Here is a 144179-nt window from a genome sequence, read left to right on the forward strand (position 1 = left end):
GTTCCTTTACCACCACCACCACCACCACCCCAAGGCCGTGCACCTGCAGTCGGTCAAACTATTGGCATTGCTGATGCAGGTGTTGGAGACAAAGACACCTTTGAGGACTTTCCCTGGGAGGATCCGTTAAACGCCAATACTAACACCAATTATATTAGAGGTGAAGCTAGCAGGAGGGAGATGGGCTTAACATATCATGATCCCTTTGCTGCTGCTACCGGATCATCACTTGGCGGCGCTGGTAGCTCAAGTTTCCGTCAGCCAAGGCCCTCACATGGTGGCAACTCAAGTATTGCACCTGAGCCGGGGCTGAGAAGATTCTCTTACCGCGGCAGCTCAAGTGCTGCTATAGAACCGAGGCCGCCAATGGCTCCATTTGGTTATGATAGCTCCTCAAGTGTTGGTACTGCTAACCCGGAACTACCCCCATTTGAGCCTCTTAGCGACGATCTGCTTAAAGGAGACAGTCTTGGGCCTTTCGACAATGATATGGGGCCGGGACATTTCCCGTTGGGACCACTGGAAAGCAGTTCTCCTGCAAGTGATTTTCGAGGGAACCCTTTAAGGTTTTTTGGTGGTGAAAGCAGCAGCCATGGCGTCGAAGGCAATCGTGAAACCGGACAATTTGATGACAAAAACTAGCCCATCAACTTTTAGCCATGAAAGAAAGCTTCCTTAGTGTCATGTTGGTTTATCCACAATAAGTCGTCATATGGTAAACGTTTGAGTCATTGAATATGGCCTAAATTCCTAGTGTTTCGTTTTTCTATGTCATTTCAAGGTCAAGTAGTTATATTTTTGCGAGTCAATTATTAAGATCTAATAAAATGTAATGTTTTTCTCAACAAATATGGGAAGAGTGGTTAAACTGATTACTGGTTATTTAATCATCAACGTTCAAACTTGTAATTCTCTCGCTTTTTATAAAAAAAAAAAAATGTTGCTTTTAATTTTTTATTTACAGAACATATTACTACTTTTGAAGTAGAGTGTGATTAAAATATCAATCACCTCACTGATTTAATTGTAAAGCTCACGTGAATTTTAAATTGATTTGTCATTTTACATTATAGCCATATATCTTTAAAATAAATCATCCATAAACAAAAGCTTACTAGGATTATAAATTGATTGTTAAGTTACAAGCAATTAAGAAAAAGGTAAATTATGAAACCACACAATTATTAATAAATTTCTTTTCTTATTATTTAATTATAAAAAATTATAAAATATTATCCAATTATTGAATTATCTTTTTTAATCACCAATAGATTAAAGATTGTAATTTTTCAAATCGACGTAATAATAATTTTAACACTCAACATTCAAATATTTTATTAATTTAATCTTGATTTTAAAAATTTACACAATTATTTTGTGCATTTTTACATGTGAACTTTTCACCTAAAAAATTTTTAAAAAATAAATTGATCATTTAAATTTAATAAAAATATAAAAGATGCAAACATTACTAGAAATTAGATAAGTAGAAAAAAAAAACAAGGGCATGGACATCATGGTGGCCGTTATTATTGCAAAGAAATGGAATTAGGGAGGTTTTGGGAGTTTCAGTTAAGAACGAGGAGAGCCAAAATCTATACACTGATTATGATTTCTATTTTTATTACTCATCTTAAGTATCATACTAATGTTGAATTTTTAATTTTCTTTTATTTATTACATCTGCTAATTTGATAAGTTATGTGCCTTTTTCTACTTAATTTACAAATTTTCTGATAATATTCTCATCTTAATGAATTTTACCATTGTTGGTATGAAATTAGAATTTAAATCTATAAAAATTTGATTTTCACACTAACATTTTTAAAAATTACTTCTAAAACTAGCGTTCTTAAAATTTCCAAGACAAAACACATAAGATTGTCCAAACATACATTGGAACATCAAATCCGGAACCCACAAACAAAATCTTAACAAAATAGAATAATAGCAAAAGAACCAAATGGAAATATTTTCCTAGTCTGACATTCAATTTCTTTTAAAGCAGACAGTATAACACTAGTCAGTGTCTACTTGATCTTCTTTTTCGGCCTCAACTGCAACAAGGGAAAGGCATTTATATTAACTTAATTCAATCTGCAACAAAATGTGAAAAAGATAACAGAATCTGCAACAATACAAACCTGATTGCTGTGACCACACTTCTTCTTGCGGCAGTTCACGGCTCTTGGATGCAGACGAGCATAACACCTAGCAACGCACATTCTCAATTATCAAATAACATGCACATGCGTCTTTAAAGATAACATGCAATAGGCAGACTACTAATTAGCTCCTTCACTTTGATCTTAAAAATTCTCATTACTCTGAAGAAATCAATCTTGGGATTTCTCAAGCTACATAAGCACGAAACAGAGCATTGATTATCATGTACCACACTAGAAAATCAACTGCCAAGTAAAGTTTAGCCCAGTTGACAAAGTTGAGAATGGAAATTTGAATTTTGGGAACTAAGATGCCCTCCTTTTCATTCTTTAGCTCAAAAGAGGGTTCAACTTGTAGTCCCATTTATGGTACTACAAAATAGTAAATTGAGATTAATCTATCGCATTCTGAGGATTATGCTATTCATGAAAATCAACAGCCATGAAAAAGTAGCTCGTCTGACAAAGTAGAAAAAATGGTTACAATCACTATTAGGACCTCGTATGACCTCTATCCCATTTCACATCAACAGTAGAGGCTAAGTCAGGTCCCCCTTAGGCCTTAGCAGAATACTAAAAGATGCCCACAAAATAAAACAAAGAAAAGTAACTTACTTGCGGCAAATCATCTTGTCTTGGTTGTATTTGCGAGCCAAAGCCATCAAAGAAGGCTCAATAATTCCACCTCTCAACCTCAGAACAAGATGAAGTGTTGATTCTACGTCGAAAAAAATTTAAGAGCCAGAGTCTTTTAAGTATATTAATCAAATAAAAAAATGTAGAAAACATCTTCTAATACTCAATAGAGAAACCTTTCTGGATGTTGTAGTCAGCCAAGGTACGGCCATCTTCGAGCTGTTTTCCGGCGAATATGAGACGTTGTTGGTCCGGTGGGATTCCTGTGTTTGTTAGTTCATAAAAGAAAATCAGTTTAAATCAAATTTAAGAAGTTATGATACATAGAAATGCAAAATTGTAGAAGGAAAAAGGACCTTCTTTGTCTTGGATCTTGGCTTTGACGTTGTCAATGGTATCGCTGCTCTCGACCTCGAGAGTTATGGTCTTGCCAGTTAGGGTTTTCACAAATATCTGCATCTTTTCCTCCCTCTCTCTCTTCCTCCACAAGAACAATGAGCAGCTAAAACATTCAGAGGCTTTTATACTCGTTTTCTAGGGTTTTTTTGTTGTTGTTGGATATGAGATTGTATTAGGGCTTTTTCCCCTTTGAGCCCAAAAGAGGAAAAGAAATAAGGTTTTATCTAAAGTAGACAAGCCATCCATTACTGGAAAATGGAGGATGGACAGCCATAGAGAAAGAGGAGGTTGATGCTCTCGACTCCCACAAGTACTGCACGTGTTACCCGATCAGGAGTCAGGTGGATATTACTTTGATTTTGAGCTATATAGGAATAGGATGACCCTAAGACAACAACATTACAGTATTTATTCCTACAGTATGAGATCAGCATTTGTAAGGGATCCTTACATCTCCTTTTGTCTTGCGTCGTTTACTTTTGTTCAATTCATAAACACCCTACATCGTCGAACCTCAATGTTTAACCCATTGATCAAAGAGTGACTTGCTCATGCACCTACTAAAAAGTAGAAACAACATGCTTTGAAGATTTTAAATTTTAGATTACTAATGAATGTTTTATTATAATTTTTAAAATTTTATTCAGCTGAAAAGATCATTTCACATTTTTTAGTTCCCTCGTACAGCAACGTATTGTGCTGCATTATTATGTGAATCCTACGTCTCAATCTCTTGCACCATTTTAGAAGAAATCTGGAATCTGGATTTCTGGTATTTGTTAACCTAGAAAATTTGGTTTATTATGCAATTATGAAAATATGGATCTGATTATAAAATATTTATAAAAACCTCAATAATATAAAAGCTTAACTTTGAAGCTGCATTAAATAGTTCCACAACTTTTTCCTGTCTAGATAAAAGATCTAAAATCCATTCCAAAAACTAAATGTGCAGCAAGAGAACCGAGCAAAACACACTTGAATGTAAAGAAAACTGTTTAACAAAGAAAACTCCAAGCACCACAGCAGTAGTAGCTGAGTGAGTAATTGATATAAAGCAAAGAATCAGAGCCTTCTTCCACGTCTGCCACCCTTTCTACGGGTACTATCAGTGGGAATGGGAGTAACATCCTCTGAGGAAAACAAAAAGGTTATTTGTCAATTTACAAGAGTCAAAGTGAAACGACTTAATAGAACACATTCAGAAATGAAAGGATGAAAGAACTGCACCTATTCGACCAATTTTCATGCCTGAACGAGCAAGGGCTCTAAGTGCTGACTGAGCACCAGGACCAGGGGTCTTCGTCTTGTTTCCTCCAGTAGCTCGGAGCTTTATATGAAGGGCAGTAATACCCAACTCCTGCGGATAGCAAATGCTTAATGGAATGAGTTCACTACTTATAATTACATATTGAACCATAATTCAGAGGGTAAGCTGTAACACCTTGCAGCGTTGAGAAACATCTTGTGCCGCAAGCATGGCCGCATAAGGGGAAGACTCATCCCTATCAGCTTTCACCTTCATACCACCTGTTGTTTAGAAAAAGATAGAAGAATATTGTTCATTCAAATAACTCCATTCTGGAACATGAGTATCATCGCATGTTAAAATGTGAAGTTAACACTTTTTATGACAAAGATACAACTGCCACATCCAATTTATGAAATAGGCAGTTGAAGTATTAATACCAATGAAAATGACTTTAAAGCACTAGAGATGGCAAGGACACCAAAAACCCAAGATAGCCAAAGCATTCATTTTTAAATAGAATCATAAACCATACCAGTGATTCGAACCATTGTTTCCCTTCCAGACAAATCAGTCACGTGCTGCAAATCCAACCATAGCATGTTAAACAGTAAGAATTTCCACAAAAACAAAAATCATTGTCAATAGAGGGTGTCATCGCTTACAATAAATGTGTCATTGAATGAAGCAAAAATGTGAGCCACCCCAAAAACATGCTCACCCTCTCGAACAGCAGGTCCAAGGTTAGTATTCTCCTCCTTGGGCTCCCTAACCTTTCTCCTTGACTACAAAATATCCCAAATCAATGAACACATAAGCTATCTTATTTGCAATTAAGTCTTAATAAACTTGTCCTATACTAGTAAAAACTAACCCCAAAATCCCACCCCGCTTGAATCTGAAACAAACATTGTCCATAGAGAAGGCAATTTTGGTACAAGGTTAAACCTAATCCAATTAGTAAATTATTCCAACTTGAACCTTCCCATTTCAAGACTAAGAAAAAAATTGCATATTTATAGTTTTGTTTTGCTTCAGTTTTCCTGGCATTCATACATAATAAAAGCTAGTGCGACGTAAATAACACCAAACTGAAAAAGGAAAACCAAAATACTTCAAATAGCTTATTACAAAATTACATTACATTTAGTCCTTAAAATTCACCCTTTTCTATACCCCAATCCTAAACTTTTTTTCCCAGCAGCCAAACAAGATTCAACTTGTTGCCGATAACTGAAAATAGATTGGAAAGAGAGACTTACCATGGATTCCGGAAAACTGAAAGAGAGCTCGAAAACTAGGGTTTTAAGACAGCACTTTGACTGAGCTTCAGCCTCCAGCAACTCTGGCTTTCAAAGAGAAACTGGGAAAGCAGTTACTATCATTATATAGTTAGGGTTTTGTTGACCCTTACATTAAATGACGAAAAAGGCCTCATTAGGTTACTATAGGCATAGTGGTAAATACGTCATTTTATTATTTTATTTTTTGAGGAGGGGATTAGGAAAATGTTTGTAATTTATAGTTCGAAACAGAGAGTTTAATCGGTATTTCTAACAAATTATTTCAGTAAAATTATAAATAATGTCCAAAAGAAAAGTAAAATTATTATATAAATAATAAACTCAAACAAATCAAATTTAGTTTTTAATTTTATAAGTGGTGCTTAATAGTGTAATGTTTTAGAACTTTATGTCTTGCTAACAATTTGAAGGAATATATAGTTAAACATCTCATGCAGCTGGAGTCTTAAGTATTATGTGTTCGTTGTATTAAATTAAGTCAGAATGAAAAATTTTGAGGTAATCAAGTTAAAAGAATTATATTTTATCATTCTAACTTGATTTGAAATTTTCTCGAATCAAGTCGAGTGAGATGAAATTCGTATGAAATCGAATATTGTTCGAGTTAAATTAAAAAAAAAAAACTTTAGGTCTTTGTAGTCATTGCCAACTGTTATTACAATAGGGTCGGAAGCGTGTAAATTATTGTACTAAAAAATCACACAAAGTTCAATTATCAGGGAAGAGAGGTGGATCACATGGATCTCTTAAATACCAAGTCTTTCCTTAGTCAGAATATCCATTCTATAGTAATTTAATAGCACAATTAAATACTACTATTATACCCTCAAATATTGAAAGAAAAATAGGACAAGAAAGAACACAAGAGTTTTAACGAGGTTCGGTAAATTATACCTACGTCCTCGAGCACTAACACCAGATGATAACTTTACTATCTTCAAAATATTACAAACAAATAGAATTCCTTAAGAATTCTCAAATGGGAGAAGAGAGAAAACTAAGAGAGAAAGATTGGTTGGGATAGTTGAAATGAGAAATGGTTAGGCTTATTTATAGTTGAGGTTTAGGGACTAACTTGCAAATGGCCTAAAAAATTAGGGACCAAAATTGTACTTATCCCTTTCAACTTTAAACAACTTGCCGACTATTTTTTTCTTTCGGTGCCAATTGCACCTCCCACCATTTTTGACTTTTCAACACCTACCTTATTTGACTTTTCAACACCAACCACCATAATCAAATTTGTTATTAACTTTCATCTCCTCATAATTTATTTATTAATTTTTTATATACGGGTTAACTTATTTGCTTGCTTAGTTGCGTCAATTATATTCTTATTCTTGTAATAATGTATTTTGAAATAAAATATATATATTAAATGTAAAAATGTAATTTTTAATAAAATTTATTTTAAAGATAAAATGTGAAATTGATACCAATAAATTTTTTTAATACAAACATTTTATGGCATCATCAATAATTTAATTTTAACATAAATTGACAAAGGTTCAGCATAATTAAACAATCCAATAATATAAATAGTACAAAATATAAAATTTAATTCAATAATATAAATAGTAAATATAAATTTAGAAAAAAATTTGGAGTTTGAGGGAAAATAAAAGAAAATTTTGAGAGTTTGGAGAAGTAAATTTTTTTAAGGGAAGTAAAAGGAAAAACGATTTGAGGATATAGGGGAGCAAAAATTTTTCGGAGAAAGTAAAAGGGTTTGATATATGATTTATTCGAAATATTCAAGTTATTTGAATTAAAAAATTTGAACTCGAAATTTGAAAAGAATCGAGTTGATTCGAATAATTCGAAATTCAAACTTTTTTTAATTTATTCGAATTGAATCAAATTTTTTCGATTGAGTTTGAGTTGAATTGGCATGGGCATTGTAGCCCATGTAGTAGAAAGTGTGTTTAAGTGCGTTGAAGCGTATTATCCTCGTATTTATGAGTTGAGGAGGGGTAATGAATAATTCTAAATTTCGTGTAAAAAAGAACAGATACGATCATAATTTATAATGAGATTATTAAAAAAAATATTTTTTTATATATTTAAAATTCCTTTTTGCTGCCAATGCTGCCCCTATGTTAGTTTTCTTCCATTTCTATCTCTAAAATCATTGTTTAGAATTGAGCCAATAGAAGAAAGTCTGTATTAATTGGTTTGAAAGTGATAAAAGAAGGTGGTCCACTTTGTGGTTGCTATCATATTTTATTTTAGACTTAATCCACGTTTTAGCTAATGGAGTCTACTTATTCTTCTATTTTAATATTTAATTTTTATCTCAATTTAGTACTTTTTTTAATTTTTGGTTCATTTTAAACCGACATTAAAATATTATTAGACAACTTCGGCTAATACAAAAGTGACACGTGATATGTTTTAGCTACTGAAAAATGTCATATGATAATTAGGTTTATTTAAAATAAAAATATTGAATTTAAATTAAAATAAAAATTATAATATTAAATATTTAAATATTAAAATACTTTTTAACTGACTATTGACCAAAGCTGACCAACTGTTGACCAACATTAATCGACCACATGGCACTATTAGAATACCCCATGTGTCCTTTTTATTTTTAAATATTATGTATATTATATTGATTAAAAATGTAAAAAATCATATATAATGTATAATAAATTTGAAATATATTTTATATAAAATTCTAAAATATATAATTATAAATTTGAAAAAGTCAAAATAATATATAAAAGAGAAAATGTTATAAAAATTAAAAAAATTAAATTTCAAGTAATTGTAAAAGAAAAAACTTGAAATTTAAATACTTTTTAGAATTTTAGAATTATATATTTTAGAATTTTATAAAAAAATATTACTAAACCTTTTCTAAATATTTTTTACATTTTTCTTATAATTCTTACAAATTTTTTACATTTTTAATAACATTATTAATTTCAACTAATTTTTTCAATAATTGTATTTTTGTAAATTTTATTTTTATAATTTATATTTTTTTCTAGATTTTATATTTTCTGATTTTTTGTATATTTATTTCCATTTTTCATTTTTTAATGCATTTAATAAGATTTTTTAATGTTCGTAAAAGATAGACTAAAAAAATATAATGTAGGCATAGGTTAGGTACCAAATTGAGAAGTAAGTGTATTTTAGGTACCAATTTGGACAAAAAGAAAGTTTAGTTATCAAAGTAAAAAAATAGATATACTTGAGGGGGCAAATCATGAATTAAGCCTTTATTTTATTTTCCCCTCTTTAATATTATTCACCAAGCAATCGTTCTATGAGAGCTTCCTTGCAAGTTATGGAAAGCCCTCGTTCAAAACTTATATCCCAATCTTCCAATGATCACTCACTCGACTTACCTATTCGAGTACAAGTAACATTTCTTATCATCGAAGTTCAGGCACTCCACTGCTTTAGCTGGTAAGGGCCTGTTTAGTAGTGCTTAAAAAAAAGCACTTTTGGCTTAAGTCATCAAACATTGACCCCTTCATTTTCTTCCCTTTAGCTGAATACTTTGAGACCTGTGTTTTTGAAGCTTGCAAGGACAACATATTTTATGGACATCTCATCTGATGAAGAAGCTTGGGTGGAAGACTATTGGCCTGCAGAACATTTGATTGACATCACAGATTATGAAGGAGATATTTTTGAAGCTTATCTAGATGAAGATGAAGCAGATACTCCTTTTCCTGAAGCTGGGATGGACCAAAGTTTCACAACCACCATGGATGATGGAGAAATTTCTGAAGCTAAGGTAATAGAATATGTAATATATGGCGCCTACAGACCTATCGTCCCATTATTAGATGCTTCATTTCATAATCAAGTGGCGTAACCTGTCAAAGGTAGTTCAACTCGAAAGGTGAACAAAGTAATTCTAGAGTTGAACCGAGCGCTTAGTACAGTTGGTTTCATACACCCATCTTTATAAGATGGCATTTTGCAGGTTTGCGGTTTAAACTTTGAATCCCAACATTGTAACCTTTCAGCTGTACCCAGATTGCAGCCCCATTTGTACGAAAAGCACAAGTAATACTAGAAGTCAACACATAAGAGAAATACATTCAACAACTCTTTTTATATTCAATTTCTAGAAAGATTTGACTAAAAAGTTTACTAAATATGATATCTTCTTGACTTATTTCATTGGTTAGCATCCCAGAATGGATGTTTCTCATAATCAATATTCTTACCGAGCTTCTGTCAGCAGCTTTTGACCAGCTTTCCGCTGCGAACAAGCCCCGATATGCTTTGATTGCCATGTTAATGTCTTCTGTGGCTGCCATTACATGCATCATTGAGCTTGCTTACAAGGCTGGAAAGGAAAGAGTCATCTGGAGGAGCGAAAGTAAATTGCCCTGGTTTTATCATTCATCTCCAAATCCGGTACTTCCCCTGAAATGGTCGGATTAGTTTGTGCCATTCTGCAAACTGTTTTGTCGGCAATTGCTAACACTTTCTACCCTCAACATGCTAATTATCCCCTCAATATTTCCCTTTGGCCCCTTGTCTTTGCTATGGGTCTATTTTGCTCTAAATTTATGTAGAAACTGAATCTGAAAGTCTTTCACAAAGATTGGATAACGAGTTAACTGGATCTTTGTAATAGTCCCCTAGGGGGTTGCCATGTACTACTTCTAGATACCTAATGTTTTTGCTCCATTAGTTTGTATTATATTCTCTGTCTTCCTGATATCGTAAGAATGTTTCATGATTTAACTACTTTAAAGCATCATAGTCATCCAGGAGTTTCAATTTGAGTGACTAAACATTCCAACAATTATACAGTTTGATGATGCTAATGAATCGATCGCATATAGGAATAAGTAGAGATATCAAGAATGCCAAATGAAACAATAATAATGGATCTCGTTTTTCCAGCAAAATTATTACCATCGTAACATATTTCATAGTTCAAACATTTTCCACCAATTAAGTCTCCCCAGCAGCTTAATGACTAGAATTAAGTGTCCTATATGAATTATTACAGCAGAATAGGTTTATACCTGCATCATAGTATGCCACAAAAGCCACTTAAAATCACATTATGACGTTAAGAGACTTCAGCTTGGGTGCCACAATCTCAATAAGGCACTTAAGGTTGTCCACATGAATCCAGTGGCCTGAACTGGAAGAACATAAACTGAAATCTTCCCTGCAGATCCTTCTGGAATAGCAACATTTCAAACCAATTAATCACGTAGGAGTCCAACCAATAACTTCTCTAAATATATAAAATCAGTAAAAGCAACAAAGGAATAGAGTGTACGGACATTTGGGCAATGAAGCAGTAGATACCTGTTTGAGAAGTTTGACATTTTCACCACAATCTCTATCTGCACAACTCTATTGCAAATTGTAATGCAACCTTGTCACGCATGGGGTGGTTGATGACAACATCAGGCCGATCCCAGCCTCTGTAAAGTAACTGCTTCTCGTGAATCTTTTTGTTCATAAACCTATGATTTCAGTAATAAATTATCATAATTTTATTCATTCTATTGTTAAAACAAAATATGACTTTTAATCCAGTTTCAAACCATTCACAAAAATTGGTAGCTTTTTCTATTAAAATATGATCAACTAATTTACATTGTACAGGAAGAGAGACTGACCTTAACAAAGCACCCTTTGGGACAAACGTAGCAGGCTGACCAAGTGACACCTAAGCTTCTGAATCTCCATCCTCGCAGCTAATTCATGCTGAAACTGTCTGTTGGAAAAAATACCAATTAGTTTCCAATATTCGGCCCCTCTAAACCAGGCATATCTTGACTCCTGCCATTGGCAACCAACAAGCGGCAAAAGAACCACCATATCAAGACCCCTACAAGAACAGCATCATATCCATCTTTTCCATCAAAAAGCATTCGTTTTGAATCTGTTGGTTTCCGCATTTTTTTCAAAAATCAGAATTGAAACTTTCACGACCTTCTAGTTATGTCTATTAGCTTATCTCTAAGCAATGAAAAGAATACAAGGAATATTTCAGTTTCATATTCAATTGTTTATGAAAATTAACCCTGAGGAAGTACTTTTTTTTTTCTTTACCTATATTTTGTTCTAGGAGAGTTTTAACGTCATTGTTTCTGCACGAAGAATCCAGTGCATTCATAATGAGACAATGGACTTGGCGATATCACCTAGAACTATGCCTGCTGGCAATGTATTATTAAATTTCATTAGAGACAATTCAAAGAACAGACAAATGACAGAACATTTTCTTTCTTGTCAACCAATTTATAAGTATGTAGATCATGCAATAGGAAAGCATTAAGCGCACGTAAAACAGCATAGATGGTTCCTTGCTTATAGAACTTATAACCATTGTTGAAATAATCTATTGTGCAGTATCTCCATAAAAAGAAGGCAAGCATCAAATTGTTCCATCATGTTTCAAAATTTATATGTATCTTCCAAAGAATAAAACAAACAACAGTCTGGACACAGAAAATGAAGAACTATTAAGCCCAGATTTCTTTATACTATGAACATAATATTTAAAGTATCTAGGAAAGAGAGAAAAAGAAGACGGTAGCAAAGTTGGGGAGTGCGGGGAAATGGAGAATAGTGGTACATATTAAACAAAAATCTTGCTCAAACTCTAGCAATTTCAACAGACTTTTGCAGGGCCTGAAGAAGACTTCTCATGATCCTTGGCTCACCAGGGGGAGACTGATCTTTTAATGTCCCATTTCTTATTGCTCGAAAGATTGGACCTGAATTATCTGTTGCTGGAAAGACTAAGCAATCTATATACACCAGGACTTCAGTCTTTCCATCTCCGACTGTAATAAAACCAAGTCTAGCTCCACCTGCTATTTTATCGATCTGTATGAACAAAAAGTGGAGAAACATTAGGAGCTGTCATATTTTACAGATACTAGTTAGAATTATCCAAAAACCATGATTACCTTCAAAGAACTTAAAATAAGAACATGCACCCAAGACTCAGGGAAAAAGCAAGGTTAATATACCACTGTGATAAAGTTAGATCCATAAATATAATGTGGTTCACCTAAAATCTTCCAGGTCTTGCAAAAACTTGGACATTGTACAGCAGATGAACAAATGAAGCACGAAGATAGAAACTAGATCTGTCTCATATCTAGCAAGAAACCTTCCCACCAAATTGAACAATTTAAAGTTGCAGATCAAATTAAATAAGTCCTATGAAAATAAAAGCCATAAACTTTGATTCATATGCCATGGTCAATACAATTCACTGCTGGAAAAGAAATCAAAGCATGCTCTTACAAAAAAGAAGCAGCTAGCTTTGACATAGGAATCAGGAATAACTAGTGGCATTGATTTTCAATCTTTTATTAGTGATGCACACATTTAATGTTCCTCTGAAACAGAGTTGAAGACAAGTCCTCTTAGCATTATGAGTAGACTGCATTAATATATCAATTATTTCATCGACTTATGGAAACAACATAAAATTTTAACTAATGTCCTGTATCACCTTGGTTGATATTATCTATTTAGAATACAGGGTTTTGATGGATATGGATGGGCCTATGCCTAGTAACGAATACACAAAATCATATTTAACATGTGAGCTTGCCCAATTAGCGGTAAAAAAAGAAAACAACTTCAAGGTAACAAGAATACCAATGAAGCAATGACAAACCTTCAAAGGCACTGGAAGAGGCAGATTAGCTCCTTGGCAAAGACTGTTCGCCCACTGTTACAAAAACAAAGAAAAAGATAAAGACAAGAATCAAATACTCTGATAGAACAGGTTACTTTGCGGGAACTAGATATATAAAGACGCCAGCTTAACGCATGAAAGCTTGTAGAATGCAATGATCACTGAAGGATTTTTTTTCCCTTTCTTTTTTCTATTATTATTGTGGTTAACACCTACAGGCTGTATGCTCTAGCGAACGGAGCTATTCCAATTGTTGACATCAGTGACAGAAAATATACAAGTCCAAGAAAATGAAGAAATGCAAGTAGAGTACCTGAAACAACAAGGTTTCGAATCGCTGAATATCAGTATTGGAAGGCAATTTCATGGTACCAAGTGAGACTCCATTTTCTAGGTCATCAGCTGCAGGTGCAATGTCATCCTTTCCTGGGGAAGCCTTGCCCACTAACTTAACAATCAGGCTTCGGTGACCGTAAAATCTACTCAGCTTCGACGACCCTTGCGTTTTGTCCTTGAGGAATAATGCCGGTGATGGGGAAATACCGGTCGCCCTGGGTTTAGAGAGTTGCAGTGGTGGAATGGCGGAGGTGGTTGAGTGGAGGAGTTGCCTCAAAGCTCCGGCCATGAGAGAATTTCAACAAAAAGAAGAAGAAAGTGCCAATGAGAATTTCGGATAAGAGGAAGGATTTTTTTTCCAAGTAAAAGCAGGTGAGGTGGAGAGCAACTCATCTAATTCTTGCATCACATGCCGCGTCACCATTTCATTTTCATTTTGTTTTGTGTGTTTTTTTTAGATCTATCCATGCAACCGAGATGGTTGAAATCGGGTCGTTTCGGTTCAGTAGAATTAAAAATTGATACATACATCAGTATGGAGTCACATAAAATATCAGTTCAAATTGGAGTTTTATAATTTTTAATAATTTTTTAATTTTAATCCATCGAATCAGACATTGATTTGATCCTAAAACCATTAATATTAATTGCTCATAACGATATTTTTTTTTTTTTTACATTATGTCAGAGCTAGTTTAATCTACTTTAATCTTATTTTGATAAATCACGTAGATTATGATCAGCTCATTAATGAGATCAAACGTATTAGAATCAAGACAGGTAAGGATCAAATTGAAAACTCTCAGTATAATCTAATTTATTTTCAAAAATAAGATTTGATCTTTATGAAAATTGATAAGAATAAGATCCCTCATTATGTTAGTGCCTTGTTTAGGTTTGATAGAGAACTATACTTGTTCCATATAAGAAATGTTTTATTGAGTATAAATATTGTAAGTAAATCAAATTGAGTCAATTACTTTATTAAAAGTCTTAAAGAAAATTATTTAGGTTAAAGATTTAATCCATAAATTAGTATTTAAAATATATATTTTTTCTATTTTGGTAGCTAAAGTTTTTTGTCATATGTGATGTCTAATTTTTTTCTCAAGTTGGTACCTCATTAGTTAAATCGTTAGTCAATCTATTAAATCTATTTTAAAAAAGCCTTAATCCATAAATTAGTACCTAAACTATATTCTTTTATCAAGCTGGTACTTAAACCTTTTTTGTCACAAACAATGCTAAACTATTTTTCAATTATTCATTTTACGCCGAAATATTATATCAACTAAAAAATTTTCAACCAAATAATAAATTGCCTCTTCATATAAACTTAAAAAAAATTATATTTCTTTCCTCTATTCTTTTCTATTTTTCCTCTTTTGCCCTTTCATATTCTTTTACGATGTCTAGCAATTCAAACAATGCTCAAAATTTGCCCTCTCGAAGTTGAGACGCTAGTGATTAATTTTGTTATTAAACTTCACCACTTGTTTGCTCAACCAGATGGGGTTGAAAAAGTAATTTCGTCGATCAAAATTGATTTTTTAGAATTGAATCAAATTGGTTGGATTGGGAACTGATCAGGATACTAGTCTGGAGATAGGAGTTAAATCAATTGACCTGCAGATCAATACAAACCGGTTGAATTGGTTTTCTTAGTATTTTTTAATTTTTTTATTGTTATGAATTTTTAATAATTTATTTGATCAAATCAAATGAATGAGTTAAACGAACTGGGGCTGACTAATTCAGTTATTAATTCGATTTTTAAGAAAGAAAAAAAAAAGTAAACATATATAAAAGGGAAATTAAAATAATACTTTTTGCCTTTTCCCACGTGTCAATTTTCAATTGGTTATCTTTGTTTTAAAATAATAAGGTACCAAACTTAAGGATGAAAAGTAATCTAAGTACCACTTATGATTAAAAATGTTTAGGTGTTAGAATAAGAAAAAAAATGCATACTTTATATATCAATTTGTGGGTTAAGCCTTTTTGTTAAATATACTTAACAGATTGACTAACGGATGTACCAACTTGAGAAAAGAAAGTATTTTAGTTACCACTTGTGACAAAAAAATTAGTTACCAAGACAGAAAAAAATGATATAATCTAACCACTAATTTGTGGGTTAAACTTAGATTAAATGTAGGAGTGAGATTACTACTAAGTGTGAATTAGTTAGATTAAGTATAAGAGTGAAGTTAAGTGAGTGAAAATTATTCCTTGTTGAACATAATAAATTAAATTTTTTATAAAACCCTGCAAGAAGAAAAAAGAAATTCTAAATGCTTGAGTACAGCTTTAGTGTCCATCTCTAATATTTTTCTCCCATAATTACTGGTTCTGCTTGCAACTTAACAAATATTTGGAGAAATATCTAACAGACAAAAAAATCACTGAATTTTTCATGTGTCTCACCTTTTTAATCATCAAAATATTTACCCACATCATTGATGATATGGGAAAATTTTAAACCCTCGTGTGTTTTAAACTTTTTTTTTAACACTCAAAACTATAGTGGAGAAATAGTTTACATACCAAGATAGAATAAAAAAATTTTAATCATCAAAGTGAAAAAAGGATATTTGTTTGAAATCTAAATTGTGACAAGCTTTTTGTTAAATAAAAAAACTGTAATATTAACCATTCTAAAAATTAATAATTTAATTTAAGTTTCTTTAACCTCTTAGTTAACTCAATTTATAACTTTAGCCCTCATAAAAATTATTAATTTAACTTAAGCTCTTTTAACCCATTGGTTAAATAAAAGAAATTTATTTTTGACCCTTTCCAAAAATTAATTTTTATAAATTTATCTCAACCCTCCAATACAAAATTCTTAATTTCACTCATTCAAGCAGTGAGAATAAATATTAATGTATAACAATAAAATCAATAATAGCATGTGTATTTAAAATTCAAAATAATTAGAGGAGAGAAATGATATCATAGCGTTCCTATCTTTCACTAGACAAAGTAATTTCATTCAGTTTTACAGATAATGTCCTCAAATCTTCCAAAGATAGATAGATTCTATATTTAATAAATACAAAAATTTTGTGTAGTTTATATAGATGATATTTTAATATTTTCGAAACTCGGAAAAACATAGAAAACATTTAAATATTATCTCTCAAGAATTCATAAAACATGGAATTATTTTGAGTCCTAAGAAAAGAGAATTAGAAAAACAGAAATAGAATTTTTAGGCTTAAATCTATCTGTCGATGGTCTTAAACTACAAGATCATATTATAGTAAAAATAAAAGAATTTCCTGAAGAAATTAAATATCAAAAACAACTTCAACAATTTTTAGGAATAGTTAATTATGGAAGAAACTTCTTTCCTAATTTATCTCAAAAAATAGGAGACTTATATGAAAAATTAAAAAAGGATAAAACTTTTAGTTGGTCTAAAAAAGACTCGGAAATTATTAAAAATGTAAAATCAGAAATAAATTATACCCCAAAAGTCTATTTACCAAAACAATGTGATAGATTAATTTTAGAAACTGATGCATCACAAAATTATTGGGGATGTATTTTAAAGGCTAAAACAGCAAAAAATGAAGAACTAATATGTGGATATAGTTCGGAAAATTTAAACCAAATGAAGTTAATTATGCTATATATGAAAACTAATTATTAGCTATTAAAAAGCAATAAAACCTTTCTTATATATCTAGCATCTGAAAATTTTATTATTAAAACTGACAATCAGGCAGTTAAACAATTTCTTACTAATAATAGTTTAGAAAATATACCTAGAAGAATTAGATGGTATAATGAATTATGTAGTTTTAATTTTGAAGTTTTATATGTTAAAGGTACTGATAATATTATTGCTGATTATCTTAGCAGGCCTTATGGATAGAGGTAAAAAACCTCTAGAACAAGTCGGGGAATGGACTACTGTCCATAAAAAACCCAACAAAGGAAATGCTAACTATAATATGATATTTATAAAATAAGTAACTTTCATAAAGTTATAATATATAAAATATCTAAATATTATAATATATATTATAATACGAAATATAACTATTATAACATATTGTTTAACTCCACAGAATTAACTGCATTTAATCCAAAGAGAGAATACTAGTCAGATAAGTAACAACAACGGTACTTGGTCAAAAGAAAAATTTTTAAATTATTTTGTAGGAACTTTTCAAGAAGATGTTTCACAATTCTTAAGACGATGGGAAGAATCAGAAGTAGGAAAAGTCCAAAAAGGACAACTAATTAATCAAATAGATACTCCTAAAGATCTTTTAAAAGGATTAACAAATATTCTAAAAACAGAATTTTGTGGTTATTTTGATAAAAAAGATCAAGATAGTATAGCCATTATACTTTGTCAAAAATTAAATTATGTGATATAAGATATTTAGAAGAATTTTCTAAAAAATCTTCATGAATATCAAAAATTAAAAATGAAAATATAGAATTTTGGAAAAATCAATACTTTTATAAATTACCCCACCATGAGATGAGATATGTATAAAAAATATGTGTCTTATTTAGATAAATATAGCAAAGAATCAAGAATAGCAAAAGAAAATATAGATTCTATAGGAAATAGAATTAATTTTGCAAAAGAAAGAATAACTTTACATTGTTTACAAACTAAAGCCGCTAAACAAGTAAAAAATAAATTAACCTATAGTCATTGTACAAAAATTCTAGAAAATGAATAGGAATTTGGATGTAAAACAACACGTCCTAATACTTATAAAAAACATAGAAAGAAAAATAGAAAATATAAATTTATTAGATGGAAACCAGAAAATAAAAAATATATCGGTAATAATAATAAGAAAAAGAAAAATTTGTTAGAAGAAAAACTCCTAAAAATCTATGTTTTATATGTGATGAAGAAGGTCATATAGCATCAAACTATCCTAATGAAGGAAAAAGTGCTAAAAAATGATAAAAGTCTAGAATAACAAGATTTAGAAATTTGTTATGAAGAGGAAATAAATCTCAAGAAATATTATATGAGTTAATATCGAAAGCAGATTCGATTAGGATGAAGAAGAATATATATTTATGTTTAATGTAGGAAATAGTTCTAAAAATCAATTAGAATAAATTCCTAAGTCCGAACAACAAGATATAAAATTAGGAAATTTGATTAGAGAAGAAAAGACTTTTCTGATGAAATGATAGAAAAAATAAATAAAAATCATATTACTAAAGAAGAAATATATAAAATATCTAAGTTTAAAATATGGAGTCAAAGACATATAGAAAAAATTAGTGGCAACACAGTCGCTAAAGATACCAGAGGTGGATTAACAGAAATCCCATTATTTACTAAAAAAAAAATTAAGAGAATTAAAAAGAAATATTCTCAAGTTAGATATATACATTTTGGTATAATTATGATAACAATTAGAGCTTTATTTAGAAAAGGACATGATATACCTATAATAGCAGTTTTATTAGATAAAAGATTTGAAAACCCGATAAAAGCACTTATTAGTGGTGTTCTGTCTAATTTACACACTGGTGTAATAGGATTTAAAGTTAAACTAAACTATTTTATATCTATTACAGATCCTCTAATAGAAGAATGTTTATGTTTAAAAATTCAGACAAAAAATTCTGAAATTAATGATTTAGCAGAAGATCTAGCAATAAGTTGGACTTCTATTAATGAATATACCAACACGGCAGAAGTAGAAATTAAAGAAATTAATAATAAAATAATTGAGTTATTTGAACCGAATGAATTTACTACAGAAATACAACCAAAATTATTACATTTAAAAGATCTATCAATACTAAAAGATTGAATGATTGATAGAATAAGTGGTGCTAGTACTTCAAAACCAGTAAGTACTATAGAATATATGTCATCCGGATATAGACTATATTTTAAAAATAATGCTATAACAAATACAAATGATAATTTAGTTTTACCTTCTAATTCTCAAATAGAAGAAGAAGAAGACAATATTAGTACAAATTCAACAACACCAATAGGTATGAAAACAGTTCAAATACATAATCTTAGAAATTGAAATATTATCTATAAATGTAATAAATTATAGATTTGATATTTTTCTAATAATTATTACCTAATACTATATAAAATATGTGTCTTATTTAGCGCACCTAATGGTCATTATCAATGGAGAGTAATGCCATTTGGGTTATATAATACACCTCAAATCTTTCAAAGATGGATGGATTCTATATTTAATAAATACAAAAAATTTTGTGTAGTTTATATAGATGATATTTAATATTTTCGAAACTCGAAAAACATAGAAAACATTTAAATATTATCTCTCAAGAATTCATAAAACATGGAATTATTTTGAGTCCTAAGAAAATAGAATTAGAAAAACAGAAATTAAATCTATCTGTTGATGGTCTTAAACTACAAGATCATATTATAATAAAAATAAAAGAATTTCTGAAGAAATTAAATATCAAAAACAACTTTAATAATTTTTAAGAATAGTTAATTATGGAAGAAACTTCTTTCCTAATTTATCTCAAAAAATAGGAGACTTATATGAAAAATTAAAAAGGATAAAACTTTTAGTTGGTCTAAAAAGACTAAAAATTATTAAAAATGTAAAATCAGAAATAAATTATACCGAAAAGTCTATTTACCAAAACAAAGTGATAGATTAATTTTAAAAACTGATGCATCACAAAATTATTAGGGATGTATTTTTTATTTATAAATTTTTTAATTGTAATAGAAAATGGTATCAGACAAACAGCACAACCAGTCCGATTTCTTTAACAATACCTTTGCAAGCACAATCTCATTTACAAATTACAAATGAAGAACAATCCAGTTCAAATAAAAAAAGATTAAGAATTGGAGGATGAAATACACGTGAAAGTTATTGTTTTCTCTCAGTTTTGCTCTGTAACGTTAACTTTTCTTTCAGTTTAAAATGTGTGCAAGTAGAACCGAGTCAAACCGTACCATAACAGGTACAACATAAAATGGCAGATCTAGCTCCTCATACTCGTGTTTTTACATGGCAAAAGCTACTCTGCCATTCCTCAAATCTAACCAACACCCAGGATGAGGAATAAGTTCAATGATAATATCTCCACCTTCAATATTACGCAGATGAGCAGGCTTCAAGCTTAGGAAGGAGACTCCGCCAGGCATCTGCAATACTATTTGCCAGTCGGGCCTGTCCCTTTGCAAATTCATGAAAAGCAATCCCCATGTCTTGAGTTTTCTGTTCCTGGAAACGTACAATCTCTTCATTCATCAGTCGGACGATTGTCTCAAATCTTCTTGTCGCCTCCTCACTTGCTGCCTTCAACTGCAACCATGAAATATATTTTTAGCAAAGGTAAAAACAATAAGACCTAAATCAGCATCTAGTGAAAGCTTGGGAAGAATGACTTGCCTCCTTGTACTCATGCTCAGCTTCTCCCACCCTATCAGAGCGTGTTAGCATGAGCTTGTCACTGCAAACAATGGATCTCAAATTACAAATCAGATTACGAAATAGTACAAGTTTTAAAGCTGGTCAAAGTAAGCAGAGGCCACTGCTAATAGGTAACAAGACATAATGAATGGATGACAAGAAGCATACAGATTTATCTCCTTCAACTTCATTGTTTCAGCCAGTTCACACTGTTGCCTGAAAGCATTTGCTCTCTCTCCTATTGTGGCCTGTTATGAAACACAAATGCAAGAGGATCGCCTATGAAATTGTCACCAACCATCCACACCAATATTTTCAAAACATAAGATGAAAAGGGAGCTCAGTTAGGAAGAAGCTTTCCATCAACATTCCAGAATATCATTACTTTCCCAGTTAACTATTTTCAGGATTGTAGGTAAAAATACATAGTTCTTCAGCATTTTCATCAAGAAATGCTATACAATGAATAAATAAAAATACATGGTTCTGCAGTATTTTCATCAAGGAATGCTATACAATGAATAAATATCAGTCATCAAATATTACACAAGACAGCAGTCCAACTCACCTTTATGGACTGGACAGCACGAACATAATCCTTCAAGGGTTCTTCGAAACTCATCAAGAGTTGATGGGCCTGTAATCAATTCTATGATTGAGAAAATGTAAAGCTATCCATATTACCCTCTTACCATGGAAAAGTTAGGACATTATGTATCAGGCCACAGTTACGCATGCCATCAAGGCTGGAAGACAAACTACAAGTTTCAGCATTAAAAGAAAGCTTACCTCCTTCTGCAGCTTAGCCGATAGCACCTCAGATTTGGCCCCAAGATCAGAAAATGCCTTCCCAAGGACTTGTCCTTCACAAGCACCAAGAAGCTTGGCTGCCTTACCAAAATCAGATAGTGATTGCCCCAACTCTGAAAATAGACAAAAAAATTTGTTCAATTTTATTTATATCAAAAGGAGATAAACACTTGATAAAGATAATAACAAGCATAGTGTTCAGAGCCTCAAAATTCTCCCAACCTCTGTGTCTCTTTACAAGACGATAAGCATGCTTCTGAGCTTCAGCCAAATGATTTTCAAGCTCAAAAACATAGTGTTTAAGTTTCTCATATTCAGGATTTGACTCTTCAACAGGTTTTTCCTTTCCAAGAACAACATCACTCACCTTAGACTGTACATCCTGTTAAATTTCTAGAGAAGTTAATGCAAGGGTAGGAATTTCAATACTATAAACATGTCAAATTCAAGCCAGAGAAACCAACTTCAATAGAATAAAAAAATAATATCAGCAAAATGGTACACATTAAAGCAAAGGGATACCGACATGCACTATAGAAAGCAAGTAGCGAGTTTCCTGTATTCTTCAGTTTCAGATAAAAAGCAACAAGTTATTTATGTAAGGTTTATAAATCCTACTAAATGCCTTCTCACCTAAAACTGTGGTCAGAGTACCAAATTGAATTCATAGAAGTTTTGTTGCAGCAAGAATTTTTGTTTATACAGTTTTACAAGCCAAATTATCTACTACAGAAAAAAATGTTCAAATTAAAGTTTCTTGACATTGAACTAATCAGTATGCATTTGATTTGCATCTGTCTACCATAAGGTCAATCCACCAACATTCTAACTCACTATAAAGTCATGAAGAACTTATTTACCTTAAAGATTTGCATCAAATCAGCTGGCTTCTTCTTAAAAATACCAGTTTCGTGAGATCTCAGTCTCTCCATTGTCTGAAAAGTAGCTAAAAAGTTAATGTCAATTTCTTATTCTAAAAAGAGGCACCAAATACAAAAAAAGGGGAACGTAAATGGGGACAAAATTTTGAGCAATTTATTGCCAATCGTCCAGAGAACATCTTCAACTAGATTTCATATAGAAATGAAATGGGTACCATACAAACAATGTCTAAAAGGAATGTAGAGCTGAACATTGTAATAAAGAAAAAGGTGAACAAATTGCTTATCCCGTATACAAAGAATTGTTAAAAATGCATAATATATTAACAATTCAACACAATTTCTGCATTACATTTTCATAACTAAAAATTTACTTGGTAATTTTACATAGTAGTAGTCACATTCTGTATTAAAAACTGAGGTTATGCACCTTCAATGCAAAGTCACAATTAGATAAAACACTCAACATAAGGAAAATCCTAAAGGGATTATGAGATAATGATAATAATTGAACACACGAAAGATAACACAAACTGAACCATTCAACGCAACAAATCCTAAAAGCATCACCTCTTCATCTGCCTGCAAAAAAGTTCTAAGATCTTCACTCTGTTGAAGCAAATTATGGGAAGCAATCCTATTAACAAATATATCCAATGCTCGGCGTCTCATTTCAATAAATTCAGCACTAAACCGAAATTTCTCTGCAGTAATGAAGAGGAAAAACTTGGATTACTTCATAGTTCAGGCACAACCTTACACATTTAGCTACAAAGAAAAAAACAGTTTTACACTAAAAAATGATCATATACTAATCATAATTAAGGCAAAAAGAAGGGTTGAATTTGTTTACCTACAGCACTCTTCTCGGGAACAGGAGGAATGAATATGCCTTTGTACTTCTCGAAAAGGCGATCGCGTAACCAAATAAAGTCACTGTAACGCCTAATAACAATCTTCTCCGGGCCTTGGTATTCAGGGAAATTGGTCTGTGCAAGCAGTAAAATTTCCCCCAAAAATCCAAAAATTTCACCAAAATTCAAAAATATAAAAAAGAAAAGTCATTTTAATTACGAGCAACGATTACCTTGGTGATGACACGATAGGATATGTAAGCTTGGACGCCATTGCCTAATTTAACGGGATCCGTCACGGAAACTGATAGATACGGTTGTGACGACGGAGATCTGGGGCTCTGCGACGACCCCGAGAAGCTTCGTTGCTGCTCCATTTTTTCACACTACCAAAAATAAAAAGAAAAAAGAAAATTATCAATTAGTCAAGTAATAAATAATCCCCAGGGGCGAAAAGGTAAACTACATCTAACTAACTTTAAAAATTTTATAAAATCATCATTAAACTATTTAAAATTTTCATTTAAATTACTAAATTATTTAAAATTTTTTATTTAAATAACTAAACAATTATTAGAAAATAAAAATTAACTAAGATGCTCTGACTGGAATTCAACTATCGATAAAATGGATCAGTACTTATCAATAAGTAAAAAAACATATCTCAAATCAAAATTAATTTACCAATTAATGTCGAAGATCGAAAAAGATAATTATTTAGATTTTAGTTCACTAATTTGTGATGTTTGAATCTATATCATGAAAAAAATTGAATTGTAGAAAAGAAAGAAAATGAGAGCTTTTGATTGATACATACATTACAATAGAGAAAGTTATATAGTAATTATTTTAATATCCTAATAATTTAAATATAATTTTTAAAATTGTATAATTAAAATATAAACTTGCTAATAGTTTAACGTGTAGTTTACCCAAAAAAAAATCAAAAAAATAGCGGTAAAGTTGTAATTATCATAAAATCATGATCTGTTTCGAATTGTGGTGTCCAGTAAATGCATATGAAGTTCCATTTTACTTCATTGCCTGGAAGAGTGGATTAGATTTTTCCGCGGATACCATATTTTAGAAGAGAATTTCAATAAAAGATGAACATGCGCATGAAGGAGATAATTCAATTTCGAGCTTTTGAAATAATATTATTGGAAGAACGATGATGAACTCCACATCAACTCCGAATAACCGATATGTGAAAAAAACTCAAATAAAACAACTAAAATAAGGAAAGCTTTAAGGGCTGAAGTCCACCAAAACCAAGAGGGGGAGAAAGCTCCGGTGGAAACTGAGCCACTGTAATTGGTCAAATGACATACACGCCTTTAGGGGAGGTCATACCACCATCCCCTTTCCCTAGAAAAAGAAAAAATAAAAGACGTTGAAGACCTCCAGGGAGACAGGCCAAAAGTTAGCAAAAGAAAGAGCCAAAGCTGACATAACAGCTATGACAACCACCAAAACAAATGGTTCTGGTGCAATGGCTCCAACCACCGTCGAGAAATCGACCAGCGAAAACTCTGGGGGACACCTACATCAAATCCTCGTGAAAGCAGGGGATCTTTTCCAAAGAGAGAAAAAAAAGAAAAAAGCCCCACAAGCCCAAAGGTTTCATTGGTGGGAACCATGGAGCAATGAGACCCACATTGCTTCTCATCATCGGCCTAAGATCAAACAATGAAAAGAAGGGGAGATATTAAGGGTACTATGCCAGAGGGATAAGAAAAAATTAAAAAGAAAGCATGGTGGAAAATAAAAGTAAAGAGGTGAGAATATTGGGCCGAAGGTTGGACACCACTCACGGAGAAGGTCAAGAGTTTAAAACTTGGTAAAGAGAGAATGGAGGGGGAATTTCAATTGTTTTTAAATATCAATAATTTTGTTCATTTAGAAAACACATCACTCATCTATTAGATTTATTAGAATTCTAATGTGCAGATATTTATCATTTCAACAATTTTAATTTACAGTCACAACAAGGTCGATTTAAAAGTTTCATTGAATCAATCTTTGCTTTTTTAATTCAATTTTAAAACACTCCTTTTAAAAAATCAATTTCATTGGGTAAATATTTGACAAAATTAGTAGTATTTTTTTATTCTTTTAACAGTATTAAAAAATTGATATATCTTTTTTTAATATTTATTTTTAAATATTTTATTATATTCTTATAAGACATTTGTTTATTCCTAACCTTATTTATAGAGTCTAAAAACTCTACAACAATGTATTATTCCAAACTTTTAATATAACAACATTTAAAATAAATTTTCATATTTACAGGAACTTCTACTCATACAAGTAAGTCAGTAAGTAATTTTTGAATTCCCTTCAACCTATTACCAATATAATTATCCGTACAAGTCTGACCCCTTAAAACCCTTAGACTTCTATTAATACAGGTGGACTTCTATCGATACTTATTATTGAAAGCTAATTGTAATAACTTTTCTCACTTTCAAATCTTGGTATTTAAAACTTCAATTTGCAAACATACACATGCCAGAGGTTCATTCTTAGTTCGCCATCTTCTTTTTGTTGTAAAGAACATATTTAAGATTTTTGAAAAATAACACCGTAATTAAATTATAAAAATATCTTAATTGAGCAAAAAAAAATTAAGAACACAAAAAAATTATAGCTCTGCCATTACTCTTATAAAACTTTCAAAATATTAGTCCAGTCCTGTTTGGCCGAAGTAAGCCTATATTACCCATAAGAACAACTTGAATCGATGATGCATGCTTTAGTCATGAGCCTTTATGCGCAGGATGTGACACACTTGCCCATCACCTCTCATTTTTGGTTTCTGATCAACACACTTGCACTGGTCTTATTCATAGATATTTTAAAACCTGCATCAAGATTGATTTTTGTGGTGTTGGCCAGCGGGGGGTTCCAATAAACTTGTTGGAGTTGCGCCGAAGAAATCCTTGAATCAGAAACCAATTTCAGCTCCAACAGGTAAGATGTAACAAATGCATGTAACTCATGTACTTTGTTTTTACTAAACCATGCTGCCCATAAAACTCTGGTAATAAGGATGCATTTTTCTAAATCAGAAACTGAAATAAGTAATCCAATATGAAATGTTTGTAGTCGAGTGTAAAGTTGGCCAGCTTATATCCATCCTTTCCCAGATTCCAAAGATGCTTGCACAATCTCTGCAAGCATGAGCTGTATCCTTCCCAAACACTTGGCAAAAACGGCAAAGGTTTTGTGCAACTTTTTTAGCACAGAGATTGCACATGGTAAGAAATTAATTCCTATGTTTTGATTTAATAATTAAAGTCTAATTATAATATTATCAAAAAACTTTTAAAATAAAAAATTCCTCCCATGATATTACACACTTGGAATATCAAATAAAAAAATAACAATATTAAATTTGAGATTTTTATGATTTCTGATTCTAAACCTTGAGTTGTAAAATCCTTTATCATTGTTATCAAATGGACTTCAAAAGCTTAAAATTAAAAATAAGATTAAATTTCATATATGTGAAAAATACAAGGACTGGAAGGAAAATTAGACCAAATAAGAACTTTATATTTAACCAGTTGTGAAATTAACTAAAAGAAAATTTTAAGAAAATCTATTTACAACAGGTCAAGAAACTTCAGGTTCTCAAAACTGAAAGAAACGCGTTCATTGTTTGTAATCAACCCATTGGATTGATGGGTCAGATTGATAAGTACTTGTCTAGCAACAATTATTCCATTGTCAAAACGAGGAAGGCAAATCATAATACAAGGAGAAAAACAAGAAGAAATAAAGCCAACAGTTGTTCAAAAATATACACTAAGGGCTTTAAAAAGGGAAAAGCTCCTGTTTCATTTCCTTTGCAAATGGAGAAGTAAACAAACTATCAGAGATCTAGGTGAATGACATACATAAGTGTAGGTGAAAATTTCCGGGAGGGCATCTATCACCAGTCGTCTTCAAGGCTAGCACGGTGAAAACACAAGACTGTGCAAACGAATATGATGAATGATGTAAATTCGATGAACATTGCACCAGTTGAAATCATGTGAGCATGCCTGAGAATAATGGGAATTGCAAAACTCCCAACAGCAGATGCCCCTGTAAGAAATTTGGCAGCATCTATCCATCTGCAATGAAGTTAAATAAATAAAGTGAACAAGACAACAAGGTGATAAACTGAGGAACTATTTTTATCAAGAGTTTGAACACCACAGTCCCGAAACAACCAATGATTTTTTATGCTAAAGGCATAATGGGAAAAATATATAAGAGGGTTTAAAAGCTTATATTGATAAGAATTCTACTCACCCCCCACCATCCCGACTGGTTAGAAACTGAGTTGATCCACCTCCAAAGAATAAACAAGGCATTGGCACCAGGACATACATGAGAGCTGTGAATAATAGTAGTTTCTTAGTATCAATCATTAAAAGGTAACCTGGTTTATTAAGTGGCATGACCAATTTCTAATAAACTGTCTCACCTGAAAGCATTGGCCACCAGTTGTTATATAATGCACAAGCCTGACATGGAAATTCAAAAACACTTCATTGATATTAGTGATGGATTATAGGGAGCTGATATGCTCAAAATTAAAGTGAATATACAAGAAAGGAATTCAGAAACAAATGCTTTAAGCTCTTAACACGGTTGGATCAGTCAATGGATAGATTAACATTGTCAGCAACTTCTTCATCGAAAGTTCATTTTATTAAGGGAAAAATCAGAATATCAGATTAATACAGCAAATACTTTAAAACGGAAAAAAAACTGCTGCCTCCAAACCAACCCCTACACAAAACATGCCTACCTGAGGCTGAACTAGTAGAGGTACCGGAAAGCAAATCAAACTCAGGAGTGCCAATTAAATCATGTATTAGTCACTTCAATGCCCTCAAAGGACATCCAAAAGGCCTTAAATACAAACAAGCTCGTCTTGAAGAAATTTGGGCTATTAGCAAGTATCATTGAACCCTTTTATTGTTACACCAAACAAACACAAGGCAAGACTCACTCAAAGTCCTTCAAAATTAAGATAAGAAATATAAAAATAATGTATGTTTTCTGAAAAAGCTACGGCGTAGCTCAGTACAAGTCAAATTTAAGAGGCGATAAATGCACCCACACTAATCACACAGTAGCATATTGATATATATCAGATGTTTCGGCGGATAAAGTTGCTATGTGCAGCCTAGAGACAGGTGGCATGGTTGAACAGTAAACCCATTCTACATCAGGTAAAAGAAGCACCCCACTAGGTCCATAAATTCCATCTTCGCACAAAGCAAGACAGCATGATTGTACAAGCCTCCAAAAAATTCAGGAATTTGATTTCACTCGAATAGTCCATATCATCAATAAAGACAAGTTTAAGACCACTAAGCTTACTAGACAGTTGAACCAATATAAATACCAAGTCAGGATGGTTGGAGAGCCATTTACGGTTCACAGAGAGGGAAGGCCAAGGTTGGTGATTCGAGCTACAGTACGCCTAGGTGCCTCCATAATTATTCACACGCCCAATACTACCTATCCCGAGTCTTGCAGGTACTGATCTTCACCAGTCAAGGTGCCCCTCTCCGTGAACCGGTACATTACTCTCCGCGGAGAACGAGGACAAAACCCCGACACAGGGACAATTCCTTTGATTGTTGATGGTCCGAACGGCTGCCCAGAGACGACACATCAAAGACAAGACTTCTCCCAGAGGAGCCAGTTCTCCCTCAACAAACCTATAAGCTAATTAAACCTCAGACAGATCAGGAACTTAACTCAACCTCTTCCCAATTACTACTAGATGTCTTTAGACAGCCTAATAGAGTTTAATTAACCTACATTTGTCAAATTCAGTAACCCTCCCTTTGTTCACAAGAGTTAGCAAATAAAATGCTATCCAAAAGCTGTATCTTTTTCCTCACATCTGATGTCAATTCAATCTGATGCAACCTTAAAAGGACTTTCTTTTCAAAAGAAAAATCTCCTTTCAGAAACAAGACATCACCACTCCTAAATACTAACATATCAAGTCCTCTAATACGAAAGAGAATTTACATTCCATCTTCTCAAGATATGAAGACACTAACAGGATGCGTGTGAAAATCATCTTAGTGACATAATACCATGACTTGATGTAGGATTAAGTTATGTGAATCAAAACTGCATAGATTTAAATAAAAATAGGCGCACATAATCTACAGTTACCGCAACGCAAAAAACCAATCACATCAATTGTGTAAGGTCCAACAAAGTATAATGTGGAACAATGGTTTTATGGTGGAACCTAGAAAATTTTGTGTTGTGATTGGTTAATTGCATTATAGTCATAAACTGAAATATAGGTAAAATGCTTCAATAAGCATTTAGCTAACAACATATCCGAAGACTAGCACTGCTTCTATCACAAGGAAAATGTAAAACAAGACCCGATCACAGTGTTGATGGCAACGCATTCTAACTTGCAAACTATAATATAAACATCAATAATTATTCAGAAAATATTTACAATAATTCAGTAGCAGTGCCACTGATGACTAATGGCTTACAGCTGAATCAGATTAGGAGAAACATACCAGAATTTGTAACAGTATACTAGCTGAAAACATAAAAGCGAGCCCAGCAAGCCTGCATATTTCGAAAATAAAACACAGATAATAAATAAATAAATTCCACTTGCTTATAACTTCATAAAACCCAGAATTATCAATAAAGATTACAACTTACACTGCCGTTAACAACAGTTATCCAACAAGCCCAAACCGCAGATGAACCAGAAAAAAGAAAAGAAAAAGAAATTAGCCCCAAAAAATAATTTGAAAACAAATGATAAAAAAAAAAAAAAAGAACGAAAGACTTCTCTTTAAAGAAAGATCTAGGTCCGACAACTAATTTCATTTCATAACCTTATCGAATTACAATATCACAGTCAAACCCCAAGCATCCTACAACGAGGATGAATCGAAGAGTATAACCGAAAAAATAGAAAACAAAAAGCAGAGACGATGATTACCTTCAATAGTCATAGCCATTTTTGGTAGAAGGGAAAGTTGGAGTTGCTGTCGATCGAAACTTCGCTCACCGAAATTGAGAAAGGAAGGAAGATTAAAGAAAAAGCAATCAGAACATACTAATACGACAACAATTTTCAATAAGGGTTCAGATTAATTTTAGAATTTTTCGGACAGTAAACCTCATAGATCCCTTTTTATCTTATTTACTCTTTTGGCCCTCCAACTATATAATTTCTTTTACTTTGATATTTAAATTTATTTTATTTTAGTATTTAGACTATCATTTTTATCTTATTTTATTAAAAAAATTAACATCTAATAAAATATATAATGGTTCATGTTTTATTAACAAAAATTTAATTTTAGAGTGAAATAGAACAAAATTAAAAGTTAACTATTAAAATTTAAAAAAAAATGGTGCCAACACAAGAAACTATGTGAGCTAAATTATGATTTAAGTTTTTTAGTATTGTAACTTTCTTTTTATTTAAAAACATTTATATTTATTTGTTTAAATTAATAAAGTTAATTTCATACCAAAACTGTAGTTTTAGTTTCTATTTTAGTGTAATTGTATTGGTGTGTATCAAAACACATATACAAATATCAAAATAAAACAAGAGATCTAGGAATAGGGATAGCAAGTTGATATTGGTTTAACTTCCTTCTCACAATATATATATATATATATATATATATATATATATTTTGGGTAAAAGTCTTTTGAAATATCCTTTTCAATAAATATATATATATATATATATATATTTAGAAATAACAACGTTACACGATTACAATATTAATCAAAGGTTAAATTATTGAAAGATTATTCATATCCTTTCGCAATAAATCACATTAAATTTGATGGCTCTTCATAGTATAGTAATCCTTAGACTCCAATAGGAGTATATTTTGCCATGTGGTATGCAGTTTCATTCAATGATCTAGTAACATGATAAAATCGAACTTTCCAATTCCGAGTTAGTAATTGATGAATTAGACGTAATTCTTTCAAGTTACTATTAGCGACACTACTAGATAAAAGAGTTTCCGCAAGAAATGTATTATCACATTTCACATCTATTTGTCTAATTTAATAAATAAAAATTATTATTGTTAATAAATTGAATAAAATATAAGTATAATGATTTATTTGACCATCTAACTGTAAATAAAATTATTTTAGTCTTTCATTTAAGTTTTTACCTCTTTTAATCCTTAAACTTGTATTTTTTGTCAAATCGTCTTAAAATTGATAGAAAAGTTTACCTTTGTTAGCTTTGTTGATGTGGCATGCATGTGAATTATCATGTGGATAGCATGCTAACATGTACTTAATTTTAAAATATTAAAAATATTTTTATATATATTTTTATACTTTTAAATAACTATAACTATTTTTCAATTTTAAAATAATTTTTAAAATTTTAAAAGATTAATTAAATGTTAACCTATCATTATTAAAAAATATCAACTTTTTCATCCATTTTAAAATAATTTAATAATAAATTTTAAAAATAAAAATAAAATACTTTTTTTATAAAATTAAAAGATAAGCTATATACTTAAAATATATCATAGTTAAGTGATTTATCCCCGAGTTAACTACATCGAAATTTATCTAATGAAAATTTTTGGGCATTAATCAGAAAAGCTAGAGGAAGGATTTCTAACAAAAATCCCGTAATAGAAGAGAACGCCTAATCCCTTATATAGAAAATCTCATTGTTAGAGATATTCAAGTTGGCAAAGATGAGGAACCACAAGATAAAAATCTAGTTTTTAAGTAACTTTATACTAAAGTCATTTTTATTTTAGTTATTAATTTTATTTTTTATTTAATCACTCTAATTAAGATAATTATTTAAATTGATAACAGTCGTTAAAAATTTCATTAATATACTAATGGATTGTTGTATTGACTTTTTTTTTTTTTTTACTTTTGACTAAAGCCAACAACCTTTTTATAATTAGTCTGAAATACATTTTATTCTTTTGGTTATTTGCAACACGAAGATTTTAATAGTAATATCCATCAATATCTATGTTCTCTAAGAAGAGAGAATTCAATAATGACGACGAATCATAATCTCAGTCTTTTTTGATGAACCCACTTATCGATATAACACCACTAGCCACTCTACCGCCAGAGGCTATCAATAAGTTATTGATAAGGTGTTCATCTATTCTAAAAATAGCTTGAGTTTGAATTAATGTTAGACTAAAAAAATATTTATTTTTTCAATCGCATCATAATTCAAAAATATATGAAATGTAGGATGATTGATTCTTTTTTCATAGGCCGGTTCGAAATTATGGGCAAACCAGTTAAGTATAAATTAATTTTGGTACGATGATTTGAACAATTTTTAAGTGTCTGATTTTGGAGTTTCTTTAATTGAGGGACCAAGATGAATTTTCGGTCGTTGTACAGGGACTCCTAGTAGATTTTCACCGATTTATTTGATTAGACTTGTATCTTTATTAACCTTTTCTTTTGTAAAATTCTAGAGGTCAAAGGCTGTTTTGGTCATTCAGGATTGAGTAAAGTAAATTGCCAACTACCGTGTTTATAGGGATAGGATTTGACGTGGGTAACTCATCTCATCGTTTACGTTGCAACGCCTCCAAAAATTGAATTTAGGGTTTAGGGATTGAAATTAATCGAATCGTAGAATGTCTCAGAGTGGAAAATTGATGCCGAATATCGATCAACAAAGCACGAAGATGCTCAATCTCACTGTTCTCCAACGAATAGATCCTTTCATAGAGGAAATTCTGATCACTGCCGCTCACGTCACCTTCTATGAATTCAACATCGACAGCAATCAATGGGTTCGCTTTCTCGCAATTCTCTTTTAACTCTTTGGAATCTTAAATTTTTAAGTTTGGTTTGGTCTAGAAATTTCAAGTTTTTTTTCCTTTTAGATTTAGATCCTTTGTCTTTTTTGTTTTTTTTTTTAATTTTTTTTTCGTTTTTATATTAGAGTCGAAAAGATGTTGAAGGATCTCTCTTTGTTGTTAAGAGGTAAATAAGTCAATGTTTTTGAGTTATTTTTTCAGCATTAACTTTGTCAGAAACAAGTAAATAACTTGGAAATTGATTTAGTTTATATTAGTGATTGATGATTGTGTCCTTGGTTTTTAAGGAATGCGCAACCTCGGTTCCAGTTCATTGTAATGAATCGGCGTAACACAGGTTGAAATTCTTAATTGAAATGAATTAGCATGGACCTTTTTTCCCCTTGATTTGGTATTGAATCTGCTTTTAACAAACAGATAATTTAGTGGAGAATTTGTTGGGAGATTTCGAGTATGAGGTTCAAGTCCCTTACCTATTGTATCGAAATGCTGCACAAGAAGTTAACGGCATGTGGTTCTATAATTCTCGTGAATGTCAGGATGTTGCTAACCTCTTTAGTAGGTAGAGCTTCCTCCTTGTCTTCTTTTCCATTTAGCTGAATTTGAGCATGATTTTCCCAAGTGAATTCATATATGGAGTTCGTATTTTTATTATCTTGTGCTTTCTTCATTACGTAATGATTATTTTTCACCCTAAGGCAGGGTTTAATAGCTAAAGACATTCCTTTGACGTGTGGTTTTGATTTGCCTCCTGTTCTGGTTGATTGAATTTTTAAGTATTCATAAATTTGGTTACAAGATTCTAGATAAGTGAGGTCAATGCACTTTATAATGTTGAACCAATAATGTATGTGTTTTTAGCTCTATCAAACTATCAAGTGCATAATTGTCACTGGTATGCATCGGGATATTTCTATATCAAAATAAGAAGTTTCCTGGCATTGACAACAACATTGGAACTTTCGTATTTTAAGAATATATGTTGAAATCATTCAAAACAAATCTATATCAATCTGTTTTGTGAGTTATAATTCAATAAGTGAAGTTAAGGGTCTGTTCCTTTGGGTGGTTTTATTGTAACATTTCATTTGTTGTCTTTTGCACAGAATACTTAATGCATATTCAAAAGTTCCTGCAAAGCCAAAAGTATCTGCAAGCAAAAGGTAATGATTTTTATGAAGCATCTGTAAGGAAGTTATCGCTTTTATGAAGTCATAGAACATATTTTTAACTGTTTAATTTGCCCCTGCAGTTGTGGAGTGTATGTCTGTATTTTTCCCTTCATATTATCTTGTTCGATGCCCATATGGCATTTTCGTCAATTGTCTGTTTTGCATGTATAAGGGGTCCGTCTGTGTATGAGGTAAGGTAGTTTTGCAATTGCAAGTAAGTAAAGGATTAAGGTAAAGGCAGTAGAGAGGAGGACTAGGGTGGACTGTGGATGCCAAATGTTGTGGAAGGTGAAGGACATAGAAGGTAGCAAGTGGGCAGAATATGAACTGAGAATAGGGAATAGATGGAATTAAGAATTGAATTCTACTATATGCTTAAATATTTGAGTAAGGTGAGCTTTGTAAAAAGTTTATTGTTATAACAATGAGCCTCAACTCCCATATCTACAGGTTATGAGGTGCACCAAAATGTAGCTCAATAAGTAATAATTGCCAGACATGCTAAGTCCCATGGGTAAATTTATAATTTACGATTAGCTGGAGAACAAGCATCCACATGTTTTATTATAAATGATTATCTTGGACTTTAGTGATTTTGATTGTGATCCTTGGCAAATTAAAATCCTTTTTGCCAGTATATGCTGGTAGTAACTTATTTAAACTTTTTGCCTTTTTACGGTGTCTGAGTTTTCTAAGCTTATTTATCACTATAATGCAGTGAATTTGAGGAACTAGAAGCAGTTCCTAGCATGTCTGTAATAGAAGGCCCCTTGGAGCCGCCAGCAACTGCCTCTCCTACTACTAATGCACCTGAAGATTCTTCATTTGTTAACTTCTTTAGTGTATGTCAACAGCTGATATCATCTTTTTTTGGCTTTTCAAGACCTAATATTTATCCAATGTATCTATTCTCAAACTTATGTTGTTCACTAACTTCAGGCTGCTATGAATCTCGGAACTAATGCTCCCGATGGTACAAATTCAATACAGCCTTACCATTCTATCTCAACCACCCCTCCATCTTCTCATGTAGCAGCTGTCGTCTCTGCTCCAGTGCCAACTCCACCAGTGCCGTCCCTTCCTCCTGCTCCTCCTTCACTCGATTCAGTAAGTAGCAGCAACCGAGTGACCAATCTCATTAAGCCTTCTTCCTTTTTTGCTCCTCCTACCTCATCATCCTCCTCATTGATGATGCCACCTATCTCTTCATCAACACCAACTGCTTCTGCTCTTCATCCACCCCTCAACCTGCAACGTCCTTATGGCACTCCTCTGCTTCAACCTTTTCCACCACCTACTCCACCTGCATCTCTTACTCCTAGTGCACCTCCTACTTTGCATGATGGAACTCATATTAGCAGGGATAAAGTTCGTGATGCACTTCTTGTGCTTGTTCAGGTATTTAAGAAAAAATTTCTGCCTCTTGGTTCTTGTTTTTAACTTGTAATGTTAATTAATAGCAGCTCATGTCGCTTGATTGTGACGACTTATTAGAATTCAGCCAAAAGATTGATTTCTTAATAGAAAATAAGAAGATAAATATTGGAAAAAAAATCATTATTATGAGTAGTTAATGCAAATGCCTGTGAGAAGATGTAGTCAGTAGTACTGTCCAACTGGGAATATCTTTGCACCTGTTGAATAGTATTGATAAGTATTCTTTCTAAGATTTCAAGACTGAACTTGATGTGGTATGCTTGGAAGGCCACTAATAAATCCCTGGTGAAGACACATACATGTATACATAATTTGAGGCCCCCTTAATTTGGTGTATGCTTCTTGTTATTGACTGATTCTTGCTTTCTCGTGCTAGGATGATCAATTCATTGACATGTTCTACCAGGCATTGCAAAAGGTGCATCACTCATGAGCTCTAAAGTTCATCCTCAAAGCTTCACTTCAAAGTTCCCTGTGCACCATGTACTTTTATTTTCTTCGGTCAGGTATCTCAACTTTGACACTTGATTCGATCTATATCCTAATTGTTAATGGATGACAGTGTGAAATACTACCCCGTTAGCATTGTAGTTTGTATAACTGGAGCTGGCATAAATTAAAATGGGCTCATGTTTGCTGATGCGGCAAAAAGGTTGTGGCCTGCATGATGAAGATAAACCTAAAAGTTTCAACACGCACCAAAAGAACTGATCTTTGAGGGTTGAGAGAAGATAGAGAAATTAAAAATCAGCTTTATTTCCTCCAGCAAACAGCCCACTATCGTTCCGTCCATGTCAACATAAATCCTTGCTTTCTTCCTTATCACCATTTCCTCTCTGCACCGTTGAGCTTGCTTTCAGGAGGGAGAGACCTATTGTCGTTGATATCTGGAGAGTGTTCATTTTCTCCACTTTTTGAGACGTGCATCATATGGGGGATGGTGGAGTGCAGCAGCTATGTTTCATCATATAAGGTGAACAACTACAACATAGATTTCAGTTTGAGGATTTCAGGCAATGTTTTGTCATATTTTATTGGACCGTAACCCGCAAAGGTTTTAGCTGATCGAATCAGTTATAGAAGATTGAATGCCTAATTCAACAAAGTATAAGTCTGAGGTGTGCAGTGGACATTGAAGCAGAGTTTGAGGATTAATTCGGTGTTTAGTCTTTAAAGCGATAGTGGACATCCCGTTGCCAGATTTCTTTGATTGCTCAGTAATTGTGAAACTGATTCTGTTTATAGTATGACCTTCCTGTCGTGCCAACTAGTATGAGAAGTTGCTGGTGTGAGCTCTTTCAGACTATTGGAAGCATTGGAAGTTTGGTTTAACATAATTGTATCTTTTCTTCGGTCTATTGTAATAGTTGGAATTGAAACCTTTTTTTTTTTTTTGTTATTATTATTGTTATTTTTTTTTATAGAAGTTAAAATGTTGTTTAATATGATGCGAGCTTCTTGGATGTTTAGGACAATGCTAGTGTTTGTCAAAAGGCTCTGCAAATGTGACTTCAATGCAAAATGATTTGCATTGATTTACTGTTTCGCCACTTGAGAAATATAGCAAGACCGCCATTTTTGCCTGATTTTTTTGTCATTGGGTGTGTGCGTGGACGGGCTCTTTTTAGTGTCGTCGCTTTGAAATTGGTAAACTTGTTGCATGCTGATACATTTGATATGAAACTATGAATCAATCACCCTGCATGGAACGTTCATGGGGAGACATTTCTGTAACAGGGACTGTTTTATAGATTCAATAATAATTATTATTTTGAAGTTACAAATATGTCAAGATTTCCAATCATTAAGCTGAACAATTAACTCAATAACTAAAACTAATTAACTAAAATAAATATGACAGAGAGCTTACTCATGAGTTACACAAGGTGGAAGGAATTTGGATCAAGCTTATGACCATGGAGGTTAGGTCTTCTTGTATAAGTTAAGCTTGGCAAGGATTTTATAAATATTAAACTCTGTGAAACGTGAACTCTTTCTTTAAAGAAAAGAAAAATAACAAGTGGATGACGAATTTTAAAACAACTTGATGAATAGGGTGAGGGATGCATACGTAGAGAAGTGAGTTTAGATTGTAAAATGGTATTAGGGCAATGGAGATTAATTAAATAGGCCCATGTGGTTAGGGTTGAGCCCGTCCAATGAGAACACGTAGGTTCATAGAATTGTCAAATCTCTCGGTATGTAAAATACGCGAGAAAGGAACTGAGTTTGCTTGTTCCTTAGCAGTAGTGGACATGGCGGCACTCAGAAGACTTATTAAGGGAGCCCCAAAACCATCTTTCCTTATTCCTCCAACCTTTCTTCTTTCGCACAGAGGTATCGCCTCCAAGCTTTTCGTTGGAGGTACCCTTCTTACTTTTCATTTACTCTTCTCTATCCTCTTGTGTTATATGTTACCTTCAATTTTTCTTGTACAGAACCCTCAGCTTATCCTGTAAATACAAATGCTTGATCAATATTCAGTAATGATGTATATATTCCTTTGGAAACGTTTCCCTCCTGTTCCAGCTCATCTCAACTATAAACTGGAAATTGAATTGAAAATACATGATTTTAGCCGAAATAAGTTGAAACCCAAATTCTTACTCTGTTTATAGCATCTGATTGCATTAGTATCATTACCAGTCTTGACACTGAATAGATTTTTGCTTAAACTTATAACAGTCTTTGTAAATTCCTTTTTTAAACAGGTCTGTCCTTTTATACCACGGAGAAGGGGTTATTAGATGCATTTTCTCAGTATGGTCAAGTTATGGAAGGTCAGTCTTGATGATATTTATTGAACAATAGTCTGAGGATTCAAGGGTGGGTTTATGCCTAAACTTTGTTCTAACATGGTTACTTTTACCAGCCAAAATTATAACGGATAGGGTTTCAGATAAATCAAAAGGTTTTGGATTTGTTACTTATGCATCTGAAGATGAAGCTGAGAAAGCTATAGCTGAGATGAATGGTAAGGTACTGAAGTCCATTCCTTCATCTTCCTATATACTGAGATCTCAGTGGTTTTCAGAAATAACCTAGTGATTACTGACAGGATTTGAATGGACGTGTTATTTTTGTGGACTATGCTAAACCCAAACTTGCTATTGGAGGTGGAATGCCTATTGCAAGAGGACCTCCGGATCCAGTAGATAAATTACATTTCAAAGACACAGGCACTGAGAATTAGGTACAATCTTATGCTACATACAAAACATCTTAAATTCATTGCTACAATGATAATGGTGGCTTTTTATCATTTCAGATCTATCTAGCAGCCCCGAGGACTGCACATCAATAGAAGCAACAAGTCATAGAAGTTAGGGTTTTAAGGTCTAGAAACCTAGTAAAGAGCACAGGCTAAGTTACGTAGGTTGATTTAGCTTTCGTATATTTGATATGATTGCTTGTTTTAGCAGCAGATACATAAAACTCTTTGCAAGTGGAACAGTTAAGGAAGATGGTCTTGTATCTTTTAAATTATTCATATTGATTTGCTTCTCTTTATCCAACAGACTACATTCCTTTTAACCAAGCTTAGTTTAATGTTATATTGCTGTACCTCCATTACTTCATCAGTGTGATATATGAACGCATATAATTTATAACTAGCATGTCAAGTTTATGGCTTTGTTTCATTTAACTTGGTGAAATCTTTTTCTTCATTGAGTGATTGGTTAAGCTGCTTTTTGTCATCATAATAATCTTATGCAGCTATGAAGCTTAGGGAGCATGCAATTTAATTTGGGATCGCAGTAGGGAACTAAGCATCAGCTGTAGCCACGGTTTTTATATCGGATGATGCCATTAGATGATGGCCTTATGCGAACACTTTTGGACCATCCTTAGTGTCAACAATCCCAGTTTTGAACATCCCAGTTTCGTTATTATGTACTTTGAGTGGATAATAACTAGTTAGGGGTCACAATTGGGCATACTCTTATCTGTTTTGGTTTGTAAAATCCCTTTATTTTTCAAACAAAATTTTATCATTTTGGTGGCTATATCATTTTAAAATATGATTATAGACCTTGAACAAAAGTTTGGCAACCTTTCTTTGGACCTATTTTTATTTGAATATTATTATACCCTTGTCATATCACTTGCTGTCAAACCATTAAATCTTATGATTAAAGGAAAAACTTGGCAAAGTTCACTCGAAAGAAATACAAGGAAGAGTTCCTCTTAGCACTCGTTAATTCATCATTTTTTTTTAATTTAATGAATTCTTTATTCTCTTAAGTTGACTCAAATAATAGTCGTGATTGACATTTATCATTCTACCACCTGTGCTTAAGGAGTAGGATATTTAATGACTGGATTCATGCTAAGCCAACTTCTTTTTCTCTTTAAACACCAAGACAAGAGGGACACGTTAAGTAAGAGACATAGGATCAAGATAGCCTGTAACCTATTCAAACACCTTTGCAAATCATAACGTTAGTGGCTTTCCGCACCATATATAGTGTGAATCGCTATTATTTTAATAGTTGTTTGCACTACTTATAAATGAATTACCATCGTAACGATCTACAACATTTTGTATAACTTAATTGTTATAAAAGATTATTGTTGTATATGGAAATTTATATCTTTACCCTTAAGAAGTTTTTTATTTTTAAATCCAAAATTAAACATTGGACTATAATAAAATTAAGAGGTTCGATACATCATAATATTATTGATACATACAAGTTCACTGAAAGTAAAATTTCAAGGAAAACAGTGATTGAAAATTGCTTCCCTTTTGTGCCAAAGCATTAATCCCACGATTTGTTTCCTTAAAGATATGCTTCAACATCCATTACTGGAAACCATGTATCTCGATTTGTTTCTTTAAAGATATGCTTCAACATCCATTACTAGAAATGATATAAGAGATTAGATCTCTCGATGTTTCTTGAAAATGTAAAGGAAATTGAAACCAATGATAGTGAATTCATTTTTTTAATACAAGTGAGCATTTGCATTACAATGTGAAAGGGGAAAGGGTTCTGCGTCGAACCCTGAATCTCATGAACTTGAAACCCATGTAAGTTTGTCACTGAACTAGTGGTTTGATTGGTGTGATAATGAATTCTAAAGTTGTCTGAATAGCGGTAGCTTGACGCAAGAGCCAAATCCTGGAAATCGGTAGTGAGGGCGGAAATAAAAAATTTTAAAATTTGAGGCTAAAGATATAAATTTTGTTTAAATGGGTCTAAATTGAATTCTTGATAGTTGGGAGAGACTAAAACTGATGTTATCCCACTTGACTAACAGAGCCAAGGCCCCTATTTGCCCTCCTAGCTATGCTCTGGCTGAGGAGATCCTGTACAACCTTCAAAATCGAAACAGTTACTCCCCATATAGGGTAACAGATGGTTTCAATATCGTTTTTGTTTCTTGTTTTGGTATTTCCCAATTTGGCAATTACTTGGTTCTAAATTCCATTGATAGTTGGTGAGCATAGAGAATTTCATTCCATGTGTCAGGTATACCAGGTAGGCACCAATGGCTGCAGTCCTGTGGAGCATCAGCAGGAGTCCCTGGCTCTTGGTGCCTCGACGGGTGACCATCTTTCCTGAACTCTGTCAGGTATGTAATGTTTAACAACCGGACCTTCCTGTTGCCATATGTCATCTGATTAATTACATCAGCAATGTATCGATTATTCCAAGGCTCTGCTTTAAGCTTTTTTTCGTTCTTTTCTGGTTCAATTTCTGCATCACACAAGCCACCATCATTCCATGCGCCATTCCTGCAATTTCCATAAATAAAACACTCATCAATCATTGCTGCAACAGAAGCTGTTGTTTTCCAAGGGAGAGACTGAACATACTTATTGTTCAATCAGTACGGAAAGTAATCTTTCGGCATATTGAGTATATTCTATATATTTGTCCACCAAAGGCGGTCATTTAGAGCATGGTTTAGGTAGACCATTCTGGTTTAGGAAAAAATTAATGGCCATGCAGTCCGATTTTGCCTCTTGATTGTTGATACTTGTCGAGCGTAATAGCATATTTTACATTTACAACCACAATAAACATATACACTTACGTATAATGAACTGGTGAATAGCTTTGAAGAAAAACATGGCTCCGTTCCGAGTTTAAATTCTTGGTTATCCATAGCTTCAACGTGTGCAGAGACCTTCGAAACCCCTCCATCACATCCATGGTCATGTTCACTTTCCCTCCTTCCTGGAAATAGCATCCCCTGAAAAGCGAGACATCTTCGTCATTATTCCTTTATGCCGTTTGAAATGGAAGCAAGGCATGGAGAGAATTAAAGAGATAGCATTAGCAATAACCCATACATCCTAACAGTTTTCTCCTTGTTCCACCAATGCCCTGTATTGAGGACTAGAACATGGGCCCCCGTCCATCGCTCGGAATACTTGTGCAACTTGTCGACACTGATGGTTACTTGGACTTGAGCTGCTGAATCTTTGGGTGGGCGATTGATGATAACAAGGAACGGTGCCCTGTAATGTTCAATGGTGAGGTTGTAATCTCCGAACTTCATGGAAAGAAACCCCTTGTGTTTGGTTATGGGGCTTCCATTTTCTTCGAAGATTGATGACTGGTTGGTAACCGCCTGTGCTAGCATGCATATCAGAGACTCCCACTGGTTTCTACCAATTGAATCACCTGCAAATACTATTCGTCGGTTTCGACTCCTTTCCAAAAAGTCGCTCGCATTGAATCTGAGGTGGTCCATCCGAAAGCAAAAAAAGGGAGAGCCGTATATCACTTTGGAGTTCATTATTTCTTTGCGCAACTATGCAATTAAACTAGCAAGTGAAACATAAATCCAGCTTAAATAATCAACCTAAAGAATTTACCTAGGAAGATCACAGCCATGGGGTTGCCATCTCCACTTGAGAAACTCTAGGTCTTCTCGTCCATTCCGACGACACTGAAAACCTCGATCAAGAAACATGCAGCTCTCGTTGTACAACTGAATCGGATAATTCTCGTCTCGAACCCATCTACCGTAGGAATAATCGCAGGGTTGTCTTTGTTGGTTTGATATAAGTTGATGAGCAGCAGGGAAGAAATAACCGAAACGGAAAAGAAGAGGCGAGTCTCCAAGGTTGAAAACAATGATAATGGAGATGAATAAGATGAAGACAAAAGAGAGAATATAGCAACGTTCTCTTTTATTTATTACAGGGACGAAGGAAGCATTGTATCTTGTTTGGGTCGTGCGTTGATCCATAAGAAGAGGATCGAAGAAGATGATGCAGAATCCAGTTTTACTTTCAGATACAATTTCTAGGAGATCTTTTCTGTTGCAAAAAACTTGCCCGACGCAGAGACGTCGATCTTTGTTTTTTTCATTGGTTCTACTGCATGTCTTTATTTGTCTTGTCTTTATTGGTTCATTTCCTAATCAAAAGTTTTTAAGACATAAATATTCACGACATCTTAATTTCAGAGAGATTTAACTCAATTTCGCCACTCTCAGAAGTCAAAAGGTTTTTTATATATAAGAAACGAACAAGGTTTTACATTTACTTGTAAGTAATCTTATTCTTCTTTTCTAAATCAACCTATACATACTTTTGAGAACTTAGCTAATATATTCTTTTAATCTAATACTTAAAAACTAGTATTTGTATTCTTAAAATGAATGATGAAATATTTAATACGATAATGAAATAAAAGTTATATTAATTTCTTAATTTTTCAATATATTTATTGAAACTAATTTAATAATTAATCTTTAAGGTTTTGATAAAATTATTTTAAACAATTATTATTGATTCTTGATATATTTGTTTTAGTTTGTAAGATCAAAATTTTATTTATTTACTCCTGAAAAAAACCTACAATGTGTGCATTGTTTAATAAATTACTTATTTCCTAATGGAAAATCCTAAGAACTTAGTACCTTGCCAAACTGTCATAATAGGTCTCTCTGTTTTTAACTGTTGAAAGCTTCGATTATAACCCAACACAACAATCCTGTCAAGTATAATTGAATAAGATAAAATAAACCCAACAAATACATAAAAGATTAGGTTAAAATATGGTCTTCGTCCCTGTATTTTTACTAAATTTGAAATTTAATGTATATATTTAAATCTTGAGCGTCAGTGTGTTTCGCTGTGTAGATCATCATGCTTATCAACAAATTTTCATTTGAAAACTATGAAAATTTGTTATCGCAACCTAGCACCTGAAATGTATCCTAAGTGGTTATTTGGATTCTTGCAAGGAGAAATAGATTTGGTTTTGGTAGATTTGAAGTATGCCTAAAACTTAAGTTTAAGAAAGATCTAAGAATCATTACCCCTGACAAGAATTAGGGTAGAATAAACGTTTGAGTTGTTCCATTAAATTTGAAATTCGCCTTACGACTTTGTTAAAATATTAGCAGCCTGATAACACTTAAAAAAAACATTTAGAGTGAATAAGGTCACAAAAAAAATGAAAATTGATGTCCATATGTATGAAGCACATGATTAATTGTGAGATATGAAGCATTAATGTTGTCACACTAGAGAAGAGGGAGAGTAGATATAAGCAAACTTATCTCTTGAAGCAAATTATAAATCCATATCAATTCAGAAATAGCTCAATATTCAGCCTCAATAGAAGAACATGAGATTGAATGCTGCTCCTTGGCAAACCAAGACACAAGACTCAAGCCACGATAAATCCCACATCTACTCTTACATTTCTGATCATCAAAATTTCCCGCTAAATTAAAATCACAAAAACCATGGTGTGTACCGACCATTAAAGGAAAAGAATAAACCATGATAGGAGGTAGTCTTTAAGTAGCATAAAATACGATCCATAGCCCACCAACGATGCACAGTGAGCGAGTGACTAACTTTATTAACGGCATAGGAAATATTGGGATGTGTAAATGTCAGATATTTGTAGCCCGCCAACAACACTGCGGAAAAGGGTGTCATCATGAAACTTTTCACTATCAGCCACTATCAATTTATTAGCAGGAGAAGACGGAGTCGAGATATCACTGCAAGAACACATGCTAGAGCAAAGCACAAGTTCTTTAATATATTTAGACTGATGCAGCATAAGACTATTTTATTTCCAAGTAGTCTTAAGGTTGAGAAAGTAATGAAGTTTGCCAAGGTTTTGCACGGAAGGTCGAGATTGCAAGTGAGTTATGAGAGAGTCGACAATAAGAGGTGTACGCATTGGCGGTGTTGGAGGTATCGTAGGAGATTGAGTAAGACTGATTGAAGAAGACCTTTCCAAAACAAGATCAATGTCATGGGAATTCACTGTACCCAACTTGTCAATAGAAGATGAAGTAGGTGTGAGGGTGGTCGAAGCAGTAATAAGTGAACAAGTAAAGGAAGAAGTCGGTTAAGATGGTAATACAACAGGTGTTTCTGGTAGCCGCGGAGATGGTAAGTTTATAAGCTAAGGTGGGGGCAGTCACCATCATCACCTTGTGCCTAAAACGGGAAAACAAACTCGTCAAATAAGGCATGGCGAGAAACATAAAACTTATTGCAAGTAAGATCATAACATTTACATCCTTTATAAGTCCTACTATGACCCATAAAAACATATGGAGACGGAGCAAAGGATAGTATAAACAAACAAAAACACAGAGAGTGATAATCAAGCTTGGTAGTAAACAAAATCTCAAGGGGAGACATATTCTGTAATTGAGATTTAGTGAGACAATTGATGATAAAGGCATTTTACCAAAAACGAGTAGGGGCATATGCATGATGTAACAAAGCTCGATTGGTTTCAGTAATATGGCAATGTTTGCACTCAGCACAACCATTTTGTTCAAGGGTATGTGGATAACAAACATTTCCATTACATCTTATATATGAGGTTAATGCTTGAAATTCACCATGAGATTTTTTATTGGGAAATCGAAAAAATTTTCAATTAACAAGTGAAATTTACGAAAAAATTAACACATCGGATTTAATTTTTAAAAATATAATTATGTATTTGCTAAAATGTTAAAAATCGCATTACAATGAAGACCATCATTGCTGATAATAATAATAATAATAATATCCAATTTAATAATTTTAACTAACTATCTTAATTTCATCTCACTTTTCATCAAGATCCAATGGTTAATATGTTGCCAAAATTTTACGATTTAATAAATATAATACATACAATTATCCTTAATCCAATGACCCATATTAATTTCATCTTCTTCAAGTAAATCTAATGTCTCAAATTCAATACATATGCCGAAGGGCATTTCGACAATTTTGCCAAAATATCCTCACTTGAAATATGATCATTTTGCCCCTAAGAATCTTTGATATTTACGTTTGAGTCTTTTCTCACTTTTGGTATAATTTTAACTTTAGTATTTTAACTTTTCCACTTTGTAATTTAACCTCTCAACTTTTGAATATCTATTATTTGATCCTTTACTTTTCATATCTTTACGATTCAATATCCTCAATTAATATCTCACAATAAACCATGTATTTCAACTTTCTCCAATGTCCAACAGTCTTTCACCCCATAAATCTATTATGCATGTTCTAGACTTAGTTTCACTTTTATACTGCAGTGGTTTTAGGAGCGTTACAAATCACTAATTCGATAATTGAAATTTCTTTTATGAATTTTGCTTACTGCATAAACTAAAATGTAACTGAACTATATCATGCCAAGAAACAATACTCCTAACAATAGCAGTAGAAGCATGCCCAAGACACACATACCAAATGGTAGAATTATTTATCTTGAAGGATGGGCAAATAGAAGAGGATGATAAGGAGGCGATAATTGTTAAAACATACACACCGTCTCTATTCAGTCCTCCCTAAAGGATGGTCTTCGTTTTCAAATCCTTAACAACAAAAATTTATGGAAAAATTCAACAAAAACATTGTTTTGATTTAATAAAAGAATTAACGAATTATTTAAAATTCAAATATGTACAAAATTTTAATAATAGTTATAGAGGAAAATGTTTTATTATATATTCTTAATATTTCCATATTAAACTCAATTATGCGTAAACATATTTTTAAATTTTTAATAAAAGAATATAAACAAATTAAAAACCAAACAAATAAACCAGGTTTTTTATGAATAATAATAATAATAATAATAATAATAATAAATTATAAAATGGGAGATTTTGTAAATTATTTAGGTAAATGATATGTTTTCTATCATAAATTTAGGTATCGTCACCCAATTTTAGATGAAAATAATACTTTTCTTAAGTTGTGCTGTTATATTGTCAAGCAACATAAAATATACGGTTTTTTTAAATATTAAATAAATATCATAGGATTAAAAAGATATAATTTAAATTTGTGTTGCTAATGTGTTAGACAACACCATTTTAAATAATAATTTTTTATTCCTACTATATTTATACAATATTTAAAAGAAATTTATATTTGACAGCACCACTTAACAAAAAATTTTCACCTAAAATGATTGAGTGATATGAATTACTTTTGAAATTGATGCCGCCTAACACACAACACCTAAATTTATTATAAAAATCATACCATTTACATAAATAATATACAACATACCCATTTTTGTTATTAAATTTTTTATTATCTATGTACGAAACCCACCAACCAAAAAAAAAAAAATCATTAATCACACACAGAAAAAAACATTAGTTATTTGGTTTAATCTCGATTCATTAGCACGTAAATGGCTAGCACCAACATAGTACTCCCATGTACGCTCAACACCGAACAGCTTACCTTCCCAAATCCGAGTTAGCGCCTGAAAACCTTGAAAAGGGGTTAAAAAAAAATCAAATAAATTAAAAGCCCTCAGGCCTCAGTACCGCCGAACCCTGTTAATAGCCTGCTTCCCCTGAATAGTTAGACCGTGGAAGAACAAAGATAATTCATTAGCTTAATCAAATTGGTTATCTCTTATATCAACCTAAATGAAGGTAAAAGTAGTGTGCAGGAAGCTGTATGACTACGTCCGATACGATCTCAAAGAAATAGCTTTCCCTTCTTCATTGCCTGATCCTCCCCACATCAAAAAGCGCCGCAAATTGACTTGGCACGAGCGCTTCTTGGTACTTTTCTTTTCCACTTTCTCTTCCGCAGTAAGAGTTCTGTTTGCTTATCGATTTCTGGGTTTTAATGATGAATGCTGTTAGATTCTGGGTTTTCCCCCTTCCATATAATTGTATTTTTTGATGGTTTATGTGATGGAGAAGCTATATTAGTACTGGATTGTCGTTTAGATATTACTGCCAGTTTAAAGAGCATGGTTCTATCATTTCTCCATCATAGTAAAATAGTGAGCTTGGTTTGTAAATTAACCCCCCCCCCCTTTTTTTTCTGCATCGTTGCTATTGCTGTAAGCAAAAACATTTTTGAATTCTGAAGCCTTTTTTTGGAAAAAAAAAATGCATGGTTTTTACTTAAAATCAAGAACGTATGTTTGGAAGTACTTTAACGTTTGAACTATTAGCAATTTCTTCTCAAATATGATGATTTTGCCACTTCCTTTTTATAATATATTTTTTTGCTTTTGTTCCATTTGACAAATTTTAAAGAAGCATAATGAAAATTTGAAATCTCACAAATGCTATAGCTGGTGATCAGGGTGGAAATTAGATCATTGGGATATTGAAATGATCAAATGACTTTTATGTACTGTTCTGCTTACTTGATGGTTAACTTAACCACTTGAATGTCAAATGATGCTCAAGAACCTATTATTTGCCTATGTATTAGGGAATAAGAGGCATTTATTTTTAGTATATAAGTAATAAAAACCTGTCATCGTTCTTTAGGTGTTGAAGGAGGCTTCTAGGCTCTATGCTGCAAGCTGGGTAAGGGATATTGGTCCTGATCTTAGACCAAACGATTATAAGAAGGATGATGGGACAGAAGGTAAATCCAATGGAGATAAGAGTAGGAGTACAGAGACAGAACCTTCAGCCTTGGAGGATATTGGTGAGGAACTTTACTTTGTGGTTTCTTCTCTTGAAATGTTCTGATGTATAAGTTGTCTGTAATGAATCAAGAAGTGTATAGCATGACTTGCATAATATGTGGCATATTATATGTGCAATACACTGTTAGGTTTGTGCTTGATACATCTTATGGATGTCAAGGAACAAAGTCCCCTAATGCTTGAGTTCAGTTAGGTTTTCATTTCAACTTCCTTTTTAGTAGAAGTTGTCTGGAGGTAGCATGGAATTGATTCTTTGACTTCTTTTTCCCCTTGGTGCTCAGAGTCATCCGTGACTGCATTTTGTTTTATTATGTTGTTGGCACCTGTGTTCAAGTCATATATTTTACGCTTCCATTGGCATATTTTTGGTGAACCCCTTCTTCACTAGGCCAAGGTTCAGTTGTTAAGGAAGATATTAAATTACTGTTTATCTCCTAGCAGTCTTAGTTATCTGGGTTTCATTGTCTAGAGCCATTATCATGACGATCATACTGTTATCTTATGCTACCTAGGTACCTTTTTTTCTTCATTTTGGTAAATAAAAGTGCTCACTCTTAAGAATGATAGCATAATGTGCCATCTGCAAATATTCTGTTTTCTGAACATCTTAATATATATTTATTTAATTGATTTTTGAAAGAAAATCTTCAACTGATGATAATTTTCTACTTATTCTGTCATCATTTACCTTTGTGGTACTACTTCTCTTTTTCAACTACAATTTTTGAGGCCAAATTTCTCTCCTCTCACTCTTTGCTCTCTTATTTTCCTGGTATTATAGTTTATCTTGTTGAATTTTACATTGTTTTGATGTTGTCTATGGAAATGATTTAATAGCGGTTGCTGCAAGAGGAGGGATGGAGACTTTTAGGCCTGCTTTACAGAGGTTATACATGACAAGGGCTTCTGCATATAGAGATGCTCTTAAGAGTTTCATAGAAGGATATCAAGAAGGTATCCAGCAGGTCATGGAGAAAAAGGAAGATTCTTCTAAAGCTCAGCAAGAAGGAAATACTGATAAGAATTCAGCTTGATGGCTGATAAGTGCATAATCGGAGATGCATGTGAGTACTTCTTCAGCATGCCTATTGTAGATACAAGTTTAGAGATTTGGTGGAGCTGGGTTAGCATGAAATCACAAGAATGATACATGTCCTGAGAATTTTCCTGTATTGAGAAAGTGACCTTTAGAAACTACAAATATAATGGGAATCTCCATTGACAATGGTGATGCTCTTTCCTTCTTGTCATTTCATGTTTGTTAGTTTTTGTTGTAGTTTAGTATTCAACGTGCTTGAGCTTGGAGAAATGTAAAAGAACCTTAATGCTTAATGGAGGCAGTTTGCATATGATACCCAATTAGCACTTTTGCATTAAAGACCAATCTTGAATATGCTGCTCTTACACTAAAGAAACCAAAAACATGATTGACTGTGAAAGAAAAGATTGTTGTAGTCTTAAGTTGCATTACTTGAAGTAAAATTTGATTGCTGCTTTTGCTCTTTTTTTCTTTTTCATTCTGCTTTTTCCCTTCTGGTTTTAGCATTTATTCAAAATAGCTAAAGCATTAAAGAAAGGAAGCCTAAGAAAATGCATCATTTGGCATACATCCCTGAGAAAAAGGTTTGTATATTACTATAGTGAAAAGCAGCATGTAGCAAAAAAAAAAAAATTGTCTTTTTGTTGGAATGTGGGTGATTTAGGTTTTGCTTCTCCAAAGTGAGGATCTGTTCTGGCCTCTCGAGGATTCTTAGGAATCTATTTTGGGCTGAAATTTTCTGTGTACAATCAGTTTAAGATTTAAACAGGTACTTTAACTCTTCTTTTAGTTTTTTTCTGGAAAGTCTTGCTTGTGGAAAACAATATTTGTCAAATTTGCAATAGCAAATGTTTGAAGTACACTGCATAGAGTACAGATTGGAGAGAGGTTGAAAATGACTTGCACAATATAAACGGCTGAATGGAAGTGGGGCTCCAGAATTAGAGTTTGGTGCAGAGTTGAAATTCCAGTTAAGCTTGCACTAACAATAGGATGTAACATTATCGTGAGGTACCAATTGTTCTTAGTACCTTGTGCAAGAAATCTGGTACTCTGTCAAGTGATACTGTTGGTGGGGCTATTGTTCACCAATTATCACCTAGTGAATTGTTTTGCTTTTAAACCTTCCAGCCACATGATTTTTTTATTTTAAGTCTTCAGCTCAAACTTTCATGAGATTCTTCTAGAAAGTTATCTGTTTCCTCGGGGATTTAGGGATGGCATTTTATTGGCTTCAAGTTTAAGTTTGCTTTGCAGATCATGGACATTTGGTGCTAGACAAGTCCTTTTTTTCAAAGGTATCCTTTTGATGGTTCTAATAACTCCAAAGATATGTAATTTCCAACTTAGATTTGTTTTTCCTTTGAAGTTTTTAAAATTTCAAGCTTGCAATTATTACAAAATCTAGTCGTCTCTTGATATCTTGATGCTGGTCAATGTTGCTTTCAACACTATTTGATTTGGTTTTGTTCCTCAGGGGCTTTAAGTATGAAAAAATTAACTCGTTTTTCTGTTGCAGATGTTGAGAGAGTTGAAAAGGTTGACTTAGCTCCAAAAGCAAAAGTTATGATAAGAGGAAAAACTAAGTGGGACAAAGATTCTCATATTCTTACTATATTTGTACAGTATTTAGTCATGCATGATTGAATTTTTTTCTTGCTGGACCTCTTGATTAGCCACCACCCCGAGGCCAGTGATAACAAATACCTGGTGATCCTCCCACTTGCAGAGCCACTAAAACTTTGGAGGCCATTTCCAGTGGAGATCGATGGGTAACTCTATTGTCCAAATCCATATGGGCCCTGATGATTAATTGACACTTGATCTGATTAGTCACTATCTAGTCACCAAATCCACCTGCCTCTATTAGCATCTCTTAGTTAACCTGGAATGTCTTTCAAACATGTGCATTCTAGCTAGAATCCTGTAGCCATTATTCCATACCCAATGATGTGTGGTCCAAGCTTCATTTTAGCACTTCGGTCATGAAAATCTTTGTTTAACTCCTGCTGTGGATGCTTAATCTAAGCCATTCATTCAAGGGTCACATATCGATTTTTATCACTGGGATGCCCCCATGTCAAAGTCAGTTGACTTTTAGTGGTTTCACTAAACTGTTGGGACTTAGTGTTTTTACTCAATTTAAAACTACATTTTTCTATCAGCTTGCTTTGAGCTGCCTGTACGATGGCTTGATTAAGAACATCCGTTAAACGTTTGATTCAATGGGTAAGTATATTGGCTTGATTAAGAACATCCGTTAAATGTTTGATTCAATGGGTAAGTATTTGAGTTGCCTAAAGCATAGGTGCTTGGGCTTGTGAGGTTTACTGGTTAGCTAAAAAACTTTTCTTAATAACCTTATATCTGATCCAGCTGGTGGAGGTTCTTATAAATGATCAGTGGCTGAAAATTTTAATGTTTGACGAACGGTAGAAAAGAAACTTTGTAATCTGATTGCATGGAGTTCAAGGTCCATAAAGTACGATCCCTGTCGGACAGGGTATTTGATTGCATGCTACTGGCTAGAGTTATGAGAATGTAGCTTATTAATTCATGGTGTTCTTTTTCATGAGAAATTACACACTCCAAATAGCAGGGTATGCCTGTCTGAGATGAAGCAGTTACAGAGTCTGAAGCTTTTGGATTTTTTGTCTTCTTTTCCTTGTTTCCCTCTCTTGTTTCCTGTGTTTCTCGGATTTTTCATTTTTCTTGAACTGCCGTGTCCAACACTCATGTCCAGCATATGGATCTGGGATATGAACTCTAGGATCCTCCAAATACATGAAAAAGACGAGATATACGCATATTCAACATTCATATTGAGTCCGAGTAACAATGCTTGTTTTTGGTTTTTTTCCCTGTCTGTTTTTGTTTGGGGTCAATCTATTATTTAGGGTTTGAACTTGGCAAATGTACCTATAGTAGGACTTAAACTTTTTTTTGTCTAAGTTGATTCTTAAACATGACAATAGTTCCTACATTAGAGTCTGATTTTTTTTTTGTCAAATTATTCGTTGGACTTGACAATTATTCTCACATTGAGATTTAAATTTTTTTTGTCCAAGTTAATCATTGATATTTCCTCGAAAAAAGTTGGACAAAAAAATTCAGGTTCCAATGTGAAAATAATTATTTAATTCAAGCTTTAATGTGAAAATAATTGTCAAAATTAGAATTAAATTTGACAAAAATAAAAAAAGTTCAGGCCCAAAAAAATGGATTAACCCTTTTGTTTGCTGGCCTTCCATGGCCCTTTCTCGGCTGAAAGCCTTTTCTCCCTCGGCTGTTTGTGGCACCGATTTGTTAAAACACTTGCCAAGTAACAGGAATGATACGGTAATTGGCAAGCCTCAATTTGTGTAGATGTATTATGTTTATAGTATTTTCTTACGTCATAAATATTATATATTTTCATATATTCATAATTTTTGTAATATAAATTCCAGTATAGTTTGTATATTACTACTACATTCATGTTATTATTTCAAATCTTCAGGCAGGTTTATTGCTGTACATTGAAATAGTCTGTGATTTGTGAAGTTGAAAATTCGTTAATAGTAAACCGCTTCCCAAACGGAAATTCAAAGTTCCCTGCAACTTGTTCAAATCTTTGCATTATCTAGTCAGGCACCACTTTGTTTATCTTATATTTATGTTGGTTTTCTTTTGGGTTAGAATTAAGTTAATCGGGGATTTCCTTATGAATAATAGAATCAGCAATCACCATCATCAGGAATTCAGGATGACTTCATCCTTTGTGGGATGAAACATGCCATTGTATTTCTAAAGAGCTTTTCAGATTCTGATTTCTGCAAATTACATAGTAGAGAGCATAAAACTTTGCTTGGGCTTGGCTCCCCTCCCTTCCCCTGGGGACTTTCTTACATAATTAGATACACTACAGAAAAAAGTCATAAAGAGGGAGAGAGGCTGGTAGCCCATCTATTTAAGAACCACCACCCAACACCATCACCATACCCTTCCATTATTATGATTATCAATATCTCTCTCCCCCTATGAAAAATCAACAGTCCCTCAAATACCCAGTTTTCCCCTTGTGGCAATTTTCTTACATCACCACATTTTCCTGACCATCTCCCATCTCCTCTATTGTGCCTTGGAAAGCTGCCTAATTCAATGGATTTTTTTTTCTACTTTAAGAAAAATATAAAGTTACTACCAGAAGCGCTAATAATAAGAAGAAGAAGAAGAAGAATAATTTGTTTGACCTTTCCAAGGTGGGGAGGTTGAATTAAAAATAAAATCCAGGATGTCACATCTTCAGATCTTATCCTTGATGATTTCTCATCTGGTTCATATCTCGGGAGAAGGTAATATCCTGTTACAATCACACCACCAAAATCTAACAATTATAATCACGCCAAACATGTTTTCTCTTTTTATGCCCAAATTAAGAAATCATATATAGGAGATTTCATTGTAATCACACCAATGCTTTAATGGACCAGTTGTATTTTTCTTTTGCAAAAGTCACTGTTCTTTAGAATATGTGCCTAACTATTATGACCTGCCTTATTGACCAATTTTAGGGATGACCACAAAATCCATTCAGTTTATCCAAAATCGATTCTTTTCTTAATTTGCAAGATCTGACCTTAATGATCAAAACATAATTTTTCGATTATCAATTGGTCAAGGTTTAAATCGAATCAATGGCATTGATCTTTCTAACACATATTTGCCAATCAATTATTTGGAGGGCATGACCATCCATTCCAACCAAAAAACAGTTTGACTTGGAATTTAACTAACAATCTGCCTTATGTGGACTCTATTCACTTCCAATTCCATCATTGCTACTTGGAATTTTAAAACTTGTACATATTATTCTACTTTTTTTTTCTATTTTTTGAATTAAATTCTATGGTTAATATCTAACCAAAATTTGCTACTAACTGTATTATTCAATTTCTTGCTTTCCAAACTAAAATAGTATAAACCGACCAAACTATTCGGCTACATCTTTATCTTTAGCTTGCTACTTAAAATATTGTTTTTTATATATATTTAAATTTTAATTAAAGTTGCAGATTAAATATATTTTTCCCTAAAATAACAACTTCAAATATTTAATTGATATTTTTATAAATCTGTGGATACTGGTCCGTAAAATAAATTTGTAGAATTAAAGGAAACCATGGTACAACGTAATCATACTGTAAATGCAATTAGGCCACGTGCCAAGTGGTAAGCACAACTTACTAATTAAATGGCAATCGCAGCCTAATTGCAGTATATTTATTCCTTCATTAATTAACTTTATAAGTTTATGATGATAATGAGGATGCATGGCTTACCATGTAGTTTGAAGTGTATGACAGCTGAGAGTTATAAAACTGGTGGGTGGTTGGGCCCTGCTGGCTTGACACCGACACCGACGAGCTATTTTCAGGCGTGGATGGCTCCGACCCATCGAGCTGGCACTCTAGGTTCACCCCAAACAGGCGCACCAGCCTTCTTGGGTTCCCGGCTGCTATACCTTCATTTTCAACAATACTTCCTAGAAGTGCAAAAATATATAAAAATGCTATTCACACAATTATTTCCTTCTAATTTTGTTGCTAAATTTAAGATTTTCTCAATATATGTGTGTGTGTGTGTGTGTGTGTACCTGCATGAAGGCAGCCAGGGCGGTATGGCAGATTAGCAGCATGACCTTGAATGTGCCCAAGATAAGGATGCCCATGATAAAGTCCCCTAGTATCGCCACCGCCTCCACAGGATGTATTATTTCCCATAAGGGTGTTGCCGGCATCAGCCGGTGCTGACGGTGCACCGCGCCTCCTGCACCCTATAAAGAACCTATCACCATCTGAACGGTGTCGCAGGAATAAAATAATGTCGCCAGCATCAAGTTGCTTCTCTTTGACGTATTTGCTCCACCCTTTTGTCAACACGTAGCTTTGGCTGCTGTTCCAATACGAGTAACGGAAACGCCAAAACTTGCCGGACTCGTCTTCGAAACTGAGCAACAAGCCTTTGTCGACGGAGTCAGCGGCGAGCGGGAAATATTTCTCGGCGTGTTGTTTGGGAATAACAAGCCTGTTGAGCTTGCCAACATCACTGGGGGTTAAGGGTTTTTCAAACATGGGTTCCATTCCATGGTCAGGATGGCTTTGGTTAGGGTTTATCTCAGACTCAGAGTGGTCTTCATGTTGGTTGAAGTTGAAGCTGAGGGAAGGGTGGTTTGAAGAGAAGAACATGGATAGTTGGAGGAGGAGTTTTAGCGGAGAAGGAGTTGCAAGGAGAAGAGTTTTCAAGAGGAATTGAATGAAAGGCTGCTAATGAAAGAACACAGTCTGATTATCTTTTCTTCTTGTTTGAGTTGGTGGTAGTTTTGGGAGAGGGAAGAAAGGGGGGATGGAGGAGTGGGCAGAAAGAGTCGTAATGAGTATGGGGTTTGATGTGGAAACTATTTGATGCAGCTAAAAAGACAAGACATTCAGAGATATAACAAACATTGAGATTTTTTTTCTTTAAGAAAAAAAAGGACTTCTTTTTTGAGGTAAGGGGAAATTGTAACTTTAGAAGTACAAGACTACTTTTTAAGGTTTTGCGTGAGGAATTTTCAATCATTAATTCATTATTTATGCGTAACTTGACATTTTCTTTCAAGTTTTTTTTCAACTCTTACTACTTGCCATTAATTACTAGTTCAGGTCTTGAATGATATGTTATTTTTTGGATATGGAAAAAGAGATAAACCAAACAAATAGGGGGTGTCAGTCAGATTTTACTTCACTTTTATTCATCATTCCATATAAGCAATGAAGTAATCTCACCCTAGAATATGCTATTTAGATTCAGAATTAAAATAAATTATTGAATGGAAAATGAAAATCGTTTATTTGGAGCAGTTTTCTGAAACACACATATGTCCGATCCTATGACAGGGACATACACACTTTATATACTGATAAGAATTGCTGAATTAGACAGAACATGTATGGGGGTGAAATCTTTAGAAAACAAAAAGAGAGATTCTAATTACAGGCTGAATAATAATAATAAAATTTGTGGGATCATGTTATTAGGGTGGCAAGCAAATCAGAAGGGCAGGGGCAGTAGTGACGCAATATGGGCGGCATCCTACGGCAGCAGGTGGAGGAGTAGAGGTTTGGTAAATCAGGAGAGGATGTTTGATGTTTTTGCGTTGCCTGTAATATATATATATATAAGAAAGGGGATATTGTATCATTTCAAACAGTGCAAAATCTCATACTTCATTGTAAAGTGTAAACCTGACAGAGAAGACCATGCTTGTTAGGTTTATATTCAGTCACTGAATATTTTAGTAAAAGTCAGTGAAAGCAAGTTTTGTTTTTGTTTTAAAACATAAAATAAAATAAAGTACTGAAAAGGATTAAGGACAATCTCTCAGTCTCAGTCGTGTTTCCATTCCTCTACTCCCGTTTCCTTTTCCTCCCATCATGGGTTTCTTTCACTCTTTAATTCATTCTGTTGGTTGTGATAAAACAATTACCCTTCCTTCCTAAAAGTTTAAATTAAGGAGAATTATAATATTTAAGCTTCAGCATTGATTGTCTTTTTTTGTGAGCTTGAGACAAAACCCACCTCAAATTTCCAGGTAGATTCAGACACCCTTTTCCATCCCCAAAAAGGACTGGACTGGTTGTTATAACTTAAATACATGTTGTTTTGTTATGCTATGCTATGCTCTCATCCTAATACATCCACCATATGTTTATGTCATCTTATATAACTATTCACTCTCTACTTAATGCAATCATCAGATAGGGTTTTAGAATATTATATGTGAGCCCCAGCTTTTGCCTCAAATTTCAATGAAGTTTGTAAACCAAAGCCTCAAACTTTGTGCAAATAATATGTTGTTTGGGCAAGGACAGGATGTGTGTTCCTAGACTTTTTCATAAAAGTAATTCAAACCAGGTTTTGTTTTTGAAGGAATCTGGCACATGCTACGGAACCAACACCCGCTTTTACACAACCTATCCATCGACATCTTCCTCGCAAAACTCCAACCCTCTCTTTCTGCCTTGAATTATTAGTATAGAGTTTTTTTTTTTTTCCCTTCTTCTTCTCTAAAGAGTAAGACCTCTATCTTCTCCAAGCAGCTAATCAGAGGCTTTTTAATCATATCATATACATCATACATGTGAATGGCAAGGGTAATAGGACATAAGACAAGACAATTTACATCATATCTTCAGTTACACAGTATTAATTTTTTACTTTAATTTATATTTTTCCTTAAATGTGTTTTTACATTTCAAATTATCTGCTAAAATATATTTGATTTCAGAATTTTTAAACATTAATTTTTTTTAAAAAAAATCTGAGTCTTCTTTGGCATGATAATTTTAAGTACTTGAAATCTGCAAAAGCGATGCTATAGTGACTCCAAACAATTAAAACAGAAAACACTATCTATTTGCTTACCTTATAATATAATGTCGTTTATTTATAGAAATAAAATTTAAATACTTTTTGAAACTTAAAAGACCTAAAGATTATTGATAACGATTGTTGGATACTATAACACAGCATCCCTTAAAATAAGAGCTAGTCATTATTCTTTCTAAGGAAAATTAAAGCTAGTCAATTTGTGGGGGAAATTTGTTTTTTTTTTTTCTTTTGGGAGGGGAGGGGGTTGGAGGAACAGTTTGGTTTGGATTCTCAGATAGAGCAAATTATAGAATAAAAAATAAAAATGGTACAAACGTAATTCTTTTGGTCTAACCTTGCTTTATATATAAAGTTTCAATAATTCAAATGTAAGAGGGACTCTATACAAACCTAACATCAACAACTTATATTTAAGATTCAGAGATTTTATTATATTTTTGCTTTTCATTTATTAATTTGTGCAAGTTATATTTATCAAATAATTTAATCAAAATGAGAAAAAATGCATATTTCAATATATATATAAAAACATATAATGAAAAATGAAAAAAAAAAGTCAAATTTTACAACCACATTTTGATGAGCATCACACTTCATAGATAAAGTGTGATTAAAAGTTTATCTCTATGCACAAAATAATGTTAGAAATCTTTTGAATTTCTATCTTGACTTAAATAGAGTAGTAAATTAAAATTTTTGTTAAATACTATTTTGATAGAGTTCAAAACCTATATTTTTATTTTTTATTCCGAACATTTCAACTTCTCAAAATTTAAAAAAATATATATTTGAATCATATTTGAATGAGAAATTGTGAGATGAAAATAGGGAGGGGCATTAAAATATGGTTGAAATGAACACTTACGGACGAAGCCGATAAGTTGGACTGGGAGGGTTTAGATAGGGTGAACATTTACAGGAAAACTTGATTTATTTATTTTGTTTTTGTTTGGACTTAAAATCTTCAAATTGTATCCACACATGGAGATTTGTGAATAAAACAAAATTAGAAATAACATGTTGGGTTTCCCATTGGCTAGACGGTGTAATTGGGGCAGGCTTTGTGGTTGGATTGCTTACGCTTGCCAGTAAGTTATCCATTATTTACTTCTATAAAGACAATCGTGCTTGTAATGTTTAATAGGTATCGTGTGGAAGGTGTAAGCAGTGAACCCATGAAGTGCAGTTTAACTTGGAACATGGGGAAATCTCTAAAATAGTAAATGGCAAATAATTCATCATTTAGTTTATTGAATAGATTTTCTCGAAAAAAGAAACAAAAAATAAATAACAATTTCCCGAGGCATTGCCAAATTGCCTATGTCTAACTGTCCAAGGAAAAGATTGAAAAAGGAAGGGAAACATCTCATTTACAGCCAAAATATATCAAAAAACAGAGAGACAATAAAATAAAAAACCAAGTATGTAGAACAAGCCACGTCTCCTCTTTCTATTTATTTATTTTGGTTGTTCTAAGCCTGCTGGAAATTAATGGTTGATGAAATCAATTTCACATTCATCAAAAGGCGTGTATATAATATTTATATAAGCCCCAGCACAGCAGCGTATCACATGAGTCATGACCTTGACCTGGATCAGTTTCGGTCCCACCGTAGTGCCCGCTGCTTGCTGGGGTAGATTGCAAAGTGGGTTAGGGTAAAAAAAGAAAATGAGACGTGGCATGACTGGTCTAGGATTCCAACAGGGAGTGAAGTGAAAATGGGGGTGTTTGGGACCAGATATTCGGTGGTTGAGTTGAGTTGAGGGTGTAAGGTAAAAGAATATATTTTATGTTATAGGACAGGGCATGGTCCTTGGGGGACCTATGCCCTGGTTTCCAAAAGACTTATTCCATTTGACATTGGCCCTTCCAGGGCAGGCTTTATGTGTCTGAGGTTTCAACATTTTGTCACGTTTCCCCTTCCCTTGCAGCTTTTAACCAAACCTAACTCAATCCCTTTATCTTAGCCAAACAACCATTTGAGTCCAATTTTGTTGAAAAAGTCTCATAACCTACTCATCAACATATTTTTTGGTCGGTGAACCTGATTGTTTTCATACAATAGCCCTCCCATGGGTTTTTTCACTTTTATATGGCTTTCTTGACCATTGCTTTTTTAAAGCGTTTTTAATGTCAAAACTATCTCTCACACCCATAAAAAAAAACTAAATACTGACATTTTAAAGGTAAAAATACTTTAAAAGTTAATTTTAGACTCAAATGCCATTAGTTTATAGTTTTTAGTTTGAGAAATCATTTTTAAAATTAAAATAACTAAAAATAATGTTGATGAAAAGGATAATTACGAACTTTAAAAGATTAGTTTCCATCTACCTTAAAAATGGATATAGAATATACTTTAGTTATACAATAAAGTGAAGTTTTTTTATACAAAATTAGGGGCGGGGATGGGGAACACAGTTTAAACTCGTACCAAGCAAATATTTGACAAAAATTTTAATTATAACTCTATACAAGTCAAGACAAGAAAAAAAAGTGAAATTTTTAACTTTAATTTATCATAGAATGTACTTTTGTAATATCTATATTAAGTATATATATATATATTATATTTTTGAACTTATAGTAATTATATTTTAATATCTAAAATATAAATTATATATATTCAAATTAAAATTTACAAATAATTTATATTAATTGCAGTTAATATAACATAATATATTTGACATTGTAATTCTTATTGGATAATAATATTATGCATTTACAATCATGGGATGAGTAGTAAACATCATCTTGAGGTTAAATTAAATATGTATAAATTCGTCACCAACCAATGAGAAATAATTTGAACCTTCATTTGTTCCTAAATTGTGGTACACAAAAAATTTGACCATCAGTCGGTTTATTTGTTTAGGCCCGTTCGAAAAGTAGGAGAGTTTGGACAAAAATATAAGCCGAACAATGAGTTTAAAAAAAAAAATAATGTTCATTTTCTAAATGAATGTGGCCTCAAGTAAGAATTTTTGTCCCAAGCCTAGCCCAATTTTGCTTAAATTTTGTGGCCTCAAGTAAGAATTTTTGTCCCAAGCCTAGCCCAATTTTGCTTAATTTTTTTTCACAGTTATGTGTTGTCATTTTGATATTGTTTTACTGCCATTTTGCTATTATATTACTACTATTTTGTTGTTATTATTTAGATATTGTATAGCTTTTATTTTATTATTAATTTTGCTACTATTTTAGAGGTATTTGCTTGTTAAGATGCAACTATTTTAATGTTATTTAAGTATAAAAGACTTTTTTAATGTATTTTCAATTATTTTAAACATTTATTTTAATGTTTTTAGTGTATTTGATGTATTGTATTTTTTAAATTTGTTTTTATATAAAAAATAACATAAAAATTTTAATACGGGCATGGGTTTAACATTTTTTATCTGGATCAAGCTTGGAAAAAAGTTTTAAGTCCATTTTCTGGGTCGAACTAGTCCAAAAAAATGGACTTAAAATTTATCATTGGCCCTGCCTAAACCTGACTCATGGTCAAATCAATGCGCAACCAATCTCAATGACTTTAGACTATTTAACCAACATTGTGTTTCAACTACTTTGATCTCGATACTTGTTAATGGTTCTCCCACAAAGTACTTTGAGGTTGTCCATTGTCCCTTTTGTTTTTCAACATTGTTGAGGCACTCAACATTTTGTTTATGTAGGGCTATCTCCATTAGGTTATTCAAAGGGGTTCCTATCAGCCAACAAAGCTTAATAATCTCGCAACTACAGTATGTTGACAATCTGATCCTTTTTGTGGTGCAAGTGAGATGCAAATGCTCAACATTAGGAGGGTGCTTCGCTGCTTTGAAGTCATTTCAAGTCTGAAACTCAACTTCAACAAATCCAAGATCTACGGTATTATTGTCCAAGGTACAATGTTGAAGAGATAACTTCAGCCATTGGGTGTAAGTTGGGGGTACTTCCATCCAATTGCCTTGAAATTCTGACTCACTGCTCTCAAAATATATTGAAACATTGAAACACGAATATTTCTCAAGCACAACAGAGTCAAATTATAGGACTTTTTCTTTTCTTTTTCTTTTTTGCCATTAATCCTGAATTATAGTACTCCACAATTACTTATGACTAATGGTCGAATGATAAAAAAAATCTTAAATATTGGTCATCAAATTATAACATTTTTTAATTAAGTGTTCAAAATAAAAATTTACTTATAATCGAATGATTAATGGTGTGATTTACTTTTTTTTATCAGAGCCAAGGATTATATACCCTTAGCAATGATCTTGATGTGTCATATTGTTGGAAAAACCGATTTAGAAAACATTATCATTAGGCATAGCAAAGGTTCTAATTTTTCTTTGAACCTGAGTCATTGTGTTATTTATAGCAATAAATTTTGTTACAAGCCCAATTTGCCCAACCCAACCCAATTTCAACCTATCCTAACCCAATTACATCAGCCCAAAACCACCCAAACAACTAAAATCAAACCCAAACTAATGGCCCAAAATTAAAAAAACCCTAGCAACCCAAAAGTGTAATAGCCTAAATTTTTAGTGGTGTCGGAACAGTGATTTGAGATCACTAAATTCGAAAAATGAGTAGAAAAATATTAATAATTTAGTGAATATAAGTTAAATGTGAAGTTAGGAAAATTTTTGAAATAACGAATAGTGTACTAGAAATAAATATATAAAAAAATTAGAATCGAAAATGAGGTATCGAGAGTTTGAAAATTTTAAAACGAGCCATAAATATTTTTATAAATATTTATGGAGTGTTAATAAGTTAGTATTAAAGTTTCGTCAAGAAATTTTAAAGTTCCGATAGTTAATAGAATAAAAAGGACTAAATTGTAACAAATGTAAAATTATGAGGAATAATTAAATAGCTTAAATGATAAAAGAAAGAGGGTTTAAAAGGAAAATACACCCAAGGTCTATTTGGGCTGGACGGCAAGGGGCTTGAAATCAGCAGGAAAATTGATGAATTAAGGGCAAATTTGGAATATTGCAAAATTTACTTAATAAAGCTAGGACTAAAGTGGAATTATCTAGATTTCTCTTTATTTTTCTGCATTCTCATCAACAAAAATACCATAGAAGGGTTTTCTTAAGCTGGTTTTTCATATTTTTACTGCAAGTAAGTTCAATTCTTGATTATTTCTTGAATTTTTTGTGTTTTTATGACTTTTACAACTAGGTCCGCTTGTTGAATTCATTAGTTTTTGATTCTATGAATATGTTCTGGAAGTATATGATGATTTAGCATGGAATTAGAGCTTTAAATTGTTTATATGCTGATTTTATTGAAAGAATTGAATGGAAAGTAAATGTTTGGGAGCTAATGGTGAAAGAGTTGAAGTTAAGGTTTTATGTGGAAATTCTGAATTTTAATAGTTTTGAAATAACTTATAATGTCTAGGTAAAGTATTAATTGAGAAAAATCAGCTCAATTGAGAGGCTAATTGAGTAGGGACGAAATTGTTATTTATTAAAAGTTTAGGGGAAAAATGGTAATAAACAGCTTGCACTAAAACAATTTTGGACAGAAGCAGTAGACTAACTTTAAAAAATCACCATAAATTGTAGAAATCGAATTAGAAGATGAAAAAAAATATGAAATTAAATCTTATTAAGTCTAGTTTCTCATAGAAGAAACGATGTAAGCAAAGGATTTGTAAATCATGAGATATAATGAATTTTGTGAGATAAGGTCAGAATGAATTCGGGTTCCCCTGTTCTGACTTTGAAAAATCATAAAAAATTGAATAAAAATAATTATGGGCTTAAATTTATATGTCTATAATCTTGAATGAGTTTATTTTCAAGAGAAATAAATTAGAACATCATCCTAATTCCGTACAAGGAGATAATTAATTTTTAGTGAAGAAGGGTTGGAACTATCAAACAGCAGAACAGGGGTGACTTTAAAGAATAAACTGTACTTATTGGCTAAACCAAAAATTCTGAACATTTTATGATAAGAAGATATGTGAGTCTAGTTTTAGGGAAAATTAGCGGATCCTAATTTGGAGTTCTGTAGCTCAAGATAAAAATAATTTAGTGACTATGACACAGATGGACAACATTGAATATACATAGGTAAATAATGAAATTGCAGATAATGTTACTTATAAGCGGGTTATAAATATTAAGGATGTGAAATAGAATGAATGTGAAGTCAATACTGATAAGTGAAAAATTTTATATTATAGATCAAGAAATCGAGGATAAACGAGGAAAAGAGAAAATTTCGGAATAGTTCCAAAAATCTCTACAACTACTGCAAATTGTTCCGGGTAAGTTCGTACGGTTAAATTATTAAATTTCAATGTTATTTTATGATTGGTGATTAATATTTATGTATGTTAATTGTTGAAAATAATTAAATCATGTACAAAAGTTACGAAATTGAACTGAGTATTTCGGAGGAACGGAACGCAGGAAATGAGTATGATCGTTCAGTGAAAAAGATGAATTGACGGTAAATTACCCAAGTAAACTGAGATTCAGCATTTGTTGAGAACTCTCGTGTTTGCTTTCTGTTTAGCTCTTATGAGCTTTCGAGTTTCAGTTAACCCTTTTAGGGTTTCAGTTCAGCTCTGGTGAGCTTCAGTTAGCCTTCGGGCTTCCGTTTAGCACTTATGTGCTTCTGTTAGCCTTCGGGCTTCCGTTTAGCACTTATGTGCTTCAGTTAGATTTCTGGCTTCAGATCACGATATACTCAAATCCGTAAGTCGTTCCTTAAATTGACAAGTTAGTAAGTCGTAATTGTAACGTGTGAAAAAAGAAATATAAATAATGTTATCATTATTTTTTAGCTCATTTAAGTAAATTATTTTTAAAATGAGATTATGACTTACAGGATGAAAGTAACTTACTGGAAATGTCCATATGATTTGAATTTTGGAAACTAATATTGGTAAGGTTTATGGTTTAAGCCGACGAACTTACTAAGCTATAGTTAGCTTACTTGTAATGTTTATTGCTCTTTGTAGATTAATGGAAGGGTCAGAAGATCGGATCATCACGCTCAAGTCACACTATCTCGATTTTCCGTAGATTTTCCTATAAATACTTTAAATGGTTTATCTGGCATGTATAGGAGCTTATGTGATTATGTTTTGTATCAACTCATGAATATATTAGTTAAGTTAATATAAGTTGATATATGATATGAATGGAAATTAATTAAGATGTTTAAATACTACTTGAAAGTATGAATGGATATAATGTTAGATAAAATAAGGATTAGTGATATTGTTATGAGACGAATGTGATTTGGATGAAGATTGTATTTGTTGAGTTGTTGTTGTGTTGAGTTAGTTGCAAATTTGAAATTTGCAGGGAAGGTTAGATGTTTCTAAAGGGGTTATATTGAATTTTTTTTTTAAAAAAAATAATTATTATTATATTACGAAAAAAAAATTCGGAGTACTTGAATAAGTCCCTATTCATTTATAATACGTGATTTAGGCCTCGAGGGTTCATAAAAGAGACTTAATGATTTAATTTTAATATATTTGTTGTTTATTCATGAATTATTTGTAAATTAACCAATATGTTCGGTAACGCTTTGTAACCCTATTCTGACGACGGTTTGGGATTAGGGGGTGTTACAAAAAGCCCAACACCTAAACTAAACACAAAGAACCCTAGCCCCCTAACACCTAGGTGCGCCGCACCTAGGTCTGCCACCACCAACCACTGCCACCTGCTCCACCTCTACTTGCACTGCAACAAAGGGAGAAAAGACAGTAAATAATAAACAAAAAAAGAAGCATGTAAAATGGCTTTAAAAAGCTAAGCCAAGAACGTTTTGTAGATTCGGCATTTTTAATAAAAAAAAACACTCTATCTTTATTAAAAAACGAGAGCAAAATAGTGACTTTAACAACATTAAAGCAGGGGGATAGTCTCAAATCAGTGAACCAAACACCAAGAATCAAAATCGAAAAGCCAAAGGTGATTTTTATTTTCATTTCTTTTTACTTTCGAATCTCTTTCGATTTTATATGCATCCATACATAATATAAAGAGGAGAAAGACAAACACCTCAAAACGCAAAAAAAGAGAGGAATTTTTTACCTCCGACACCCTTACACGGCGGTCGCTGGCGGCGGAGACGCGGTGGAGGACAGTGGCGGGCCGCCGGAGCGCTGATCGGGCCATGTGAACCTGCAGAGAAAAAAAAGAGAAAGGAAGTTTTTTTTTAAAAAAAAACAAATTAAAGAATGAAAGTTTAAAAAAAAAATCTGTTTGAAATAGCTGATCAAAACAACGCCGTTTTGGTCAGCACCCTTTAATGCCAAAACGACGTCGTTTTGATGCGACCAGCGCGTTGACCCGACTCACCTCAGGGGATTCGCGTGTTTTCGATAAAGGGGTTATTTCGCATTTGGCCCTTCCGCTTTTTTATAGTTTTATAATTAAATCTTTCGTTATTTTTAATTTCGCCCAAAAATTTTATTTTTATTTCATTTTGGTCCCTCTTGGTGCTGTGCGTTTTGGGAGGATGGGATATTGCCCATTTTGGTCCTCCCTTGTTATCTGCGTGCCCAAATTGGTCCTTTTCTTTGTATTTTATTCCAAATTTGCCCCGAACTTTTAATTTAGGCTCAATTTAGTCCTTTTTTTTGTTATTTTCAATATTTTAATCAAACTAATCAATTTAACCTATTATTATTAATTATTATTTTACTATTATTATCTAATATGTTATCATTATCGCTATTATTACTTTATTATTGTAACTTAATGTATTATTATTATTACTTTTATTATTATTATTATTATTATTATTATTATTATTATTATTATTACGGTTAGCATTATTTTCATTACTATTATATTTTATTGATTATATTACTATATTTGTTATATTATCATTATTATTCTTACTATTGTTATTATTACTACTGTCGAAACCATTTTCAAATCGAGTTTTGGAAAATGGGAATCGATTTTAAAAAACGAAAACGGGAGTCGCCACCAATCTTTTTAGGTGTGATTGGATCACCTTTAAAACATTTTGTTTTAAAATCATTAGTTTTGGTCCACGAAATAAAAGAATGGGTTCGGGAGTCGGTTACGTACGAGGAAGGATTAGCACCCTCGTAACGCCTAAAAATTGGTACCTAATTGATTATCAAATGTCTTTAATGTCGGAAATTTAAAAAATTTTAATATATAATCCTCTTTAAAATACTTTGATTTTAAAAATTTGGGTTCACTCGTATCAAAACATTGACACTAAGTTAACCTTTTGGAAATCCCTATCTCGAAACGACAAATCGCCACATCCAATAAGTTAGGACACAACGCTTTGAAATTCCAAGACAGTTGCTCATATTTTGAAAATCTTAAAACTTAAAAGGGTACTTGACTATTCGAACTCAACGAGAAAAGTTGCAACCCAATAAGTTAGGGCACTACTTTTCTCAAGCTTTCAAATACTAAGCATTGCCTTTTTATTTTTATAAAACTTTTAAATATTGTTTTAAATGACCTTTTAAAGTGACAATTCTATATTACTGAAACATAGATATTCAAATAGCGTATATTATAAAGTATTATAACACTTTATATAAATGCAATCACTATATAGAGGTAAAATATAATAATAAAAATAATAATGCTAAGCAAATAGGAATATACCAAAAGAAAGCATAATAAATGCACTAATTATATACAATATATCATAAATAAAACATTAAATAACATAAAAACACGGTAAATATTAATGTGTAAAATATGTATGAGTAAAAATAGATGACATGCATAGCAAATGGATAAATAGAATCTTCATAAAATATAAAATCCAATAATTTAATGTACACATGAATGGATTAATAAATAAAATGATGCATATAATACAATATATCAATGTACATATATAAAAATATGCATTTGAAAGTAAATTATAAAAGTCTAAGATATTACATAACATATGAAATACATAACATAACAATAATACATTAATGCTAAAGTAAAAACAAATATTGTATAATAATAAAAAACATAAGTTTTAAAATATATGTATAATATAAACAATTGATAAATAGAATGAGCATATAAAAAATGTGATATTTAATAATAAATTTAAAATATAATATATAATAAAAATATATTTATAAGAATAATAATTATATAAAAATATAAAATATATTGGTTTAGAAAATAATGTATAAAATATCAAATATGTAAAATAATTTATATTTATAATGAAATGATTATATAATATATATACATGCATAGAAAATATATATTCGAAAATAAACTATATAAAAGGTTAAATATTATGATATATAAAATACATAATCAAATGTATAAAAGATAGGAAAAATATACATATTTGAAAAATGAAGAAATTAAAATAAAAAGAGTTGAAAAACTAAGATAGACGAAGAATAAAATAAGAACAAACCACAGAGAGTAAGAACGCAAGAGGGAGAGAAATTTGAGTGAATGCTCTTCAAGAATTCTTATTGCTTCCTAAAACTCAAGTGTTTTACAATGAAGGGAGAGGCCTCTATTTATAGTTGAGCTTCCCCAAATCCAACAGTACAAATCAATTACATCAACGGTTAAGATTAAAGGATATCTACAAATTAAATATCCAAGATTACAAAATCATATCTTCTAAGATTGTATATCATATCTAAGATTGCAATCATATTTAAGATTGTATCATATCTAAGATTGCAATCATATCTAAGATTGTATCATATCTAAGATTGCAATCATATTTAAGATTGTATCATATCTAAGATTACATATCATTGAAGATTATATTTCCATATGAGTCAAGCTTGTAGATAGACCTTAAATCTTTTCAAGTAATGGGCCATTCCGATCGGGCCAAATTATATTTGTAATTCTGGACTGAACTTGGACTTCATTTTTTTGGGGGGGGTTTATTATTTTAAATACTGAAATGGGCCGAGCAAAATTGAATGTCTACAACTACTACTATTATTCTTATTAACATATTATTATTATTTTTACTATACTATTATTATTCCCCTTTTTTACTTACTAATATTATTGATATTAACATATATTAATGTATTGTTATTATTATTATTATTATTATTATTATTATTATTATTATTATTATTATGTATATATTAGTATTTATATTATCGTTATTATTACTATTGTTAATATTTTTATTACTATTATTTTTATTCCTTTTATTTATTATCAATATATTATTATTATTGCTATTGTTACTATTATTATTATTATTATTATTATTATTAAAAATTTTAAATTATCGTCACTATCACTTTTTTATTTAACATATTATTGTTATTGCTAATTTTATTATCATTATTACTATCGTATTATTATTACTATTATATTTTCATCTATATAGATTTTCTTAGTACTTATATTTCTTATCTATTTATATTTTCACTATTATATTTTAAGTATTATATCTATATTTATATTTAGGTATTAATATAATTATTTCACTATTGTTATATTTTTCATATCATTTTATTTATTACTATCTTTTTTAATGGTTTCACATAATCCTTATTCATTCACAACTAGTTTTTTTTTTTTTCAAATACCTTTAGCTTATTCATTGTTTCTCTCTTATTTTAACTTATTTGTTTTATTTTGTTCTATTTTTACTTTTATCGTTATCGTTCACACTCGCGTTTATGTTTATTCTGTTATGCCTGTCAATACCGAAATTTATATTTTTTTATGCATTCTTTATCTCATTTTATTACAAATTTATGTTATATTAACCTTTACCCAACCCAAAATTGATTCTTTTATAAAGGCAAAGCTTCATATTTAGAAATTTGAGAAAATTGTGCCCTAACTTACTGGGTTTCGATTTTTCTCGTTTAACCTAAATAAACGGCATATTCTTTTTAAATCGCAACACAAGTTTTGAATAAAATACTTATTCTCGGAGATACGAGGTGTTGTATCCTAACTTACTGGATATGACATCTTGTTACCTCGAGACGAGATTTTTGCAAACAAAGGCAATATTCGGTATTTGGAAGTTCGAGATATCATGCCCTAACTTACTGGGTTTCAATTTTTCTCGTTTACTCTAAATAATCGAATACCCTTTCAAAAAGTTAAAATACACGAATTTTAAGTAAAAGGCAAGCTCATTCTCAAAAGTTCGAGATGTCGTGTCCTAACTTACTGAATGTGACATTTTATCACTTTGAGACGAGAAGGTCTTTAACATTTGAGTGTTTTTTTACAAAAGAGGGATTGTATTTCAAAGTCTTTCAAGTTTTCAATTTTCGACACTAAGACACTAATTAATCAACTAGGTACCAATTTTTTGGAGTGACGAGGGTGCTAATCCTTCCTCGTGCGTAATCGACTCCTGAACCCATTTTTCTGAATTTCGTGGACCAAAATCTTTTTTTAAATAAATCAAAACATTTATTAAAAACAAGCACTTTTACGAGGTGACCCGATCACACCTCACCAAAAAGGATTGGTGGCGACTCCCGTTCTTTCATTTTCGTCGATCCCGTTTTTCGAAAAAATGGTTTTGACAAACTTAATCGAAATTATACTTGTGCTTATTTAAAGCCAATCTTAGCTTTCTACTAAACAACTTTTTTCGTTATTCTCAAACCACAAATTGCTTAACATGTGGGCTCAAACAACACAAACCAAATCATAGAATAAAAACTTTTATTAACTTTCACTACTTTTTTGAGAGACTAACGATGTACAGTAATGTGTGTAAAAAATTTAACACATAATTCCTATTTGTAGATAATCAAGACAAAATTTATGTAACAGCTTGTTTTCAGTGAAATCGGAACAGTGGTTTCGGGACTACAAATTTGAAGTCGAAAAAAATTATTTTTATTATTATATGGTCTAAGAATGATAGAAATACCGTATAAAAATTTCGTTAAGAAATTTTACCGTTTACATGCCTAATTTGATAAAAAGGACTAAATTGCATTAAGTGCAAAAGTTGAGTTCTAATAGCTAAAATATTAAATAGCTATAGAATTTTAAACTGGAGGTCCTTATATAGTAAATAGACCATTAAAGTGGTTAGTGGATAAATATGAATAGTCATCATTGAAAATTTAATGAAATATTAAGGTTAATTTTAGAAATTTGTGATTAAAGTTTTAATAAATTAATAAAATAAACAAATATCATCTATTATCATCATCTACCACAAAAAAAGAGAGTAAACCTAGCCATGGAAGCTTGAAATTAGCAAGCTTATTTTACTCAATTAGGTATGTATTTTTATCCTGTTTTTAATCATTTCTATTTTTCTGAGATCGTAATAACTTAATTTAGCTATCTCGGGGATTAATTTGCAAAATTATTAAAGTATTAGGGTTTTTTCATTGACGAGTATGCTTGAATTTTGAAGTTTCATAATAGAAAATGAAAGGTTGTTGTTAGGTAAACAACTTTTATAAAGAGAATTTTGATGAAATTATCAATTAGGAATTAAATTGAAAAGATGATAAATTTATGGTAAAAATTATGAAATTGTGAATTATGTGGGCTGCTATTAATATTTTCGAAACCCTTTTTATTTGGAAAACAATGGGGATCGACTTTTGAAAACAAAAATGTGGAGTCGCCACCAATCTCTTGATTTAGGTGTGATTGGACCACCTACTAAAACACTTTATTCAATGAAAAATAAATTTGGTTCATGTAAAATAAAAAAAAGGGGTTCGGGAGTCGGTTACGCATAAGAAAGGGTTAGCACCCTCATTACGCCCAAAAATTGGTACCAAATTGATTTGATGCTGTCCTTATATCAAAAGTTTTTTAAAGAAAAGATTTTCCGAAGTATGATTTTTTTTAAAATGTTTGAATAGCTCAAATTAGCGGTGAAAAATCTCTCGTTTCAAATATATGCAGTATCATACCCAATACGATTGGATACGATCCTTTATACCTTTAAAAATACGATTGATTTTTAAATTTTGAAAACTCGTACACTAAAATTATAAAAAGGTTATCCAAATTTTTGATTCACCGAAAAATCATACCCAATACGATTGAGCATGATTTTCCGAATTCCCCACATATTGGATATTGCCTTATTTCAGAATTTTTGAATGATAAAGAAAATTGGAAATTTGCTCAAAAAGTGTTTATCCATTTTAAAATGGAATGCTTAAGGAATTGTATCAAAATGTTTGCATGAGAAAGAATTTACGAACATGAAATAATAGGACACAACAAATCATAATTAACATATCCATAATTATGTACAACTATTCTAAGTAAAATGTGACAAATTCTTAATCATGGATGATGAGCAATCAATAAAATGATATACAATAATAATTCACATGACATAATATAAAATTATCCATAAAATATGTACAAAATGCAATGGAATTAGAACTTAGTATAGTTTAGGACATTTTAAAATTGACGAATTAATTAACATATACTATAAGTTGACAAACTTGTATATAAAAAACTAGAGATTTATTTAAAATAATATTATAGAATAAAACATTTGAATCGAATAATATACAAAATACTTTAAACACAATTTCATTTAGAGATTTACAATGTGCATGATAACTTAAAATATATAAAATATAAAAGACAAATACAACACATGATAAGATATAATGTACATAGCAAATTTATAAAGCATGTATATATAAACAAATTTGGAAATAATTATTTGTAAAAGATAGCATGACATTAATAATGTACATAAATAAAAAAATAAAAATAAAAATTATACATGTAACTAAATATATAAAGAAATAAAATAATCATATACACAAAAGGTAAAAACTATATTTACAAAATACGTAAATTTAGTGATGTACATTCATAAAGCTATATTTATAAAGGAAATTTTAAAACAAATAATATATAACATAATTTTACATGTAATAAATTAATTTGGATTGATGAAACATATATAAATAAAACATGTATAAGGATAATAAAATATGAGAGTGTATACAATAAATAAATTATATGATTTAAAATATGGTCCTTAAAATAAATATATTATACACATAAATAAAAAGAGGATATATACATAGAAAAATATTTACATAAAGTTATATGAAAATAATAACATGTATTATAACAAAAACAATTTTAATATGTGTTATATACATGTGAAGATATTTTAAAATAGTTGAATATTAAAATAATATAGAATAAAAAAATATGAATTATAAAATTAACTTAAAATTAGCATAAATTATATATATAATAAATAACATAAAAAAACAATTATATACAAATTTGCTACAAATTATATGTATAAAAAAATAATATTGCTTTGATAATGTATGCAAGTTAAATATAAGTGCTAAACATATGCTTGATGATAACTTACAGAATGCATTAAATATGAAGAAATAATAATACATGGCAAGGTATAGTACACATAATAGATTTTCTATTTAAAACATTCATATAAAAATAAATACATGTGAAATTATATTATCATATAAATTATATATATCAGTTTACGTAAAAATATTTAGAAGAAATATTAAATAACATACTTGGATAACATAATATGGAGACACATTTTAAAAAACAATTTTATGAATGCAAAGACGGATTTCCAAAACAAGTATCATATGTATATAAAGACATGTAAATGAAACATAAGTCAAGAAATATTTTAAATAATTTATGTATATAAATATGTTGACAACACTTATTAATAAGGTATTAAAACAATGTAATATAAAAAGAATTTTACAACATGCAAAATAATAGTTATTATAAAAAACTAAAAAGAATGTATATAAATATATATAAAATATTTAAAGAAATAGGATACATAATGTCAAAAAAACAATCTAAAAATAATTTTACAAATGTAACAAACAAAATTATTAACATGGGTTAAAGCATACACATATTAAATGTATTTTAAATTAACTGATTGTACAAATATAAAACCTAATTAAAAATGCAGCAAGATAAGAAGGATAATTCGTAAATAAAGTGACCATAAAATGGATCAATGCACAACACGCATAAATATACAGGGACTTAAATTGTAAATTTTCCCAAGCTCAAAAACCCAGTACTGCATTACAGACCAAGATAAAAAAAATAGAAATTATAGGGCCAAATTACAAAAAACAAAGAGGACACATAGGGCACAATTAGAGGCGCCACGCGAAAGGAGGGATCCAGCGCTCAATTTACCCATTCAAACAAAAAGGGCGTAGATCCGACTCCTTTATCGGGCCAACGCTCGGACTTCCATGGGTGTAAACGGCGCCGTTTTGATTTTAATACTAAAATCCCCTTCTTTCATTCATTTTCTTTCCAAAACACAGATGAAAAACAACAGCCTTGCTCTGTGAAGGCTCCTTTCATCGCGCAGCCACTAACCTTCATCAGTTTGATGGCTAACGGTGCGGATAATGGCCGGATCTTACCCATGGAGGCCGCAATTCTGGAAATCCGGTAACCCCACTCCCTTTTCCTCTTTTTTCTTAAAAAAATATGTGAATCTTATGATATTCTTTCAAAAAAAAAAAGGAGATAAATTCCAAAGATTTAAACAAAATTTTAGTATTGCTCGATCCTCGCCCACATCTACGCATGTATGTTTTGGGCTATCGTCGGTATCGAGGGTTCCTCTTCATGTATTTGTACCTAATTCGCAAACTAATTAAAGGAAAATAAAGGAAAAAAAATCTGGAAAATCACCTTTCAAAACTTTTTTGGCTTGATTTTTTAATATCTAGTGTGAATGTGTAGTATGCGTACAGTATCCGTAAAAATTTGTGGATTACATCACTGGCTTTTATAGCCAAATTTTTAAAATAAATAAAAACTTAAAAATCCTATTTTCCTACTGTCATTTGCTGTGAAATCTGTTACTGGCTCCTTCTGGTGTATTCTTTTGTAGGTACGGAGAAGATGACCTGGGGATCTCACGTGAGAAGTCGTTCCTCTGGTGCCCTTCCAGTACATTCCAGGAGCTTCTGAAATTCTTGACTGCTGGAATTCTTTTTGGGCTCTTTCGGGTTTGGGCTAGATTTAGGGTATGGGTTTATTAGAATTAGGTTTTGGGATTTGGTCAAAATTTATGTAACTGGGTTAAGTTTATATTAATGGATTTTGGGTTTAAGTTACTTTTGGCCCAAATATTTGTAACTAGACATTGGACTTTTGATTTTGGGTTGTTTTTTTATTTTTGTTTTATTTTTGGTTTTTAAATTCTATTTTTTTATTCTAATGGGCCCGGGCGAAATTGGTTGTCTACAAATATGTATAAAAATTTGACTAGGCTTGAGTAATAATTAAATTGTATGAATTTTATTTTCCGACCTTGGTACTAAATTGCAATGAATTTAAAGTATAGGGGTAAAATAGTAATTTTGCCAAAAATATGTGTTGGACTAAATTGAATATGAATTATATTGAATTGAGTTAAATTCATTCGTATAGATTCGGTTAGACCTAGTACGGAGTTAGATCGAGGCAAAGGAAAAATATCAAATTAGTTGCCTTCGTATCTACATAAACTCGTTGAGGTAAGTTCGTGTAACTAAATTGTATATTTATATGTGTTAAATTAAATTATTTTTTTGTAAATTGTACAATTACAATGAATAAATATCTGTTGTATATTCAACAATTACCGAGCCCCATTTGAACCTTAGAAATCCGTAGAACATGACATGTTATTAGGGTCACCGATTTCAGCTCTTATGAGCTTCACATTATTCAGCTCACATGAGCTTCCTGTTTACAGCTCGTATGAGCATACATGTATATGAATTGATGGATTACAGTTCAGTACACCTCGTGTGTACTAAACTTGTATCCAACGATATTCTAAATGGTTCAACGAGCAAAGTTCTGTTACGAGATTATATGAGTTCAATATGAACTATTATTGGAATTTATATGAAAAACATGAAATGTGATTATTTGATGAATTCAACCATGTGTGTTAGATCTTATATGTGATTTTCATGGCTAATATGTTGGTGATCGTGTGTTTAGGCTTTTGGCCAAATTGGTTGAGATATGCTATTTTTACTTACCTATTGTATGGATATATGGTAAGTTAAATTCCGTGTTATACGAACTTACTAAGCTTAAATGCTTACTCTTTGTTATTTTCCATGTTTTATAGTAATTCGGAAGCTCGTACAGATTGGAAGCTGGTCGGAGTTATTTCACACTATCTATCGACTCTTTTGGTACTTTTAGTAAATTAATTCGGTTATAATGGCATGCATAGGTTAATTTGGCCAATGTTGGCATATAATTGTTTTGTTGAGATTAACCACTTATATGGCTTGTGTTCAGTATATTTTGATGCATATATATAAGTGATCTTATCATGTTTGATGTGGTTTGAATATGCATACATGAATTTGGTCATTTAGGTAAATTGAGATACTTCTTGACATGTCTTTAAGTAGTCATTCGAGGCGCCTAAGGGCATATTGGTTGTATGTGGTGATATTTCATGTTTAAGACTTGATTTTGGCTTGTTTTGAATGCCTTGTTGTGGCTTGTTGATGTCCAAAAATGTTGAGTTAGGTTGATTGCAAGTTGGGTGAGAAATGTGGCTTGAAAATTTGCCTATTTTCGTCCATACAAGTAGAGACACGGGCGTGTGTCCCTTGTATCTTTTAAATTGCACAAGTCAGTATGCTCACACAGCTTAGCACACGGGCGTGTGGCTTGGCCGTGTGACCCAAGTCAGAGAGTTACACGGGCACAAACACGAGCTAGGACACGGCCATGTGTCCATATTTCGAATGCTCACATGGCTTAGCTATACGGCCATGTGACCCCTGCAGCTTGAAAAATTTTAATGTTTTTTGAAAAAAATTTGAGCATCCAATTTAGTCCCGACTTGTTTGTAATGCGTATTTTGGGCCTCGATGGCTCATATAAGGGACAATATGTTTGATTTGAGTGATTTATGATATGGATATTATATGATGTGAAATGTTTGAAATTTTTGTCTATTTGTTCTGTAAACTCCAGTAATGCTCTGTAATCTTGTTCTGGCGATTGATACGGGTTAGGGGTGTTACAATTTATATTTGAATAAGACTTGATTAAATAATAATATTTAATAGAAAACACAATTTCTACTCCAATTAGGAGTACAGAGCAGTGGTATGCCTTAACAAATACTAGGTTTTACCACCCTTTGTATTTACTGGGCTTATTTTAGACCTTTCATGTATTGGGTTAATTATAGGTGTAATCTAAATTTTTATTCAACACTTATAATTTATCAAACCCATTATTTATTTTTATTTATCAATTAGTTAATTAATTAATTAATTAATTTAATTAATTTCCTAATTAAATTATTTTCTCAATCCAAGTCTAATTTCATTAAAGTCAAGACAAATTCACCATATTAGAATCCATGAGAAAAACATATTTAATTTCCTTTATTAATAAATCTGTGATGACTAATTAATATAATTCTTACTTGAACTTCAATTATTTAATTACAATTGAAATAATAATTTGAAGAATTTAAATTAATTTCTAAGTCATCTTTTACACTTTAGCAAAAAAAACGCATTTATTACATATAATACATGTGATCTATTTCTTTTACTTTATTGTTTTCATTCATTTCATAATATTGGTTTTATATGCAATTCATTTCTAGTTATCTCGAACTAGCGAAGAGATCGATTGAACATATATAATTAGGACTCAAATAATTTGTAATTAAATTTTGGCTCTTCGTCTATTAATTACAACATTATTTAGTCATGAAATCATTCCACTAAAGCATCATTATTGATTTCTCACTTATTATATACCATTACACAATATATTTATCAAATGCTCGTCCACTAACTTTTTCATAAGTGTTTTTTTCTCGCTGTCAATGGTGCGCTTTTTGACAGTCATCGTTGGACTTCTTTCCTTCTCTTCTCCTTCACTGCTTCAACGATGCATCGCTCTTTCCAAGTCGAGAACCCCAGTGTTGTCGCTGCTGGCCTAAACCACTACCATCCAAGTCTTCTTCTATTGTCATGCGCTACCCTTTGGCCTCTATGCCAATCTCGGTAAACTCTCTTCCTTTTTATTTGATTTTGGTTGTTGATTTTTGTATCTTATGTTGTTGCCTTTTGGGTTTAATAAGGATGGTGTGTGGACTGTGTATGAGTGCGTTTCATAATGATGAACGATGGTGATTAGACCTGATCATGGGCCGAGCCATCCGTCCAAGCTCGAAGGCTCACTTGAGTGGGAGGGCTTAAGCAAGATTATAGGCCCGAAAAATAGACTTGGACAAAAAAAAAAGCCCGTTTTCTAAACAAGCTAGGCCTCGAGCAAAACTTTTTTGACCTGGCTCGAATCATATGTCTATGCATTTTTTTGTATTTTCAATTTGTTGGGAAACATTTATTTTAACAATTTTAGTTGTACTATATTTTTTAAATTTATTTTTATATAAAAATAATCTAAATTTTTTTTATCACACTTAGGTTGAGTTGGACTCGAGTGTAATATTTTTAATACGGGTCTGGTTTGACTAAAATTTTATATTCATTTTTTAAAGTAGATCCAGCCTGGGCTTTGAGAGTGGGCTTAAAATTCTATATCAATCTAACCTGGCCCGGCCAATGATAAGATTTGGGTTATTGGGGGAGGCAGTGGTGTTAAGATAGTGGGAAAAGCGAGGGTGTTAGAGATGGGAGCCCAGAATGGTGGTCTCGGGTCTTGGCGATGGAGGGTATGAGAATGAGATGATGGAAGGTCCGAGCGAGAATGTAACAGTGAGGGTGAGAATGATGATGCTTGTAAGGGAGCTGAGAATGATGAACAAAAAAGACGATCGAGGGTTGTGGGGGGATTGTATGATGCTCAGTGGGGTGATACGGTGGATGTGTTGTTGGTGGCAGAATGAAAGGATGTGGGAGCCGAGAGTGGTAGAGGGAGGTTGATGAGATTGAGGGTCTTTTCGTTTTTAAACATATATATTCAAAATTATAAATTAAAAGGCAATGGTCAAAGCCCAAAATGATTCAATAGCAAAATAAAGTAGGCCCAAATCCATTAACACAAATTTCAAGAGTCCAATATTTGGAGTTTAAAATGGACACATAATTAGAGTTGTAAGGTTTAGAATTGAAATGGAATTAAAATAAGAGAAATATAAAAGATTTAAATTGAGTGTAAACACCACCTTTCCAAAATTCATCACTGGCTCTAATATTCTCCGATTACCAGAAATTTGGAATAATTTGATCAACTCTCATCATGTTCTCACCTAATATCAATCCTTATTCCTATACTATCACAATTCACCTTAATCCGCCCACAGCTCATTTTTCCTTCAAACAACCCAAAAACATCAACTTTACCACTCTTTCTCCATTCCAACTACATAACAACACCATATGTTCAATACATTTCCCTAGTAGCTAGCGAATTAGAACACATTTTCCATAAAAATTTCTTAGCCTTTACACCAGTCGGAATCTCCCTTCCCAATTTTCATACCTCTTTCAGAATCACATGGGACGAGGATGGGCCAACCACCCTACTAGCATCTTCATAAAATGAAAAGAAAAAGTGACTTCACATGCAGCTGAAGTTGGATTTGATAGAATTTTATTTTTTAAATTCAACTTTTATTAAAGATATAACTTTCTAATATTTCCAGAGTTAATTTGTTTATTTAATAAAACCGAGTTAGATTCTTATACTTAATTATTTATACTTATGTCCCAGTCCAAGTAAACTGTCCAGCACTAAAAAATGAATTACACTTGATAGCTAAGTGTAGTATTAGAACTTAAACTAGTTTATCCATGCAACTCACAAATAAATTAATTCAATTATATTAAATTTTCTTTTAAAAATTTTATAAGATTACGGTATATAAATTATGTTTTATATTAAATAAATTTAATATAATATACTATTTATATTTTTGTTTAACAAATATTTTTTTAAAATTATCCATTTTAATAAAAAATATATATATTTCGATGAGAAAAATATTTTTAATTTTTAAGTTTTTAATAGTATATTAATTATTATTTACTATTATTTAAGTTCTGATTGAGTTGATACGGGACACCAACTCAATTAGAAAATTACAAAAATATCTTTTCGTATTTAAAATAAGTTATATTATTCAAGATATTTTAGTCTTTTTTATAAAATAAATAAATAAAATATATATTGTGGAATTTAAACCCACCCCATTGCATTAGTGAAACATTAATTTTATCACTCAATCAAAGTTCAATTTTGATTTTTATATATTTTAATTTTGTTATGCACACTTTATTACTGGCATCAATTTAAATGTGTTTAAATTCTATTTTACTCACAATTTAATCTAATTTTTATTTTAATATTTGTAAACATTTCATGTATTATTATTAATTAGTTTCAAAACATAAGTTTCATTATTTATTATATGTTATTTTTAAACACACCATTATATTCTAATATATGGTTTCCACATGCATACATGTGTTATTTCTTTAATTTTTAAAGCTATAATTTTAAAATTTTCAATTTCATGTTTGTTTGTTTTGTTTTTTCCTTAGCATATTTGTCAACAATAGCTTCCTATACTTCAATAATAGAGCATTGTCCTGAATAAATGTGCCATAATATTTAATATAATTTTAACTTAAATTTGGTATTAGATAACATGAAATGATATACAAAATATTAGTTAAAACCTAAAAAGTCAAATATATATATTTCGAACAAATGAAGAAGAACACTTGGCAGGTCTTGGTATGCTAATTATATTTTGAAAGATTGAATATAAAAGCGGGGTGTTTGTAATTGTAAGAAGGTGATATTGTTTGATATTTAGCTGCCATATCGCAGGAAGAAAAAAACAATAATAAATAATAGAAAGGTTGAAAATAATAAAATTAAAAGGAAAGGAGACGTCCAACGCAGCGGAATTTTGGTTCCAAATTTCACGTTAACTATTTTATTTTTCAAATTTTTAAACACCATAGTATAAATTGTAATTATATAAATTATATTTTATAAAGGATTAATTATTATAAAATTTTCTGTACAATAAAATTGTTTTAAATGAGTAACAAAAATTAAAATTGAATAATCATATGTAATATTGTTAGTCCAAGAAAGTAGTCGATAAAACATTTAGTCCAAGAAAGTAGAATATAAAACATTTACTAATAAAATAACAGGAAAAATAAACACCAGATGCAATTTTATTTAATTATTCTAGCATTTCATATTTGTTGAGTTATTAACTCTTTTAACATTTAACATAAATTCCTTATCATCATTTGTTAGTCTTTGACCAAGTTCTTCTTCATTTGGATCTATATCTGTATCATGAAAATTATCAATATCTCCTTCTTTCATGTATTCTTCAAAGTATGTATCATCTCAATTTCACCTAAGAATGAAGTTATGAAGTATACAATATGCTAGTACAATTTAACCTTTTTATGTTATAATTATAACATTTTTAAATATATATAACACTTTTTTTATAAAGATAATATACTTATTTATAAAAGTGTTATATATATATATATATATATATATATTAAAATTAATTATACGATGGGTTGATTAGAAATTAAGGTTAATTGCAAAAGTTGTACGTTAGGTTATGTTAAACTATAACAAAAACTCTATAGGAAACAGTATACATCAAGAAGAATGATTCATATATTTCATGCCTTTGTTTCTGTACAGCACATGTGCTTATATAACAAATACAAGTGAGTTTATCAATTGACTAACTGCTTAACAGACTTAACCGAAATTGAACTAATCATTAGTTAATTACTCTAACATGTTATGGTTCTTAAATTATACATACGTAACTTTTCTGACATCCCACCTTTAGAAAAGAAAGAGTCACCTCCTCTAAAATACTTGTGTTTTAATTTGGAATATCAAAACTATAAGACTCGAAGATTTCTATATATGAATGAATTAAGGTACACTTTTACATTTAGTTTCGTTCTTAATGATCTAACATGACAGATCCTAATTTATTAAATTTTATATTAGGTTTTTATGGTTCTATCAATCCTAATTTGGAGAAAGATTTATACAAGATTATATTCTTTTTTATAATATGTAAATTAGGTCAAAATAATATTAAATCTATAATATATAATATTTATAAAAATATTTTATAAAGTGACTAATAAATTTTATAACACTTATTATAAATAATATATTTTACCATAAATTTAAAACTATTTATTTTTATAAATAAGTTATGATAAAAAATTATAACAATTTTAAATATATATAACAGTTTTTTATAAATAAGTATATTATCTTTTGTAATATATTTCATGGACACTTAAGTAAGTTATATCCATATTATTTGGTCATAACCTTTTATAAATAAGTTATATTTACTTAAATAATAGATTTAGTTTCTTTAAAAAATAAATTCTAATGAAAAAATTTGTAGAAAACAATAAATAGATAAGCAACTTCTATCACTTAATATAATTGTATTTCAATTCTTTTTATTCTATTTTATTTCATTTAACATTATCTTTTAAATACTTTATATTTAATGCATTTATCAAACAATCTAATCATATTTCATACTTAATTTTAAAAATATACTAAACATATTTTATAATATAAGTTTGATATTTAATTTTAATTAATCAAACAACACTTTAATCAAAGAATGGTCTCATGTTACTTCTTTTTTCTTTCGTAGCATCAATGCCATTTCCATGAAGAACATAGTTGAAAGCAAATTAAACTTATATTTTGGTCAGATGATATATGAATCTGAAGTCAACTAATATGTCTCATATAATACAATACCAATTATATGATTGGAAAATTAATACATGGTTGTAATTGACATGATATAAGGATTAATTTTTAAGTTCTTCTTTTGTTAGCATCAATGTAATTCCCACGTAGAACACACATGAAAGCAAATTTAGACTTATATTTTGGTTAAATGGTACATGAATCTTAAGTCAACTAATATATGTCTCATTTAATACAATATGACGAGTTATACGATTAGGAAAATAATAGAAGATTGTGCTTGATTAAGTATAAAGATTAATTTCCAAGTTTGTTTACCTTGAGAACTCTTGTCAAGCACGAGCATCTGTTAACTATTTATAACGTTTATAATATATTTTCTATAAATAATTTCTTATAAAATCTATACAAATTGCATAACTTTTAATAAGTAAGTTATGTTCACTTAAATAAATTTATAAATAATAGTTACAACTTTTTATAAATGGAATCATTATTTTAAATTATTTTAATATTTAAATAATATATTTTTTATTATGACTTTATAAAATAATATAAATTATTTTTATAATATAATTTTAATATTTATAATACAATTTTTTAAAAAATTGTCATAACCATACTAAATACTCATATATGTTCATGCATATAATATAATTTTTATAACTTAAATTTGTATAAAAATAATTTTTTAAATTTAAATAATATATGAGTGTGATAATTAGATTTTAGTGTAATTACTTAAATTTTAGCCTCCACTAATAATTAGAAAATGTAAATAGGTACTTCAATTATGCTCAATTCGATATGACTCAAACATATCATTCATGTGTACGTAATTATAAACAATTACACTTAAATTCAATCATTAAACAAATTTTCAAACACTATCTAAATATTAAATTCGATTCTTATAATTCACTTCAAACCTAAATTATTTACATCTAATAAGATAATCCCATTCCTAAAAACATCAATTATTTAAGGTTGATTAGAAAGCGACAATAGTTTCCAGAAAAAACATATCATAAATTGGATTAATTATTAGTAATTTTTTTTGTTAAGAAAAAAAGGAGGAGGAAAGATGCTTTGGACACCAAAGAAGATGCCCCCCATATGATCTTTGTCGTTTCGCTGCACTTCACCATTAATGCATCTTGAATTTAGTAATATTTTACTTATCAAACTCCGTGAGGTAGATGCTTGAACCGGCCACCCACCAATTAACAATTCATCGCTTTTATCATTTTATTATTCAAACCTAAGCTTCTTATTTCGATCCAAAAGAAGGCTTAGGGTCAATACTGATGTTTATAGTACATAAGCTTTTTTTAATTACTAACCAATGTCCCGTTAGAATATAGCGTTTTCTCTAATTTTATTGAATAATCTATTGTGAATTTAGTCCAAACTCTTTTAAAAAAAGACAATAAATTATAATTTGAAATTTTATTAAAATAATAAAATTTATTAAGTTTTATTTTTAAACGATTACAATTAAGATGATAATTATAGCAAAAATATTATCAATGCTTTAGTCTTGTAGAAATATTCAATCTAGTATTATTATGAAATATTTTATCAATGAAATACATTGTTATATAAATTTTAAGGATGAGTTTGTACACAAGGTTTGGACCTTGATGTAGTGCAACTAGACTTGAAACTCACTAAGTTATTAGGTAGTGCTACCAGGTTAATAGTTTGTTGTATTAATGCAATACTCGAGTTTTAAATATGAAATGTTACATGATAATTGTTTATATTATCTTTTAATTATATAGTTAAGGGTTTAATTGTCAAAAGAATGAAGCATTAAATATTTATTTTTGAAAAGTACCCCAATTAAAATATTAATCACAATTGTATATAAATATATTTATTTTATGAATATATTTACTTGTACATAAATATAAATAATGTTACCGAACAAACCAATGATGCAAGTGGTATTGCGTTCTTTTCTAGAAATTACCACTTGACTTTTTTGACATTTTTTCTTAAAGACAAAGGAGGGGAAATAATTTTACAATATAAAACGTTTAAAATTATAGTAAATTTAAAAAACTGAATATATAACTTTTAAAGAAAATACGAGATATTTGTAGACACGCGAACATCTCCCTGTTGCTCCTCAAGTACCATTAAAAGATGACAAGCCGTTGACGGAGTTTTATAATAGTTGTCTTTCTCATCTGCGTTGTCAAAGAATTGTGGGAAACAATGGCAACCACAGCTGCTTCATCTTTTATCTCAGCAGTCACAAAGAGGTGGGAGTATTGACTCATTTTTTATTATCAATCTTAATCTGTAATCTTATTTGTTCTTTGGATGTTGTGCAGATTATCAGATGTTAATCTAACTTCTCCTTCGGTATCAAATTCTCATTTATATATGTTAATCTTTGTTCCTAGAGTTTAGATTTGATGGGTTTGGATTGGTAAAAAATGAAGCAGAAGCTCTTTGTTGTTTGCAATTCTGTAATAGCATAATGATGTTAAAGATCCCACTGTTCCACCTCCCCTCGTCCAATTACGTATTTTTCTGCACTGTTTTGATATATTTTTTTGTATTGAGGTTGTCAGGATTTAACTGTGATTACTGAAATTAACATCTTAAAATGAAAACTCAATGGTTGGTTTTTGAGTACAAATCTTAAGTTCCAGCTAGTATCTTCCCCCGGTTGCCAACCTGTAAGTAAATTAGTTGGGTGGGAGCTCATTTTGACCTGAGTCAAGGTTGTCGGATCCATCTTCTAGGTAAAAGAATGAGACCCTTGGGGAAGGACTAGCCTTCTCCAAAGGAGAAACGAGTTGTAAATACTGAAATTCATCTTTAGAAAATGAAAATACAGACTTAATCTTACTACTAACCATCACGTGCAGGCTGGAAGGGAAGGTAGCACTAATTACAGGAGGAGCTAGTGGTATTGGCCAATGCACTGCTAAAGTGTTTGCGCACCATGGAGCCAAAGTTGTGATTGCTGATATCCAAGATGATTTGGGCCATTCCGTTTGTGAGGACATAGGCTCTTCAAACTGTTCCTACGTGCATTGCAACGTCACTGATGAAGACCAAATAAAAAATGCTGTTGACAAAGCAGTCGCCACCCATGGCAAGCTAGACATAATGTTCAACAACGCCGGCATCGCTGATGCTGACAAGGCTCGCATAATCGACTATGATAAATCAGATTTCGATCGTGTTCTTAGTGTAAACGTAACTGGGGTTTTCCTAGGGATCAAGCACGCCGCTAGGGTGATGGTCCCTGCTCGAAGTGGTAGCATAATTTCGACTTCTAGCGTAAGCTCCACCGTTGGTGCTGCTGCAACACATGCGTATTGTGCCTCAAAGCATGCTGTGCTGGGACTCACCAGAAATGCTGCAGTTGAGCTAGGGCAATTTGGGATCCGAGTGAACTGCTTGTCTCCCTACGCTCTGGCAACGCCTTTAGCGACGGGATTCGTGGGGGTTAATGATGAGGAGCTGGAGAAAGCGATGAGTGCGTTGGCTAACCTAAAGGGTGTGTATCTTAAGGCCGAAGATGTAGCAAATGCAGCACTTTACCTAGCAAGTGAGGAGGGAAGATATGTGAGTGGGCATAATCTGTTCATAGATGGGGGCTTCACTGTTGTCAATCCGTCGTTCCGTATGTTCCAATACCCCGATGACTCGTAAGTACAAAATTTTGCTAAGCAAATTCTTACCCGTCTTGTTAATTAGCTTCCATTTAAAGTTATATGAATAAGAAGTTATTTAGGCAGCGTTTCTATTAGATATTGAAAGATCGAGGACAAAGAAAAGATGCATGTATTTCTTATTGGAATAGTTAAAGTTAATAACAAGGATCATTGTCAATGGAAAAAATTATTAAAATAAGAAAAAGTGTAAATTAATATATCATGAATTAATGGGTTACCAATTCAGATAGAAAAAAGGTTAAATGATTATTATATTATTTTGATGATGTTTTTATCTTTTATACTTTATAAAATGTAATTGATTAAGTTAATGTCACAAGGCAACTTGATATTTAATTTTTATAATTTGATTTTTAATATTGAATTTTCTTTTCACCAACATGATAAATTTTGACTGCTATAAAAAAATGACAATACCATGATAAACAATTGGAGTGCATTTATTATTCTTAAGCAAGTATTTGCCTTTTTAATTTCTTTTTACTCAAAGCTTAAACTATTTTTTCCTTTTTAATTTCGTAAATATTGCATATTATTTATTGTATGTTATTTGTAAATCGATACCTATATTCTACATGGTGGTTTTAATCACATACGCATGTGATATGCTTTCTTATTTTATTTATTTATTTTATGAATTCAACATTAAATACTTTTTATGATTTTAGTAACATTAGTTTAATGTCACATGCGTTGCATGTGATTTTAAGTTTAGCATAAAATAATATTTTTATTTGAATTATTGAATATAATTAAAATATATTAACTTATCAATTCAAAATTATAATAGAAAATTTTCAAATAATAGTTAAAGTATTTTTAACTAATGTAGTTTTACTTTGTAATTTATGCAAAGTAATATTATTTAAAATAATAACTAATTAATATAATTAACTCTAATATTAATTAAGTGATAATTAATATGCTTAGAGTTCTATTCAAATAATAACTCTATTTTACATCAATAAAATTAGTACAACTTTTGTTTAGGTCAAAATTTTTAAATAATAATGAAAAAAATAATTATAATTATCACAACCTTTTTCCCTATATTTTATGCTTAAAGTTCTATTCAAATAGTAACAAGTGGTTGGGTGCAATAGTAAGGAATAATGCATTCCCATAGAGAGGATCTAGGTTCAAACCTTGAAGATAACATTGTTGGGAGAGACAACCATGAATTGCGAACATGAACTGACAAATAGACATGAAGAATAAAAAAAAAAAACAGTTTTTTAATTAATAAGTGTAATTTAAATTCGAACTTCTATATATCATGGATTTGTAATATTTAAGAAAGTGAGTTTGAAATATTAAAGTAAAAATATCTCAACACACATAAAAGTTAAAAGAAATAAACATGATAGAAACTAGAAAACATATGTATTTTATTAAATAATAATAACAGTGAAGAAAAGAAAGCGTAATGAGAGCGGTGGAAATGGGATTTGAAGAGATGAATCATAAAATGGAAAACTTGTGGTTTGTTAGAGAGTGAAATTGGGCTTAAAGTGATGTTTGAATGTTGGATACAAGAAATTGAAATTAAAATGGAGTTAATTATAGCTTCACGTTATTATTTATTAATACTTGATATTGGATTGCGTCTAGGTAATATTTGACAATGGAAGCTAAGAAGTCCAATTTCTTGAATGTGGTATTCAATTTTAAGAAAACTAGTTTACAAGTAAACAATTAACTCAATAAAATAATTCAATTTGTGAATGATATTGAGATTCCATTAGTTGCTGAGTTGTTTTGTTAATCAATTTAGTTAGAGGTTGTGTTTTTAGTGTTTTTAATAATTGATTCTACTTTCTTGATTTCAAAAAATAAAAAATTAATACTAATTTAATTTAACTATCAGATACGAAACAATTTTGGTACAAATACTTTGATGGTTAGAGTTTAAGATCTGAATTGAAATACCAATTTTTTTTATTATTACGGTAGAAAGATGCCTGGATTTAGGAAGGATCATTTTAACAAAAAAATTACTGGAAAAAAAAAAAGAAAAATTTTAATGAATAAGGTTAAAAGCCTTCATAATGGTAGGATTGACAATGCTGAAACCTCCATCCAAAACAAGGTTGAGCCCACTCACATAATTCGCTTCATCACTAGCCAGGTATAACGCTGCATAAGCCAATCCCTCTGGCTTCAGAATTTCCCCTTTCAGATTGCCCATTGCTGTTAGCGATTGTTCCATGTTTCTCATCTCTGTTTCATTTGGTGCAATCATTGGAGTGGCAACTCCATATGGCGATATACAGTTCACTCTTATCCCATAATGCCCAAGCTCTGCTGCTAAGTTCTTAGTCAGTCCCAAAACTCCATGTTTTGACACTGCATAGGCATTGCCTGATGGCAGCCCCGCGATTGCAGTACAAGCACTAGCAGTAAAAAGTATGCATCCTTTGCGCTGAGGCGACATCACCCTGGCTGCATGTTTGGCTCCTAGGAGAGCACCCACAAGGTTTACCCCAATGACTTGGTCTATTTCTGACTTTGTCATATCCAAAATGGTGCTCAAGGTACGGTCCAGGATGCCTGCATTGTTATGCATTATGTCGAGTTTGCCGTGCTTGCTGATGGCGGTGTCCGTAAGGTTGCGGATATCATCTTCGTTCGTCACATCACAGTGAATGTAGCAAGCACTTTCGCCGAGCTTTTTGGCAAGGGCTTCTCCTTTTTTATCCTGGATATCAGCGATGACCACCTTGGCACCGTTCTCGTGGAAAAGGCATGCTGTGCTTGCTCCAATGCCGCTTGCCCCTCCTGTTATAATTGCCACTTTCCCTGCTAACCTGAAACGAAACCATTGTAAAAAGCAACAATATCAATAGCAAATGAAATCAATCGATTTTGGTATATGTCCCTTCTTCTACAGAAAGTCAAACTGAATGTCCTCGACACCAAAGGGACAGAAACAGAGTTGCATATGTGTACCAGCAGTTTGGGAAGAACTGAAACTAGAGATTGTGGGAGTACCTCTTAAGGGGTGATATCAAAGAAGCTACACTACTCATGTCTACTTAATAAGAAATCTGAAACCAAGCAGAGATACGAACAAATGATCGGCGGTTGGTTTTTGATTCATCGGGAGCTCCATATATAACACTAATCGAAGATAATGTTAAAGAATATCACCGCAATCTCTCTTTCTAGATATCTCTTCAACATTCTATCATCACTTAAGCTTATCATCAACCATGTTTATCCAAACGTTGCTGCAATATTAATAGTTGAAATGTTTATCCAAACATTTTTCTCTTCAACTTTCTATCATCATTTAAGCTTAAATTTGTTAGTATAACATTTTAAAATAAAAAAAATACTTATTTGATAGTCGATAATTACAAAATACGACAATATAATTAGCCTGAATTTAATAAAAAATTAACAATATTAACAATTAAATTTTAATTTTGAAATTTAAAAAGTAAGAGATTAAATTTTAAAAATAAAAATATAAGAACTAACCTACAATGGTATGATGTAGTAGTAAAATATATTACACCTCAAAAAAGATGCAAGTTTAAACCTTAGATACGACACTATTAGGAGAATAGTCACACAACCCGAACATAAATAGTAAAATGAATGTGAATAAAATAAAATAAAATATAAGAATTAAATTCTAAATTTTAACTTATATTAAGAGTTACTAAAAGTAATTTAGACTTTGTTTTTTTTGTTTTTTTTTTTTTTACTTTTAAGTATCAGTTGTTTATTTCGATTGAAATTGATAACAAAGTAAACATCTAAACATTGTTTATTTGGATTGAAGTGGTTGAAATTGATAGCAAAATAACCATCTAAATGAAGTTAAACTTTTAAGGTGGCTTTAAACTTGGGGTCATCTGATTTCGTAAAATTATTGTGTACTTGTATTTCTTTTTCTCGTATTCCCAAGTTTGTCTCTCATACTTGGTAGAATTTTAACGTAATTTATTCATTTTGCACTTGGCTAGGAACCAACAAACACCTTTTTTCCAATGTTGCCGACCCTTTTGGTTTCACTGTATGTTTGTTGTTTTGGACCTTTGGTTGTCCTTTGTAATTTGCTGATGCGTCCATGGTCTGCAGTCGATAAAATCTATATATTCATTCATCTTTAATACAATGTATATTATTTTATCAGTATCCAAGATTTTGACTTCACAAATGTTACTACCAAGTCACGTTTTCATCCCACTTATCTTCCGTTATTGTTATATAGAGAGCTCACGATGAATAAAAAACCAACCACCTCTCATTTGTCCCTATTCTCTGCTTGATTTCAGATTTCTTATCAAGAAGAGATGACCAATATAACTTCTTTGATTTCACCCCTTAAAAGGTATTAAAATTTTCCTACAAGCTCTAGTTACAGTTCTTACCAAATTGCTGGTATTTATATACAACTCTGTCGGTGTCCTTTTGGGGTCGAGGAGATTCAGTTGCTTTTCTGTAGAACAACAAAATCGATTATTTTCTCTTAAGCTTGTTGTTACATTATTTGTTGCTTTTTTACTATGGTTTCATTTCAGGTCAGCAGGGAAAGTGGCGATTATAACAGGAGGGGAAGCGGCATTGGAGCAAGTACAGCATGCCTTTTCCATGAGAATGGTGCCAAGGTGGTCATCGCTGATATCCAGGACAACAAAGGAGAAGCCCTTGCCAGAAAGCTGGGCGAAAGTGCTTGCTACATTCACTGTGATGTGACGAACGAAGATGATATCCGCAACCTCACTGACGCCACAATCAGCAAGTGCGGGAAACTCGACGTAATGCATAACAATGCAGGCATCCTGGACCGTACCTTAAGCACCATTTTAGATATCACAAAGTCAGAAATAGACCAAGTTATTGGGGTAAACCTTGTGGGTGCTCTCCTAGGAGCCAAACATGCAGCCAGGGTGATGGCGCCTCAGCGCAAAGGATACATACTTTTTACAGCTAGTGCTTGTACTGCAATCGCAGGGCTGCTATCAGGCAATGCCTATGCAGTGTCGAAATATGGAGTTTTAGGCGTGACTAAGAACTTGGCAGCAGAGCTTGGGCGTTATGGATAAGAGTGAACTGTATATCGCCTTATGGAGTTGTCACTCCAATGATTGCACCAAATGAAACAGAGGTGAGAAACATAGAACAGTCACTAACAGCAACGGGCAATCTGAAAGGGGAAATTATGAAGCCAGAGGGATTGGCTTATACAGCGTTATACCTGGCTAGTGATGAAGCGAATTATGTAAGTGGGCTCAACCTTGTTTTGGATGGAGGTTTCAGCATTGTCAATTCAACCATTATGAAGGCTTTTAATCTTATTCACTAAAATTTTCTTTCTTTTTGTTTTCAGTTAACTTTTTATTAAAATGATTCTGCTCAAATCCAGGCATCCTTCTACCGCAATAAATAAAAAATTCGCTATTCCCCCATTGAAAGGAAAGGTTTTTTCTTCTTTTTCAAGGGTAAAATCTTAATTAATATCTTAAATTCTATTTGGAATTCAACAATTACCAATTACTTATGGTAACTTATAAAATTGAACGTTGAAAAGAGTATTTGGCTGTAGTGCGCACTTTGACTGTCACTATAATGACTAACATAGAAAAATAAAATAAAACAATAGCACAAAACATCTTTATATAATTTGGTTTCCCAAGTTTGTAAAGGGTAAATTCACAATCTTTACTCCAATATAACAAGTAGTTTAAGTTCTATCAGACCTTAATATAACAGCCTCACTCATATAATTCATTTTTTTAATCAACACGATCTCAAATTTTCTTTAGGCTTGGACCTTTTTGGGCTCTTATTTTCTCGAACTTGGATTTTTTGGATATGGGCTTAAATCGAGCCCGACAAGCTCTAATGAATTCAAATAATTTTGGATTTTCTAAGTTATAGATATTTTAATTTTGAATGTAATAACTCATTTTACTTTTATATAAGGACAATGCAATTTAAATTTGCATTATAAAAACATATATTATATAGATTTAATAGATTTATTTTATATAAAATAATTAAAATGCTAATTGTTTATAAAATTTATTATTATATGACAGGTATATGAATTGAATAAAATATCTTTTATTGTTTATTATTTTATATTATATTAACAATTGAATAAGTTTGATTTTTTATTAAATTTATAAACCTAATACTCACATTCTAAAATATTTATTCTAAAACTAAAAATATTATACTAAGTTCAAACCCAAATAATATACTCATTATTAACCAAACTTGAAATAAATTAATTATAGTCCAAATCTTATGTCCACAATAAAAAGAATTTAAATCCAATATCAAATACATTTTGTAAAAATTAAAACTCAATTCAAAATCTAATTTTATTTTATTTTATTAATATATTAAAATTTTAATAAAATTTTATGTATTATTAATTAGAGACATGTATTGTAATATACAAAATTACGCATAACTATTGATACTATATTTTCTTTATTATAACTTATAATATAATAATAGTTATATTTATATATGTATTAATAGTTTTCAAATATATTATTATATTTTATAATACTAGACTGCATCCATGGGCCGAGCTCAAAGGCCTGCCCTAAAAGTAGGAGGGTTTGGGTAAAAATATAGGCCCAAAAAATGGACTTGGTCAAAAAATAAGGCCAGTTTAGAAAACAGGTCGAACCTCGGGTAAGGCTTTTTTGGCTCGGGCCCGGCCTGGCTTGAATATGCAAAAAAAAAAGATGTTTTTTTCTTCTTTCTTTTTTACTCTCTTTTTTTTTGCTATTTTATTGTTATTTTTTTCCTATTATGTTGTTACTATTTTTTTGAAGTAATGTTGCTACTATTTTGTCGTTATTGTTATATTGTTAATTTTGTTACTATTTTAGAGGCATCTGCTTGTTAAGTTGCACCTATCTTAGTGTTATTTAAGTATACATATTTTTAAATTTATTTTCTATTTTTCGGAAACATTTACTTTAATGTTTTTAGTATGTTTAGTGTATTATATATATATATATATATATATATATATATATATTTTAAAAGTTATATAATAAATAATATAAAAAATTAATACCAATTGACCGGGCATGGGTTTTAATATTTTTATTCGAACCGACTTGGGCAAAATGTTAGGTCCATTTTTCGGGTCGAGCCTAACAAACGGGCCTAAAATTTTGGTTGGGCTCGGCTTGGCCCATGGACACCTCTATGTAATATTATATCTTTTATTATAATCTATAATATAATAATAATATTAATAATTATATATACATATTAATAATTTTAGTAATAGTTATATATTATATTATTATATTATGTAGTAGTATATCATCTATTATAGTTAGGGGTGTTCGAATGCTTAACCAAACTTTTTAATCCTTTAATTGTTAACCGAACCGAAAATTTTGCAAAAAAATTTAACTGAACTGAAATATTTCGATTAAATTAACTGAAATTTATATGTTTTTATTTTTTGGTTAAAACAAATATAAAACATATAAAAAAATAAATTGATAATGTTCATTTAACCGAATTAACTGAATTAAAACTAAATATAATTTGTATTATTAATTATTAAGTTTCGTTATTTTGGTTAATTACCAGATTTCGAACCGAATTAACCGACCTTCCAAAAAATCATTAATTGACCTCTGACCAAATTAGATCGATTAATCGACTGATTAACTAAAATAGATCGGTTCGGTTGGTTAATTCAGTTTTAACTTAAATTTGAATACCATTAATTATAGTTAGCAATTAAAACCAACTTAATTAACCAAATCGAGCTAATTCAATCAAATCATTTGGTAAATTTGATTTTGATTTTAGACCAATTAATAGTTATATATATATATATATCAATAGTTTTGAAATATATTATTACACTATGTAATACGATATCGTATTTTATAATAGTAATACATAATATAGACATTATTATATAGTATTATTGATTATTATATTAGTGTTCTAAATCCCTATACTCTTTGTAAAGTTTTTGATAAAAGCCTTCGATCATTAAATATAATACCCACTTATTTACAAAGTAACAAATATCAATTTAACCATTTCAATCAAGGTCTCACTTAGTCTTAATATAATTTTTTTATGAATATATCTTTTAGATAGATTTCTTTTCACCCACATTTTGGCATCAATAATGTCGTTAATTGAGTTGGTGTCACAAACTAACTCGATATCAACTCAAGACAAATGAGAATAGCATGATAATTTAATATTCTTAATATGATATATTTACTTATTTAAAAAAATTACTCACAATTTAAAATAAACTTTTTATTGTAATTTATTATATATTTTTAAACATACACTTATACGTAGATGCAAAATAGTATGAACATAACTTCACTGCATATGTATATCTAATATATAAAATTAATTAAACAATTGACTTGCGTATATAAAATGTACAAGCAAATGTTTTAGAAAGTAAAGGATTTTGATTCCTAATTTCTTGATACAGATTTTCAAAATTTAGGAGTTGAAAAATTGGAATTTCGTTGGAAGCATGTGCTTATATATGTCGACAACATTTCTAGTTAGGTACAAGTCAAGCTTACCTTTTCAAAATAAATTTCTTTGTAGTATATCATAAGTTTAGAACAATTAATTTCCTTGCACCATCCAAACAATTATATAGATAATCGAATTACACGTAGAAAACTAATTAGAAATTGATTTCTTATTGTATTTATTATATATAAGCACATCAAACAACTACATGAATATCCCAACAAATTTATTTATTTATTTATTATATTGATGTATATGACTAGAAAAAGTCTGACATTTTGCATCACATGAAAAGAAAAAAACTTTGGCAAGGGCCAATGCCTTGATTGCTTGGTTGGTAATCAATTAACAAGGTTAGCAAACTTGAACATGGTTGGATTCACAGCACTGTACCCTCCATCTACCAGGAGATTGACTCCACTCACATAATTTGCTTCTTCACTAGCCAGGTATAGTGCAGCCTTGGCTACACATTCTGGCTTAAGAATTTCACCCTTTAGATTGCCCATGTTGCTGAGTTTCAATTCCACAATGGATCTCTGTTCTTCAGTAATCCCTGGCAAACCAGTTACCACTCCATAAGGCGAGATACAATTTACTCTTATGCCGTATTGCCCCAAATCAGGCGTCAAGTTCTTAGCCAGCCCCAGAATCCCATACTTTGTTGCTGCGTAGGTGTGAGATGCAAGCCCTGCAATCGAAGTGCAAGCACTGGCAGTGAAGAGAATGCAACCTTTACGTTGGGGTATCATAACCCTTGCTGCATGTTTGGCTCCAAGGAAAGCACCGATGGTGTTGACTTGAAACATCTTTTCCAGGTCTGATTTTTTAGCATCCAAAATCCCTCCGCTTGTTGGGCGGTCCATGATGCCTGCATTGTTGTACATAATGTCCAGTTTTCCATGTTTGGAGATGGTGATGTCGATAAGATTGCAGATGTCATCTTCATTTGAGACATCACAATGGATGAAGGCAACATTTTCGCCAAGCTGGTTGGCGAGGGCTTGGCCTTTGCAATCTTGGATATCAGCAATGACCACCTTGGCACCATTTTCATGGAAAACATGCACAGCACTTGCTCCAATCCCACTGGCGCCACCTGTTATAATTGCCACCTTGCCTTCAAGCCTGAAACTTGAAGATTATACATCAATATGGGGAATATATGATATTTACATGCGAATTAAAGAAGATTATGATCATCTCGCGAAATTGGAATCAAACTAAGAGAAAGAAACTTGTTAAAACAAACAGGTGCTACAAAATTCGAACATATATAGTAATGCATAAAATTAGGGTGCGAGTTCTTAGTTTGTTACCTCTTCTGAGACATCGCAATGCTCACTTTAACACGTCTGTGAAAATTTAGAATTTAGCAGGAAGGGGAAGAAACTTGCGTATTGGCTGTTTGTTTATTTTCTCTCACTGGTATCCAAGCATTTATATATGCGTATATAAAGAGAAATAAATAAAAATAAGATCACCAATATTTCAACCAAAACATTTAATAGGTTTCATTTCAGTCAATCCCAAAACCCGGTTTTAATTCCTGAAGCCCAGAATCAAACAACTGGTTACAACGTTTGAAAAAAAATATTAATAATAAAAGAAGACAACAACCACAGAACATGCCATCTTGTTTAAAACATATGCCAAGCAATTTTGGCAAATCCTCTGTCACCACGTTACTCGCTGTCCGTACATAAGGTCCTCTGTTTCTGTTTCTTAATTATTATTTTTATATTCCAGTCCCTAAATACTCAATCAATTTATATTTATTTAGAAGAGAATTGGCTCCCATCAGGAGAGTTTTCAAAGTATCATTTTTAAGACAGTTGACTCAGACTCCCAATAATTGAAGGTATTATTTTTAAGTAGAAATTTTTCTTCTGATCTCAACCAAAAGTTATATACGGTTCACAGAGAGGGTGACTTGACTGGTGGAGATAAATACCTACAAAACTTGAAAGAAGTGTTAGTTCTGGGTGTGTGAAGATTAATGGAAATACCTAGGCACACCGTAGCTCGAACCACCAACCTATGCTTTAAAGTAACATGTTTGCAAATATGGTACCATTTAAGTTATCAGTACCTATCTTCATTAACTGAGGTGTCCCCTTCATGGGTCGTACATAGCTCTCCAGGAAGGTTGGGAATAAAATCCCAACATAGGACAATACATTTGTGTTGTAAGCCAATTTTAGCCCATTTACATCAAAACCCAATTTAGCCTTACCTAACCCACCAAAATTAAACCCAAAACCCAAAATATTAACTACCCAAAGCCCAATTTACATCAAAACCCCAATAGCCCAAACCCTAAGCCCAAATCAAAATAAAAAACCCTAACCCACAACCTAAACTTTTCTCAACTAAATCTTAGCCTTTTCCACCACCAACTCCACTAGCCACTCTTTTTCTACCACCAACTCCACTAGCCACTCTTTTTCCACCACCAACTCCACTAGCCACACCTTTTCCACCACCAACTCCACTAGCCACACCTTTTCCACCACCAAATCCACTAGCCACACTTGCTCCATTACCTACTCCACTAACCACACTTGCTCCACCACCATTTGTACCTACAAATGAAGACATAAACAATAAAAAATATTTTGTAAATGGCTATATAAGCCTTCTCATATTTTGTATATGGGGGGATGTTTTTTGGGAGAGTTTTTGGGAGAGAAAGTTATTGTAAAGGATTTTTGGAGAGGTTTCTTTTTAAAGTAATCAAGGAGAAGAGTTATTGTAAAGGCTAGTTTTTGGAGAAGCTAGTTTTTTTTTGGAGATTAATCAAAGATCAAAGCAAAAGAGGTTTCTTTGTCTATTCTCGTTTTAAGTTCTTTGTTTGCTTATCGTTTTTTCTTTCAATCTTATTTTGTTTCTTTTATCCGAAAGTAAAAATAAAAGGAGGAAGCTTATCCATTTTACCGAAAAAGTTTTTGAGGTCCAATTGTTGTATCTGGGTTGGGGAGGTGAATTACGTGCTGTCCCATGACGGACGGTGGTCGACCTTGTGGCCGAAAATTACCCACCCTCTCCCTCTCTCTCCTTTTTTGTTATTATTATATTTCTTAATATTATATTAGATATATTCTTTTAATATATTAGGTATATTTTAAATTCTATATTACGTATATATATTATACTATTTTATGTACATATCTTTAATATTATATTATTTATATTTTTTTCTACATGCTATCTTATATATATATCTTAAATATATTATGTATGTATTTTAACACTATATTATGTACATATTTTTATATTATCACGTATTTATTTTTTATATATGTACATATTTATGTAGTATTATTAATAGTATTATTTTTTAAACATCATTATTTTTTCTAATATATATATATTATGTACATTTTTTTATTTCTATTTTATTTTTATTTGTCAATATTAATTATTATTATTCTAATATTTTGATATTTTAATATTTTATATTTTATATATTTTATTATTCACATCATTATTCGCATTTTTTACAATAATATTCTTGGATTTTTTTACTATCATTTTAAAAACTTTTACATTTTAATTTTAAGAATAAGGCAATGTACCGATTTTAACATTAAGTAATCGATTTCATCGCTATGTTGGGTGAAATTAATCGGCTCGTGTTAAAAACGGACGTCCTTCTAAAAACAAAAAACTTGCAACTTCTCATTTCCTTCAATCGGATCACACTTAAATGTCAAATTGAATTCGTATTTTTGAAAATCAAGACAACATGTGTTTAATAAGATACCAATTTTGGGCGTCAGGGTGCTAATACCTTCCTCATGGCAGAATCAACTCCGAACCCTAAATTTTCTCTGGATTTTAACGTAGACCTAAACTCACCTTTTATTTGTTTTAATAAGAGATCTAATAGGTGTCCGATCACACCTAGGAAAAAGGATCGGTGGCGACTCCTGTTTATTTCAAAAATCAAACGTCAAATTTCAAACTTTTTTCAATAAATCGCCACAATTAGCGACCAAGCTAAGCTAAAATTTTTACGTCACATACAATTTGGCGACTCACTGGGACCCTTTTTGAGAGTCGAGTCGAGTTAAGCATGTGTTTTAAAATTTGCAAAAATTTCTTGTTCAAAACATATTTAGTCGTGATCCTTAAAATTTTAAATTTCAAGAATCATTTGTATCGTGTTGTAAATATTTTCCTAACTTGTTTATCATCCGCTTTTCACTCTAAGTTTTACGATTCTAGTTTTTAGTTTTAAATAAAGAGAAAAGGTTTGCAAGTTTCTCCCCACACATCGTGCACGTGCATTTTTTTTTGCATAACATGAGCTCTATACCCGGGCTCCATCCCTTTTAAGTGAAAATAAACGCTACGCCTTCGTGAGTTAACTTGTCCCTCCGCATAGGCATAAGTAAATGTAATCCCTCGAATTGATCTCGTAAGCCTATGATAGGCCATGACCGAGGCTCTGTACTAATCTTAGTAGATGACAGTACGGACAATTCGAGTACCTATCTAGAACCAAAGCTGCATATAGTGAACCGTACAAGCCACTTAACTAGAGCCATGCCAAACCTCTTTCCGTTTACTAGTCACCAAAATAAGTACACGGGAAAAAACATATCTTACCTTCTGTTTCTTTTACATTTACGCTTTCTATGTAAGGGAATCGAGTCCATTGGACCAAGTAGCTTAATTTGTTAGATTTTCCACAGTTTTTCTCTATTCATATGTGTTGTGCTAACCAAGGTTGTTTGTCTGTATTTTTATTTTTCATCATGCATTAAGGCATCTTGTTAGGAAGGTGTTGATTAGAGATTGGTTGCCAAAAACGGGTTTCTGATGGAGGAGTCAATTATACGAGTGACCGAAATGTTGTGTAATAGACTCTTTTGATTAAGGAAATGCCTAAATAGGGCTATCTTGAAATTAACACCAAATTTTTGCAAATTCCTTATCGATATTCATCTCGCCATTTATTCATTCATCCATTCATTGCATGTACATGTCCCTTAATCATTCATCGAGGTCAAACCGTATGATCTAAGGCCAGACGCTACTGAGTCCGAATCACGCCATTCATATAAGACGCGGCTAAGAGCTAGAACTATGGAGGCTGAATTCAATGAGAGAATTGAAAGAATGGAAAAGGCCCAAAGAGAATTGCAAGAACAGTTGGGTAAATCACAGCAGGAAACAAGAGATCTGATGGTAAGGTCTCGAGAGGAATCACTCAAGCAAAGGGATCAAATGGCCAAAATGATGGAGATGATGTCAGCTTTTGTTAAAGGGAATGGACTTATGCAAAGTCCTGACGTTATAGAACCTCAGTCAAGAGTTAATCATGATCAGGATCCGTTTTATCCCCCAAGATTCACCCCGCCTCACGTTCGTGTAACGCAAAGAGGATGTCCTCAAAAGGAGCCTGTAGGCTTGAAGCAACGACCTGTACCACCTACTCATTTAGGGCAAGGTATATCTGTATCAAACCCCAGAATTAATCCTGTTGATCCCAATATTCCAGATTGGGATGACCCAGTAGAGATAGCCAAGTTAAAATTAGATGATCATGATGTTTGGGGTAAGTATAGGAGCTTAGAGGAAAGACTTAAAGCAATAAAAGGCACCGAAGTCTTCTTTGTACTAGGTGCTAAAGAACTCAGTTTGGTACCCGATCTAATTCTGCCTCCGAAGTTCAAGGTGCCTGAGTTTGAAAAGTACGATGGGACAAGATGCCCCAAAGCGCATCTCATCATGTTTTGCCGGAAGATGACCGGCTATGTGAATGAAGATAAGCTACTCATACATTGTTTTCAGGATAGTCTAGTGGGATCGGCTCTTCGGTGGTACAACCAGCTTAGTAAGAAAAAGATCCGATCCTGGAAAGACTTGGCGTCAGAATTCTGTGAGCAGTACAAGCATGTATCAGATATGGTGCCTGATCGAATGATTCTACAAAGGATGGAAAAGAAACCAGCAGAAACCTTTAGGCAATATGCTCAAAGGTGGAGAGATATCTCGGCTCAAGTGGAACCACCATTGACTAAGACTGAGATAACAGTCCTTTTCATCAATACTCTGAGAGCATCATTCTATGACAAGTTGGTAGGAAGTGCTACGAAAGACTTTGCGAACATTGTGATATCCGGGGAACTTATAGAGAATGCCATCAAAAATGGAAGGATGGAATGCCCTGAGAGCTCAAAAGGGCAGCACCCATGAAGAAAAAAAGAGCCAGAAACCCATGTGGTGGGAATAGGAAGCCACTATGCTTCTAATTCGTACCCAACTCAACCATGACCTCGATATCACCCACCTCCGAATTTCACATACTTGGGAGTGTTTTGAACAATGGGACAGTGGAAGAGATCCGTGTACTTTTAAAGCTAATTTAGAGTAATATTCAAAACATACTTATCGCCTTAAGACCTAGAGGTGATAAGTCTTCTTTTGGGAAATAGGTTCCGGTCCAAGATTTTTATTTCAATGAAATGCATCTTTTTGAGTAAATTTTATTCTATTTATAGATTCTTTTATTATTTGGATTTTTATTCTTTTATTTTACATTAATGATCATCCTATACAAATAATCATCCTTAGAATCATTTATTCTCTGGAATTTGCCTTCGCACCCACAGCAGGTCCCCAAATATCAATGTCACGAGCGACGCTGTTACCAACTCCCTTTGGAGCAAGATATGTGTCTAGAAGGATCTCTGGACTTTGAAGATGACAGAGATTGTGTCTATCTTACGATCGTGAATATGACAGAATGAGACAAAAGACAGACCCTAACTTACAAAGGGTCAGCTGACATTGTGAGCTTAGGAAAGAGATCGAAACCTAGCCCACCGCAGAAATAAGGCAAGACTATTGAGTTATTTTCAAGAATTCAATGATGTTTTCGCACGATCATATTAAGACGCACTTAGGAACATCTTGAAAGAGGTCCATAAGGGTGTCTAAGGAACACATGACAGTGGTTCTGTAATAGTCAGGCTCATCAATGAGGATCGGATACTGTTGGTCCACCATGGGAAGGGAATGGCATCAGTTATGACATCAAGACTCACGTGCTTCTTTCATCTCTTCACAAACTTTTCAATACGTGGGGCATAGATGTTCTGGGGATGATCTCGTCAAAAGCTTCCAGTCGACATCATCGTCGTGGCCGTCAATTGCTTCACTAAGAAGATGAATATAGCTTCATATGCCAATATTATAAAGTCGACAGTCATGAAAAGAAAAAGAAAAAAAAAACAAAAAGAAAAAAAACAAAAGAGAGAGATCAAATGCCAGAAAGAATCATGTTTTAATGCGTAACTGTACAATGTCATATCACAATGCAACAAAGGCTGCCAAAAGAAAAATACAAAAATCAAGAAAAGTTATAGAAGGTGACCGAGACTTGTAAATATTGGCATAAGAAGCTACCTTTTACTCTTTATGCTTATTAAAGCTGACCAGGACCTTCACTAGGGCATTAGAGGTGGTTCTGTCCATGGAAATTAAGATTCTTTTTCTCCAAGCTTTGATTGAATCAAGAATTGGATGAAGTAAAATGTCTTCATTAAACTTGACTGCAAAAAGGGTTTGAAGGTTAAACGCGTATGATCTTTGAGTTATGACGGAAATGGTTCACCCAAAGGAATTTCATAGTAGGAACTTGGTATTGCAGAAGATCCTTTCTATACGAAAGGATTTCAAAGGGAAATGGATGCTTAAGAACTTTATAAGGTAAAGGAGGCTTTCCCCGAAAGAACACTGATCCAATCCTAAATTCGGATTCAGTCCAGAAATACTTGAAAAGGAGTGGCCAAGGTGAAAGCCCGCAAAGGGCGCCTTGTGACCTTCATTCATTCAAAAGCAAAAAAAAAAAAAGAAAATGGAGAGGTCAAGGTGAAAACCCGCAAAGGGCACCTTGAGACCAAAGGGGTTTTGAGTTGAAAACCTGAAAAAGGCAGCTCAAATTTTGTTCAAAGGTGGGGCATATGGTAGTCTTGCTATACTTGAATTGACAGTGAAGAAGTATGCTACGTCTTGGGGCATCGACAAAGTATTCTGAATCCCCTAAACACATGTTGAACTCAAAATGGTCTCAAAGGAGTTTGTACAGAGAAGCTCAGGCTGTGATATTTGGGGCACTTAGCTTTCCATTTTACCCATTTCTGAATTTATCTTTGATTATCTTATTCTTTTCAAAATGGACTTCCAATAAACTTGCATTTACTCTCATTGTTCAACTTGTTTGTTTCGAGCTATGCTCTTAACCAATTTTCTTCTTGTCCATCAGTTCAATCATTTTCAAGCATTTCGCATTGAAATAATGATTAATGGACTAATCATACTTTTATAAAAGGAATTTTGCATATTACTCTGAAAGCTTTTAAATAGTACAGAAACCTGAAACCAGTCGGTTGTTCAAGAGCTTACCAAGTGTAAGGGTTGGAAATATTTGAGCTCAAATTGAGTTTATCTCCTCAGATTTTCTATCAAAAAATATCAGTCAATGGAACAAGTTACAGATCATACACCCTTGAGTTACAGTAGGATACAGATCCTATAGCCAGGAATTGTAGTGGAATGGTTTAAGGATAGTGCCAACCTTGTATCCCCAAATTACAGTGGAATGGACCCTGAAGTTACGGTGGGGTAAGCTGGTTGAGCAAAACGCGATTATTTCTTCGGATTTTGGGTCAAAATACCAACCGAGCAATAGGGCAGCGTACTACGTCAATAATAGAGCCCTGATGGGCAATGAGTGATAACGCCTTAAAAAAAAAAAAAGAAGATCGAGATGAAAACCTGAAAAGGGCGTCTTGATAAACAAAAATTAGGATGAAAACCCGAAATGGCGTCCTAATGAAGCAGGTTTGGGCCCAAGGAGTAAAAAGATTCAAGAAGTGAGTCAAGCAGCAAGACTACAATAGTTGAAGGATTTTTAGCAGCTTGAAAATTTATACGCAAGAAGACATACTCAAAAAGATTCTTGATTAAGAAATGTGGAAGAGTTCATGCGTTGAAGATCTAGAGTATTTTGAAATGACATGCTCCAAACAAAAGAAATGTTGAGCATTACCCGGATGAGAATTTGATAAGTACAAGAGCCTCAACGCAAGGACAAAGTTCAACCAGGGGCAAGAGAGCGATAACTGAGAAACGCAGATTACTCGTGAAGCTAGAGGACGGGTACAGGGCCTGAAGAGAAAGTCAAGAGTCAAAGCAATGAACACAAATCATCAAAAATCATGACGGAAAGGGACATAGGACAAACATGCCTAAGGCGCATAGCATAATCATGTAGGCATAAAGGCATTTAACATAAACATGTGCACATCATGATAACATCATGCATGACATATACAAGTACTCCAATAGAGCAAGAGTATGTGATGATAGCTGTACTGAATCAAAGGAAAAGACACCTGAGTTCCACCAAATGACAGGTTTTGGTATTTTGATGTTTCAATTTCTGTTTGTCAAAAATCTACTCATATTGTGAGAGGTGAGTTGAGCCTCAAGGTACGCTGAGGTATTTTCAATTTATTTTTCAAAAATCAACTCATATTGCGAGAGGTGAGTTGAGCCTCAAGACACGGTGAGGTATTTTCAATTTCTGTTTTTCAAAAAAAAAAATCAAAAAAATCAACTCATATTGCGAAAGGTGAGTTAAGCCTCAAGTCACATTGAGGTATTTTCTATTTATCATCAAAAAATCAACTCATATGGCGAGAGGTGAGTTGAGCCTCAAGACATGTTGAGGTATTTTCAATTTCTGTTCAATTTATGTTTTTTTAAAAAATCAACTCATATTGCGAAAGGTGAGTTGAGCCTCGGGGCACGCTGAGGTATTGTCAATTTTCCTGTTTTAATTTATTTTTCAAAAATCAACTCATATTGCAAAAGGTGAGTTGAGCCTCAAGTCACATTGAGGTATTTTCTATTTATCATCAAAAAATCAACTCATATGGTGAGAGGTGAGTTGAACCTCAAGACATGTTGAGGTATTTTCAATTTTTGTTCAATTTATGTTTTTTTTTAAAAATCAACTCATATTGCGAGAGGTGAGTTGAGCCTCGGGGCACGCTGAGGTATTGTCAATTTTCGTGTTTTAATTTATTTTTCAAAAATCAACTCATATTGCGAAAGGTGAGTTGAGCCTCAAGTCACATTGAGGTATTTTCAATTTAGCATCAAAAAATCAACTCATATTGTGAAAAGTGAGTTGAGCCTTGGCTCACGTGCTGAGCTATTTTCAATTTCTGTTTTTAATGTCTAGTTTTAAAGAGTCAACTCATATTGCGAGAGGTGAGTTGAGCCTCGGGGCACGCTGAGGTATTGCCAATTTTTGTGTTTTAATTTATTTTTCAAAAAAATCAACTCATATTGCAAGAGGTGAGTTGAGCCTCAGGGCACACTGAGGTATTTTCGATTTCTTCTTTCCAATTTCTGTTCTTCAAAAAAATCAACTCATATTGCGAGAGGTGAGTTGAGCCTCAAGTCACATTGAGGTATTTTCAATTTATCATCAAAAAATCAACTCATATTGCGAGAGTTGAGTTGAGCCTCAAGACACGTTGAGGTATTTTCAATTTCTGTTTTTCAAAAAAATCAACTCATATTGCGATAGGTGAGTTGAGCCTCGGACACTGCTGAGGTAATTTCAATTTTGTTTGTCAAAATCAACTCATATTATGAGAGGTGAGTTGAGCCTCAAGACACGTTGAGGTATTTTCAATTTCTGTCTTTAAAAAAAAAATCAGCTCATATTGCGAGAGGTGAGTTGAGCCTCAAGACACGTTGAGGTATTTTCAATTTCTGTCTTTCAAAAAAATCAGCTCATATTGCGAGAGGTGGGTTGAACCTCAAGACACGCTGAGGTAATTTTAATTTTTGTTTGTCAAAAATCAGCTCATATTGTGAGAGGTGAGTTGAACTTCAAGACGCTGAGGTGTTTTCCATTTCTGTTCTTTAATTTCTGTGTTTCAAAAAAAAAATCAGCTCATATTGCGAGTGGTGAGTTGAGCCTTGACTCACACGCTGAGGTATTTTCAAATTCTGTTTTTCAAATATTGTTTTTCCAAAAAAAATCAACTCATATTGCGAGAGATGAGTTCAGCCTCAGAACACGCTGAGATATTTTCAATTTCTTTTTTTTTCAATTTATGTTTGTCAAAAAAATCAACTCATATTGCGAGAGGTGAGTTGAGCCTCAGGTCACACGCCAAGGTATTTTCAATTGATTTTTTTTTTAATTAATGCTTTGCAAAAATCAACTCATATTACGAGAGGTGAGTTGAGCCTCGAGTCACATACCGAGATATTTTCAAAATCTGTTTTACAAATTTTGTTTTAAAAATCAACTCATATTACGAGAAGTGAGTTGAGCCTTGGCTCACGTGCTGAGCTATTTTCAATTTCTGTTTTTAATGTCTAGTTTTAAAGAGTCAATTCATATTGCGAGAAATGAGTTAAGCTCAGGATCACATGCCGAGTAAATAATAAAGACTGGAATTAATCGAAGACACAAATTTTATATCCTGAAGTTACAGTGAAGCTAATTGAAGTTGCAGTGGAGCTGATCGAGGATATCAGATCTTGCCTTTCTAAAAGTTGCAGAAGAGAATACCACAAACTTTATCTGACTAAAGCGATGGAAGAGCAGATTGAAGCTGTAAATCTTATCTTTTTGAAGTCACATTAGAGTAGATCGAAGCTACAAGGCATATATCAGAAGATACAGTGGATTTGATCAAGAAAACAAGATACAGTGGTTTGGAAAGAGACTACCTAGATGAGAAGAACACCAAAAAAGTCCATACTTAGTAAGACCGGGCAAAATTGGCCTTTCTTTGTGTCTTTGCTTTATTCCCGTTACACGATAATAAGCAAAGAGGGGCAGCTGTTGTAGGCCAATTTTAGCCCATTTACATCAAAACCCAATTTAGCCTTACCTAACCCACCAAAATTAAACCCAAAACCCAAAATATTAACTACCCAAAGCCCAATTTACATCAAAACCCCAATGGCCCAAACCCTAAGCCCAAATCAAAATAAAAAACCCTAGCCCACAACCTAAACTTTTCTCAACTAAATCTTAGCCTTTTCCACCACCAACTCCACTAGCCACTCTTTTTCCACCACCAACTCCACTAGCCACACCTTTTCCACCACCAAATCCACTAGCCACACTTGCTCCATTACCTACTCCACTAACCACACTTGCTCCACCACCACTTGTACCTACAAATGAAGACATAAACAATAAAAAAATATTTTGTAAATGGCTATATAAGCCTTTTCATATTTTGTATATGGGGGGATGTTTTTTGGGAGAGTTTTTGGGAGAGAAAGTTATTGTAAAGGATTTTTGGAGAGGTTTCTTTTTAAAGTAATCAAGGAGAAGAGTTATTGTAAAGGCTAGTTTTTGGAGAAGCTAGTTTTTTTTTTGAGATTAATCAAAGATCAAAGCAAAAGAGGTTTCTTTGTCTATTCTCGTTTTAAGTTCTTTGTTTGCTTATCGTTTTTTCTTTCAATCTTATTTTGTTTCTTTTATCCGAAAGTAAAAATAAAAGGAGGAAGCTTATCCATTTTTACCGAAAAAGTTTTTTGAGGTCCAGCTGCCGTGTACGGTGGGGTAGATGGCACCAATGCATGGTCCATGACCGGACGGTGGTCGACCTTGTGGTTAAAATTACCCACCCTCTCCCTCTCTCTCCTTTTTTGTTATTATTATATTTCTTAATATTATATTAGATATATTCTTTTAATATATTAGGTATATTTTAAATTCTATATTACGTATATATATTATACTATTTTATGTACATATCTTTAATATTATATTATTTATATATTTTTTTCTACATGTTATCTTATGTATATATCTTAACTATATTATGTATGTATTTTAACACTATATTATGTACATATTTTTAATATTATCACGTATTTATTTTTATATATGTACATATTTATGTAGTATTATTAATAGTATTGTTTTTTAAACATCATTATTATTTCTAATATATATATATTATGTACATTTTTTATTTCTATTTTATTTTTATTTGTCAATATTAATTATTATTATTCTAATATTTTGATATTTTAATATTTTATATTTTATATATTTTATTATTCACATCATTATTCGCATTTTTTTACAATAATATTCTTGGATTTTTTTACTATCATTTTAAAACTTTTTACATTTTAATTTTAAGAATAAGGCAATGTACCGATTTTAACATTAAGTCATCGATTTCATCGCTATGTTGGGTGAAATTAATCGCTCGTGTTAAAACGGACGTCCTTCTAAAAACAAAAACTTGCAACTTCTCATTTCCTTCAATCGAATCACACTTAAATGTCAAATTGAATTCGTATTTTGAAAATCAAGACAACATGTGTTTAATAAGATACCAATTTTGGGCGTCGCGAGGGTGCTAATACCTTCCTCGCAGAATCAAACTCGAACCCTAAATTTTCTCTCGGATTTTAACGTAGACCTAAACTCAGCCTTTTATTTGTTTTAATAAGAGATCTAATAGGTGTCCGATCACACCTAGGAAAAAGGATCGGTGGCGACTCCCTGTTTATTTCAAAAATCAAACGTCAAATTTCAAAATTTTTTTCAATAAATCGCCACAATTAGTGACCAAGCTAAGCTAAAATTTTTACGTCGCTACACTTTGGTTGTTGCGAGTCCACCCCGAGGACGACACTTTGAAGATTTCTCTTGAAGAGAGTCTATTCGCCCATTAAGAATATTGATTTTGCTTTTTAATCCATTGTTATATGAAAACAATACTCGAAATTCTATCAAAGGTTATTATTTTGAAGAGTTTACCATTCACCAATGAAAAGGTCAAAGTTTTGGATATTTTGAGATCCCAAGTTTGAGTTTCACTGTATGTAAATGTGTGGATTCTTTTTTAAATTTATTCTAGTTATAATTAGTTAATTTGAGTTTAAATCTTTATTAAATTAATTATTCAGATAAACTATTAAAACAGTCACTTTTGTTTGTTTCAAGTTATATTTTAGTCACTTATGTTTGAAATGTTGCGTTTTAGTCACTTACATTATTGTGTTGTAACATTTTAGTCATGAGTCTTAATTGTCAAGAAATGGCAAATCTATTCACTCTATCAATAACCGAGCCGGATCTGGTGTAGTATAAGGGATTTGCCTTTTCTATTGATTCCTACGGATTGGATCAAAAACAATTCTTGAATGAGGTATTCAACTGTGGATGAATCGAAAAAGAAATCTTTATCGGCTCTACCTCCTATTTTTATGAAAAAATGAATCTTTTATCGAAGGATCAGAAAAATGGGTCCAAATCTCCTACGGAATGATTTGGAAGATCCAAAACCAAAAATAGTGGTATTTGCTAGCAACAACATAATGGAGGCAATCAATCAAGATAGATTGATCCAAATCGATTCAAATCCAATATAGCACCTATGGGTACGTAAGAAATGTATTGAATCTATTCATTAAAAGAATCGATCCGATCGCAACTTCGAATATGGAATTCAAAGGATCAAATAGGAAATGATACTCAATCATAGAACTATAATGAAATATACGATCAACCAACATTTATCGAATTTGAAAAGAGTCGAAGAAATAGTTCGATCCTCTTATTTTGATTTCTCGGACCGAGAGATCCATAAATTGGGATCCTAATGCATATAGATACAAATGGTCCAATGGGAGCAAGAATTTCTGAAGCATTTGGAACATTTCGCTTCGAGCGTAAGAGCCGCTTTTCAAGTAGTGTTCGATCGATTACGTATTAATCAATATTCGATTGATTGGTCTGAGGTTATCGTCAAAAAATATTTGTCTAAGTCACTTCGTTTCTTTTTGTCCAAGTTACTTCTCTTTTTGTCTAAGTTGCTTCTCTTTTTGTCTAACTCACTTCCTTTTTTCTTTGTGAGTTTCGGGAATATCCCCATTCATAGGTCTGAGATCCACATCTATGAATTGAAAGGTCCGAATGATCAACTTTGCAATCAGTTGTTAGAATCAATAGGTCTTCAAATTGTTCATTTTAAAAAATTGAAACCTTTCTTATTGGATGATCATAATACTTCTCAAAAACCGAAATTCTTGATCAATGGAGGAACAATATCACCATTTTTGGTCAATAAGATACCAAAGTGGATGATTGACTCATTCCATACTAGAAATAATCGCAGGAAATCTTTTGATAACATGGATTCCTATTTCTCAATAATATCCCACGATCAAGACAATTGGCTGAATCCCGTGAAACCATTTCATAGAAGTTCACGGTATAACGGTAAGCTGATGTGGCACGTTAAATCATAATTTCAAATGAATATTTTAGGTTAAATTATACAATTGGCCCTATATTTTTTTTTGAGCAATTTAATTTTTTTCTTTTATGTTCTTTAAACTTTTTTTCTTCTTTTTTTTGTTCTTTATTTTCTATTCTCTTTTGTTTTTCCCTCTGTTTTCCTCCATTCTTTATTTCTTTTAACTTAATTTTTCAATGTTTTCCTTTTGTTAAAACTAGTTCTATACTTTTATTGTTTTGAACAATTTTTTTCTTTTATTTCTTTATTTCCTTTTCTTCTTCCCTTTATTTTCTCTCTTCTCATATTATTCACCGTAGAAACATAATCTTTACCCACTAAATAAACCAAGTCATTGTTTCTTTCACATCATTCCTAAATTGAATTTCACTCAAAACTAAATATCAATCATTCTTAATGAAATCTCGATTTGAATATAACCTAATTTTGAAACTACAATTGGATCTAACTAATTAATATAAAAAATCATATCATTAATCAAATGTAAACATAAATTGAATTCTTTATATTCAAAACAAATTTTTTCCGTTTTCAAACTTTTACATAAACGTGTAGATTATTCCTTTCATTTTCTTTTATTTTTTGATGAATAAAATTAAGCAAACGGTAAAATTAATCTAAACTTTCTTGGATATTCCCAAGCAAGCTTGATTGGAAGTCGATCATGGATGAACCAAAGAGAGAAAGGGAGCATAGAACCAAACTGGTTTGGGTAAAGTCGAGGGTAAGTTTTGTATGGTGGTTGTTTTAGTCATTGAGAGTGTAGGGCTTGTTTGAAGAATCAGTGAAACAATGTAGTTTCAAGAGGACGAGAATGTTGTAGGCAAAATAGATAAGGTGGTTGTGGGGGTTGGTTAGGAGGTTAAAGGAATGGCTCGAGAAACTTTGTTGAGGGTGAACTGTCATAAGTCTTGATTGGCAAGGTCTTCAAGTGAGGCAAGCTTGTGGACTAGGTCATTGAGAGATCTAAATTAGTTTGTTAAAGCGATGATGAACGATGAGGGTTTGTAATTGTAGGGTGAGAATATGCGAAGCAAGTTTTATTTTGGTTTCAGGTTTCGTCTTTTCTTTTTTCATAAACAGAAAAAAGTTTTAACAAATGAAAAATATAAAAAAAAACTATGTTGAAAGAGATGGAGAAGGGTGTAACACCTCTTAACCCTAAACTGTCGCCGGAACAGGGTTACAAGGCATTACCGAACATATCGGATAATTTACAAATAATTCTTAAATAAATCACAAGCTTGTTATAGAGTAATCATAAATTCATATAAACTGTTACTAAGTTACTTTTTTTTAAAAAAAAATTCAATATAACCCCTTTATAAATTTCTAACCTTTTCTACAATTTTAAATCGCAACCAAACCAATTCTAACATTTCAACCAATTCATTTCACATATACATACACCTAAATTATACCTAAAACTTTAATTTATTATTTAATTAAATAGTTATAACAACATCATTTAAAATTAATTGATAACTTAATTCATTTCATTTCAACTTAGTAACAAAACATCAAAATGTCATAAACTTTTCATACCCTTTCACTAAATCATCGAACATTATAAGTCATTCTTTATAAACCAAAGTACAAAACATATTCAAGTGACCTAAACAATTCCTAAGTACATGCCGCTTTTAGTCAAAAGAAGAATACATCATCAAGTTTTGTGTTGGAGTCGAGAATGTTCTAGATGCTGAACCGGGACACTTGACTTCTACTAATCTTTGCACGGAACCAACCGTACGCTGAGTATGGATATACTCAGTGGTATTACCATAATTTAAATTATATCCACAATAATAAAAACATAAATATTAAAATATATAACAATTAATTTCTTATATACTAATTCATACTTTTTTTTCATTATTTCATAAAAACAATTCAAATTAATTATTCATCAATCAATTTATTTTTCTCAAACTTGAATTTAAACCACTTATGAACATTTAGCTCATACTTTTCTCTTTCTATCACAATTCCAATTTCAATTCATACTTTAATTTCTTTTTCTCCTTTCAATGGCTCAAATTCACATTTCAACTTTTCACCCTATTAACATAACTCGGACTTTGGCGGATACACGGATCCTACCAACCACACCAATATGGCACTCAGTGCCTCATCGGATAGTTCGAAGCAATAGTTGACACCCAGTGTCTCATCGGCCTAGCCGAAATAAAGTGGTACCCAGTACCTCATCGAATCTATCCGAAGTAAAATAGTGACACCCAGTTATATCTGACTCAGCCCGACTAATTAATAGGGTATTCCATATTACTTTCAATTTCAAATTAATTCTCAATTTAATTACAACTCAATTCAATATACTTTTCCATTTTAATACATACTCATCATTCAATTGAATTTTCATTCAATTCAACAATAACTCTTACCTTATAATTTACTTACCATATGCATAAATTAATTTAACATTTAATGAATAAATAAATAATTTAAATTATAGTAATACAAACCCGGATTTCGTGATTACTCCTCGATAACTTTCTCTTTTCCTTTTCGTGCCAATGCTTCGGGTTCTTTATTAGCTACGAAAATAATAGTAATTTACATTATTATTTACAGCATTAATTATAATAAATAATTAAATTTCTAAACAATTCCTACCTTATTCCCAATTTAATCCTAACTAAACTTACTTTCTTAATCCAATTCACTCTCTTTTTCTATTCAAAATTTGTCTAAACTCATATTTAACTATAAAATTTCCAGCATATTTTCCTAATTTCGAAATTTCTTTAATTTAGTCCCTACAACTAAAACTTATAACTTCTTTTACAAATCAATCCTTTATTCAATTCTAACTTAGAATTCATTCAATTTAATCCTAATTCCATAATTTGTTCAACATAAACCCTACTTGAACACCTATAAACTCTTGAAATATCAACTTAATTTCAATAAAATCTTGTTTAGAGCTTCTAAAACATCAAGATTAACTAGAAAGGACTTAATTAACTTACCAATTACAGCTTCAAGCTTCAAATTCTTAGTTTTCTCTTTTATTTTTCTTTCTCTTTTTCTCCCCTACTTCTTGTTTTCAATTCTGTTTCTGTTCTCTTTTGTTTCTTTATTTCTCTTTTATATTTCCTTTACTTTTCATTTAATTAATTCAATAAATATCTATTTAAAAATAAATATTAGTATTACATTTGGTCACACTTATATTTCTACATTTGTACCAATAATTTTATCAAAATTGTCATTATTTAATTTGTTTATCAAACAAAAATCTCATAATTTATTTATTTAATTTAATAAATATCTTTAACATAATAATAATAATTAATAAATATCTATTTTAATATCAATTACATATATTACATTTGTACACATACATATTATTATATTTGTACCCTATCATCCTCATACATTTGTCATAACTTTAATTTATTAATTATATAAAAAATCTCATAACATAATTAATACAATTAATTATTATAAAATATATTTATACTTAAATTATAAGTAAATTGAATATTTAAATTACAAATGTACCAATATAATTTTTACATATGTATTTTTTTATTACCATATAATTATCTACTAATTAATTTATTTAATAATAATACTAATAATAATAATCTAATATAAAACCATAATGTTAATTAATAATTATAATAATTATATATAATATTTAAATATAACCTAAATAAAATCTTAGATTTTAATACATATTTGTGGCCTCAACTTTTGTAAATGGTTTAATTAGCATTTTAATCCTTTTTATTTTCTATTACTTTAGAATTAAACTTTTACCCTTATTCAATTTAGTTCTTTTACTAATTACTTTAAATTAAGCTAAATTCACCTAATTAAAACCTAATTAGACACACTACTAAACTCATAAATATTTTTAATAATTATTTTGAACTTATTTCACTAAGACGGAGGCCCTGTAACTCACTTTGCCGGTGCCCGTGAATTTTGAGTCATTACAAAGGGAGAAAAATAAAGGAAGAAACAGAAGAGAATGGAAAAAAAAGAAAAAAAAAAGGAGAAAGTTATAAGAACATAAAAGAAAATTAAATCACTCAAAACGAAAAAAATATGGGGACCAATTGTATAATTTAACATGAAAATTTTTGTTTGAAATGATTATTTAACGTGTCATGTCAGCTTATTGTTACACCGTTAATGAAAATTAACGATTCAGTGACTAAAATGTTATAACACATTAACGTAAATGACTAAAATGTAACTTTTCAAAAATAAATAACAAAAATGTCATCTAAAATAAAGAAAAGTGACTATTTGAATAATTTACCCTAATTACTCTATTTTATACTTGTGATAATTGATAATGATAATAAAAAGGATTAATAGAATTGCAACTAAAAACAATGGAAATTCATGTATTATATAATACCATAAAGGAAAAACAGCCGTAGAGGTTACGGAACAATGCAAGTTTTACGTATTTTAATTCTTTATTACAAATATGTATTTCTTCTGAGTTTTAACATATTATTTTTACAAAAATTCTTTTGTAGACGTAAGACTTTTCAGTGGGTTAATAATAAAGTGATTCCACATGGTAATTTTATTTACTTTCATGAATTCCTTAAAAAGAATAAAATGAATTTTATTTATTTTGAAGAGATATTATTTATTGCAAGCTTAAATTTGGATTAAATTTATCATAATATTTTAAATAACAAATTATATGATTCCCACATATTAAGGGTGATGAAAACACTAATAAATTTAATAGTAAGAATTGAACCCAAGATCAAACCTTCAATTTTACCATTCACCCATATCAAAATTTTATTTGAAATTGTAGATTAAGTTATTTAATTTTAAATTATTCAAAAATATAAATATTTTTATAATAAAAGCTATTGGTTTATTTTGAATAATATTCAGTCTCAATCAGCCTTTCATATATATAATTTTCAATTTTCTTTTTATATATATTTTGCCTGACGTAGAAGTGTTGAAATGCGAAAGAAATAGAAAAGTCAACGAAAATAAATAAAATGCAAAATCTATGAAATGTAAGAAGCCTCCATCCTTTTCTTCTGTTGAATTCTCTACTTATTTGCCTACGTTTACTTACCCATTGGTTAACTAATATTTTTCTTATTCCTACTTTCATCAATTTTAACCACCAAATAGGCTTACTTACGAATCAATTAATAAATCAAATGATGAATTTATCATGTGTAATTTTATTTATGAATTTTAATTTAGTGTAATTATATATATGAAATTCTGATTATAGTTTAAATATATACATAGAATTTTAATTTTGATTCAATCATACGCATTTAAGGAAATAAATATATTAATTTATTTTATATTGAAAAATATAATTATATGTACATGCAATATATATACATAAAATAAAGTTATATTAATAATTGTGTTAATAATTTGTGATAATTGATCAAATCAAAATTTCATATATAAAATAGCACAAAATTAAAATTTGTGTATAAAATTACACATTAAACCAAAATTCATGTATTTCTTTTAAGAATTATCCCTTTAAATTATTAACTTTAATTTTCTGGGTAAAGTACAAGAATAATCACCCAATTACACAATTCATTCTATATTGATCACTCAACTATAATTTTTTGTATTTAATCACTCAACTTTTCAGAATTACATCTTTTAGTCACTCTCATGTTACTTGTAGTTAGATGAGTAAGGGAAGTTTACATAGGTTTTTCATATAGACGTCATAACAAATTTAGCCCTTCAATATTTACATATATAATCAATTTGATCCTAAATCTAGAAAGTTCAAAAAATTTAATCTTCAATGTTAACAAAATTGATATTACCCCCAAAATTTAGGCTAAATTAGCCATATATATGACGAAATATTTTGTTAATTGCCCATATAGACCGATTATTTTTTAAAAAAATTTAAGAAAATAAATCATTTTTGGAGAGAGCGTGTGAAAGTGTGTCTAGCACAGGTGGCAAAAAAGCTTGCTTAACTGGAAACGCTTTCACACACACTCTCTAGGAACAACTTATTTTCCTAAATTTTTAAAAAATCGACATATATGACCAATTAACAAAGTATTTTGACATATATGACTAATTCAACCCTAAATTTGAGACTTAAAAAGCAAAAAAAAATAATAATAATACAACTGTGAAATTACATCGACAAATGTCTTGGTAATGTAGATTAGATGATAACATGAAACTTTTAAGAATAAAATTCTAAATAATAAAAAATGGTAAACAAATTTATGTTTTTTCTTCGACCGGATTGGTTTGGATAAAATAAAAATTATTTATGGGTTTGAATAGGTTTAGACCAACTCACAGGGTTGTTCCACTATTTAAATACTATTAAAAATATTAAAAAATTAAATTTATAAAGTATTAACAATAATTTATCACTAATTAAACATACAACAAAATTTATGAGCTATAAATTATACATTGATATCTGTAATAGATTTTTTTGGGCCTTCATTCTTACAACTCTAGAAATGCGAAAGATCCCGAATCCTAACATAATTTTTAGACAATGGGACAATAATATTCCGTATAAATTCACATTGAAGTTTGAGGTTTATCTTTAATTACTTAGGCTCCTTCTTTTAATATAAATTAAAATTTTACTCATTTTTATAAGAAATAAATAGAGAAAAATCAAGTGTTAATTGTAATGTTAAACGTATTTCACTTCTAAGAAGAGAACACGTGTTTAAAATTCAGTGGCAACAACTTTTAATATGAATTATAGTTTGAGGTTTATCTTTAATGACTTAGGCTCTCCCACCATCACCTCTAGTGGCGGAGTTAGGGAACTAGCAGGGCCGCTGACCCTCTCTAAAATAGAAAAATTTTTTTTAGGGCTTTTATAATTTATAAAATTTTAAATTAATAATGGTAAAATTGCACTTTGACCCACCAAAATAATAAAAATTTGACTTAATCCTTTAAAAATTATAAAAATATAGACTATTAAAATAGTGAAATTACATTTGTATTATTGTAAAAATATATAATTTAATTTCGGTCCTAAAATAATTTTTTGGCTCCGCCACTAATCTCCTCAATGTCGACTATAGAGATATTAGGGTTTTATGGTGATTGTTTTTCGGGCCTTTTGTTTTATAGCTGTGGGTCAAAAAGTTATTATCGGGCCATCTGATTTCGGGGGGTTCATATGGGCCTTAGAGAACTAGCTCCTTCCTTTAATATAAATTAAAATTTTAATCATTTTTATAAGACATAAAGAGAGAAAAACCAAGTGTTAGTTGTAATATTGTTAAAGGCATTTCACTTTCAAGTAGAGAACACTTGGTTTAAAATTTACTGACAGTTAGAGCTTTATCTTTAATTACTTAGACTCTCTCACTATCACCTCGTTGATGACTATAGAGATGTTAGGGCTTTATGGTGATTTTTTTGGGGCTTTGGCTTTATTTAACTTATTATGAATGATATTTCACTCAGAAAAAAATAATCATAAGATATCATTAATTAGAAGTAATCAAAAGACAAATTCTTAAAAAAAAAAACTCTTTAATTTAACAATAGAAACCATAAACGAAGAGTCCTAATTAATTTATTTTTCAGTACCTTACTTAAAAATATATAAATTTGTAAATTTGTAAACACAAAAATAATATGAAAACAACATAACACATTAAATAAATAATTTTGATAAAAATAAAAAAATAAAAATTAATTTAGCCATTACCACAATTATCCTTGAAAGAAAGTTTAATTCCTAATCTTACTTGCCTCAAAATTAGCATAGCTATTTCATTAATTTAGATTCTCGAAAAGAAAAAAGTTAAATTTAAATTAAAATCCTAAAAATGAGGATGAAATTGTTGATATAGTATAAAAGTATTGAATTTCATATTTTCTTCCTCTCTCTCTGTCATAGATATGACGATTACGTAGAAGAGAAAAATGTCATCCACACAAAAGCAAAATAAGTATTTATCTAAAACATCATCCCCACACGCTACTTGAGCATATAAAACAAACAACAAAGAAAGTGAAACACAAAGCACCAAACAACCGGGAGCTATGATGAGTGGCGAGTCTTCGGTAGCTAAGAGGTAAATTGTTTCTTTTCCCTTAAATTCTGTTTCCTATGTTATATATATTTTTTTTTAAAAAAAAGAGCGTCCATGTTTCAAATAAAAAGGATAGATTGGATCATTAGGTTTTGTATAAAGTATAAGCCACACTTTGTTTGATACAGATTAGAAGGTAAGGTAGCATTGATAACCGGTGGCGCCAGCGGCATCGGAGAGAGCACAACCAGGGTGTTCGTTGAACACGGGTTTTAGTTGCTGATATCCAAGACGAATTAGGCCAATCCCTCTGCAAACAGCTTGGAAGCCCAGAAACCGTCAGCTATACCCACTGTGACGTAAAATCTGAATCGGATGTTCAAAACGCCGTGGATACCGCAGTCTCTAGGTACGGAAAGCTTGATATCATGTTCAATAACGCAGGCATAGCAGGGGAGGCGGAACCAAGGCTTATTGCTTCCAATCTCCATAACTTCAAGAGAGTATTCGATGTAAACGTGTTAGGTGGATTCTTGGGTGCTAAGCATGCGGCTAGAGTGATGATACCAGCCAAGAAAGGGTGCATTCTTTTCACTGCTAGTATAGTTTCAAAGATATGCATGGGTCTGTCACATGCATACACGACATCGAAGCATGCTGTGGTAGGGTTGACTGAAAATTTGGCAGTGGAGTTAGGTGAGTATGGGATTAGAGTTAATTGCATTTCTCCTTATGCAATTGTCACCCCGTTGTTCCAAAAGACCTCAGGAGTTTCAAAAAAGGAAAAGGTTGAGGGGATATTATCTGCCGCAGGAGTACTAAAAGGGGCCATATTGGAACCGAGTGACGTCGCTCAGGCTGCCTTGTTTCTGGCAAGTGACGACGCCAAGTATCTAAATGGCGTCAACTTACCTGTGGATGGAGGTTATAGTCTCAACAATCAAACATGGAAAGCAGGATTTTCCTGAATTACAACCATTGTGCTAATAAATTAGGGTTTAGAATTTATATTTATGTAGCCAACTTGATAAATACACATATGTGTACATGTAAGCTATGTTTACTCTCCTCTCCCCCTTACTTCTTTTGGTGGTGAAAAACCTCTAATACCTACCTTCGTACTATAATGTGATTTTTAACTCTATTTTATTAGTTGAAATTGACAATGTAAACCTTTTGAGTCTTTAATCCTTTAGCAGATGAGATCAGAAAATGGGTTATTGAGCCTAGTAACGTCCTCAATCATACAACCAAAACAAACAACCACTTATTTAATTCTTTTATTAATCCACACAAACACAATTGAATGATTAATTTTTTTAATTAAAGCTATCACATGTCATAATCATATGACGTGATATATACTAAAAAACTAATAAAAATATAGATATTACAAATATTATTTAAAATATAAAAAATTTAAGAATTATTAAAAATAAAAAATTATAAAATCGTAAAAAAATATAAAATATACTAAAAATTGAATGATTAAGGCTCAGTTTGTTTGCCAGTAAAATATTTTCCGGAAAATAATTTCTGAAAAATAATTTACTTTTCTAGAAATAATTTACTTTTACGGTGTTTGGATAAATCTATGTAAAATATTTTCATTGTTTGGCAAATTTCCGAAAATATTTTCCTAAAAGTGTTTTAAGAAATTTATATATTTAAAATTTATTATATTTTCATTGTTTGATTGAGTTTATTATATATATGTATATATATTAATAAATTTATATTTTAAATTGTTTTTACATATATTGTAATGATTTATTTATAAATAAATAAATCATTTTAAGTATATAATAATGCTCAATTATTAAACTAGAATATTAACCATCATAAATTGAAAATAACTAAAGTCAAATAAATTATTTGTAATTGTGTTATAAAAATAAAAAACAAGGATTGAATAATTATAAATTAACTTCCAAACCACAATTAATACTAGAAATTAATAATCCCAATAACATTAATTCTTAACACCTTCCATGAAAATACTTCGACATTGCACTACCATTAACATTTTCACCAAACAGTTAATGCTGGAGCTGTCCGTCTGTTAGATGTTACTCTAAGCTCCTATTCTGATTTGCTAGGCAAGAACGACTTGACACAATTGTTCTTGAAAGGCCTGAATTAAGCCTCATTAAGTAAACTGGTCGAAGCTTAAATGCAGAAATACGAGAGATAGAAGTAACCACGTAATTCTCAATGAGACTTTTGTGTGGTAGAACTTAAAATGTATAACTAGTATCGAACAAGGTTAGAAATAAGAATGAATCAGAACTAAATTAGAAGTAAACGAATCCCGAAACAACTGACCTTTCAGAAGTTAATAGCTACATTGAGATGTCAAGTATTGTGAAAATGGGGTTTGCTATAATCTTCAATTCTCAATTGTAGCATCAAACACGTCGAACGAAACCTCCAACCGCTCTATCCTTTTAGCCGATCATGCTTCCTACAATTCTTTAAACCATCGGTAACCATATCAAAGCACCTTGAAATTGGTGCTAATCCCACTCGATCATCTCCACCAAATAATTTGTTTGATCAGAATCGCCTCCACATCCACACATTGTTATCAACATTGTATAGACCGGTCTGTTTGGAGCATGACCCTTGATCTTCATTTCACCGAAAAAGCTAAATGTATCATCAAACTGCCATTTCCTACACAAGCCTTTGATTATAGGTGCATACAAACTAGGGAATGGTTTATAACCTTGTTCAATTGAATTATTTAAAATTCTAAATGGCTCATCAATCCTACCGACTTTTGAAGCTGCAGGTATCAATATTTTGTAAGTATTAATATCCGGACAAAGCCCCAATTTACAAACACTATGATACATATCGATGCGTAAATCAATCTCCTCGCTTTCTGATTGTTTCCACCAAAGAATTAAATGTAGCAATGTCGTGCACAAATCCTTCCTTGGTCATTCTTCTTACCATTTTCTGGGCTGATTCAAGATAACCTGTATTCAACAAACCTTCTATCAAAAAATCTCGACCTCTAACTGGAGGATTAAACCTCTTCTTACTCATGTCCTCCAAGAAGTCTTGCTTCCTTTATCTTCCGGAGAACACCATCCATTCACCGTAATCGTATGTTCCCTTGTCAGTACCTTACCTTTTCTAATCATCCTTCGGATTAACGCATATGCTCCATGGAACATCTTCACCTCACAAAGTGCAAAGAGCAATGAATTGTAAACGCTAACGGTCTGTTTGCAACCTAAATTAGTGCTTTTGTTGAAAACTTCCACAGCCTGGTCTATGAAGCCGTTCTTCCCGTACTCTTCAATGATAAATGAAAGGGTATCACAAGAAAGGCTAAGCTGCTGCTTTTGCATTTGTTGAATGGTTTTCCACATGGATTCATACTTCCTATGGAGAATAAAGATCTTGACTAGCTCCTCAAATTCGATGGAGGTGGGGGTGTAGTGGGAATGGGCCCATGAGAAAAAGCGAAAAGATTCTGTAGGGGAGTTTGAGCAGTAACGAAGCACGCAGAATACAAGTTCAGAGTTCACAGAAAGGTTCATACGGCTGAGAGTGTGCTCTGGATGAACTTCACAACGATCGATGTTGGAAATGTTGTGGATAGCTGCAAAATAGTCATCTTTCCAAACAGAAGTACCTTGGAGAGAAGTTATCGATGTTAGGGTCTTAAAGGAACAGAGAATGTTCGGGATCTATTTCCATATTTGTGGAGCGACTTTTGCATCAAGTATTTGCGAGAGAAATTACAATCCAAGAACCTCCATTTCCACCTTGATACTCATTAATTGGTGAACCAACAGAGAATATTATGTGCAAGTTCAAAGAACTTTCGTACTATAACAAGGAATAAACAAAAATACCAATCACATGTACCACATTGAAAAGGAAACAAGACAAGATGACTAAAATCAATTGTAAAAAACTCACTTTTATCATACATTAACATATAAACATATTAAGTTCACTTCTATGAGTCCTAAGTTTTGCGCTTGTTTTTTTTAGACCTAGCCCTCTAGGCAAAAAGAATTTGAGCTACATTTCGCTAACACCAAAGAGAAATGCATAAAAATGGTATCTTGAGCATCGAAAATGGCATTTCTTAAAATCATTTCACATTAGCAACTTGTTTGATATCTAAAATTGAACAATGAACTGAATTTGTAAATTTCTTATTCCACTCTCATGTTCATTCAAATTGAGCATGTTTTCAAGCTTTCAACAACAAGGCATCGTAGGTAACCCATAGAAACAGAACAATTAAAGAAGAAAAAAAACCAAATAACATAAAACAAATAGCTCCATAAAATTGCCTGCATAGTTTAACAGTCGGATACAACTATTAGACATAACCCAGTTTGAGAAAGCAAAGCTCAAAATTGAAAATGACATTTTCTAAGAAAAGAAGTTGGTTTTATCCATTAAAGATAAATACCCACTAATAAATTCATCACTTTTAACCCATGTATATAACTTCTTATATCAAAGAAGAGATTGACAATCTTAAAGAAAATCGAACAGAAGCTTAAAGGTAGAGGTTTTGAATAACTCAATTAAATCTACAAGCTTGAGAGTTGGAGTTGGAAGTAAAATGGAAAATAAGGAAAATACATGAGAAAAAAATAAAAAATAAAGAACACACCTCATTTCTCAGTGGCTGCTAGAGATGGATATTACAGAGAGTGAGAGCGTGAAGACTTCAGAGACACTTAAAAACCAGAGGAAAATATGAAGTTTGGGTATTGGGCCTTGAACTGAGAAAGAGATTCTGAGAAAGAGAGAAAGATAGGAAATGAAACAGCAGCATGTAAAATTTGCCTGAAAAGAGAAGATATGCGATGGTAAGGAAAAAAGGAAGAAATATTTAAGAAGTTGAAGAACGGAAGAGAAGAAAGACTTACCTGGATGAAGAAGGAGATGGAAAAAGTTGAAGAACGGAATAAGAAGAAGAAGAAGACTTACCTGGATGAAGAAGGTGATGGAAAATGTCTTACGGAAATGAAATCAGTAAGACATTTTCCCCAAATTGTAGGTCATTTTACCCGTGCCTAGAAAAACATTTTTCTAATGTAAAATGTTTTCAACCTTCCAAACACCGTAAAATCAGGAAAACATTTTTTTGAAAATGTTTTCCTAGCTTCCAAACGGAGCCTAATAGTATAAATATCCATTTCATTATTAGATTAGGCGAAAGGACACTCGACCTAACCCATGTTTACTTTATAAAACACTAGATAAATGTTTGCACTTTGTTGCGGGCACTACAATAAACTAAAAAATCATGAGAAATAAAATAATTTAGATATTTAATGATTTTATTATACAATATATGGCACAAAATTAGAGTTTTTTTAATAGTAAAATTTTGAAAGCATCATAATTATACAACACAGTGGGACATTTACGATCGCAGAAATCATGGTCATGTTTCTTGAAAAATTCAGAGGCTGCCATTGCAGATTGTATCACCACAGTTTTGACTGACCCAAGCTTCAACCCAAGCACCGGTCCATACTTAGGCTTGAGCTTGTGTAGGGTCTGGTGAGGCGCAGCTCCAAGGTCGAAAAAGTTGCCTAATATTGGCCACCCTGGAGGTCCTGGTGGTTGAAGATTTTTAAGTTTCAGAGATTGTTTTCCCCGTGAGAGCTGAATTAAAGCTGAAAACGAGAAAAGAATCAAACATAGAAGCAAAATACTGGTTATTTCCATTTCCTGGGTGGAAAGGTCTGTTTCCTACTACACCTTTTATCAAATTAAATTATACATAGCAATTGAGATGAGATCAACTTACTTTATAAATAGACGTGTGTGGTCCTGAACCATGTGAAAGAGATTCGGCATGTTACGGGTAGTCACACCTTACCTTATCTCCAAGGATTTTTTTATAAAAATAATCTTAAAATATTAATTAATTATGAAATAAGTTTGGAAAAAATTATATACGAAAATTATATACGTAATTTCTACAGTTACTGTGAAAACTAAGAGATTCGGCATGTTTGAGTTTGCTACAGTTACTGCCATCCCTTTTTCCAATATTATATATTAAATTTTTTTAGTGCTGTCACTGTGTGAAATAATACATGTATATTTTTTTTAAATATTCGTAAAGAATATAAGTATTCACAGTGGAGAAAAAATAAATTTTAAATTAATTAAAAAATATTTGTAATTTCAGATATATACCAAAAGAGAAAATAAAAAGAGTCATTTTTTATGGTTGTTACCAATATATAAGGCGGAGCCCGTTTATTATTATTTTTAAATGAACAAAAAAAAGTTGATGTAATGGTGATGCCTAACTGTGTGGCAGAACCAATATCTGTAAGGCAACACTTTTTGAAGCTTATAGTATGTTTGGTCGGTTATAATAGCCAATTGAATGATACGTGATTTAGCTATATTTTTTATTCCTTCATTTGGTTCATGGGATTTGCTATTCAATGGAATAGAATTCAACGATTTGTATTCTGACCTCCATCCAAAGAATAGCCATTCAACGCTATCAAAGATGATATATTCCCAAAATACCCTTTAAGATTTCACTAATTTTCAAACAAAAGTTCAGTATTATCTAACCGTTAATGAAATCTAAAGCAAAAATAGAACAGAAATAGAAAAAAGAGAGTTTTGGATATGGCCAGAAGTTGGGGCAATTGAGGACGCCAAGAAGAAGGTAATAGTGGATTGCTTTCTTAGATTTGTGATATTCTAATGATTCGCAAGAAAAAGAAAAAAAAAAGTTATTATAAAAAACATTCGGGAGAAATTTTAGGATGTTTTGGGCTACAATGAAGGCGGAAGAAGGTAGCGGCTGGTGCCAAAATCTAAATAAAAAAAAAAATCGTTCTTCATAAGCTTTTAGGTTGAAGATTAAGCGGATAAAAGGCTCAAGAGTTTTATTTGGTTGAAGGACTACCAACGTCCCAAAATTTCAATTTCATCCACCATGATCGGTTTTTTTTTCTAAACTAAAATGATCAATCTCGTTAGTAGTAGAAGGATGACGTGTCTTTTACTCTAATATGTTGATCTTAATTTCTTCTTTTTTTAAAAAAAATTACATTTTTTTTTATTAATTGCTTGGTTTCAACATTTTTCTGGGTTTTTTTGTCTGCACTCTTTTAGGGAAATAGAATATTTTAGGAGAAAGTTATAAATTAATTAATTTAATTTATTAAAGGGTATATTCGTCATTCAGGTATTGTTTTTTGCTATTCCATTACATCCAACAAAACCACTGTTATGCTTATTCAATTCTATTACAATCCTATTTTATTACTGTAGCGACGTAAAAATTTCGCTTTGGTCGCTAGTTGAGGCGATTATTTGAAAATTTGAAAACGGGATTTTAGTTTTAAAGAGAAAAGGAGTCGCCACCGATCATTTTTCCTAGGTGTGATCGGACACCTAATAAATCCTCTTTTTTTGAAAAGAAAATTTATTTTTTTAAAACAAAAAGAAGGCCGAGTTTAGGTCTACGTCAAAAGCCAAAGTAAAGTTGGGTTAAGGAGTCGGTTACGCCCGAGGAAGGTATTAACACCCTCGCGACGCCCAAAATTGGTATCTTATTAAACACGTGTTGTCTCAATTCTTAAAAATACGAGTTCAATTTAAATTTTAATCGTGATCCGGTCAAAACACGAGAATTTTTAAAATTTCGGTTTCTTTTGAAGGGCGTCCCCTTTTTAACACAAGCCGACGAATTTCACCCAACATAGCGATGAAATCGATGACTTAATGTTAAATCGGTTCATTGCCTTATTTATTGAAAAAAATGAATAAAAATATTTTTTTAAATAAAAATTCATAAATAAATAAATAGTGGAAACAATGATATAATGAATAAAAATATTAACATATAATATAAGAGCATTAGGATAATAATAAAACAATATTTACAATAAAAAGAAAATAATAATAATAAATAATATGCTAATAATATAATAAGAAAAGCAAACGATACAGAGGGTAAGAAACAAAAATAAAAGAATTAGAAATACATCAAGCAAATAATAAATATGATAATAATATTAAAAACAATAATCATGCATACGATACTAAACGTAATAATAGTGTTAAACACAAAATAAAAACAATAAATATATATATATATATATATACATATAATAATAGTTAGTAAAGTGACGGAAACATGATATATAAAAAACACTAATAATGTTACCTATATACATACGTATATATGTTAAAATATAAACATAATAATAGTATTAAAAAGTATATACATAGTATTAAAATATATACATAATATATACATATTAGAAAAATAATAATATTAAAACAACTATTAATAATACTACATAAATATACACATATATATATATATTAAAAAATACATAATAATATTAAAAATACGTATATAATATATATACATATAATATAGTTATTAAAAAATACATACAATATATAGTATTAAGAATATACACAATATATAAAAATATAATATTAAAAAAATAATATATACATATAAGTATTGATTAAAAATAATACTAATAATAGTAATAGTAAAATACTAACAAATAATAGATATAGTAATAATAAGAACATATAAACGATAATATGTACAGGGAAAATAAAAATAATAAAAGAAAATTAGTAACGCTATATATACGTAAACATATATATATATATATACATTGAAAACATATATACATAGTATTAGTATTTAAAACATATAATATAATATTTAAGAAAAATTGTACATAATATATATGTACTTGATATAGCATTTAAAGTATAAATGTAATATAACATTAGATATATATATATATATATATATATATATATGAAAATATAAAAATACATAACTAATAATATTTAAGAATGTATACATAATATAGTATAAAAATGTATATATATATACGTAATATAAAATTTAAAATATACCTAATATATTAAAAGAATATATACATAATATAATATTAAGAAAAATAATAATAAAAAAAAACTATTAATAATATTATATTATATATACATATAAGTATTAAGTAAAAATAATACTAATGCTAATAAATAATAAATATAATAATAGTAATAAAATGTAATAGTATACATAATATTAAAATTAAAATAAAATAATGAGAAAAGTAAAAAAACGACAAAATTGAATTAAAAATGAAGTTTTGGGGCGAATTTCGAAATAAAACAAAAGAAAGGGGCTTATTTGAACGCGCGCAAAACATAGGGGGACCAAAACAACAATTATTCCTTCCCATCAAAACGCAGCGCATCAGCGGGGACTAAATTGAAAATCACGATAAATTTCGGGGCCAAATTAAAAATAAAAAAAACTTAATTGCAAAAGCTTGAAAAAGCGGAAGGGCTAAATGCGCAAATTGCCCTTCCGCTAAAAAATACGCGGATTCTGGCCTAGATCGGGTCGGTGCATAGGTAAAGGGCAAAACGACGTCGTTTTGAGGTTAAAAGGCAGCCCCCAAAACGACGTCGTTTTGGGAGGCTATAAAAGGGTCATTTTTAGCAAAAAAAAACTCATTTGTGCTGCTGAAGAAGAAAAAAAAAGAGAGGGAAGGGCGATTTCGCCATAGGTCGGTCATCGTCTCTGTCGTCGGACTGCAGTCTTGCGCCGCACGCAACCACCAAATCCACTTTAAGGTGAAAAGGTAAAACTTGTTTTTTTTTTTTTAGTTAAATAATATAATATATACATGTATATGGATATGTGTTTGAATAGGAAAGAAAGAAGAAAAAAAAAAGAAACAGATTCAGTAAAAAAAAAATTAATCACCTTTTTTGCTTTCGATCTTGGTTTTGGTATTCGAACGATTTATGGTATTAATCTACTGTTCTTTTGTTTTTAAAATAATGTATGTATTTTCTAAAATTCAAATTTTTCTCCCTCCTCTACAACAGATTTTTGATTGGCTTTATATAGCCATTATACAAGCTTTTTCTTTTATTATTTCTGTCTTTTCTTCGTCTAATCTGCAGGTGCAAGTGGCGGTGCTGCAGAGCTGATGGTGCAGAAGGCAGTTGGTGGAGGCAGGTGGTTGCCAGTGGCTAGGGTTCCAGCTTTTCTGAAACCTTAGTTTGACTAATGGGCTAATTGGGCTTAGGCTAGGTAGTTAGGTTTTTTTTTTAGGCCTTTGGGATTTGAATTGGGTTAAATTTTAGTTGTAATGGTTTATTTTTGTAAAAGGCCCGGACTAATTTGGGCTTCTACAGCTGCCCCTCTTTGCTTATTATCGTGCAACGAGAATAGAGCAAAGACTTTCAAAGAAGACCAAATTTGTCCGGTCTTGCTGAGTTTTGACTTCTTTGGTGCTCTTCTTATCCAGGTAGTCTCTTTCTAGTCCACCGCATCTTGTTGCCTTGATCATTCCACTGCGAGTTCATAGAGACATGACTTGTAGCTTCGATCCGCTCTACTGCAATTTTAGAGAGATAAGGTTTGCTGTGATCTGTTCTTCCGCAACTTCAGAGAGATAAGATATGTTGTCTTCAGTCTGCTCCGCTACAACTTCAGGGATATGAGATTTATGTCTTTGATCTGCTTCGCTGTATCTTCAAGAAGATAAGATCTGCAACTTCAATGTGCTCCACTGCAACCTCGATCAGCTCCACTGCAACTTCAAGGAGGCAAGATCTGTGTCTTCGATTAACTCCAATCTTTATCCTTTACCCGGCATGTGATCCTGAGCTCAACTCACTTCTCGCAATATAAGTTGACTCTTTAAAAATAGATATTAAAAACAGAAATTGAAAATAGCTCAGCATGTGAGCCAAGGCTCAACTCACCTCTCTCAATATGAGTTGATTTTTGACAAACGGAAATTGAAAAACAGAACTTGAAATTACCTCAGCGTGTCCTGAGGCTCAACTCACCTCTCGCAATATGAGCTGATTTTTTGGAACATAAATTGAAGAACAGAAATTAAAATTACCTCAGCGTGTGAGCCGAGGTTCAACTCACCTCTTGTAATACGAGTTGACTTTTAAAAAAAAACAGGAATTGAAAATACCTCAGCGTGTGACCTGAGGCTCAACTCACCTCTCGCAATATGAGTTGATTTTTTTGAAAAATAGGAACTAAAAATACCTCGGCTTGTGTCTCGAGGCTCAACTCACCTCTCGCAATATGAGTTGATTTTTTGAAAAATAGAAACTAAAAATACCTCAGCGTGTGACCCGAGGCTCAACTCACCTCTCGCAATATGAGTTGATTTTTTTTGGACAACAGAAATTAAAAATAGAAATTGAAAATATCTCGGTATGTGGCCCAAGGCTCAACTCACCTCTCGCAATATGAATTGATTTTTTTGAACAACAAAAATAAAAATATCAGGATACCAAAACATATCATCTAGTGGAACTTCAGGTGTCTTTTTCCTTGATCCAGTATAAATATCATCAAAACCTTTCGCTCTGCTAGAGTACCTGCATACGTCATGCATGATGTTATCATGATATGCACATGCTTTCCTAAGTGCCTGTATGCCTACATGATTATGCTATGCATTTTGGATTTGTTTGTCGCATATCTCCTTTCGTCACGATTTTTGTGATGATCTGCATTCATTGCTTCGATTCTTGACTTTCTCTTTAGGCTTTGTACCCATTCTCCAGCTTTACGAGTAATCTGTATTTCTCAGATACCACTCTTTTGCCCCTTGTTGAACTTTGTCCTTGCTTTGAGGCCTCGTACTTATCGAATTCTCATCCGGGTAATGCTCAACCTTTCTTTTATTTAGAGTATGTCATTCTACTATTTATCATTCAAATAAACCATACAATGAGGTGCATGAAAATGGTCAGGTAGGTACAAAAGAGATACCTCCATTTATTTATTTCAAAGGTGACAAATAAAGAAAGTTAACCAAGAATAGTAAAAAGTGTAATAAAAAAAGAGGAATCGTATTCAGTAAACGCAAATGCTCTAGATATTCAACGCATGATTTCTTCCACGTTACTTAATCAAGAATCTTTTCGAGCATGGCTTTTTACGTAGAAGATTTCGAGCTTTCAGAGATGCTTCAAATACTATAGTCTTACCGTTTGACCCATCGTTCAAATCGCCTTGCTCTTTAAGCCCAGGTTTGCTTCATTAGGACGCCCTCTCAGGTTTTCATCCTAATCCTTTCTTGTTCATCAAGACGCCCTTTTCGAGTTTTCACCTTGATCTTTTTTTTTTGTTAGGCATAATATTTCTTTACAGCATCTGAGTTCACTAGATTAGGTAACTCTTTTCCATCTATCTCAGTGAAAATCAAAGCTCTACTTGAGAAAGCCTTCTTCACGACATATGGTCATTCCCAATTTGGTGCCCACTTTCGTGGAATTCTCTTGGCCGTACTTTCTTGTCATGGGCCGTGATCATTCTCTTCTGGTACATCTGTCTGTGACAAATTACTTTTAAATATTTTCCTTCGATGAGGTTTAACTGGTCATATCAAGCTCGAACCCACTCTGCTTCCTCTAGTTTCGACTCTATTAAGACTCGTAGAGAGGGGATCTCAACTTCGATAAGTAGCACAACTTCCATTCCATAGACCAGAGAGAAATGAGTTGCTCCCGTAGATGTCCGTACAGATGTGTGATATGCATACAAAGCGAATGGTAGTTTATCGTGCCAGTCTTTATATGTCTCGGTCATTTTCCCAATAATCTTCTTAATATTCTTGTTGGCCGCTTCAACAGCTCCGTTCATCTTTGGGCGATAGGGTGATGAGTTATGATGCTTTATTTCAAATTGTTCATACACTTCCTTCATCATCTTGTTGTTCAAATTCAAGGCATTATCTGAAATGATTCTTTCAGGCAAACCGTATCGACAAATGATTTCTTTTTTTAAGAACCTGCAGACTGCAGTCTTCGTCACATTAGCAAATGAAGCAGCTTCTATCCATTTCGTGAAGTAATCTATTATTACAAAAATGAATCGGTGTCTATTAGAAGCTCTTAGGGAAATTGGCCCTATAACATCCATGCCCCACATAGAAAAAGGCTACGGCGAAGTCATGACAGGAAGGGGCGAAGGGGCTACATGAATTTTATCACCATAAATTTGACCTTTGTGACATTTTCGTGTAAAACTAATGCAATCACTTTCCATCGTCAGCCAGCAATAACCGAGTCTCATAATCTTCCTGGCCATAGTGAAACCATTGGCATGTGTCCCACAAATTTCTTCATGGACATCTTTAATTATTTTTTTGGCTTCAATAGCATCTACTCATCTCAAGAGCACTTGATCTTTTCCTCTTTTGTACAGAATGTCCTCATCAAGAACAAATCCTACTGCTATTCTTCTGATTGTTCTTTTATCGTTCTCATTTGCTTGTCCAGAATACTTTTGATTCTTGACATATTCTAAGATATTATGGAACAATGGTCGTCCGTTTGGCTCTTTTTCAATGCTGAAATAATGTGTAGGGACTTCGTATATGCTCAATTGAAGAGGCATTATTTCTGTTTCTTTGTTCGCTTTGAATATTGAAGCCAAAGTGGCTAGGGCATCAGCCAATTGGCTTTCTTCTCGTGGAAAGTAATTAAAAGTTATTTCTTTGAATTCTTTAATCAGTCCTGCCACTAGATCGTTGTATTTAACTAATTTCGAATCTCTCACTTTTCAATCTCCACGGATTTAGTATATCACTAACGTTGAGTCCCTGTACACCTCTAGGATTTGACGTTTCGTTCAATAGTTGCACGAAGTCCCATGATACATGCCTCATATTCCGTTATGTTATTAGTACAGAAGAAATTCAGCCTGGCAGTAAACGGATAATGGTTCCCTTCTAGAGATATTAAGACTGCTCCAATCCCATGCCCCAACGTATTCGATGCACCATCAAAACTCATCTTCCATGACTTCTCTTTGGATGACTCACATTCTTTTCCTGTAATGCATATCAAGTCTTCATCTGGGAAATCAAATCTCAATGGCTCGTATTCCTCCGTTGTTCGAGTTGCTAAGAAGTCAGCTATTGCGCTCCCTTTTATCGACTTTTGGCTTACATAAACGATGTCATATTCTGATAGTAGGATCTACCATCGTGCCATTCTTCCTGAGAGTGCAGGTGATTCCATCATGTACTTTATTGGGTTCAGCTTCGAAATTAACCATGTCGTATGATACAACATATATTGCCTGAGCCTCCGAACTACCCAAACCAAAGCGCAATAGAATTTTTCAATTGACGAGTACTTTGCCTCATACTCTGTGAACTTTTTACTGAGATAGTAAATCGTCTTTTCTCTTTTCCTTAACTCATCATGTTGCCCCAGTACGCAACCCATTGAATTTTCAAACACAGTCAGATACAATATTAACGGTCTTCCTGGAGTTGGCGGTACTAGTACCAGGGGACTAGACAAATACTGTTTTATCTTGTCAAAAGCTACTTGGCACTCCTCGTTTCATTCTCCCGGATTATGTTTTCGAAGAAGTCGAAAAATTGGGTCACACTGGTTGGTAAGTTGAGTGATGAACCGAGCGATGTAGTTCAACCTCCCTAAAAATCCTCTGACTTCTTTTTGAGTGCACAGATGTGGTAGTTCTTGTATGGCTTTTATCTTATCTGGATCAACTTCAATGCCTTTCTCGCTAACGATGAAGCCTAGTAATTTTCCCGAGGTTGACCCAAACGTACACTTGGCTGGATTAAGCTTCAGCTGGAACTTTCTCAGTCTTTCAAACAACTTCCTGAGGTTCCCAACATGCTCTCTTTCCCCCTTAGATTTGGCGATCATATCATCGACGTAGACTTCTATTTCTTTGTGCATCATGTCATGAAACAATATCACCATGGCCCTCTGATATATTGCCCCAGCGTTCTTTAATCCGAACGGTATCACCTTATAACAGAATATTCCCCACAACGTTACGAAAGTAGTTTTCTCCATATCCTCAAGAGCCATCTTTATCTGATTATAACCCGAGAATCTATCCATGAACGAAAATAATGAATATTTGGTTGTATTATCTACCAATGTATCGATGTGTGGCAAAGGAAAATTATCTTTAGGGCTTGCTCGATTCAAATCGCGATAATCCACACACATTCGTACCTTGTCGTCTTTCTTCGGTACTAAGACTATGTTAGCTACCAATTGTAGGTACTTGGAGACTTGTAGGACGCCAGCATCGAATTGTTTCTTGACTTCTTCTTTTATCTTTAACACCATTTTAGGTCTCATTCGTTTTAGCTTCTGTTGAATGGGTTTGCATTCTGGTTCAGTGGGAGTTTATGAACCGCTACATCCTCATCCAATCCTGGCATGTCCTGATATGACCATGCAAATACATCTTTGTACTCATGAAGCAAAGCGATCAAATCATGTTTAGTGTTATCTGAAATGGAGGTCCCAATCTTCACTTCTTGCCTCTTTTCTTAATTTTCGAAGTTTACTATCTCAACAGATTCTTGATGAGGTAGAATCTGTTTATCTTCTTGTTTTACCATTCTTAGTAAGTCAGGAGACGAGACATATTCTTCAGCATTTTCCTCAGCTTCAAACTCTCCTAAACAAATAGCCTTCTCGAAATCAATTTCAAGATTTTTAATGGGTTTGTTCATATCGTTGATATCTGAGCACCTGAAAGTTAAACGGAAAAGAAAACTGTAGAGGAGCATCAAAGTATTGGGACCAACAAACATAATATTATGGCATGATGTGAGATAAATGCAATGATAGGTTGTGAGAAGAGGAAAATTTATGAAGTTAATGAGAATGAAAAGACTATGACAAAATGCATCTCCATTAATGTTCATTTAAATGATAAAGAGCAAATCATAAGCTCTTACAAAAGAATCCCTATTATTACTTAGGGACACACAAAAAGAAGAGTGTTAACATTAAGCATTACTCTAGAGAAGACTTAGAAACTAGAAGGAGATCCACAGCAGTCCAACTGTTCAAAACGAATTCAGGAGGACAAGGGCGTATCATTGAAACATCTTTAATTGCATTATTTCCTTTGTCAATGACATTTATAATGACATTCTGAAGACCTCTTTCAATTAATAACAGCGTGCTTCATGGATTATCTTCCCCGGGGTATTTCATTCCTGCAGATGTAAATGTTTTTGACAAAGGAAGGTACGTTATGGGCTCCCATTCTAATTCTTGGCTTAAGGCTCTTGCAATTCGCCTTTTTCGATCTTTCTGCAACTGTTTTCTTCTTTGTCGCATATCTGGTTCGAACCCTAAACCATATAGAGCCTTATGGGGCACTGGTCTTAGAGCTCTAATTATCCATTACTGATATCTTCCAAGACCTTTCTTTGCTCGGGCTCCATTTCCCACAGTCAACTTAATTCCCATCTTGGTATTCCTTGACAACTTAGGCATGGGAATTTTATTTCCTTCAGCAACAAATGTAACATTGATGAATTCAAAGGAACGAAAGAAATATTCTCCTGCATCCTTGCTTACTTCGAGGTATGGTGTATCAACAGAGATAGATGCGACAATGTCTTCCTCACCCACGACAGTGACCAAAAGACTATCAATGATAAACTTTACTTTTTGATGGAGAGATGAAGGAACTACCCCAGCAGAGTGGATCCAAAGCCTTCCTAAAAGGCAATTATACAAAGGCGTGATGCCTATGACCTGAAAATCGATGTCATATATATAGGGGCCCACTTTTAGAGGAATATTAATTTTTCCTATGACTTATCGCCTTGTCCCATCGAATGCTCTTACTGTAGAGTGACAAGGCCTCAGATAAGATATATCAATTGGAATTCTAGAAAGCGTACACAGCATGACATTGAGTGTCAATTCGTTATCAATGAGCACATTCGGTATTATATAACCCTTGCAACGGGTTGTGATATGTAATCTTTTTATAGAGCCCCTACCATTTGGCGGTATTTCGTCATTACTGAAAGAAATAAAATTATCCGTGTTCAGGTTATTCACCCACCTATCAAGTTTTTCAACAGATATATTGCTTGCCACGTAAGCTTGATTTAACACTTTCAGCAAAGCATTTCAACGTGGTTCTGAATTCAATAGTAGGGATAATACTAAGGTTCATGTCGGTTGTTTGCTTAACTATTCCACGACATTTTATTCACTATGCTTGATGAACTTAAAGAATTCATGTGCTTCCTCTTCATTCACAAGTATTTTAACTTCTTGTTCGGACGGAGTCTCAAGTTCATCCTCGCCCTCATGCATCGGTGCCTTTCCTTTCTGCTTCAAGTCATTAGTCTTCTTCATTGGTTCGACCCCTTTAGAATAACACCTCCCGTGCGGGTGAAATGTCCTACTTCGCCAACATTTTCGGCCGTGACTTTGGCTTTTTCACCTTCAGGTATGATAATGTTGACATGGTATTTCCATAGTACTGTCTTGTTGTCTTTGTAAGGGAAAGGAGATGGTACTTCAATTATCATCTTTGGTTTCACTTGCTCCTTTTTTGTATCATAATAAATCACCAACGGTCGATCGGTACTATAAGAGAAAACTGATGATTGATTTTCAGAAGTGCATACTTCTCATTCATCGGCCTCTTTCATTTTGTTAAGGATCTCAACTTTCTTGTTGTCCATCATGTCTTGAAGTAGTTTTCTGAATCTTTCACAAGACTGGATGTCATGCCCCTCGATCCAATGAAAATCACAAAAACATTGGCTTTTTGTATTTCCTTCTTTGAAAATTCTGTTGGGATGACAAAACAGCCCCTTTTCAACCATTACCTCCCAAATCTTTCGCAGTGGTGTCTTTATTTCAGAAACACAACTTTTGGCACGCCACCTATCTTCTTTTGTCATTGTGCTCACGTTCCCTTCAGTGTGGTTAGGGAGCGAATTTCCAGCCGTATTGCCAGTACCATCAAATCGTAAAATACATGCATCGATAAGACCTTGAACCCTCCTTTTAAAGGCTAGAAAATTTTCTGTAGAATGCCCTTGGTTTCCGGCGTGGTACATACAACTGGCATTAGGATCGTACCATTTTAGGTATGGAGGCTTCAAAGGTGCAATATGATATGGGGATATTAATTGTTTTTCCAACAGTTTTGGGTACAACTCTTCGTATGACACGAGAATTGGGGTGAACTGGGGTTTTTCAGGATTGGATCTTGTCGATCTTTGTTCATTTTGGGGTTGAATTTGAGCAGGCATGGTATTTGGTGGGAACATGGCAAATGGGCTTTGGTTATCTGTGGTGTAAACGGGGTAAGGAGGAGGTGCTTGATAGTAAGGGCTTTGAGGAGGATAGTAAAAGTTTGGAGGTGGGCGATATTGAGGTCGTGGCTGGACTGGATAAGGATTAGAAGTGTGGTGGCTCTCAGTTCCTGGCTCTCAGTTCCCACCATATGGACTTCTGCCTCTTTTTTCTTTACAGGTGCTGCCCTTTTCGAGCTCTCGAAACCTTCCATCCTTCCACTTTTAAAGGCATTTTCTATAAGTTCCCCGGATATTACAATATCTGCGAAGTCTTTCGTGGCACTTCTTACCAACTTATCATAAAACAGTGCTTTTAAAGTGCTGATGAAGAGGACCGTTATTTCAGTTTTGATCAATGGGGGTTCTGCTTGAGCCGAGATATCCCTCCACCTTTGTGCGTATTGCCTAAAAGTCTCCGTCGGCTTCTTTTCCATCATCTACAGAGTTAGTCGATCAGGCACCATGTTGGATACATGCTTGTATTGTTCACAAAATGCTAATGCCAAGTCTTTCCATGACCGGATCATTTCTCTACTAAGTTGATTATACCATCGAAGGGCCGATCCGACTAAGCTGTCCTGGAAACAGCGTATGAGCAATTTATTTTTATTCACGTAACCAGTCATCTTCTGGTATAACATGATAAGATGCGTTTTTGGACATTTCGTGCCATCGTATTTTTCGAAATCTGGTACTTTAAATTTCGGAGGCAGAACCAGATCGGGCACCAAACTGAGCTCTTTAGCACTCAATGCAAAGAAGGCCTCAGTACCTTCTATCGCTTTAAGTCTTTCTTCCAAGCTCCTATACTTATCCTGGGCATCATGATCATCCATTTTCAACATGGCTATTTTTACCGGATCATCTAAATCTGAAACATTGGGATCAGTAGAATTAGCTCCGGGGTTCGATACGAATATGTCTTGCCCTAGATGAGTAGGGGGTACGGGTCGTTGCTCCAAGCTTGCAGGTTCTCCTCAAGGACATTCTCTTTGCATTACATATGCATGAGGTGGAGTGAATCCTGGGGAATAGAGCGGATCCTGATCATGATTAGTTCTTGGCTGAGGCTTCATTGTATCAGGGCTCTGCATAGGTCCTTTTTCTTTGACCAAAGCTGTCATCATCTTCATCATTTTGGCCATCTAATCTTTTTGCTCGAGCGATTCCTCTCGAGATCTTAACATCAGATCTCTTTCTTCCTGTTGTGACTTGGTCAACTGCTCTTGCAATTCTCTTTGGGTCATTTCCATCCTTTCAATTCTCTCATTGAACTGGCTTCCATAATTCTAACTTTTCGGCGCGTCCTATAAAAATGGCGCAATTCCAGACTTGTAGTGTTGCAACTGCGTATTATACGGTCTTAGCCTCAGTGAATGATTATGGTGATATGTACATGCAATGAATGAATGCATGAATGAATGTCAAATGAATGTTAGTCATGAATGAATGTGTAAGAATTTGGTGTTGATTTCAAGATGGCCCATACTTAGGCATTTCATTAATCAAAAGAGTCTATTACAAAATGTTTCGCTATTTTGATTCAACAGTTACACAAATTTTCTAGCCACATTGCCTTATTTCTTCACTCGTTCTAAGAATTCTGATATGGTTAATCTTTGTCTTGGAGGGAATTGACAATTGAGAGCTTCAGCTTCATCTGATAACTACACAACTTGCATAGCCGCCTTATGAATTTCATTGATCAAAAAGCCGAGTTGTATTTTTTTCTTGGAGAGCTTTTTCGTAGGCGTGAGTGTCTCTGTCGTATTGATTATTCTTTTCTTCCAAAGCTTTTAGAAAATCATCCAACTGTTACTGTTGAGCTTGCAGTGTATTTTCTAAATCTCGTACTTTCCCTCTTAGCTCTTGATGTTTAGACTGACTAGTCACACATTCTGCAGACACTGTTTCATACTCAGCATTCTTCTTTCTTAACTCTATCATAGCACGCGCAGCTTTTTCCTCTTCTTTCTTTGCTTTCTCTTTCCAGAATTCCATCCCACCTTTGATGTTGCTTATTTCTTCCTTCCATTCAGCTGACGACTTGCCCAAACCACTATTTTTTATAGTGTTTCTTAATTTCTTATTTTCCAAAAGAAGGTCCTTTAAGTTGTTTCTCACGATCTCAGCTTCTTTTTGAAACTTCATGGTTTTGGATTCTTCAATTTGAATTCCGATCTTCAGCTGGTAGTTCTCCTCTTGAAGAGAACCAATATCCCATAACAGCTTGGCCTTTTCACGTTCGAATTCATGTCTCGCTATTTCCAACTCGGATGGCATTTTTTTTGAGAAAAGATTCTGGAAAGCATAACCGTTGGGGAGATTTGTTGACTATTCACTCATCGTTTTCTCCATAAGTCATAATCTTGAGTGATAGTATCAGCATAAAGGGCTAATTACATTAGGTGAATTTCTTTCCAAGACTTTGCAGTATCTCGGGCTCTTTTCATGTAACCTTCACCCGTAAAGACGAACTCTGATTGTGCCAATCCTTCAGTAGCGGGTATGAACTATCGTGAAGCAAATTGCCTTTGAACCATTAACGGAGCGTATCCAATTCCTCTCCATAATCCTAGTAAAGGCACCCAATCCTGGCTTACGCATTTGTATATTAGAACTGAAGGACGAATCCATGGTGCTCTCCAGGTTATCTCTTCAGTGTGAAGGTTTTAAAAAACCGAAACCCAGTGCTGCTCGGTGACATCTTTCGGCCAATTTTTCTCAAAGTAAGCCTTTAATGGGGCAAATATTTTTGAGAACATATGGAAAGGTGTGCGCTCTACTTTCCAGAAATGGCTCAGAATCCAGACATTAAGTAACTGCGCGCATCCGATAAAATGTCCTTCCCATTTTCTCCTACAACTACGCAGAGATCTAAAAGTCTCAGCCAAGACAGTTAGGACGGGGTTGATCCATTGCCCCAACCTTTCAAAGAAATCCACTACCGCGACTTCTATATGCTCCAAAACCTTTGGAAAGACAATCAATCCGTAAATGGCCAAAGCAAACAGATCCATTCTCTTCGCAATATTTGGATGGTTTTGAACTAAGTCTCGCAGAGAAAACCACAGAACACAACTGACTTCATTCTTTTTCTTTATCTGTTTTTCAGCCTATATATCGGTCATTCCGGTCAATCTCACTAGTTTTTTCTTGAAGGTCATTGGCTCGGGGTCTTTCACATATATCTTATTGAAGTTTACGTTGTCAACACAAAGCAAGGCAGCATACTCTTCTATGGTCGGTGTCATATCTTCCTAATTGAAAGTGCAACATTAGTATGCTCGGTCCCAGAATTGAACCATGGCTTGAATCAACTATTCGTCTATATTAAAGGCGATCAAGTGAGCTATATCCCCGTACTTTTCAGTGAAAATGCCCTTAGTATCTGAGTCCCATTGTTTCCAAATCCGAGTCAAATCTTTGAGGTTATTTTGACGAGCATTTAAAATTACTTGCTTGGGAAGATTGGAGATACATCCTTCCGTTACACTGTCCTCTTTTGCTTTCTGGGTTTTCAAAGACCAGTCCCGAACCACGACATTTTTATCGGTTACTTGCGTAATTGACTCCTCCATCAGAAACCCATTTTTGGCAACCGATCTCTAATCAACACCTTCCTAATCAAGACGCCTATGATACATGATGAAACATAAAAATAAAAAATAAACAAACTTGGTTAATAATCACAATAAATATGAACAGAGAAAAAACTATAGAGAATCTAACAAATTAAGTTACCCTGTCCAATATACCCGATTCCTTTGCAAAGTATAAATGTAAAAGAAATAAAAGGTAAGAGGCGTTTCTCCCGTGTACTTATTTTGGTGACTATTAACGGACAAAGGTTCGGCATGGCTCTAATTAGGTGGCTCATACGGTTTACTATATTCGGTTTCAGTTCTAGACAGGAACTCGAATTGTTCGCACTATCGTCTACTAAGACTAGTACGAAGCCTCGGTCCTAGCCCATTACAGGCTCACGAGTTCAATTCGATAGATTACATTTACTTATGCCTATACAGGGGGACAAGTTAACTCACGAAAGCATAAGTCATATGTAACACAGAAGTATTCACTTGCCTGTGCGGAGGGACGAGTTAACTCACGAAGGCATAGCGTTTACTTCCACTTAAGCGGATGGAGCCCGGGTAGAGAGCTCATGTTATATAAAAATACAAGTGCATGGTGTGTAGGGAGAAACTCACAAACCTTTACGTTTTATTTAAAAACTAAACTAAAAAAAACTAAAACCATAAAAACTTAGAGCTGAAAAACATCAAAATAAAACAAGTTAGAAGAATATTTACAACATGATGCAAATGCATGACTTTGCAAAAACAAAATTTAAGGATCACGACTAAATATTAATTTGAACAAGAAATTTTGAAAATTTTGACAACACGCGTTTAATTCGACTCGACTCTCAAAAATAGGTCCCCAGCGGAGTTGCCAGCTGTAGCGACGTAAAAATTTTGCTTTGGTCGCTAGTTGAGGCGATTATTTGAAAATTTGAAAACAGGATTTTAGTTTTAAAGAGAAAATGAGTCGCCACCGATCCTTTTTCCTAGGTGTGATCGGACACCTAATAAATCCTTTTTTTAAAAGAAAATTTATTTTTTTTAAACAAAAAGAAGGCCGAGTTTAGGTCTACGTCAAAAGCCAGAGTAAAGTTGGGTTCGGGAGTCGGTTACGCGTGAGGAAGGTATTAGCATCCTCGCGACGCCCAAAATTGGTATCTTATTAAGCACGCGTTGTCTCAATTCTCAAAAATACGAGTTCAATTTAAATTTTAATTGTGATTCGGTCAAAAAACGAGAATTTTTTAAATTTCAGTTTCTTTTGAAGGGCGTCCCGTTTTTAACACAAGCCGATGAATTTCACCCGACATAGCGATGAAATCGATGACTTAATGTTAAATCGGTACATTGCCTTATTTATTGAAAAAAAACATGAATAAAAATATTTTTTAAAAATAAAATTCATAAATAAATAAACAAAGGCAAACAATGATAATAAAAGAATTAGAAATACATTGAAGCAAATAATAAATATGATAATAATATTAAAAACAATAACCATGTATGCGATACTAAACGTAATAATAGTGTTAAACACTTAAATAAAAACAATAAATATATATATACATATAATAATAGTTAGTAAAGTGACGGAAACATGATATATATAAAAACACTAATAATGTTACCTATATACATACATATATATATATATATTAAAATATAAACATAATAATAGTATTAAAAAGTATATACATAGTATTAAAAATATATACATAATATATACATTTAGAAAAATAATAATATTAAAACAACTATTAATAATACTACATAAATATAAACATATATATATTAAAATATATAATAATATTAAAATACGTATATAATATATATACATATAATATAGTTATTAAAAAATACATACAATATATAATATTAAGAATATACACAATATATATGGTATTAAAATATAGTATTAAAAAACATAATATATACATATAAGTATTGATTAAAAATAATACTAATACTAATAATAGTAATAGTAAAATACTAATAAATAATAGATATAGTAATAATAAGAACATATAAACGACAATATATACAGGGAAAATAAAAATAATAAAAGAAAATTAGTAACGCTATATATACATAAACATATATATATATATATATATATATACATTGAAAACATTTATACATAGTATTAGTATTTAAATACATATAATATAATATTTAAGAAAAACTGTACATAATATATATGTATTTGATATAGCATTTAAAGTATATATGTAATATAACATTAGACATATATATATATATATATATATATGAAAATATAAAATACATAACTAATAATATTTAAGAATGTATACATAATATAGTATAAAAATGTATATATATATGTAATATAGAATTTAAAATATACCTAATATATTAAAAGAATATATACATAATATAATATTAAGAAAAATAATAATAACAAAAAAACTATTAATAATATTATATTATATATACATATAAGTATTAAGTAAAAATAATACTAATGCTAATAAATAATAAATATAATAATAATAGTAATAAAATATAATAGTATACATAAAATTAAAATTAAAATAAAATAATGAGAAAAGTAAAAAAAAGGACAAAATTGAATTACAAATGAAGTTTTGGGGCGAATTTTGAAATAGAATAAAAGAAAGGGGCTTATTTGAATGCGCGCAAAACATAGGGGGACCAAAACAGCAATTACTCCTTCCCATCAAAACGCAGCGCATCAGTGGGGACTAAATTGAAAATCGTGACAAATTTCAGGGCCAAATTTAAAAAAAAATTTAATTGCAAAAGCTTGAAAAAACGGAAGGGCCAAATGCGCAAATTGCCCTTCCGCTCAAAAACACGCGGATCCTGGCCTGGAGCGGGTCGGATAGGGTCGGTGCGTGGGTAAAGGGCAAAACGACGTCGTTTTGGGGTTAAAAGGTAGCCCCAAAAACGACGTCGTTTTGGGAGGCTATAAAAGGGTCATTTTCAGCAAAAAAAAACTCATTTGTGCTGCTGGAGAAGAAAAAAAAAGAGAGAGAGGAGGGCGATTTCCATTATTGGGGCGATGGGTGGGACCGTCGTCTTGGCATTGGTATTTAAAAGGTAAAACTTTTTTTTTTTAGTTAAATGATATAATAGATATATGTATATGGATATGTGTTTGAATAGGAAAGAAAGAAGAAAAAAAAAGAAACAGATTCGGTAAAAAAAAATTAATCACATTTTTTGCTTTCGATCTTGGTTTTGGTATTCGAACGATCTATGGTATTGATCTACTGTTCTTTTGTTTTTAAAATAATGTATGTATGTTCTAAAATCTGAATTTTTCTCCCTCCTCTACAACAGATTTTTGATTGGCTTTATATAGCCATTATACAAGCTTTTTCTTTTATTATTTCTGTCTTTTCTTCATCTAATCTGCAGGTGCTGCAGAGCTGGTGGTGCAGAGGGCAGTTGGTGGAGGCAGGTGGCTGCGAGTGGCTAGGGTTTCAGCTTTTCTGAAACCCTAGTTTAACTAATGAGCTAATTGGGCTTGGGCTAGGT

At 32.0% G+C, this 144179-nt stretch overlaps 13 protein-coding genes, 1 long non-coding RNA gene and 3 pseudogenes across 20 annotated transcripts; 7 read left to right on the plus strand and 10 right to left on the minus strand.

Moving 5' to 3' along the window:
* Window positions 1-1821: 1821 nt before the first annotated feature.
* On the minus strand, window positions 1822-3582 carry LOC108454587 (ubiquitin-60S ribosomal protein L40). The gene is made up of 5 exons (XM_017753093.2): window positions 3158-3582; window positions 2978-3064; window positions 2781-2883; window positions 2145-2211; window positions 1822-2057 (listed from the first exon to the last, which is right to left on the minus strand). The coding sequence occupies exons 1-5, from the start codon at window positions 3258-3260 to the stop codon at window positions 2031-2033; spliced, it is 387 nt and encodes a 128-aa protein (XP_017608582.1). The 5' UTR covers window positions 3261-3582; the 3' UTR covers window positions 1822-2030.
* A 457-nt stretch (window positions 3583-4039) lies between these two features.
* LOC108454575 (40S ribosomal protein S14) lies at window positions 4040-5858 on the minus strand. The gene is made up of 6 exons (XM_017753079.2): window positions 5712-5858; window positions 5115-5234; window positions 4985-5030; window positions 4645-4730; window positions 4431-4560; window positions 4040-4333 (listed from the first exon to the last, which is right to left on the minus strand). Exons 1-6 carry the CDS (start codon window positions 5712-5714, stop codon window positions 4266-4268), a joined length of 453 nt encoding a protein of 150 aa, XP_017608568.1. The 5' UTR covers window positions 5715-5858; the 3' UTR covers window positions 4040-4265.
* Window positions 5859-12083: 6225 nt separating this feature from the next.
* On the minus strand, window positions 12084-14194 carry LOC108454466 (uncharacterized). The gene is made up of 3 exons (XM_017752936.2): window positions 13727-14194; window positions 13393-13446; window positions 12084-12587 (listed from the first exon to the last, which is right to left on the minus strand). Exons 1-3 carry the CDS (start codon window positions 14036-14038, stop codon window positions 12354-12356), a joined length of 600 nt encoding a protein of 199 aa, XP_017608425.1. The 5' UTR covers window positions 14039-14194; the 3' UTR covers window positions 12084-12353.
* A 6321-nt stretch (window positions 14195-20515) lies between these two features.
* LOC108454088 (sorting nexin 1) lies at window positions 20516-24158 on the minus strand. Its single transcript, XM_017752405.2, has 10 exons — window positions 23952-24158; window positions 23718-23853; window positions 23435-23568; window positions 22844-22918; window positions 22206-22365; window positions 21963-22096; window positions 21742-21810; window positions 21342-21421; window positions 21153-21213; window positions 20516-21065 (listed from the first exon to the last, which is right to left on the minus strand). The coding sequence occupies exons 1-10, from the start codon at window positions 24093-24095 to the stop codon at window positions 20856-20858; spliced, it is 1203 nt and encodes a 400-aa protein (XP_017607894.1). The 5' UTR covers window positions 24096-24158; the 3' UTR covers window positions 20516-20855.
* Window positions 24159-27354: 3196 nt separating this feature from the next.
* On the minus strand, window positions 27355-30893 carry LOC108454506 (vacuolar protein sorting-associated protein 55 homolog). Its single transcript, XM_017752988.2, has 5 exons — window positions 30436-30893; window positions 30285-30336; window positions 28199-28238; window positions 28024-28108; window positions 27355-27842 (listed from the first exon to the last, which is right to left on the minus strand). Exons 2-5 carry the CDS (start codon window positions 30315-30317, stop codon window positions 27659-27661), a joined length of 342 nt encoding a protein of 113 aa, XP_017608477.1. The 5' UTR covers window positions 30318-30336; window positions 30436-30893; the 3' UTR covers window positions 27355-27658.
* A 2344-nt stretch (window positions 30894-33237) lies between these two features.
* On the plus strand, window positions 33238-37779 carry LOC108457216 (mRNA-decapping enzyme-like protein). 5 transcript variants are annotated; one of them, XR_008270874.1, is made up of 9 exons: window positions 33238-33557; window positions 33710-33750; window positions 33872-33921; window positions 34002-34146; window positions 34691-34747; window positions 35475-35598; window positions 35696-36154; window positions 36570-36699; window positions 36777-37779. XR_008270874.1 is itself a non-coding variant. In XM_017756146.2 (8 exons), the coding sequence occupies exons 1-8, from the start codon at window positions 33399-33401 to the stop codon at window positions 36624-36626; spliced, it is 1092 nt and encodes a 363-aa protein (XP_017611635.1). In that variant the 5' UTR covers window positions 33238-33398; the 3' UTR covers window positions 36627-37779. The 5 variants fall into 5 exon arrangements, 2 of the variants coding, with proteins under 2 accessions (XP_017611635.1, XP_017611636.1); XR_008270875.1 differs by having other exon boundaries at window positions 36846-37779; XR_008270876.1 differs by having other exon boundaries at window positions 37054-37779.
* Window positions 37780-38316: 537 nt separating this feature from the next.
* On the plus strand, window positions 38317-40237 carry LOC108455850 (small RNA-binding protein 11, chloroplastic). Of its 3 annotated transcripts, none has more exons than XR_008270877.1 (5): window positions 38317-38557; window positions 38905-38973; window positions 39066-39167; window positions 39252-39386; window positions 39462-39727. XR_008270877.1 is itself a non-coding variant. In XM_017754411.2 (5 exons), exons 1-4 carry the CDS (start codon window positions 38353-38355, stop codon window positions 39384-39386), a joined length of 516 nt encoding a protein of 171 aa, XP_017609900.1. In that variant the 5' UTR covers window positions 38317-38352; the 3' UTR covers window positions 39911-40237. The 3 variants fall into 3 exon arrangements, 2 of the variants coding, with proteins under 2 accessions (XP_017609900.1, XP_017609899.1); XM_017754411.2 differs by lacking the exon at window positions 39462-39727 and adding an exon at window positions 39911-40237 and having other exon boundaries at window positions 39066-39172; XM_017754410.2 differs by having other exon boundaries at window positions 38318-38557; window positions 39066-39172.
* Window positions 40238-41147: 910 nt separating this feature from the next.
* Window positions 41148-43587, minus strand: LOC108455613 (protein trichome birefringence-like 8). Its single transcript, XM_017754154.2, has 4 exons — window positions 43026-43587; window positions 42498-42887; window positions 42239-42397; window positions 41148-41936 (listed from the first exon to the last, which is right to left on the minus strand). Exons 1-4 carry the CDS (start codon window positions 43400-43402, stop codon window positions 41609-41611), a joined length of 1254 nt encoding a protein of 417 aa, XP_017609643.1. The 5' UTR covers window positions 43403-43587; the 3' UTR covers window positions 41148-41608.
* A 4223-nt stretch (window positions 43588-47810) lies between these two features.
* LOC108455702 (uncharacterized) lies at window positions 47811-50488 on the plus strand. Its single transcript, XM_017754236.2, has 3 exons — window positions 47811-48220; window positions 48947-49109; window positions 49948-50488. Exons 1-3 carry the CDS (start codon window positions 48083-48085, stop codon window positions 50142-50144), a joined length of 498 nt encoding a protein of 165 aa, XP_017609725.1. The 5' UTR covers window positions 47811-48082; the 3' UTR covers window positions 50145-50488.
* A 3439-nt stretch (window positions 50489-53927) lies between these two features.
* Window positions 53928-56726, minus strand: LOC108456014 (B3 domain-containing protein At2g36080-like). Its single transcript, XM_053019450.1, has 2 exons — window positions 55471-56726; window positions 53928-54491 (listed from the first exon to the last, which is right to left on the minus strand). The coding sequence occupies exon 1, from the start codon at window positions 56374-56376 to the stop codon at window positions 55741-55743; it is 636 nt and encodes a 211-aa protein (XP_052875410.1). The 5' UTR covers window positions 56377-56726; the 3' UTR covers window positions 53928-54491; window positions 55471-55740.
* Window positions 56727-74666: 17940 nt separating this feature from the next.
* Window positions 74667-75845, plus strand: LOC108454594 (uncharacterized). The gene is made up of 2 exons (XR_001866743.2): window positions 74667-74998; window positions 75447-75845. It is a non-coding gene; the product is annotated as an uncharacterized LOC108454594 (long non-coding RNA).
* A 9548-nt stretch (window positions 75846-85393) lies between these two features.
* Window positions 85394-87153, plus strand: LOC108456274 (secoisolariciresinol dehydrogenase-like). The gene is made up of 2 exons (XM_017754870.2): window positions 85394-85578; window positions 86194-87153. Exons 1-2 carry the CDS (start codon window positions 85532-85534, stop codon window positions 86984-86986), a joined length of 840 nt encoding a protein of 279 aa, XP_017610359.1. The 5' UTR covers window positions 85394-85531; the 3' UTR covers window positions 86987-87153.
* A 1695-nt stretch (window positions 87154-88848) lies between these two features.
* LOC108456320 (tropinone reductase-like 1) lies at window positions 88849-90038 on the minus strand. The gene is made up of 2 exons (XM_017754920.2): window positions 90001-90038; window positions 88849-89816 (listed from the first exon to the last, which is right to left on the minus strand). Exons 1-2 carry the CDS (start codon window positions 90036-90038, stop codon window positions 89030-89032), a joined length of 825 nt encoding a protein of 274 aa, XP_017610409.1. The 3' UTR covers window positions 88849-89029.
* Window positions 90039-91313: 1275 nt separating this feature from the next.
* Window positions 91314-92326, plus strand: LOC108455614 ((+)-borneol dehydrogenase 1-like; annotated as a pseudogene).
* A 3351-nt stretch (window positions 92327-95677) lies between these two features.
* Window positions 95678-97157, minus strand: LOC108455615 (tropinone reductase-like 1). Its single transcript, XM_017754155.2, has 2 exons — window positions 96843-97157; window positions 95678-96651 (listed from the first exon to the last, which is right to left on the minus strand). The coding sequence occupies exons 1-2, from the start codon at window positions 96854-96856 to the stop codon at window positions 95865-95867; spliced, it is 801 nt and encodes a 266-aa protein (XP_017609644.1). The 5' UTR covers window positions 96857-97157; the 3' UTR covers window positions 95678-95864.
* Window positions 97158-118732: 21575 nt separating this feature from the next.
* LOC108456069 (short chain aldehyde dehydrogenase 1-like) lies at window positions 118733-120113 on the plus strand (annotated as a pseudogene).
* Window positions 120114-121289: 1176 nt separating this feature from the next.
* Window positions 121290-122676, minus strand: LOC108455616 (pentatricopeptide repeat-containing protein At5g18390, mitochondrial-like; annotated as a pseudogene).
* Between the last annotated feature and the right edge of the window lie 21503 nt (window positions 122677-144179).

Source organism: Gossypium arboreum, chromosome 9 (genome assembly GCF_025698485.1).
Source record: "Gossypium arboreum isolate Shixiya-1 chromosome 9, ASM2569848v2, whole genome shotgun sequence".
In the NCBI taxonomy this organism is placed as follows: Eukaryota; Viridiplantae; Streptophyta; class Magnoliopsida; order Malvales; family Malvaceae; genus Gossypium; species Gossypium arboreum.

Coding starts and splice junctions, on each gene's coding strand:
- LOC108454587 (XM_017753093.2), bottom strand. CDS start 3,260: ATGCAGATATTTGTGAAAACCCTAACTGGCAAGACCATAACTCTCGAG. Junction 3,065..3,157: donor CAAGATCCAAGACAAAGAAG/GTCCTTTTTCCT, acceptor TAACAAACACAG/GAATCCCACCGGACCAACAA. Junction 2,058..2,144: donor AGTGTGGTCACAGCAATCAG/GTTTGTATTGTT, acceptor CCCTTGTTGCAG/TTGAGGCCGAAAAAGAAGAT.
- LOC108454575 (XM_017753079.2), bottom strand. Junction 4,731..4,984: donor AACAATGGTTCGAATCACTG/GTATGGTTTATG, acceptor TCTAAACAACAG/GTGGTATGAAGGTGAAAGCT. Junction 4,334..4,430: donor CATGAAAATTGGTCGAATAG/GTGCAGTTCTTT, acceptor TGTTTTCCTCAG/AGGATGTTACTCCCATTCCC.
- LOC108454466 (XM_017752936.2), bottom strand. CDS start 14,038: ATGGCCGGAGCTTTGAGGCAACTCCTCCACTCAACCACCTCCGCCATT. Junction 13,447..13,726: donor TCGAAACCTTGTTGTTTCAG/GTACTCTACTTG, acceptor TTTTTGTAACAG/TGGGCGAACAGTCTTTGCCA. Junction 12,588..13,392: donor CTCTTCCAGTGCCTTTGAAG/GTTTGTCATTGC, acceptor TTGTTCATACAG/ATCGATAAAATAGCAGGTGG.
- LOC108454088 (XM_017752405.2), bottom strand. CDS start 24,095: ATGGAGCAGCAACGAAGCTTCTCGGGGTCGTCGCAGAGCCCCAGATCT. Junction 23,854..23,951: donor CCTATCGTGTCATCACCAAG/GTAATCGTTGCT, acceptor CTGCTTGCACAG/ACCAATTTCCCTGAATACCA. Junction 23,569..23,717: donor TCCCGAGAAGAGTGCTGTAG/GTAAACAAATTC, acceptor TCATTACTGCAG/AGAAATTTCGGTTTAGTGCT.
- LOC108454506 (XM_017752988.2), bottom strand. CDS start 30,317: ATGTTTTCAGCTAGTATACTGTTACAAATTCTG. Junction 28,239..30,284: donor GTATACTGTTACAAATTCTG/GTATGTTTCTCC, acceptor TTTCCATGTCAG/GCTTGTGCATTATATAACAA. Junction 27,843..28,023: donor ACCAGTCGGGATGGTGGGGG/GTGAGTAGAATT, acceptor ACTTCATTGCAG/ATGGATAGATGCTGCCAAAT.
- LOC108457216 (XM_017756146.2), top strand. CDS start 33,399: ATGTCTCAGAGTGGAAAATTGATGCCGAATATCGATCAACAAAGCACG. Junction 33,922..34,001: donor AATGAATCGGCGTAACACAG/GTTGAAATTCTT, acceptor TTTAACAAACAG/ATAATTTAGTGGAGAATTTG. Junction 34,147..34,690: donor GTTGCTAACCTCTTTAGTAG/GTAGAGCTTCCT, acceptor TCTTTTGCACAG/AATACTTAATGCATATTCAA.
- LOC108455850 (XM_017754411.2), top strand. CDS start 38,353: ATGAGAACACGTAGGTTCATAGAATTGTCAAATCTCTCGGTATGTAAA. Junction 38,974..39,065: donor GTATGGTCAAGTTATGGAAG/GTCAGTCTTGAT, acceptor TACTTTTACCAG/CCAAAATTATAACGGATAGG. Junction 39,173..39,251: donor TAGCTGAGATGAATGGTAAG/GTACTGAAGTCC, acceptor GATTACTGACAG/GATTTGAATGGACGTGTTAT.
- LOC108455613 (XM_017754154.2), bottom strand. CDS start 43,402: ATGGATCAACGCACGACCCAAACAAGATACAATGCTTCCTTCGTCCCT. Junction 42,888..43,025: donor CATGGCTGTGATCTTCCTAG/GTAAATTCTTTA, acceptor GGACCACCTCAG/ATTCAATGCGAGCGACTTTT. Junction 41,937..42,238: donor TATTCACCAGTTCATTATAC/GTAAGTGTATAT, acceptor TGGAAATTGCAG/GAATGGCGCATGGAATGATG.
- LOC108455702 (XM_017754236.2), top strand. CDS start 48,083: ATGAAGGTAAAAGTAGTGTGCAGGAAGCTGTATGACTACGTCCGATAC. Junction 48,221..48,946: donor CTTGGCACGAGCGCTTCTTG/GTACTTTTCTTT, acceptor ATCGTTCTTTAG/GTGTTGAAGGAGGCTTCTAG. Junction 49,110..49,947: donor TTCAGCCTTGGAGGATATTG/GTGAGGAACTTT, acceptor ATGATTTAATAG/CGGTTGCTGCAAGAGGAGGG.
- LOC108456014 (XM_053019450.1), bottom strand. CDS start 56,376: ATGTTCTTCTCTTCAAACCACCCTTCCCTCAGCTTCAACTTCAACCAA.
- LOC108456274 (XM_017754870.2), top strand. CDS start 85,532: ATGGCAACCACAGCTGCTTCATCTTTTATCTCAGCAGTCACAAAGAG. Junction 85,579..86,193: donor ATCTCAGCAGTCACAAAGAG/GTGGGAGTATTG, acceptor CATCACGTGCAG/GCTGGAAGGGAAGGTAGCAC.
- LOC108456320 (XM_017754920.2), bottom strand. CDS start 90,038: ATGAGTAGTGTAGCTTCTTTGATATCACCCCTTAAGAG. Junction 89,817..90,000: donor TTGATATCACCCCTTAAGAG/GTACTCCCACAA, acceptor GTTTCGTTTCAG/GTTAGCAGGGAAAGTGGCAA.